Genomic DNA, 139,123 nt, shown 5'->3' with positions numbered 1-139,123 from the left:
AAAGTACACAAACCAGACACGACATTACGTCCAATTGTGGAAGGAATTGACAGTCCGAATTACTACTTAGCCAAAAAATTAGCGGCCACACTCAAGGAATTGGTTAGTCATTCCCTACATAAAAAATACACAACAATTCATAAACAAAATTAAAAATATTACATTCAACGACCAAGATTTATTAATCAGCTTTGACATAACTTCCCTTTTCACCAATGTCCCAATCAATGATACTATCCTACTCTTACAGAACATATTTCCATACGACATCACGACCCTCTTTGCCCACGTACTCCGCTCCCGATATTTCGTGTGGCAAAACAATTTTTACCTTTTCAAAAAGAGGGTATCGCCATGGACTCACCACTCTTCCTCCCCCCCCCACCAATAGCGAACTTTTATATGGAAGATTTTGAGCAACGAGCTCTAGAATCGGCGTGCCTAAAGCCCAAAATTTGGCTCAGATACGTCGACGATATTTTCGCCATTTGGCCCAACGGCCGCCAAGCACTAGATACATTCCTTAGCCACCTGAACAAACAACACAAACGCATCCAATTCACTATTGAAATTGGGAAAAAAAAACCTCTCTTCCGTTCCTAGACACACTTGTCACGTCTTCCTTCAGGCTGTCTCTCCTTCTCAGTTTACCGCAAACCTACACACACAGGCCAGTACATACACAAAACTTATCACCACCCAACACAAAAACTAGGGGTCATAAGCACCCTTAAACACAGAGCTCAAACCATTGTTCAAATGAACAAGCTCTTAACCATGAATATGAGACCATCAAACCTACCTTTATAAAAAATGGATACAGTATAAAAACCATTCACAAGATCCTCCACAAAGATACCACTAATAACAAAAAAGATTTCAAGAATGCTATTGCTATACCATATGTTAGAGGCATTTCAGAAAAAATAGACAGAACACTACACAAATACAACATCAAAACCACCTTTAAATCCCCGACAAAATTAAGACACCTACTCAGTTCTTCCAAGGATCCCCTGCCATACTTAGCCCACCCAGGGGTTTACAAAATAGATTGCACATGTAACATACCATACATAGGGGAAACAGGGCGAACCATCCTAATCAGAAAGGATGAACACAAACGTCACATAAAATACCTCCATTTTGGAAAAACCGGCCTTTCTGACCACGCACTCCAAACATACCACAGAATTGACTGGAAAGGTACCAAGTTCCTACACCGCACCAAAACCTGGTTCGAGCGGAAATTCAAGGAAGCATGTGAAATGCTCAAACATAATCCGAATAAAAATGATGGTCTAACAATTCCAAGAATGTGGAGGACCCATCTATAACCTTCATAGCAACCACGAAGAAAAATCTCAATACAAGAAGACTTCAGGTTTTTTTCCCCTCCTGAACATTCAATAGCAACCTGTACTGTACAAATCCAGAAGATAATCGTAATATAACAATATAAACTGTATTATTCCAGAAGAATCCTAGTACGTGAGGACTTTAGCAGAGTTTATTGTAGTTTTTATTTTAATTTTGTTTATTTAATTTAATTTTTTTTTCACTAGAGGGCAGGCTAAGAAAATGTTAGTTAACAACGTAGATGTAATTTACTTCTATAGAGTGCAACAGCATGTAGCTTGTTCTTATACACATGTATCCTTCTGAAGATGACCTCAATACAGGGGTCGAAACGTAAAGTTATTATTTTATTATTAATCAGTAAAATAATCTTTTCAACACGTGTGTTTTGTGTCCCTAAATTCATAAATATGAATGTAGTTCCAAGGTTCGTCAATTTCTGCTTAGCTTTGTCATCGTATAAGGGGTGTCTGGTAAATTTGCCAGTACTTCGAGATTTTGTACCTGAGCCACCCACTCAGAAATAATCCACAAATATAGGTGTAATTCTCAGCAATTCGGGCTGTGGCTATTACTTTCATCGCATGACGAGTTATGACGCAGAGCAAGAAGCTTAGCGCATGCGAACGCGGAAGGAGTTTTAGTGAGGAGAGGATTTCTTCCAGTAAAGCAGTGTCATTTACTGAACTAATTATTGGAAAATAATTACATTCTGCAGTTTATTTAGATGACTATCCTGACACATTCGTGTATACCGAAAGTGTAATCTTAAAGAAATGCGAGCATCATTAACATGTCGAATATTGCTAAAGTAGTTAATTTCGTATATTCACCCTGTTCTTCACATAATCACGAACATGGAAATCTAGAGACAACGGTAGCATTCTGTGGATTTGTGATTCCGGAACTGATCATCCAGATGTCGCATGATATTCTCAATGAAATGCGGATATGCCTAGTTTACATATAAGTAGTACATCTTTATTTGTGTTTGTGGAAGAACATTCTTTAAGTCATAGTAGCTCATGTTACAACAACCAAACATGGCTTGCATTTAATTTAGAGTAAATCATTTTCGTTAATTAATTATAATAGTAATACTTGAGCATTTTGAGATCACATTGAGTGTGGAATGTATAACCATTAGAATCCTTTCTTTTAAGCTTACACGGTGATCCGAATGCATTTTTGAAAATTATGGAGACAACTACCGTGTTTGAATAAAAACTTTAGGTTAATATAACTAAAATCTGCATTCGTCGTTTCGACCTTTATGTCAAGGTCATCTTCTGGAGCATACCACTATACACAGAAAACAAGCTACACAACAATCAAACTGGTTTGTTAAAGACACTGCCCAACCGCTACAATAATTGTTGGCCTGACCTCTGGTGAAAAAAAAAATTATACATCAACGCTAGAGTCCTATTATTGTTATCTGTTGGTTGTAGAAATACATCGGGCACAACAACAACAGGTATCTATCTATATACATATATTAACATCATGTACATTCCAGCCAGTTGGTATGGAATGGTTTCTAATACTAGCTGAAGATTGGCTAGAGTCCTGACTTATACTGGATCTTATATATTAGGTAGGCTGAATGTGTGCCATCCAGATCCTTGGAATTTTTATGCCATCTTTGTTGTTATTTGGGTGGTTTATCAGGATTTCGCAGGCTTCCTTAGGTGGCAGGTTTTTGTGCGGTGTAAAGAGCGGGTGCTTTTCCAGTTGATTTGGTGTAAGGTGTTGAGTGCATGGTCTGAGAGGCCTGCTTCACCATAATGGTTATAATTAATGTGTCCTTTCTTGCTTATAGGGATTGTCCGTCCTGTTTCACCAATGTACGGTAAGTTACAGGTGCAGCGGATGTGCTAATGGGAGGAGAGGATCCTTAGAGGAGTTGAATATGGTTTTAAGTTTAGTGGGTGGTTTAAAGGTGGCATTGAGGTTATAATGTTGTAGGAGTCTGTTGATTTTTTCCGATAACCCTTTAATGTATGGGATGGCTATGGCTTTACTGTAATCTAGATTAGTTTTTGTTGTTGTTTTATGGAGTATTTTATTAATAGTATTTTTGTTATAGCCATTATTTATGAATGTGTCGCTGATGATTTTTAGTTCTTGTTTCAGGGCTTGCTGATTAGAGCAAATTGTTGTAGCTCTGTTTTTAAGGGTGTTAATGACTCCATATTTTTGTGATGGGTGGTGGTATGAATTAGCATGTATGTATTGGCCAGTGTGTGTCGGTTTTCGGTAGACCGTGAAGGATAGACTGCCTGAAGGAAGACATGTGACTAGTGTGTCTAGGAACGGGAGTGAATTTTGGTTTTCGATTTCGATGGTAAATTGTATGCGTTCGTGTTGTTTGTTCAGGTGGCTAAGGAATGTGTTTAGCGTTTGTCGCCCGTGCGATTGGGGGGGGGGATAGTGGTGAGCCCATGGCTGTACCTTCTTTTTGTAGGTAAAATTTGTTTTGCCACACGAAGTAACCGGACTGTAGTACGTGGGCAAAGAGGGCCGTAATGTCGGGCGGAAATTTGTTCTGTAGTAGGAGAATTGGGTCATTGATGGGGACATCATTAGTGAAAAGGGCAGAAACGTCGAAACTGACTAATAAGTCGTCTTTGTCGAGTGTTATGTTTTTAATTTTGTTTATAAAGTGTTGTGTGTTTTTTTATGTAGGAGGGGGAATGACCTACCAACTCCTTGAGTGTTGCTGTCTATTCCTTCCTAACAATATAGCAGATAAAATACGACTAGAAACTAGTAATGTCCTGAACACTAAGAAAACCATACAGAACAATCTCACAAAAAACAGAATTAGCAGCAATTAAGTCATTAAAAGCCAAACAAAACTTAATAATAACGAAAGCGGATAAAAGCAATGCCACTGTTGTCCTTGATAGGTCAACATACGTACTTCAAATGAATCAACTAGTAGCCGATAACAACACATATGAAATGGTAAATTATAATCCAACAAAAAGGATAAAACAGAGAGACTACCCAAGTCCATCACTTCTTGGCCACCAGAAACGGTTAAAAAAAACTCAAACCCCACTACGCCCTTCCCCCCAGAATATATGGGGTCCCGAAAATACACAAACAAAATGTGCCCCTTCGACTAATCGTGGAAGGAATAGACAGTCCCAATTACCACTTAGCTAAGAAATTAGCGGCAACCCTCAAGGAGTTGGTAGGTCATTCCCCCTCCTACATAAAAAACGCACAACACTTTATAAACAAAATTAAAAACATAACACTCGACAAAGACGACTTATTAGTCAGTTTCGACGTTTCTGCCTTTTTCACTAATGATGTCCCGATCAATGACCCAATTCTCCTACTACAGAACAAATTTCCGCCCGACATTACGGCCCTCTTTGCCCACGTACTACAGTCCGGTTACTTCGTGTGGCAAAACAAATTTTACCTACAAAAAGAAGGTACAGCCATGGGCTCACCACTACCCCCCCCCCCCCCCCCCCCCCCAATCGCTAACTTCTACATGGAAACCTTTGAGCAAAGGGCTCTTGATTCCGCCACGCTAAGACCGACAGTCTGGCTTAGATACGTAGACGACGTGTTCGCGATCTGGCCGCACGGGAGACAAACGCTAAACACATTCTTTAGCCACCTGAACAAACAACACGAACGCATACAATTTACCATCGAAAACCAAAATTCGCTCCCGTTCCTAGACACACTAGTCACGCGTCTTCATTCATGGGCTACCGAAAACAGACACACACTGGCCAATACATACATGCTAATTCATACCACCACCCATCACAAAAATATGGAGTCATTAACACCCTTAAAAACAGAGCTAAAACAATTTGCTCTAACCAGCAAGCCCTGAAACAAGAACTAAAAATCATCAGCAACACATTCATAAATAATGGCTATAACAAAAATACTATTAATAAAATACTCCATAAAACAACAACAAAAAACGAATCTAGATTAGTAAAACCATAGCCATCCCATACATTAAAGGGTTATCGGAAAAAATCAACAGAATCCTACAACATTATAACCTCAATGTCACCTTTAAACCACCCACTAAACTTAAAACCATATTCAACTCCTCTAAGGATCCTCTCCTCCCATTAGCACATCCGCTGCACCTGCAACTTACTGTACATTGGTGAAACAGAATGGACAATCCCTGTATGCAAGAAAGGACACATTAAATATAACCATTATGGTGAAGCAGGCCTCTCAGACCATGCACTCAACACCTTACACCAAATCAACTGGAAAAGCACCTGCTCTTTACACTGCACAAAAACCTGGTACCTAACGAAGCCTGCAAAATTCTGATAAACCACCCAAATATTCGGATGGCACACATTCAGCCTACCTAATATATAAGATCCAGCATAAGTCAGGACTCTAGCCAATCTTCAGCTAGTATTAGAAACCATTCCATACCAACTGGCTGGAATGTACATGATGTTAATATATGTATACTTGTTGTTGTTGTGCCCAATGTATTTCTACAACCAACAGATAACATTAATAATAGGACTCTAGCATTGATGTATAATTTTTTTTTTCACCAGAGGTCAGGCCAACGATTGTTGTAGCAGTTGGGCAGTGTCTTTAACAAACCAGTTTGATTGCAGTGTAGCTTGTTTTCTGTGTATAGTTGTATGCTCCAGAAGATGACCTTGACATAAAGGTCGAAACGTCGAATGTAGATTTTAGTTATATTAACCTACAGTTTTTATTCAAACACGGTAGTTGTCTCCATAATTTTCAAAAATGTATAATTATTAGATGTGAGTGCATTTTGGGTGAGTGTGCTTCTGCCATCACATGAATTGAGCGAGACTGAGTAAATGCATCATGTGTTTTTTGTTTCCTGAAATAAGACTTCAAAATGTAGAATCTGATAATTCAGGTCAAATATTATTCAATGACCAGCAGTTATGCATCAAATCAAAATGGAAAAGTGTGGATAGCCAGTCCTTCTCTAGACTTTGAAAGAACTACTGTGTAATCAACACTTCTCTGTAATGTTTTTTCTGAAGTGACTTCACTTATCAAACACATGAACAAAAAGAAGTTTCTGACGGGAATATGACTTATCCAGAAGTTGGGTAACGGGTTAAATAATTTAAAAATGCTGCTCTACAGACCTGAATAAATTGAAAAAGTTCCATATTGGGTCTAGAGCCTGAAGCAGGGTTGTAGTCTCACATCAGGTGATGAAATTCATCTACAACCTAAATTCTGACATGATGCAAGGATATTGCATGCTAGTAATTTGCTCGTAACTAGTTCAAGCTTTAATGTAGACACAGCAGGAAGACTGAGATTTTGATATGCCTCACATCTTGACCAGCATTGGTACACACTTCTCCAAGACATGATGCATTCAGTGCAGCTGTCTGGATTAGGAGACTAAATAATCTAATCAAGGAAATGAAACATAGAAATCACCCCATTTGTTTCTCTTATAATGCATGCTAGAAAGTTTTTTTTTTCCCTTCCTATGTGAATCTTCACTAGCAAAGACAATGCTCTATTGTGATCTGTTTATTTAGAAGATAAACAGCATCCATTTAGCAGTGCTTTTTTTTTTGAGGAGAGTGGTATGGCATCTTTATATTAACAGTGATGCATGACATAACTTGTACAATAAATTTATGCTTTATAAACTGCATGTTATATTATTTGCTGTTATTCCAAAAAAAACATTATCATACTATGAAGTAAAAATATTAGTAAATCTGTTTTCTTTTCGTATCCTTTTAATTTTCAACTTTTCTGCTAATAATGAATGAGTACCTCTTGTTTTACAAAACAAAAGCACTGCTTAGAAAGATCACTGGTGACAGTAAATGCCTCAAGAACTCTACATCCCTATAATTAAAAAAAAGAAACCAATTCAATGTTTCTGAACATCAAAATGCTTGAGAAAAATGACTTTTCTATTAGGTGAATTAGACTGAAGAAAATCAACATACAAGCCATAACATGTTCCCATGTTAATAAATATGTGGATGTGAAGTGTTCATTGAAATTAAAGTAACATTTGGATAACACAAAATAAATTATGTTTCATATCTTTCTTCCATTTGGCTGTTTGGGGAGTTAAAGGAAGAGAATATTCCAAATTATGAAAGCTGAGAACACTTGCAGTTTGTATAGGCCTGTAAGTACCACTGATGAAGGAATATTTGTGAAATGGATCTAGATGTCTTTTTTTTTTTTATATAGCTTCCACCACATAAAAGATTTTTTGTAAACCTATAGTATATTCATACCATGTGGGCTATGATTTATTTTCTATATAGTGTTACAAACCCTGCTCTAGAGAACAAACATGGAACTTTTTCAAGCAATTGCAGACCTCCAGTAAGTGACGCAATGGTCTCACAGTGGGATTCAAACCTGCAGTCTGTTGGAGTTGGCTAACTAGGCTGGAAAAATATGAATCTGAATTAATCGATTCTCTACAAAAGTGCTACAGACATGGAGGCATGTCCCATTCATACACCACTACTCCGACTCCTTGCAGAACAGTTACAAGCTGACCTGGAAGCCTCCTAATGCAATACCATTAGGCTTGATTTAAAACTCTCTAGTGACTAGTCTGTAGGAAAACCGTATCCTTGAAAAGAAGTGTTGACTTTATGGTGCCCTGCATACTTTGACAAACAATACTCATATTGTATATTTGAATAAATGGAGTGAAAGAAAATCAGGACTTTGCTTTGGAATCCAAAGCAAAGTCCTGACCACTTAAAGCCTCTAGTAACTAAAGTGGTAATATTATGCTGGGCAGTGAAATTCATTTATCACCTGATGCAAGAGGTTTGGTATTTCCAGTCATGTGGAGAAGTCAAAACATAGGTCAGATTGCCATAAATGTCTGGAAACCTATAGCATAAACTAAAGGTTAGTTTTATTTATTTGTAACCCACAGTACATGTTATACTAGAGGAGGGTTAAGGTTTTTTTTTTTTTTTCAATTTATTTTTATATAGTCTGGAAACCGTGCTCTAGAGACCAAACATGGAACTCTTTCAAGCCACTACAGGCCTCCAATAAGTGAAGCAGTGGTCTCATACCACACAATGAAATTCATCTCCACATAAAAACAATCACACACACATATCCATGTCCATCATGGGATTTGAACCCACATCCTGCTGGTTGGAGAGAATGTATGCTAACTACTCAGCCAACCAGGCCAGCAATTAAACCAAGAAGTTCTTGCCCTAGGAAATATGTTTACAAAATCACACTGGGATTTTAATCTGAAGACTATTGGAGGGAAAGCCACAAACCACCGGAGATTTCAAAAAGAGACTATAATATAATATTTCAGATGTAGAATATCAGCCAGCTTAAGTAACCAAGTAGACAACCACTTTGTTACTGAAAGATTATGGGTTTGACTTCCACAGATGCATGAATGTTGCAAAAGTCTTTAGATAGTAAAAGATTTTCACTGCTCAATGCAAGACCATGCTTATTGGAAGCATAACTGAATTGCCAATGGGGAGGACAGAAGTGAGACCATGTGTCTAGAATAGGATTCCTGGTTCATCTGTCTCACCTGCATTTCTCTCTTTTCTCTTAAATTTATTTAAGAGAAAAGAGAGAAATGCAACTGAGATAAACTGAAAAAAATAAATTCTGTACCTTCCTCTTTTTTTCAAAGAGTGAATTTAAAGTGCTATGTGATAGACTGACTTACATAATATTTCGCATGAAGTCAAAGATCTTAAGAAATATTAATTCAAAATGATTTATACATTTCTCCTGAATATAAAACCCATAAATATCTAATTCTGTAAACATTGTTTCTTTAGGGCATCGGCACAAGCGAACTGCATTATCACTTGCATCAATGGTTTGGCACACGACAAGATTATTTCCAGCAAAGTTTGCACCTTACGGCCATTATTGTGGACTAGGTGGTAGAGGAGATCCATTGGATTACATTGATAAGTAGTTATCTATAATTTAGAAAATGTATTTAATTCTTGCCCAAGTTAGATTTTTGCTGAATTTATCAAAAGCTTAATTATACTACAGTCTGAATATCATACTATGAAATCTAATCCTGGCATTCAAAATAATTTAAACTTTCATTTAGTAAAGGATGGTTAATTGTGACATATGTAGTAGATTTGTTGCAAAAGTTACTACCATATATAAAAGTTTGCATTGTACTCTCAGATTTAGACCTTAAAATGTCTCACTGTATCTATTCCTAAGGTACAGTTGAGATTAGAAGTATGTTATCATAGCAGAGGAAGTAGTTGATGATATTATGGTCCTATCACTTAAGGAGATGAGGTTAAGTAAAGTATTATAAATGGTGGGTGGGGGGGGGTTAACTGATAATACAACTAGTAGAAAATTTATGGAGCACTTTGTTACAGTTTTCTAAAGCAATATTAATGGGGATAAGATCTTGTATTTAATATAATATCAAAGGAATTAATGATGATCCTCAATAATTTCTTAGAATCCCTCATATACTAAAGGTTTACAGAAACCACATAAGAAATTAAAAAGTAATATCTGGCAAACATTATTTAATGGAAGAGCCACTAAGCTAATGTAAAACAAGATTCTTCTTAGGAGTGCATATTAAAAAAGCCTGGGGAATTAACTGGATGAATAATCAAGTTCTTAAAGAAATAAGTTATAAAAAACTATTGAAAGAGTATTGATATGATAAATCAGTTCAGTATAAGTAACAACTAGCATTAACTAAATTAAAGATTGTAAAGCAATGTTCAAATTAAACAACTAGCTAGGAATACTAAGATTAATACAATTCTCTTATAGACATATAAAAAAGGAGTAAGATTAATAGAAACAAATTAAGCATAACCAGTTGATCTGGAACATACATTAAGGGATCTAACTATGGTTGCAAAAGTATTTTACAGTGTAAACACTAATCAGTGAGAAGGGAAAAATTGTTCGAAGGGCAAGATTTATCTAACGATAATATAGAAAGAAGAAATTTTTGATGTCCTAAAATCACTTGACAGTTGATAAGGTTAATTCACTTTTGATCATCTTCAATGAATTGCTGAGATTGGGAGTAGCTCTTTTTGACTAGAAGTTTGCATGGTTATTGCAATCAAATTATAGACCAGTGAATCTTCTTAGTGTTATAAACAAAGTAATGGAAAAATTCGTTAAGAATTGTATCTAAGATAGTATTCACAGGACTCATTTGTCAGGCATAGCACAGAATGGTTTTGCTATGGGAGATCAGGTTACGACAAATTCAGCTTACTTTTTTTTTTGATGAAGTCATGCGCTTAATGCACCAAACAGACAATGATGATCATCTAATGATATGGGTAAGAAGTTGTATACAAGGTTTGGTATTTGGACTCTTGTTTAATACACAGTATTTGTAAATGATTTCAACTATTAAATTTTTTCTTTGTTGATGGTGTCAAGTTATTTAGTATCAGTAGTCACTTTTTCTGGTGATCTTAAAATACTGGAACTTAAAATACTAAAAGTTCAGCATGAACATATAATCATAAACAATATCATTACTGTAACTCTGAACTGAAAGACTAATGGAAATTAGACTCAAAACATTAAAGCCACATATGCACCAGAAGAGGAGAAAGAAGACAGCAAAACTTTTTAGAAAGAACAGAAAGTGATAGATAAAACAAATAAAACAGACTGCTTACTACTAGCACGGAATTTAAATGTTAGAATAGGAAATGCATAAAGCAATTTGGTAAAGATATATGGAATCAAAATGGACACAAACTGTGAGATTTTATAATAATATGAGAATAATGAACTCTGTATTTGAACATAAAGAAATACATAAATATACATAGTCAAGGGATGTAAGTCAGTTATTGACTACATTATTGCGAATTTCAAATTAGCCAAGATAATTGTAGATGTGAAAGCATATTGCGGCTTTGAATTAAACTCAGATCATTTTATGGTATTGGCAGAAATTTCATTTAAACCATAAAATGGCTAAAAATAAATAAATAAAAAATAAATGGAATAGAAACAGAGGACTATGAAACTGAACAAAGAAATAGATAATAAAAGGAGAGTTACTAGAATGGCTAAATTCCAAGACAGTAGAAGCAAAAAAAAACAAAGAGAGAAGGAACAATTTTGTAACGGAACTAGAAAAGAATATATCTAAGACACAACCCCGATCATGTATTTCATCATCATCAGCAGCAAATTCCTGATATATATATCCTCAAGGGGTGTACAGGATATGATAGTACTACATGAAAAATTTACATCATTACTACTTCCTATCTACAATTTTGCTCCAAATCAGTCTGTTAAATGTCAAGACTCCAATATTATCATATCTTAGTCTTCCTCTGGGTCTTTTTCCTGCCAACCTACTTGTGTAGAGGCTTAAGTGCTGTGAGGACATTATGTTGGAGGTTTAATGGATTTTTTACAACACTCAAAAAGAATTAAAATAGAATTTAATACTTCTTATATTTCGTCCTAGTCACTAGGACATCTACGGGGATTACAAAAACAATTAATGTAACATGCACACAAAAACTTACAATACCAAGCCCAACCATGTGGGTGACACTAAAGTCCTATCTAGGTGGAGTGGCCTGGAATGTAAGGTGGGACCTCTGGTGATGAGTGTTTCCCAAATCTTTGGAAGCTTAATGCAACTGTATTTATTTAGATTTGGTTGGTTTCTGAGAGCTACTGCTGCTGCTTCTAAGAAAAGTCTCTCTTTCTTGAATTTGCTGTGGTGGAGCATAGTAGTTTTCTTCCATGATACTCTGTGGGTGGTGTCCAACACATGGTCAGCCGAGCCTGAATGGCCATAGTTGTGTTTAACGATGTACGACTTGTGTTCCTCCAGGCAGATGGATGCTGATCTGCCTGTCTGTCCAAAGTATGCAAGCTTACAGGAACAGGGTACTTTGTAAGCTCCAGGCAGAGAAAGAGGAGGGAGCTGATCTTTCGTAGACTGGATAAGGGTAGCAAGGGCTTATATGCTGTGTGTAGGTTATACTTCTTTAGTATCTTGGCTATTTTTTCCGAAGTGCCACGGATGTAGGGTATGGTGATGGCATTTTTAAAATCTTGTTGACGAGAAGGACAGGGAATGGGGGAGGAAAGTTCTGTGTATGTGGTTAAGCTCAGTAGTGAGGCGGTTCCACTGGAACAAAGATTGTGGGCTCTCTTGGTAAGAGTTTTAATGATGCCATATTGTTGCGAGGGGTGGTGGTGGGAGAGTTTGTGAATGTATCTGCCTGTGTGTGTGGGTTTTCTGTATACAGTGAATGTAAGTGTATCATTAGGCAGGCGTGTGACTAAGGTGTCTTGGAAGGGTAAACAATTGTTCTTTTCCTTTTCCATAGTAAACTGGATTTTGGATGTAGGCTATTGAGATGACTGAGGAAGGAGTATAATGTGTCTGGGCCATGAGGCCAAATAGAGAACACATCATCTACATATCTTAGCCAGATAGACGGTTTGAGTAGGGCTTAGTCTAAGGCTTGTTTTTCGAAATATTCCATATAGAAATTGGCAAGGGGGGGGGGGTGAGAGAGTGGAACCCATGGCAGTTCCCTCTATCTGCTTGTAGATTTTGTTCTTCCAAGAGAAATACCCAGAGTTGATGGCAAAGGAAAAGAGATCTAAGATGTCAGAGGGAAAAACGTTTTCTAAGAGAGATAAAGTGTCAGTTAAGGGAATATTGGTAAACAATGAGGAGATATCAAAGCTTACTAATATGTCTGTATTATTCAAGGTTAAATTTTCTGTGAGGGATTTAAAGTGGGTCGAGTTTTTTATATAGGATGCGGAATTTCCGGTGAGGGGGGGACAGAGAGTTGGCCAGCTGTTTAGACAGTCTGTAACAAGGTGCATTGGTGGCGTCTACTATAGGCCTGAGTGGGGAATTGGGTTTGTGGATTTTTGGTAAACCGTATATTCAGGGGGAACGGGAGCGGAAAGGTTTAAGTTTTTTCGTGACGTCAGGGGACCAGGAGTTTACTTTTTTAAGTAAGATTTTTAATTTCTTAACTTGTGTTTTTGTGGGGTCGTGTTCTAGCGGGATGTAGGTAGCGCGATTGCGGAGGATAATGTTCATTTTACGATTGTATTCGCTGGTATTAAGAACGACTGTGGCATTACCCTTATCCGCTCTAGTGATGACGATACTTTTTTCTTTGCGTAGTTTCAGGAGAGCCATGCGTTGGGCATACGATAAGTTACTTTTTGGAGGTGAAGAGTGAGCGAGGATGTTGGCCACTCGAGTCTGATGTTGTTGTTGGCTACCTCCGACGGTAAGCGACCGATACCCCGTTCAACGTTAACCATTACATCGAGTACCGGCACTTCTTTCGGGGCGACGGCAAAATTACGGCCGAGGCAAAGGGCACTGACGGCATCATCGTTGAGCCTTTTGAAAGAGAGGTTTATTACTGTCAGGAGCGGTTGAATTTGTGGTTGTGGTTTGTCTTTAACCAGGTTGCTGTATTTCTTGACGTGTTTGTTTTTTATTTTTTGTAATTCTCTCTGTGCGGAAGTTTCCGAAATGCCAGAGAGAATCGACCAAAGTTCAGGGTTAAGAACGGTGGAGAGCTCTGAATGTAGGGAGCTAATGGCGGCGTTTGTCACTGCGAGGGCGGCACGAGTAGAGGCGATTTGCTCGCGTAGTAATGCCAGGCTGGCACGTTTATATATACGGAGTGCTTTTTTGGAATGGAAATTGATCTTCATTTTAACGCAGTTTGGTATCACTCTTGTATCCCGACATCTTTTTAAAAAGGCCAGCCTATTTAGTTGTCTAGATAGTCGTAGTTTTCACTTACCGTATTGCTTGGATTTGCGTGCTAAATCTTCTCCATGGATGATTAGAATTCTTGTGTAGAGGCTTAAGAGTGTTGTAAAAAATCCATTAAACCTCCAACATAATGTCCTCACAGCACTTAAGCCTCTACACAAGAATTGTGTAGAGGCTTAAGTCTCTACACAAGTCTCTAAATAAGTCTTAACAGTCTCTACACAAGAGGCTTAAGCCTCTACACAAGAATTGTGTAGAGGCTTAAGTGCGGTGAGGACTTAAGTGCCTCACTACTGAGCTTAACCACATACACAGAACTTTCCTCTCCAATGGCTACAGCGAACACAGTATCAAAAAAATAATCAATTCCTCCCCCATCCCTCTCGTCAACAAGATTTTAAAAATGCCATCACCATACCCCACATCCGTGGCAATTCGGAAAAAATAGCCAAGATACTAAAAAAGTATAACCTACACACAGCATATAAGCCCTACCACAAACTTGCTACCCTTATCCGGTCTACAAAAGATCAGCTCCCTCCTCTTTCTCTGCCTGGAGCTTACAAAGTACCCTGTTCCTGTAAGCTTGCGTACTTTGGACAGACAGGCAGATCAGCATCCATCTGCCTTGTGGAACACAAGTCGTCGTTAAACACAACTATGGCCATTTCAGGCTTGGCTGACCATGTGTTGGACACCACCCACAGAGTATCATGGAAGAAAACCACCATGCTCCACCACAGCAAATTCAAGAAAGAGAGACTTTTCTTAGAAGCAGCAGCAGCAGCTCTCAGAAACCAACCAAATCTAAATAAATACGGTTGCATTAAGCTTCCAAAGATTTAGGAAACACTCATCACGAGAGGTCCCACCTTACATTCCAGGCCACTCCACCTAGATAGGACTTTAGTGTCACCCACGTGGTTGGGCTTGGTATTGTAAGTTTTTGTGTGCATGTTACATTAATTGTTTTTGTAATCCCCGTACATGTCCTAGTGACTAGGACGAAATATAGGAAGTATTAAATTCTATTTTAATTCTTTTTGAGTGTTGTAAAAAATCCATTAAACCTCCAATAAAATCCTGCCAACCTAGCAGAGAACACTTGTTTTGCTAATTTTTCCTCTCCCATTCTACTTAAGTGACCACACCACCTGAGATTAGCTCTGCTAATGCATTCCTGGATACTGACAATATCAAGTTCTTTCCTAATATCCCCATTTTTAATATGATATTGCCATTGATGCCATCTGTTCATGCCCCTAATCTTTCTCAGGACTCTCATATCTCTAGTCTTTGGTCAAGTGTTTTACTTCTAACCAGCTCTCAGATCCATAAGTTAAAATTGGTTTAAACACTGCCTTGTATACAGCTAATTTCTCGCTTATTCCATATAAATTTATTCAGTTGACTTCCTACCATACCAGCTTTGTTGATTCTGTTGTCTATTTCCATGTTTAATTTACCATTTTCACTAAAAATCGTGCCTAAGTAGATGAAATGTTTTACAAGTTCTCCATTTTCAATGTTTCTACCTATTTTCATTGTCCTTGTCTTTTTAATGCTGACCTTCATACCATATCTATTACAACAGTTACTCAATTTAGTCAGGGAATCTTGCAGACTTGTAGCAGATTTATTTAGAAGTATAACATCACCCGCATAAAGCAAAGAGCTGAGATTAATACCTCCAATTTTGATATCAGAATGTGATCCATATAGATAATGAAGAAGAGAGGGGATAACGTACATCCTTGTCTGATACCAGATTTAACATTAAACCATCTTCCTGTACTCACTTCAATTCTAACTGCTGACTTACAACTCAAATAATGACTAAGTATTGCTTGATATAATGCCCCATCGACGCCATACAACTGTAGCGTTTTGAATAGCTTCTCTCTTGGGACCTTGTCATATGACTTTTCCTGATCTACAAAACAGATCTTTGTTATATTCCCATGATTTCTCAACTATCTGTCATAAAGTAAAAATCTGATCCTGACAGCCTCTATTTGGCCTGAATCCAGCTTGTTTTTCACCAAGCTTCTCTTCCAAAATCCTTCTTAACCATTTCTCAAGTATACTTGTATATATCTTACCAGGAACACTCAGTAATGAAATGCCCCTGTAATTCTCACATTGTTTTATTTCCCTTTTTATATATGGGTACTATGAGAGCTCTACTCCAATCATCTGGAATTCGTCCCTCTGTCCAGGCCTTCTGAACTATGCACTGCAGCCACTGTACGACTTTTATACCTCCATACTTGAGCATTTCTGGTCGAATATCATCTACTCCTGCTACCTTTTTCTACTTCAAGTATGGATATGTATTCCTGACCAAATGCCTGGTCAGTGTTTTTTACCACTGTGCTGTCATCACTGCTTGTTTCATTTATCAGTTTTTCAAACTAATTACTTCATACTTAAAGGATATCTTTTTCTCCTGTTTTCATGTCACCTTTATCATCTCTGATTCCTTTTACAACACTCTTTCCTCCATTTCTGAGCTTCTTCAATAACATCCAGAATATCTTGCCACCTTCTTGGTATTTATTTTTTATGTTCTTGCCAAAGTCCTCCCATGACTTTTGTTTAGCCAGTTTTACACAGTGTTTAGCTTTCTTACATTTGTCTCTGTATTCTCTAAGAGCACAAGCTGACTTATTTACCAGGAACGTTTGATATGATTTCTTCTTTTCCATCACCGTCTCTTTAACTTCCTGCGTCTACCATGGAGTTCTCATTTTTCTATCCTTGCACACAAGCTCACCACATGCCTCTCTGGCTGAATCAATCAATGTTTGCCACTGAATCTCCAAGGTTTGGTTCCTGATCTCAAACACTTTCATTTTTTCTTGAATAATATTTGTGCATTTTACTCTACAGCTGACATTTGAGAGCTGCTCAACTTTTATTCTCTTTAAAACTTTCTTACATGTGTTCTTCTTTTCAATATGAAATTCAATTTTATCCTGCTCAAGACTAAATGGTGATCACTTCTAATTTCAAATCCTCTGTATGTTCTAGTATCCTGCACCAGTCAGAAAACATCACTATCAACAATAACATAGTCAATGAGACTTTTCTTATTCCTTGCCTCTTCTCTCCATGTGAATTTGTGAACATTTTTATGTTGGAACATGGTGTTAGTAATAACCAATCCATCTCCTGAGCAGAAATCCAACAGGTATTTTCCATTATTATTAGCTTTGCTCTTCTCTCTGAATTTTCCCAAAACAATGTTGTATGTCTGACAATCATTTCCTACTCTGCTATTTAGATCCCTAGCAAGGACCAAATTTTCCTTTTTCATTGTGTCAGTTGCTTTCTCTAAAGCCTCAAAAAATTCCCCCACTTCTACCTTAGTTGAACCTTCTGTGGGACCATAGGCACAAAGTCTCATTGTCCAGTTCCCCCATTCTCATATTTGCCCACTGACCTACAAAATAGACGAACAAAGAAATAAAGAAAAGGTAAAAATGACTTTCAAAATCTCTGGACTGATAATAAAACAGCAAAAGTTTATACAAAGAATTATCAAACAGAAAATATTACAATATCAGGACTAAAAAATACAATAAATAAAATGAAAAACAGGAGAAGACAAGATAAACATAGAACTGTAAGAGGTGTAGTTAGCAAGGGTGTTAGAACCAGGTTTTTTGCTTGGAGAGTAGTGAATGAGTGGAAGAGGGTATATGACTGTGAATGAGTTCAAAGCAAAGTATGATAGATACTGCACTGATCTTGGATAGTTCTTGACATGATGTTTAGGATCTCCTTGGAGTAGCCCATAATAATACTGGCAGTGGGGTGGTTTTTATCCTCATAAGCATAAAATTGACCTTGAACACAAATTTCTGTTCAAGGTCAGTTTTTGTGGTTCCCATCCACAAAAAGTTATCAGTAAACATAAAGCACATTTGTACCATGGGGGTGGGCCAAGGATTATATATATATATATATATATATATATATATATTTATTTACAGTCTAGAAACCAAACATGGAACTCTTTCAAGCCACTTCAGGTAATGTGTGGCATTTATGCCAGTGCTGCCTGAGATGGACTTATGTCTCCTGGCGTAAGGCCAAAAACAAAGTGGTAATATTACCACTGAGGTTTTGCATTTAATTTCTTAGCAAGTTATGAATTTCTCCAAAATACTATGGCAACTTTGCTGACAAAATAATAGACATATATATATATGGTTAAGTATTAGTATAATCGGTGAAAATATGACATAATAGGAGCTTGATAGTATATGACAGAAAGAGTTAAATATCCTGAAATGCAGACAGATTTCTAACTTTATCTGCATTGTTTTATTCATTGGTCCAGTTTAATTCTATTAAAAACAGGTTAAAAGAAGATAAGGTCAGTGCACCACCAATGTCTTATCTCAAACAGACCTACACTACTACCAGTGTTGTTTCCTTATCTTTTTTTTTTTTTTTATCACCTAGTATCAGTTATGCCCAGCTTGTTTTTGAATTTCTTTTTGACAAAAGTTGATTACACGATTGAATTGCAGTAAAAAAAAAAATATGCATTGTAAGTGTCTAACTGAAATTTTTATAACTGAGTTGAATATTCTTTGTCTAAATTAGAAATTAAATCAATCTCTTGCAGCTGTGATTCATCATGCTTCAAGTAGATATTAACCTCAGTTAGATTGAGTTATTTCTTTTGGGGTTTGATTCTTTTATTATTATTGGTATTTTCTGGGAGTCAAAGGATTTGAGGTCCACACACCCCATTATACCTATTAATTTAATTCATTGAAAATGTGCTCTGCACCCACTGGCCAACCAATTCTGATCACTCATCATCGAAAGAATATAGCACCTACACTTTTGCTCCACTTCAAGAGATCACCCCTTGTTCTCTATCATTTTGACAAGTACTGAAAAATCATGCTGATCTTGATAAGCTGTCAAAAGGAAAGGACAGCTTATCAAGATCAGCATGCATTTCCTTACTTCATCATCACAACTTTCCACAGCTCTGATATCCTGTTAATTACCTGCATTTTTCACCCTTGCCATGTAAAACCTTGAAAAGAGAAGCAATGACTTCTTTATTTCTGCAAGTGGTCTGTTTCTCAGTACCACAGGTTAGCCTGTGTTGTTACAGCCTTTGTGAGGTGGTCTCCAAATTCAAAGCCCTTCCAGTTATCATTCAGTTATCCTTGCAGTACAGTCCTATCAATATACACTACTTGGGAAAAAGTTAGGATACCATGGTGTGAGGAACAAACAGCTATGGCATCCTCCTTAATAAAATGTAGTGCCTTCTTTTACTGTGATGACTGCAGCAACCCTATGGGGCAAACTTCCCACAAGTGTACAATAGCGATCAGTGGGAATTTTGAACCATTCCTCATGTAATGAGGTGGATGTCCCTTGACCTTACCCGACACTCAAGGTTCATCCCACATATGTTCAGTAGGGTTGAGATCAGGGCTCTGTGGAGGCCAGTCAAGTGTGGTGATATTCATGTCCACAAATCATGCAGTTAGAGCAGGGGTCGGCAAACTTCTCTGACCGTCAACCCCTTCAAGAGTTTCTTGACTTTTTATCGACCCCCTCTATTTTACTATTACGTAATTATAATAGGACAAGCAAAAAAGACGCTTGTGAGTTTTTAGATTGTTTATTTTATAGTTACAGTGTTTCTTGTATGTATAATATAGTATATATTATTATATTGGCTTAATGTCAAAGGGATACGTTTTTGTTTTTGACGTCCTTCTTAACATTGCATATTTGATAGGAGGGATAAATAATATAGAAAATATAAAATTTTATTTAGATAACAATAATACAATCTTCCCATAGGATGTACAAAACTACCAGCCCTGCTCAACTCTTTGACATATTGAAGTTTAGTTCATGAATGAATAACGATCGAATTATAATATGTATGTTGATGAATTTTAGAACATTAACGCTCACTTGTATGTCGATGTGCAAAAATAAAACTGGGATCGGATACGTATAAGTAAATAAGCAACCACGCATGTGTTGCAATCTCGCTCCCACCCCGCGGGAACCACCAACATCCGTTTATTGGTAAATACGTCATTTTGGCTTATATGATTGGCCTCCGTTACTATTTTCTTGACCTTGCTCCATCTTACAGGTCCTATTCATGTCACTGCTTCCACGATTCACTCTTAATTGCGTTGTCAATTAGGATGGAGGTAATCCAAGTTAACTGAATTAAATATTACCAGTACAATGATGTCTTATATTTTTCTATCGACAATTGAGTTACAGCCTTAGACAGTGCATTATCTGGTTGAAAGACACAACAGTCAGTTCTGTAGAAATGCCACAAAGCAGGAAACATTGCATTGTCCAGAATGCTAAGAAACCTCTCAGAGTTCGGTGTTTGTAACACCGCAAACAGAGGTCAGAGTACAAACTAGGCAAAACAAGACCATAAAATCACACTGCCTCATCTGAATTTTGCACCAGAGTTAGGCACTCTGGTAAGAGATGTTTACTGGGTGTCCATCTGCTAGCCAGTGGGTGTAGCATGATTTATTGCTCCATCAACTGCTTTTCAAGTTTTCAAGATGACAATGCATGTTGGTTCAGGTAATATGGGGCTTACATATTGCAGTCCTACCATGGAAAGCCATGTTACAAGCCTTGGTTCTAAATGTTTTTGTGCAGATTCATGTTCCAGTCAATGCCTGGAACTCCACATTCGACATGTCGTCTGACGAACAGTTTTTACATATTATCCTTCATAGCACCTTAGTTATATTCAGTGAGTCTTCCACTGCAGGTCAGTATGGTATCACTGCTTGTTGATCTCGGATGGCCCAATTTGTCAAACAGATAGGTCTGCAACATGGCAGCCTATCACAACATATTTTTCAAACTCCATCAGTTCCCTTCTTGCAGCCATTTCACCTGGACACAGTTGCACTGACTTGGGAGCATCATATTCCTCCAATTTATGTCGGCTACCAATACATGACTCGTTACGAACAGTTTTCACATATTATCCTTCATAGCACCTTAGTTATATTCAGTGAGTCTTCCACTGCAGGTCAGTATGGTATCACTGCTTGTTGATCTCGGATGGCCCAATTTGTCAAACAGATAGGTCTGCAACATGGCAGCCTATCACAACATATTTTTCAAACTCCATCAGTTCCCTTCTCGCAGCCATTTCACCTGGACACAGTTGCACTGACTTGGGAGCATCATATTCCTCCAATTTATGTCAGCTACCAATACATGACTCGTTACAAAGCACCTTGCTCATGGGGGTGTCCATTGACTTCTTTCCTAGCAGTGTATGTATGGTATAGAGCAAGTATAGTACAAAGCATCCATATAATCTTTTTTTGGACATGTGGAATTTTATCCTAAAAAAACAAACTAGGTATGCCTCTGCAAGAATTAAGTCATCTTGTTTTTCACAATGTCATTGTCACCTCTCTCTCTCATACAAAAAATGTAAAATTATCCTTGAGAGTCCAATGACAGTGGATAGAGAATGGAGGAATATACCAATAGGGCTCTTCTTCAAAAAACAGCAAACTATTAAAATAGAATGAAACTTGCCTAAAAATGATATTCTTGTTTTATCCTTTATCCTAGTGTAAGCAAACAAAGTTTGTGCATAAGGTACATTTACAACTAAAATTAGGCTGCTTTTATACAGAGGCCAATGATTTGTATTTCATAATGCAAAGCACAAACACCCTTTCACACATAAATAATGCTATGCATTATGGGAAGGGCCACTATATGATTTCTGCATTAATTCAACTTTGGTATGTCTTCTGGCTCTCACTAATGAGATCCCAATAAAGAATGAAACTAGTCTGGGTAGTGGCCCTGAATGTACTTCATGTCCAAACTTTGCTTACATTTGGATAAAACAAGAATATAATTTAATGTAATTGGCAACCAAGTGAAAAAAACTTTCTACAGCTATTAAAATAACTTGCTGGCCTAGCATCATTGAGAATGAATGAAGCAAACCTCATAATACAGATGCAAAAAATGCAATTGCCACATGAGTCATCTGCTGAATCATTACATATTTTTTTTTCCTAAAAGAGTAAGCAGGTGAAGGTAAGATAGGTAAAAACAGTGATTAAGGATGTGGGCAGTATACATACATGGGAGTTATATATACTTAACTCAGGTTCATCCCACAGATATTCAATAGGGTTGAGATCAGGGCTCGTGGAGGCCAGTCAAGTGTGGTGATATTCATGTCCACAAACCGTGCAGTTATAGCATGGTTTGTTGATACATATGTTAACATACATACTGAATTGCATCAATCCAGACAAAGCACTGGTATTCCAATCTTTTAGATTCTATGTCACTAACTTGTTTTCCATCCCAAACAACAAGTTATGATTTTTATTATAACTTTTTCACAAAATATGAGCTGAATGCTAAGGCACAGCCTTCTCTTAACAAAGTCATGCTACCAATAATGGAATTTGGACTCAACAAGTTTTTCCAGGAGATTTTAGTTAGCCCTTAAAAGCTATTGACTGGCTCATAGTTTGCTACATCTTTAGCACCAACCTTATGGGAATCATCTTTTCTCTTGTTTAGGTTCTCACACACAATGAAATTCAAATAGAAATTTATTAACAAGCTGTGGGATTGAATTGTCAAAGTCCTTAACCATACTGTTTGATCTATGTATCAGCTCTGCATTAGTCCTGAGGGTGTGGAAAGAGGGGGAAAATAGTTTTATTGCATAAAGGAAGATCCAAGACTGATGTAGCAAATTACCAACCAATCAGCATATCAAGAGTTGTTGTCAGAGTATTGGAGAAGTTGGTCAAGAGCAAAATACAGGAATGGGTAGATGAAAGTGGGATACTGTATGTGGGTAGCATGGGTTTTGTGAAGGGTAGGTCACACCTCAGTAACTTGCTCATGTTTTATAATACAGCGACAGCTGAGTTGAATAAAGGTAATGGGTTTATCGTGATGCTGCTAAACTTTGCAAAGGCCTTTGAATCCTTTGACAGGATATCACATGGAATTCTTACAGGACATGAGGATGGTTGGTGATCAGGGAGTAGAGTCCAGAAGAAGGCCTGTAACTAGTGGCATGCTACAGGATTCTATTGTAGGACTGCTACTGTTTAATTTGTACATTAATGATATAGAAAAGGATCTCAGAGGAACTATTCAGTTATTTGCCGATGATAAAAAGTTGGGTACAGCAATAGTTAATACAGATGATGTCAAAATTTTGCAGGATGATTTGGATAGATTGGCAGACTGGGCAAAGGAGAATGGATGTCATTGACTTGGTTTAATAGTTCTTGACATGATGTTTAGAGCCTCCTTAGATGAGTCTGAGGACTCCTTGGAGTTAATAAATTGTTAACCAGTTATCTATTCCACCTCAAGTGACATGAGTTGACACCATGGTGAAGTGATTAATCACGTACAGTTGGAGTGAGTTACTGGTAAGGAGATCGGGCATTAGATTTAGGGAAAGGATTGGGATGAACTTGCCAGGTGCAGAAAACCATTAGTAATCCTTGTGAGACTAATGTAATCCAGCTGAGCACAGCCTCCTTGTGCTTACAGGGATAGTTCATAATAGTTATTTGAAGCACACTTAGTTGACCACTCTTTCTTGTGCTTATTCTTATTATTCAGAGAGATCTATTCCCTAAAATACAAACTTATTTATTACTGACCGTTACAAAAAACAAACTACATTATAGCCTGTTTCGACAGCAAACTGTCTGGCTTTTTCAAGGTGTTTACGGAGACATAAAAACTAGTAAATGCAAATTGAAAGGAACATTATTTTAATTATATAAATGGCCAAATATGTTTAGTTTAAACAGATCTATTTCCCATTTTCAAAAATTAATTACCCTACAAACCACAAGTCCTTTTTGTGTTAATCTCTCAAAAAGATTTCATTATAATAGTTTTAAAATTAGCATTAATATATTCTGAAAGAATGTTGTATCTTTATGTCTGGATAACATGTAACTTTAGTTTTATATTAATTGAGAGAGCAACTCTGTGGTTAATTTTGTAAAAGCAAGTTTTTGCACTTGGGATCAATATTTATCAAAAGATAATTCAATTTTACTGATGTGTAGAGATAAAATTAATTGGTTTGTAACTAATGTTTCATCTTTCAGGTGTTGTCAAATTCACGATGATTGCTATAGTAAAGCCAAAGCTCATACTTGTACACATTATCATCTTATTTTAACTCAGTATAACTGGCATGCCAATGGAAATCATATTTTTTGTGGTGAGTAATGACCAAAGTGGAATTTATGATATCAATCTTCCTTGGGGAGGGGGTATGTATAAAGCTCTTGTTGATACATGTATATTAAAGTAACAGAAAATACAAACAACTACACTGAGCACAATACAGGGAAAAATTTTTTTTTCTTGCAGTGGTAACTTGTAGGTATTTAAGTGCCACTAATTAAGATAGGGCCTTTACTAGAATCTGTACTCAGGGTCACTATAATCTGTTAATGGCATGTGTTCTCCTGCTAAGTTCTCTGTTTTACAAGGAGAAAAATTACCTAATTTCTTGGGAAGGGAACACTGCTAATTCATCTTCATTTGAAAGACACTTATAAATGTTCCTTGCATATCTTAGGTCAAAAAGACCAAAGGATATCATCACTACATAGGTGCTCACATAATGAGGATAGCACACATGCATAGAGCGTGGAAACAGAAATAAGTCAAAAATGGTAAATATAAAGCACATCGTAACAGAGACAATTCTGGAAGAACATTTTAAGAGAGTAAAACAATATTTTAGATATCAAACAATTTCTTTACCATAAAATCCTTTGGTCTACTTTAATAATCTAAACACACACAATAACCAAATCAGTTTAAGCAGCACTTCTGTAACTGAGTTGCTGTATGTGCAAGATCATATCTGGTGGAATTTTGAGGACATTATTCACTTGTGTAGTTCCAGAAAGGTATAACATCAACCTTGATCTATTTTCTTAACAAACTAAAATTAATGCACTCTTTACATGAGCAATACTTGGTGCTAATCACTTGAAAGTGGATGCTTTTCTAATAAGGCAGCACCAAACCACACAGTAGTTTGGATGTGAGAAAAAATTGCAGTCAGTGGCTCACTTCCTGCATGGAGATGGTGCTTTGTCAGCTTTTGGATTTTTGTCTTCTAGGGTCAAATTTGGTATTGTAAAGGAGCTGAACTGATTAGAGTAATGGACCAAGGCACAAAACAAACATATTTTGAAAACTTTTGAGTTATGTTAACTTAGGTCCTCAAAGGATAGGAACAATTAGATTTTTTTTTTTCACAGTTAGCTCTTTGTGAAATTGTTATGATACATACAGTGTCGTAATAGAAAAGCTAATTAATATAGTGACAGATATATTTGTTTTAAATGTAAATAAATTTAAAACCTGCATGACTATTTACATACATACTGGCCCATATTGGGATTGCAAACTGCTAGGTTTTACAATCTGAATTTTCTCATTTGACAAAAATAAGTTTTTATTCTTACTAAAATACATAATTGTATACCTGATCAGTATTTCTCATATTAAGAAACATTACCACTAGAAGTTTTCTAGAAACATTTTTCCAAAATTAAGTAGCATCAACCACTTGTCTTATATATCATTATACAAATATTTTCTGAGATCTTTGCATCAAAAGAGCATCTTCACTGTCCATGTAACTAAGTTTAAATAGACATTTTTATGATGCCTATTTTGATAGAAACTGTCGTGTTTCCCAAAGTGTAGTTGACAGTCCAGTACCACTCCTCAGAAAATATATTCATGTGCATATGGCATGTGAGCTAGGAATAGAGAAAATTGAGCCATACTAAGCCATAAATGATTAAAATTATGCATAAACACATAGTCTGGGACTGTAGCCTATCAGAGATACAAATACCTTGTTTTTATTGGTAAGTATGTAAGGCTGGGGGGGGGGGGTACAAGTGAAGTTATTTAATTATCTAATTTTGGCCAGTTAACAGCCTTTTGTGAGTGAGATTGTATATAATGTAAGGAAAATTATCAACATTCAAATCCAGACTTGCAAAAATTAAACAGGCTATTCATGTTCAGATCTCTAGAGTACTTAAATATATCAATTTCAGAGAAAAGGAGTAGCTATAGTATTCAACACTAAATATGAGGTCCGTGCGGTTAGCCTAGTGGCTATGCACTTTGCAACCATATGCCTGGGGAAGGAGTCTCCTAGGTTCGATTCCTGTCGATGACATGAGGAGCTCAAAGATCTTCCTCAGTCATAGCCAAGTTAGCCAGTCTTGGGTGTGGACAGCAGGGTTCTCCCCCCCCCCCCCAGTTTATCTGGGGTTTTTCATCCCACAAGCAGGCAAACTGGCCCCATGAACACAGCCACGAATATCACCCTTAGGGGATGCAGCAGAGGAGTGGCAAACTGGCTGCATTAATACACCAGTAACCCCTCATTAGGAGGGGAATCAACCCATCCTAGGGAGGACGAGAAGGATAGGAATATGAAGATAATCTTCTTGAATGGCAGGCAATATCAAGTGATGTGGGCAAATATCAGAATGGGAACTGGACAATGAGACTTATTTGTGCCTATGGTCCCACAGAAGATTCTACTAATGAAAAATTTTTCGTTAGTAGACACAATGAAAAGGAAACATTGGTCCTTGTTGGAGATAATGGTAAGTACCTGTTGGATTTCTCTTCAGGAGATGGACTAGTTATTACCAATACCATGTTCCAAAAATGTGCACAAATTCACATGGAAAGAAGATGCAAGAAATAAGAAGGCTCATTGACTATGTTATTGTTGAGAGCAATGTTTTCCCACTAGTTCAGGACATTAGAGTATACAGAGGATTTGAAATAGGAAGTAATAACTATAAAATTGAATTTCATTTTGAAAAGAAGAGTGTGCAAGAAAGTTTTAAAACAAATCAAAGTTGAGTAGCTTTCCAAACTGCATTGCAGACTCAAATACATCAACATTATTCAAGAAAAAAAAAAAAGGGGAGGGTAACACAAGAACCAAACCTCGGAGATTCAGTGGCAAACCCTGAAGAAAACATTGATTAATTCACCCAGAGAGGCATGTAATGAAGTTGTCTGTAAGGATAAAAAATTCAGAACTCCATGGTGGACTCAGAAAATTAAAGAGGCATAAAGATGTCAAGGAAAAGAAGAAAGCATATTGAAAGTTCCTGGCAAGTAAGTAAGCTAAATAAAAGCCATGGGAAGACTTTGGTAAGAACAGAGAAAATAAATCTCATAAAAGTGGCAAAATATTCTGGATGCTATTGAAAAAGCTTAAAAATGGAGAAAAGAGTGTAAAAGCAATCAGATTATCAAGATGGCAAGAAAACCGAAGATAAACATATTCTAGTTGCCTGGAGTAATTACTTTGAAAGACTGCTAAATGAAACAATGTCAGCACAGTGGTAGAAAATACTCAGTAGGAATGCAATCAGGAATATATACTTGAAGAAGAACAAGCCATCAAAAATGTGGAAAGGCAGCTGGAGTCTATGATACTCAAACCAGAAATACTCAAAAATGGAGGTATAAAAGTTTTACAGTGGCTGCATTGCATAATTCAGAAGATCTAGTCACAGGGTCGAATTCCAGATCTCATAGTCCCTATCTATAAAAAGGGAAATAAAACTGAATGTGAGAATTACAAAGGTGCACATTTTTTATATGGATCACATTATGAAGGAAAGTAGTATTAAATCTAATATCAAAATTGGCAATGTTAATCTTAGCTCTTTATGCAGATGTTATATCTTCTTGAATGGCAAGCAATATCAAGTAGAGTGATGTGGGCAAATATCAGAATGAGGAACTGGACAATGAGACTTATTTGTGCCTAATGTAATGTGATCTTAGTAGAATCTTCTGTGAGAAGATTCTACTAAGGAAAACTTTTTCAAAGCATTAGAGAAGGCAACTGACACAATGAAAAGGAAACATTGGTCCTTGTTGGAGATAATGGTAAGTACCTGTTGGATTTCTCTTCAGGAGATGGACTAGTTATTACCAAAAATTTGCAAAAATTCACATGGAAAGATGGAAGAGATTCACAGGGAAGATGAAAGAAATAAGAAGGTTCATTGACTCTTGAATAAATCCAGTACAAGTCTGTAAGATTCCTTGAGTAAATTGAATAAATTTGGTATGAAAATACAATGAAAAATTGAATAAATTTATATGGGATAAGAGATTCTTGTAGAGAAGCTTATACGTAGCTTTTAATTTTCCAGGAAATGACAACATATATTAGAATATTAATTAAAAAACTTTAATCAATACCTTCCTATATTTCAGCAGTGTTACATTGCTAGCATCAGGGATCACAAAAAACAATGGTATGGGCATGCAGGCACTAATAATGAGCACCTCATTTGCTCATTGGGATAAGAGAATTGGTCAAGACAGTGTTTCAAACCAGTTTTAACTTACAGATCTGAGAGCTGGGTTAGAAATACAACACTTGATCTCACTGAAGACCACAGATATCAGAGTTCTGAGAAAAATTAGGAGAGTAAACAGATGGCAACAACAGCAGTATTGTATTAAAAATAAGGATATTAGGAACGAACTTGACATTATTAGCATTCGGGAATACATTAGTAAAGCTAATCTCATATGGTATGGTCACCTAAACAGAATGGGAGAGGAAAGATTAGCAAAACAAGTGTTCTTTGGAAGGAAAAAAGACCCAGAGGAAGACCAAATGTAGGTGGATTTATACATAAAAAAGTACCTCAGAAGACAGAAATATAAAATCTGTTAAAGTTGGAGTCTTGAGAGATAACAGATTAATTTTGAGGAAAATTTTTGATTGGAAATTAGCAGTGGTGTAACTGTTTCATGTAGTACTATCATAATATCCTGTACACTTCTTGATGGTACATATTAGGAATTTGATGATGATATGAAATTTCACTTTCAGGACAATGATTTTATGTTTTTTTTTATTGGAAGGTAATAAATGTTTCAGTAAGGAAAAATCTATCTATCTATCTACACACACACACAACTAAAACTGCACTTGAGCACAGTCACAATTAAGAACCTTCTATATCACAAATCATCTATGCAAGTATTGTTCAATCCAACTCATAATGAAATAAGTGCAAATTTCTGTGATGCTCAAGAAAAATTTCATGAATGGAACACAATTTAGTGACATTCTTTACTGTTATTGAACACTGTACCAGTGACTGAATTAGAAACTTTTACTTTACATATAGACAGGTGCGACTGTCAATATTGATCTCGTCAATTCCCTGTGCATAATTTGGAGATATGGGTTGGGAACAGCCTTCATTAAAGGTTTCAAATTGCTGCACAGGAAGCTCTGTTTGTCCATACAAGCCTTCTCAGGTGCCAGCAATCTCATTCCTGAAAGAGCACTTCTTAGGACCACAGTTATATCTCTTAGACAAGCAATTTGGTTTATTTTTCCACCAATTTTAACCCACGATGTCTCACCTTTTGAGAACCCAATCAGCTCTACTCTTTTCAAAAATCATGGCTCCAGCTGGACAGGCATCCACAATAAGCCCTTTATTGAACTCTGAACGATCCTCTGTTTTTCCCTTCATTGACAAAAAAAATTACTGACCAGTAGAATTCTTAAATAGTTGTCTAGGACACGTGATGCACACAACCAAGCATTTTGCATTTACACATATGTTGTGTAAGTGACAATTACATACTTCTGCATAAAGGTTTCTAATTCAGTGGCCAGTTATGTGTATATTCCATTATTTTTAATATTGTTCATTAGCTGCCATTATGGGTTTGGCTTATGGATTATATTTGCTTTGAATTCATTAATGAAAAGGAGAGATGGTATCATATCAAAATTTTTCTACAAAATGGTCATTTCAAATTTTTTTTATTTTTTTTTAAAGTAATAAGATCAATCACTAGTTATGGTTAAAACACCTTATCAATTTTAGAAGTGCAACTTTTGGTGATAATGATTTACCTAGATTACATATATGTCAATTATTCATTCAAAACACTTAACGTAATGCTTTATATTAACCTCCCTACTGGCCAATGCGGATGAAATAGTGACACCAAATTGCACGTCTTATCCATGTTATTCAATGGGTTTTAGAGCTTCGTATCCAGATTTATCTTGATGTCTATGGACGTTGTGGCCGGTTGGGGGGGAGGTTAAGTTTTAGTAACTAATTCCATCAAAATATGTTCCAGCAAGTGACATTTGAATAACCATCAGATATAGTAATTGCTATAACATCAGAACCCAGGGTTCTCAAGGGATTTTGTTTAACTTCCATGATATGGTTTAAAAGAACTAGTTCTCATCTAATCATAGAAGCTAAGCAAACATCAGTTCAGTTAGTACGTGGGAGAGTGACCACCTGGAAACCCTGGGTGCTTTTGACAAAACCATAAGATATTATTAATACCAGACCTCTATGGAGTCAAAAGACTCATCATATGAGGTACACACAAATCTTTGAGTGAGTTTAAAGTACAGTTCAATGACCTGTGCTTTAAACTCACTCAATGTATCTGCATTCACCACAATATCAGGCAGTGCATTCCATTTACCAACTACTCTCCATGCAAAGAATTTGCTCCTTATGTCCCTATTCACACACCCTCCTTATACAGCTTCCAGGGATGTCCCCTTGTTCTATGACCTTCTCCCCTTTTATGAAAATTTTCTTCTTCCACATTAACCTGGTAGCAACCTGTTATCAACTTAAATAAAATGCCTCAAGGATATACCCTCTCTTCTCTTTGCACAAACTGCATTCCCTCTATCTGTCTTCATATCACTATGAGAACCAGGGGATCAAATCTGTGCACAATAAACCATATGATGCCTGATGAAGGTCTTATACAATGGAACCATAACCTCTTTTTTTCTACAAGTGAAGATCCTCTGCACAACTTGTGCAATGTGACCTTTTAACTTCAGATCCTTGTCCATCACCACCACTCCAAGTTCTCCTCAACTATCTCTGAAATTTCAGAACTTTATACTTTGCAACACTAAAGTGACAGTTCCATATTGTTATCCACTCATACTATCTATTCAAGTCCTCCTGTAAGGCCATAGCATCTGCTTGATTCTCCCCCCCCCCTAGTTTTGCATCATCTGCAAACAGTTGTACATCACCAGTTAAACTCATCCCAATATAGTATACACTCTATTGCTTCACAGGTAAAGAATACATAAACAGAGGAATTTACTCTAGATAAGAAATATACTTTATAAATTATTCATTAATTCTTTGTTTATTTTTATTTCAGATTCAGCAGATGATTTGTGTGCACAATTGGTGTGTAAATGTGACAAGGAAGTGGCTTATTGCCTTGGAAAGGCAGCACGCACATACAGTTTCCGAAATAAATTCATAGGATTCATAAGAAAGTTTAACATTCCAGAAAATATTGTACATTTTTGATATATGCAGTTGTTCATGCCTGCATACATCTCATTCAGGCCAAAATTATTATTAATGAAAAGCTATAGAAATCTGAAACAGTATTTTAATACTTATCCAAAAGATGAGCCATAATGTTTTCTGTTCAGCTTCTTCAATAGTGACTACCAGCAAAAGGTTTATTCTTTTCTTTTATCAAATAGGTTTCCAAACACTTCAGTGAAGGATATAATACATATACTTATTGGTTTCCATAAATTAACTTAAAAAGAGAAAAATCATGATAAACTCAAAAGCCATATGATGAATTTTTATGTAATATGGTGAAAAGCAGTATGATATGAGATGTGAAAGAAACACCTACAAAAATTGAAAACAAATAAGTACATGAAGACAATGGTTAAAGTGCCTCAATAAGGAAGGTGGTTACCCTCTGTGACTGTTGGAATTGGTTACACAGTACTGTGACCCACAGGACGATTCTCATGCAACCACGGCTACCTCCACCCGACTTTGGCAGGCCACCTAAATTCATTGGTTAAATTTAGGTGGCCACCTAAATTCATTGATGTCTTGTAGCCATATCCAAGAATTTTGTTATCACAAAATGTCTTAGTCTCACTCTAGACATGAAATGGGAAACGAGTCTAAAGCACCTGCCTTTATACCATGACTCATCTGCATATACCCCTGACAGTGCCACTCAATTTTATACAATAACCAAACTCAGCATCACTTTTACACATAATGTACCTAACTTCCATATGTCCCCTCTGCTGCAGAGTTATTACTATTTTTCTCTTTGTTCCTTAATTTAAGGAAACCAGTGTAGTAAGATCTTAGCAACCAACTACACTAAAAATCATCAGTTCTGTCAACAGTGTATTAACTATAGTGGTGTTCATCTGTTTATGAGGAAAATTATATATAAATCCATTTCTTTGTAACAGATAAGTAATTCAAAACAAAGCAGTCTTGTGGTTAATTCTTATGAAAATAATATATAACAGATAAGTAATTCAAAACAAAGCAGTCTTGTGGTTAATTCTTATGAAAATAATATAAACATCTTAGTTGTATTCCACTGTGTATTCTTTACCTGAATTGGTACTTGATTATCAGTAATTTAGAGCAGTGGTTCAGAATGGTTTCTTTGTCATTTTTAGCAATTACTGAAATTGTGAGAAAAAAAAATGAAACTAATTTCTGTTCTACTTGGAGAATGTTAGAGATGCTAGACTAAATATTTTAGTTTGATACATGTATAAAAGAAATTTATTTTATGTAACTACTTACTGAAAAGTGTGATATGATTGGTATAACACCTCTTCAAAATTTGGAATTCTTATTTATTTAACAGTTGCATGCTGTGCCATTTGAAGTCTCTCACATGATTATGGGAATCAAGGCCTAACTTTGAATGATGATAATTTTCTACATGCTTAAATAGAGGATGTTATCATTCCAAGTCAGGTTTTAACTTGCATGCAGTTAAAGTTAGAGAGTACTATTTCAATAGCAATCACCTATTAACAGATCAGAATTCCATAAAAAAAGTTTTGTTTCATTTTATTTATTTTTTTGAGGGCTGCTGACCTACTGAATTGAATTAACTTGGAAATTACTACTACTTGGAGAAAGATGCAAAGATCTGGCTGAACACATCTCCTCTCCAAATAGCAATATTGTAGCACACTTTTACATAGCATTAGTGTCAATTTATTTATTTATCATTATTATTAAACCAAACCTTTGTGGAGTCTTTGTTTTAAACTCCTTTACATCAGGCAAAACATTCCACTGACCAACCACTCTCCATGCCCACACCCTACTTATACAGCCTTCCAGGGATGTCTCATTGTTCTCTCTCCTTCCCCATTCTATGAAAAGTTTCTTCCATATTAACCTGGTAACAATCCTTTACCAACTTCATTCTCTCAATCTATCTTCATATCCCGCATCACAAAGACCTTAATCTTCTCTGGACCCTTTCCAACATATCTATCCTCATCACCATCAAAACCAGGAGACCAAATCTATGCACAATAATCCATACGAGACCTCATCAAGGCCTTATACAATGGAACCAGAACCTCTTTATTTCTACAAGTTAAAGTGGTCTGCATCATTGTCATAATCTGATTCACAACTTGTGCAATGTGACCTTTGAATTTCAGATCCTTCACCACCACTCCAAAGTCCCTTATCTCCTCAAGTTCCTCCAAAATTTCCCTACCAAGAGTATACTTTGCATCCCATTGTTGCCTACTCATACAATCTATTCAAGTCCTCTTGTAAGGCCACAACGTCTGCTTGATTTCTCGTTACTCATTCCACAGGCCACTCACCATCTTGATCACTCGCCTCTGAATCCTCTCCACTGCTTCCTCATCCCCAGGGGACCAGATTTGAGCACAGTAATCCAGATGTGGGTGTATCAAGGCCTTATAAGGAGGAATAATAAGGTGTTATTCAATGGCCAAGTAATCTTATGGGCTACCTTAGCAATATGTCCTTTAAACTTTAACTCTCTGTCTACCACCACCAAATCTCTAGCTTCATCTATTTCCTGGAGTAAAGTGCCATCAATGTGATACACGGCTTGTAATCTATTTATCCTAAAATGCATAACTTTACATTTCTTGACATTAAACTGACAGCCAACTTAAATTGTCCTGCAACCTCTCCACATCACCTTGATTACCTAATTTCGCATCATCAGCAAACAACTGAATATTTCCTTTCAGATTATTTCTGATATCATTTATGTACAAATTAAACAGCAATGGTCCCAACACTGAACCTTGCAACACACTGCTACTGTTTTTTGTCTCGATTCTACTGCCTCCATATAGCACTTTTTGATATCTGTCCAGGAGCCACCCTCTTATTCACTTAACCAGTGTCATATCTATCCCCATTTGTTCTAATTTGCATATCAGAGTTCCACATGGTATTCTGTCAGATGCCTTTGCAAAACCCAGCAGAATCCAACTCAGTTCTATTATAAAAAGTTAGTAATTTACTAAGGCATGACCAACTCTTCCCAAAGCCATGTTGACCCTCATACAGTATCATATTTTTATCTACCCAATCTTGAATTCTCTTATTTACCACCACACCTGAGATACTGATTGGTCTATAATTCGCTACTGTAGTTTTAGAATCTCCATTGTGCAAAGGGATTATTTTGCCCTCTTTCCACTTCCTTGTAACTCTACCAGAGCTGAGACTTAAAGGGCCAAGTCAGAGACATTGCCAGTTCCCTTGCACATTCTCGCAAAACTTCCAATTCATCCACCTCTGTTCCCACATTAGTGTCTGTCACATATGTTAAAGCAGTAACCTCACTTGGATGATATACCCTTGCAAAGTGGTCACTCAGTAACTCAACTATTTTATCCACTTCTGTCTCTTCATGACCATTATCACTCATTAAGGTTAATGTTCCATGGTCATTGTTCCTCTTACTTGATACATAACAAAATAACTCTGGGATTTCCTTGGGCCTGCTCGGCTAGATTTTTCCCATAATCTGATTTTGCCTTCCATGCTGAGCCTTGTACTGTTCATGATTTTGCTGGTCACCTTTCCTTTTATATACCCTCTAAAGCATTTTCTTCTTCTGCAGTTCGTGCTTAATGATATTACTCATCCATCTAACTCCTACCCAATTAATCTTCCTTACCCTACGTATACAATTTAATACTTCTTCCTCTAGATGACCCTTAACTAGATCCCATGCACTACAGTGTTTTATGCCATGGTACAGATTTAAGCTTTTTCCTAAGCAAGTCATAATCAATTCCACAAATACCTTTTTTTTTTTTGTAGACTATTCCTCATGTTTTACAATCTCCCTCATCAGGAGGGCATAGTCACCTTGGTTATGAATAGCTCTTCTGATCCTATGACCAGGTCCAATACCCTCCCATCCCTAGTCCCCTCCGTCATGTGCTGCTTAAGTAATTACCTTTTAGTAGGTGTATAAATTCTATTTCCTTCCTGCCATGTGATCTTTCTTCCTTCCAATCTATATCTCCATAGTTGAAGCCCCCCATAATAATCACTTGACCTGTACTCATAGTGCTAATTTGGCGATGCATGTCTTCCAGCTCATCTGTGGAACTCTCTGGCCTACAACCAACTGTTTATTTTGTCTTACTGGCCTTAATCTCATACCAGATTTCTTCAAATGAACAGCCACCCTCCAGCCTGTCTCATTCTTTTTGACTGCAATTCATCTGCTATCATCAGCAGTATTCCTCTCCCATCGTATCCTCTCTATCTTTTCCCTGAAAATACTAAGTCCTTCATATTCAAGTCTCAATAATGCCTATAACTTTTGGTGAGGATGCCAAACTAATGCCAAAAACTCCTCCCGATTGTCCCTGATACTTCTAGCATAGTATATAGGAACTGCAGCATCCCTTGTCCCCCCACCCACCTTTATTTTCTGAATTGACTACCCCATTCGATATTTTTGCTTGAGAGAGAGACTGGATTCCTGACTTGGTCATTCTCACACTCACTTGCTTCATAGGTGCCTTCACACAAACTCATGCTTCCACCCTAATTGCTTAAGTTTTCTGAATGTGCAGTTCATCATGCTCAGTGAACAAAGCTCTCTCCAGACACCTAATACCAAAACCATTTAGATGCAGTCCATCAGTGTTGTAGAAATCCTTCTTTCCATATAACAGAGAACCACAGATCCACAAAGCCTACATCTTTCCTTTTGCACAATCTACATATAGACTCATTGCTATCAGTGCCTTCCTCCTCAATTTGCCTCTATCATAGCATGGTAGGACACTTACGATCTTTACCTTTTCGCTCTTCAGTTTAGACTCATTGCTATCAGTGCCTTCCTCCTCAATTTGCCTCTATCATAGCATGGTAGGACACTTACGATCTTTACCTTTTCGCTCTTCAGTTTTGCCTCTTCTAACAACTCCTTTACATCCTCCCTCATAGAATACTTCTCATCTCTCAATCATTTGTACCAACCAAGACAACATTTCCTTCAACTTACCTTTTTGAATCTGGATGGGATGTCTAATATTGTGAATTTTTGCACCTGGGAAACATGATTTTGTCACACTTCGTTAAATACTTTCATGACCAATGAGTCTCCATACATAATTTTCTCCTTAACTTGTATTTTTGTTTGTTCGGTTTGGTCTTTATTATTCATTTGGATCTACTCTTTCTTTCTTTTTTCAGCCCTGCTTAACTCTTGCCACTTCTGCAATTTTTCAAATTCGCTCTTTGTCCTATGTAGGATATCATTTAAGTGCTCTATTTCTATGACCACAAGTTCAACATTAACAACATCATTTTCCATCTTAATGTGAGTATTTGTTGTGTTCTCATCACCTAACAGACACTCACTTTTGAAAAATGTAATACATTCTCTCTCTCCAGTTTCAATTTCTTTCCACATATTCTTTAATTTTCTCAATGAATACATTTCACACACTGCACCAAATAAAATCCTGCAAATTCAAATTGTCGGACAACATCACAATAAAAATGTTATAAATACTCTAAAAACACGAAAATCTATACTAATGCACTAAAATAGATTAAAAAAATCACTAATTTTACACAAGTGCTAAATTATGATCACTCACAATATAACCTTGAACTGAATTATGCCCATCAAAATCAACTCTTAGTCTTATTACAACATACCATAGGTAAATGTTGTAATAGCCTGTACTTATTGCTACTTCTGATGTAAAGAGCAAGATGTACTCAATTCTTTTAAGTTACTTTTATCAAAATGGCTTATTCCACAAATATATTAGAATGGAATAATACAACCAGGATTTTCTTTAATGGAATTGTATGTAAACTTCATTAGAACAGAAGGATGAATTGTAAGTTTAAAATTATAGATTTCTACAATCAAGGAAAACAAACAACTAGAATCTATGAAAGAAAAAAGGTATAATTAGAATTCCATAATGTTGAAGAGGGAAACGTCAATTCATGCATTGACATCTTCCAATGATAAATCTTTAATCCTTGAGAAGTGGCAGTTGTATTATCAAAAAGCAAGTAAATATAGAGAGTGTAGGCAACTTTAATCAACCCTTAGCAAATTTTCCTTTTTTATGTATATATTATTCCTGATCTGTAGCAAATGTGTATGACTAGCAGTTCTCAATAAACATTAATCTGCCAACACTGCAACACCCCAAGTTTCACTTCAAGAAATGGATACATCTAATCCAGATTATCATCATCTTTACTTGTGGGGTAGAATGACATCCTTATGTTGTAACAATTACAATTTAACTTCAGCTCTGGCAACATCACTGCACACAGAATAGTGCGAAAAGAACAAAATGGAATTTCACAATGACATGATTTTTTTTATTACTCCTGCTGCCAAAATTTTTGACAAAAAAAAAAGATGTGGAATTGGTAATAGCATAAGACTTATTAATCACAGAAGCAGCTGTCAAGTGTATATTGCTTTAATCTACAATTATTTACACTTATCATGACTGAGCTTTGACTTGCTCTTCATTTGCTGTGTTATTTTCATCCATGTTTTTGTTACTTACAGATTTACTTTCATTCTCTTTGTTTTCTGTTTCTGTTGTCTCTTTTTGAGCATTTATGGTTACAAGTTCCTTACTAGGTGACTGCAGTGTGAATAAAATAGGAATCTCACCAATTTTAGGATTTGTATTCTGAAGAAAGCGAACCCAGGAGAGCAGAGTGTCTTTGGTAGAAGTTCCTGTAGCACACATGGCCATAACAACACCATCACTTTGTTCATGAAGTGTAGGCTTCCTTGAGACTGCAGTTCCTTCAAACACAGGAAGAGGAATTTCAGATACATCTATAATGATAGCAATAAATACGTAATAGAAAATTAGGTATTATTATTTCTTATTAAGGCACTCCTTATTGATGCAGTAGTTGGGGATATTACTACTAAAACTTAATAAGGATGTTATTCTACATGGAAAGATCATGTTAATTGATTACTTCTTTTACAAATCTGAACTAGTAATGATATATGCAGGATTTTGGTGAGTGGATGGGGTCTTAAAAACTAAATTCTAATGGATTGATTGCATCATGTCAGCTAATTTCAGAGTTAAGAATAATAATAACAAATACAAGAAAAAAATTAAATGTGTACAATCAAGTGTATGCTATCAACTACTAAATTCAGTATAACAATGAAATTATCACCTCTCAAAAGTCTGTTACTGTAAAAACATCAGAATGAACCAAAAACCAACAATATTAAGTACAACTGCATTCTCTCTCTTTAACATTTTTCTTTATTTTATCATCATGATCAATTTCCTGATATGTACCCCCAAGGGCTGTTCAGGTTACTATGACAGCACTACATGATTAAGTTTACATTATTATTAATCTCCTATCACCAAATTTCCTCCAAATTAGTCTATTATTTGTAAGCACTCCAATATTGTCATATCTAACATTTCATTCTTCTAAGGCAGTTCTGATTGAATCAATCCACCTAGACCTTGGTATTCCTCTGAGTCTCTTTCCTGCCATCTTGACATCAAACACCTGCTTTGCTAACCTTTCCTCATCCCATTCTATTTAAGTGGCCATACTACCTTTCATTAGCTCTGCTTACACATTCTTGAATACTAATAGTGTCAAGTTCCTTTCTAATATGATTCTGCCATTAATGCCATCAGTTTACTCTCTTAATTTTTCTCAGAACCCTCATATCTGTGGTCTCTAGTCTTTAATCTGTGCTTTATTTCTAACCCAACTCTCAGATCCATAACTTAAAATTAGTTTGGTGTTTGGGCTGATTTCTCTCTTACTCCATATAAATTTATTCAGCTGGCTACCCACCCACTAATGATAGGATACTCTCCATTAGACTTGAGGCTCAGCCTACCAATGTATCAATTGTGGTAGTTTATGCACCCCACACGGATAGGCTTGAAGAAGAGAGTGAAGAATTCTATGAAAACTTACAAACTGTTTTGGACTGCCTACCAAAGAGAGACATACTGTACATCTTAGGAGACTTAAATGCAAACGTGGGAAAGAGTATGAGAGTCAGGCCGGAGTGTGGCATGTTTGGTCTGGGTGAACGTAACACCCATGGTGAAAGATTGTTGGAATTTGCCCGTGCTAACAGAATTATTACCAATACCTGCTTCCAGAAACATCCACAACGGACCTATACTTGGACATCTAACATTGATAGGTCAAGGCACCAGATTGATTACATCCTGGTTCTCCAGCAGTGGAAGACAAGCATCTCTGATGTGCATACTTGTCCTGGAGCAGATTGTGGTACAGACCATCAGCTGGTAAGAGTCAAAGTAAGACTAAGACTCCAAAAACTTCCACGTCAGACACATTCCACTAGATGTTAGAGTAATTCCTAGTGGATTCACAGAAGAAACATCAACTCGGCTGGATGATTTTTTGGAGACCAATGAGGAAATCTCACCAGAAATGCTTTGAGAAGGAGTCAAGATGATAATACAGGATACAGCGAAGACGTATCTCGGCCCCCATAAGAAAACCAAGAGACCCATGGATATCGGATTCAACATGGGAACTAATCAAAGAAGGTGGTTGGAAAAACAAAGAGACACAGGGACTGAAGAATACAAGAGATTACATAGAGAAATCAGAAGCGCCATCAAGCAGGACAAGGAAAAGTTCTATATTAATAAATGTGAAGAAATAGAGTTCCAGATGAGAAGGCATAATTATAAAAGGATGTTTTATTTAGTTCGTGACTTAAAGCACAAGTTTAAGCCTAAATTGAATGTTATCAAAGACAGGAATGGATCATTACTAACAGAAGAGTTGGAAATCAAAAACAGATGGAAAGAACTGTGAGGAACTGTACAGCAGAGTGGATAAAGAAAATGTGGAGTCCTCCCACCAAGAAAAGTTTGATTTGGAATCTCCTCCACTTAGGCATGAAGTTGAAAGAGCAGTTAAGCAGCTCAACAGCCCCAGGTGCAGATGAAATCTCAGCAGAGTTAATTAAGGCCACAGGGGATGGAGGGATAAGAGTGTTTCATAGATTGATTACAAGGATATGGGAGACAGGATCATGGCCTAGAGACTGGAAGAAGTCAGTTTTCATATCACTACACAAGAACAGTGATATGAAGGCATGCAAGAATTATAGAACTATTAGTTTGATATCTCATGCAAGCAAAATTTTATTAAAGATCATGCTAAATAGGATTGAGGCAAAGTTGCCCGAGGAACAAGCAGGTTTTAGGAAAGGTAGGGGCACCAGAGATCAGATCCTTTGCCTTAGAGATCATAGAAAAATATAAAGAATTCAGACTCCCTCTGGTAATGTGTTTCTTAGACTACTCTAATGCTTTTGACTGTGTTGAGCATGTGAAACTGTGGGAAGTAATGAAAAGAATGGGTTTTCCTCAACACACTATCAGGTTGATAGCCAACTTGTATAAGGAGCAAGAAAAACAGGTGTTGGATTGACTGACTGGCTTCAAGTTGGAAAAAGAGTTAGACAAGGATGTTTACTTTCTCCTCAATTGTTTAGTATATATGCAGAGGACATCATGTGTGAAGCATTGGATGAACTCAGGACAGGAATTAGGATAGGAGGTAAATTGATCAGTAATCTGAGGTACGCTGATGATACAGTGCTCCTTTGTAATGACATGGAAGAACTAGGACTAATTCTTGACAAAGTTGACAAGATCAGTAATAACAGAGGACTTCAACTCAATTCTAGCAAGACAAAGATCATGGTTCTCAAAGGAAAAACAAACAGAGAAGCTCTTGAGAAACAAGTGTATCTTAATGGAGAAAGAATTGAGGAAGTCAGCAAGTTTTGAGTACCTGGGATCCATTATTAATGTGAAGAATTGCTGTTCAGAAGGAAAAAGGTTAGGAATGGCTAAAACAGCAGCCATTCCTAACTATCTCCAGATCTATCTCCATGGGAACAAAGTTGAGGATTTTAGATGCAGTTGTTTTTCCAACAGCGACTTATGGATGCAAGACTTGGAACCTAAAGAAGTCAGATAAGAAACGGATATCTGCTTTTGAGGTGTGGTGTTACAGAAGGCTGTTGAGGATATCATATACCGAAAGGCATACAAATGAATGGGTGTTAGAAAAGATTAGTAGAACTTTAAGGCTCCTTAAGGATATTGACAGAAGAAAGTTAAAATATTTTGGACACATAGAAAGGATGGAAGGAGGACTACTCAGAACAGTAATAGAAGACCACAAACACTTTTAACAACAAAGATGTTTTATTAACGCTGATTTTCAACTCAGCATCATCAGAGCACAACACACATGTAAACACGACAGTGAGTGAGTGAAACAATATAATTGCAAAAGACAAAAGATCTAAAGTCCTATTTTTTTGGCGCCATCTAACGAGGAAAAAAAAAAAAACCAGCAGTTATCCAGGAGTTTTTCTTAGGATAACCGTCTCCCAAATTTTTGGCAAATTAATGCAACCATATTTGTTAAGGTTGGGAGAATTCTTCAAAGCCATTGTTGACTCAAAAAATAATCTTTCAGATCTATAACGACTCCTAAATAGCACATTCATTTTCCTCCATCTAATCCTGTGTGAAGGAGTGTCCAAAGCGTGGGCTGCCAGTCCCGACTTGCCATAGTAATAGTAGCAAATGTATCTTTCATGTTCTTCCAGGTGGATGTTCACTGATCTTCCTGTTTGCCCATAATAGGCCAAATCACAGTCACACAGAACTTCATACACTCCTGGGTGTGCTAAAGGGTGAAGTTTATCCTTAGGCGAGCGGATCAGAGTTGCCAGGTTGACATGAGGTTTGAAAGTGGTGCGAAGGCCATGTTTCAACAATACTTTGGCTATCTTTTCCGATGTACCTTTGATATAGGGAATAGAAATGGTCATGTTGTATTCTTGTGTATTAGGGGAGGGCAGAGTAATGGGCCTATGTAGTATTTTATCTATTTTGTATTGTAGCCGTTGGCTAAGATTGTATGGCACGGGTATTGGAGTTCAGTGGTCAGAGCTGTATCGTTAAAACAAATGGCTCTGGCTCTGTGTGTAAGTGTTTTTAAAGCGTTAATAAAACATCTTTGTTGTTAAAAGTGTTTGTGGCGTTATTAATACCGTGAAAAATAAGTCACGAATAACCATCAACACCTAAGCTTATCTGTTAGACAGTAATAGAAGGTAAAGTTCCTGGAAAAAGAGGCAGGGGTAGACCATCAATGAGATGGATGGCATGTGTGGAGTGACTGATCTTCAGAGAGTTGAGGCTGCCAGAAAAGCAAACAACAGGACTACATGGCAAGGCCTGGTGTGGAACATCACCGAGCATCGGAGTGACCACACGGCATCTGTAGATGCCCAGTGAACATAGAGGCTACCCACCATATCAGCTTTGCTTATTCTGTTGTCTATTTCCACATTTAACCTGCCATCTTCACTATAAACTGTGCCTAAATACCTGAAATATTTTACTTGTTCTATAGGATCTCCATTCAGAATGCAGCCGAGGTTTCAATATTCCTGCATATTTGCATGCTAAATTTGTTACAGCTATTCAGTTTAGTTAAAAAATCCTGGAGACATGCAGCAGACGTCTTTTAGGAGTACAACATTATCTGCATAAAGCAAAGAGCTAAGTCCGACATCTCCAATTCTATATCAGGCCTAATGCGATCCATATAAATGATGAATAAGAGTAGAGATAATGTGCATCCTTGTCTTACCCCTGATTTTACATCAAACTATCTTCCTGTATTTCCTTCAATTCTAACTGCTGACTGACAGCTTAAATATAGACTATTTATTGCTCCATTCACCCCATATAATTGTAGTGTTTACAAAATTTAAGTACAGGTCCTTGTCATATTCCCATGATTTCTAAACTATTTGTTCTTAAAGTGAAAATCTGATCTTGACAACCTCTATTTGGCCTGAACCCAGTTTGTTCCTCTCCAAGTTTATCTTCTGCAATCTTTCTCAACCTCTTTTCAAATATGCTTGCATAAATCTTACTTGGAAGACTTAGTAGAGAAATTCCTTAATTCTTACATTCAGCTTTATTCCCTATTTTAATAGATGTGCACTATGAGAGCTCTACTCCAATCATTGGGAATTTGACCTTCTGTCCAAGCCTTCTGAATTATGCAAAACTTTTATACCTTCATACTTGAAATATATGAAAATTTTCTCATACAGTAAAAATGTAGTTCATCCTTAGCTTCTGGACACCAGTGTAGATTAAAGATATCACTGATTGTGAGTGGTAGCAGGCAAAATATTGTGTATGTAACTATGGGAGTAAGAAGAGTTGATGGTATGGCTGAGTGCTTGAACGGTAAAGGCAAGACAGCAGGCAAAAATGGCAGTGAGTTAGTGATATTGATGGGTAAGACAGTGTGCATATGTGGTGGTAGTAAGTAGTAAGAGAGTGGAGTGTAGCTGAATGTGAGCTGTAAGACAGTGGACATGCAAGATAGTGAAAATGGCAGTGAGAAAGTAATTGAAGAGATGAAAAAAGCAGAGTTGGTAAAGATGATGGAAGAGATTAAACATATCAGGAACAAACTGAGAAGAATTACAGATTTGCATGGGAACATGAGGAAGAATGGGACAAAAAATTTGAAAGAAATATCAAATGATTTGAGAGTGGCAATTTATGGGGATTCGATGGTAAGAGGTATGGTGATTGCTTAGGTGCACAAGATCTGTTTCCAGGAGGTAGAACGAGCAGAGTGATTGAAACATTGGATAAGAGGAGAGTATGCGAGCAAAAAAGTTGGTAGTAGTAGTTGGCACGAGGGATTGTCATGAGACTGAAAGGTAACAGTGAGTAGTTAAGGTAGTCAGAGTGTTGCCCAGGTACGATAATGATGAATGGTATGCTAGCAGAATTGTGTGAGGAGAAAGGAGTTCATTTTGCGAATGTGTGGGACAGACACATCTGTATAAAAGAGATGGGCTACATTTGAATGGATTTGGTGTGAATCGGTTGGAGAAACTTACTGAAGTGAATGTAAGGCCTGAGGAAGCAAGAAATGTTGTGGAAGAGCAGGAAAGTATGGGAGGTGAGTAGCACGAGTGAAAGAATGAGAGAGAAGGAACATAGGATAGACAGGGGAAACACTGAGAAGTGCAGATGATGATTTCACAGGAAAGGATTAAGATAGCCAAGGATTGGAGGTGACATTGAAGTCTGGGAAGGGGATAATATCAGTGATGATAGACAGGAATGGATGTTGGGGGGGGGGGGGGTCAGAAAGTCATATCTGAGAAGTGGGGTCAGTGGGTCTTGTTATAGAAACAGAAATGAGCCAGTGTGTATGTTTACGAATGCTAGATGTTCAAAACAAGGGGAATAAAATTCTAGAATTGTTAGAGTTAATTTGCCCAAACATTGTTGGTATAAGTGAGACATGGCTGAACAAGGATGATATTGCGAGTATGTGGATTACAGACTGGTTAACAGGAGAAAGAGGGGTGATATGATAGCAATCTATAAACTTTGAATTGGTGTTATGGCATTTCAAATGATGAAATTTTTCATTATATGGAAGGCAGGGAGAGAACACGGGGGCATCCATGGAAGTTAAGGTTAGTCTCAGTCAAGAAAGGGTTAAGAGCTAGGTTTTTCTCCCAGAGAGCAGTGAGTGAGTGAGTGGAATAATTTGTCCTTATGGGTAGCGAGTGCATCTAGTGTAAATGAATTTAAGGGAAGGTATGATAGCTGGGTTGGGTAATTTACAGCCTCCCTCGATGAGTCCTTGACTCCCTGGAGGTCTCAGATAATAATAATAATATTCTGACAGGAATAGAGAAGGAGGGATATGTAGTCTTTCATGAAGAGAGACAGGACAAAAATGGAAGAAAAGTGCTGTTGATGGCAGAGGAGTTGTGCCCATCCAGGGTGGAGATGCAAGGAGCAAATACTGACAGTGGTTTTGAAACAGTATGGTGTTGTTAGATCCTGAATGCAGAGCTTTACAAGTAAATTCTTTATTCAGGATTTAACATGACAAACTACTACTTATTAAGGAGATATCTGCACATCAGCTAATAATTATAAAGTGTTGTTTTATGTTTTGTAATAATGCATAGTCCATGTGTGCGATATAGTGAGAGTTATTGTTAGGTTATTTGTAATTCCCAAGTAAGCTGTCTAATACATTGCGAAATTCTGAGAAAAATTATAAGTAGTAATCTGGAATAATCGCGTATAATCAGTACGAGTCGAGCATAGCGATGGAGGCTATACCTACGCAGAAATATGACGTCAGAGCGCCTACCTAGAATAATGTAACCGGACAGGTTAGCGAGAGTGTAGGATCACCCAAGGGGCATGAACGATGGGGTTCATGGGTGAAAACCGCATTGAATAGAGGGCGCCCGAATAGGGCAAATAAAAGACGAAGCACGACGTTTCAGGGGCCTTTTGACCTTTTTGATCTTTGAGTGCTGGATTTGAGTTTTAGGGGGGGTTTGTCGGACAATTCGTGAGAGAGCGGTGGGTCGGCTGCGGTAATGATGGATGGCAGGTTCTTTTCTTGAGAATGCTTGAAGATTTTCAAGCAGAGCTGATCGCGATATGACGGTCCATGTGGAATCGAGCCTTAGCAGAATGTCCCATTGGAGAAAGTTTCCTGCGGAGCGGTAGACAGCATGCAACAGTCGGAAACGATTAGAAGAAAAGGCGTAGTACATCACCAGGTGCAAAGACAGCCGAAGAATATGCAGCACAGTAATCCAGACCTACATGAGATGGCGGCATGAAATCTGAAAGGATCCGGTAATGTAAGAGTTTTAGTTCTATGTTAAAATTTGTTTAGAAGAAAAGGAAATTTATGTGTGTTGTAACTAAAGGACACTAGTAGAGAACTTTTAGTGAGAATTTGACTGAATTAATTAAGCCCTTGTGGAGCAAAGAAGAGTTGTTAAATAGGCAGTGATTTGTGAATGGCTAGACTTGCTTAGATAAAATTTAGAATTAAGGTAATCATTGATAGAGTATTAACGAAAGTGTTAAATAAGTATTCTGTGAGTAACTTGTGAAGGGAATTATATAGTAGTAGTACTTTGCTTAAAGCTAATCTTATCCTTTCATAATCGAAGGATTTAACTTGCTCTGATTCATTGTGCTTTAGTATTACCCTTAATTTAGAGTGTATTTTGAGTATTTAAGCTTACATAACTGTAAATGTTTTGTGTTTTCCAATAAACATGTTTTATACCTGAGTTATGCCTGATTACGAATTCAAACCACCACTTATGAAATTGAACTGCTAACTGAATATGCACAGCGCTAGCGTGAGATAAATTATTGTGTGTGTCCCTTTAAATTTTGAATTATTTCCCTGAACAAGAGTCTCTTCTGTTATAGGATATTGGCTGGTGCAGCGAAATATAAATTTTGCCAATATCAGAAGAGGAAATAAATCTGAATTAGTATTTTAGTAGCATGACAATAGATTAGAAGGAGAGTTATTATAGAGGTAGAATAAGATATAATATAGAGAGATAGCGATATAACAATAGAGTAGCCAGTAGGATCTTGATTGTATAAGGTTTTAGGTAAGCGAAAGGATCGATTCAGGAAACGGTATCTTAATGTATAATAAGATTAAACTTACGATTTACGAATAACATTATATGAAAGTAAGGATATAACAATAACGCAGCAGACGAAATACATAACAGTGTGAAGTGGAGGTAGACAAGGAGAAATGTTTAGTAGGATATTGCTATAAACCTGGTAATGTGGAAGGCAGTGAGAATGAAATGTTCAGTCAAATCAGTCTGGCTAATAAGAAAAGAGTAATCATTGAGCAGCTCTCAGATGTGAACTGTAGACTAAAATACACAAACATTATTCAATAAAAAATGAAAGCAAACCTTGGAGATTCAGTGACAAGCTCTGAAGAAAACATTGATTGATTCAGCCACATAGGCATGTGGTAGGTTGTCTGCAAGGATAAAAAAAAAAAAAAATCAGAATGTCATGGTGGACACAGGAAGTTAAAGAGGCAGTGAAGGAAAAGAAGAAAGCATATCATAAGTTTCTGGCAAATTAAGTCAGCTCGTGCTCTTAGAGAATACCGAGACAAATGTAAGAAAGCTAAACACTGTATAAAAGTAGCTAAACGAAAGTCATGGGAGGACTTTGGCAAGAACATAGAAAATAAATATCAAGAAGGTGGTAAGATATTCTGGAGGTTATTGAAGAAGGTTAGAAATGGAGGAAAAAGAGCGGTAAAAGGAATTAGAGATGATAAAGGTGACACAAAATCTGGAGAAAAAGATATCCTTGATATATGGAGTAATTACTTTGAAATATTGCTAAATGAACGAGCAGTGACAGCACAGTGGTAAAAAAACACTGAACAGGAATACACATCCATACTCTAAGTTGGAAAAAACATCAAAAGCCTGAAATGAATGGAAGTATAAAAGTCTTGCAGTAGCTGCACTGCACAGTTCAGGAGGCCTGGACAGAGGGACAAATTCCAGATGATTTGAGTAGATCTCTTGTAGTGCCCATATACATATACAAAATGGAAAATAAAACTGAATGTGAGAATTAAAGAGGTATTTTCTGAGTGTTCCTGGAAAGATTTATGCAAGGATACTTGAGAAACAGCTGAGAAGGTTGTGGATAGGAAACTTGGTGAAGAACAAGCTGGATTCGGACCAAATAGAGGCTGTCAGGATCAGATTTTCACTTTATGACAAATAGTTCAGATATCATGCAAATATAACAAAGTTCTGCATTTAAGTTTTGTAGATCTGGAAAAGGCATATGATATGACAAGGTGCTAAGAAAGAAGCTATTCAAAACACCACAGTTATATGATGTCAATGGGGCATTATATCAAGCAATACTTAGTCTTTGAGTTGTAAGTCAGCAGTTAGAATTGAAGTACACGAAGATGGTTTAATGTTAAATCTGGTGTCAGACAAGGATGTAAATTATCCCCTCTGTCATTCATTATCTATATGTATCACATTACGAAGGAAAGTGGTATTAAACCTGATGTCAAACTTGGAGATGTTAATCTCAGCTCTTTGCTTCATGTGGATTATGTTATACTTCTAAATAAATCCTCTAGATGTCTGCAAGATTCCCTGACTAATAAAGGTCAATAATAACAAGACAATGAAAATAGGCAGATGCATTGAAAATATCAACTGTATTGTGAATGGAGAACCTATAGAACAAGTAAAACATTTCAGCTACTTAGGCACGATTTTTAGTGAAGATGGTAAATTAAATAATTAAATTAAATACAGACAACAGAATCAACAAAGCTGGTATGGTAGGAAGTCAACTGAATAAATTTATATGGAATAAAAGAAAAAATTAGTCAAAACACTAAATTAGCTGTATACAAGACAGTATTCAAACCGATTTTAACTTATGGATCTGAGAGATGAGTCAGAAGTAAAACACTTGACCAAAGACTAGAGACCACATATATGAGAATCCTGAGAAAGATTAGGGGCATAAACAGATGGCATCAATGGCAATATCATATTAAAAACGATTATATTAGGAAAGAACTTGACATTGTCAGCATCCAGGAACGCATTAGCAGAGCTAATCTCAGGTGGTATGATCACTTAAACAGAATAGCAGAGGAAAGATTAGCACAACAAGTGTTCTCTGCCAGGTTGGCAGGAAAAAAAAGACCCAGAGGAAGACTAAGATATAGGTGGACTGATACAGTAAAAAGTGTCTTAGAAGACAGAAATAGAAGATCTGATAATGTTGGAGCCTTGACAAGTAACAGACAGAATATGATTGTACTACTTGAAAAATTTACGTCATTACTAACTTCCTATCTACAATTAGGAAGTTAGTAATGATATAAATTTTTCACGTAGTACAATCATATTCTGTATACCCCCTTCAGGGTACATGGCAGGAATTTGATAATTGTTACAGGCAATATCAATTATGGTTATATAGACTGTCTGTTCATTCCAATCTACACTTTCCCCTTACCTTTACTATAATAAACCCTATTCCTCCTATGAGTTTAAATTCGGAAGAAGGCTAGTTCAGAAGCCTTAAGGTAGCAGCCCTACCACTGAACTATCCATCAGGCTAGTCCCCTGACATGGAGAACATAATTCTACTTGTAAGCTGATAGAAAAAGATAATCGGATTGAATCTATGAAAAACGACCCTGGAATGGAAAAGGTAAAACAAAAATGGAAACGACAAAATATAATACATATAGCAAACTGGAATATAAGAGGAATAGCATATAAAGAAATAGACCAACTATTAAATGAAAGAAATTTTAAAATAGCAGTAATCACTGAAACAAATAAGAAATTAAAAGGAACTATGAGAACCGAAAATTTTAATGTGATATACAGTGGAGTTGACAGAGACCAAAGAGCACAAGCAGGAGTCATGATTTGGATTCATAACTCCCTTTCAAAACATAATATAATAAATTTAGTTTAATCCTTTATCCAAGTGTTACCCCAGTCCTGAAGATACTTTCAGGCGCAAACTTTGTTTGCTCACACTTGGATAAAGGATTAAACTAAATTTATTATACTCTAACCAAGTGAAAAATAAAATTTCAACATCTTTCTCTAAATCCAGAGTAATTTATTAAAAAAAGGGTGGCACACCATTAGGCAATTCCTATAGGTAGAGATGACCTGCTAATGCTTCTGCCTGGTATCTCAACTTGGGCCTGGCTCCCACTGAAGAGACCTCAATAAAGGTCGAAACTAGTCTGGGTAGTGGCCCTTCCCTTAAATGCATAACATTAGACATATCCGCAAGGAGATGTGTTTTGCATTATAGGAGATACTGAGACAGGAGTTGTTGGTAGCTTGCTCCACCTTACCCCAGTCCTGAAGATACTTTCAGGCACAAACTTTGTTTGTATAAAGTTTGGATAAAGGATTAAACTAAATTTATTATACTCTAACCAAGTGAAAAATAAAATTTCAATCCCTTTCAAAACAGTTAAAACATTATAAATTATGGAATGAAAGAATAATAGAAACTAGAATAAAAATAGATAGAGGCTATTTAACAATAATTAGTTTATATGCCCCAGAAGAAAGAAGAGAACAGGATAGTATTGATTTTTATAATCAGCTACAAAACATATATAATAAAATAAATAAAAATGATTACATAATTTCAGCAGGAGACTTAAATGCAAGATGTGGAAACTCAAAAATTAATAATAATATAGGAATAAATGGAGAACATACGCTAAACATGAATGGTAAAAAATTGATTTACTTTGTAGTTTATAATAACCTAAAAACATACATAAATATACTTGAGCAGCAAAAGGATGGAAGTCAATATTAGTTCATTTTATATTAAATGAAAAGACATCAAAATTTTCACCAGATGTTAGAGTTCACAGAGGATATAAAATAAGCAGTGACCACTTCCTTGTTAAAATAAAATTAAGATTACCACCTAAATGGCTACAAGTAACAAGAACAGAAAGAAAATTTGAAACATTTGTTTATAAAACTAGACTACTGAATGACACAAATGTACAATTTCTATATAAACAAAGAATTAACCAATATCTAGCTAAAATAGAAATAGAATGGCTTAATATAAAAACGATACTAAATGCAGCAGCAAATGAAAGCTTAGCAAAGACCAAAAAATTCAATAAAAGGAAAAAACTGAAGATGGGATGATACAATCAAAGAAAAAAGAATCCTATCACAAATGGTTAAGCAGTAAAAGATTAGAAGATGAAATAGAATATAAAAGAATAAGAGCCATAGCTAAAAGAGAAGTGAGAAAAAGACAGAGATCATGGAACAAATTTGTTTCTAATTTAGAACATGATTTATATAAAATAAGACCCAATGTATATAAGATTTTGAAACACTTAAATGCAGATACTAAAGAAAACAAAATTAAACACTGAATTGAAATGAGAAGAATTTCTAAATTACTACAACAGACAAATATTTTAAAAAAGACAACTGGCAAACAATTAACGAAAATGGAAAGTAACTAACTGAAGAAGAATTAGAAATCAGCCAGAAAGAAACAAGAAATGGAAAATCACCTGGAGAAGATAAGCTAGGTCCAGAACTATATAAATATGCAGGAACAAGATTCAAAGAAAGACTCTTATTATTTTTAAATAAAATTTATTCAACTGATATCCCCCCCCCCAATAGAATGGAAAAAAGCAATTATGATTCCTATCTTTAAAAAAGATAACAAAATTGACCCTAAAAACTATAGAGGTATCAGTATACTAAATTCCTGTAACAAAATATATAGATGTTTGCTATTTAAGAATCTTAAATAGCAAACTAATGAAATATTCCGAAAACTTTATTTTAGAGGTACAGAATGGATTTTTAGAAAAGGACGATCATGTACAGATCCGGCCTTTGGCCTAAAATTAATAATAGAGAAAAGATGAGAATACAATTTAGAAACACATAATGCATTTATTGACTTTGAAAAAGCATTTGACAAAGTTAAAAGAAACATATTATTTAACATATTAAAAGAAAGACAAATACCAAATAATATCCTAAAAGATATCACAAGTATATATGAAAATAATCAAATACAAATAAGATTAAATCACGAGCTATCATATACGAGAGAGATAAACCACGGTCTGACAGGGAAGCCCCCTCTCAGCAACTTTTTTTAATATCTACTTAAATGAAATAATAATAAAATGGAATAAAAATTTACATCAAAGAATTAAACTTTCTCCTACAGTGAACTTAAACACTCTCCTTTTTGCCGATGACCAAATAATAATTACAAATTCTGAAGATAACTTACAGAAAGCTATTTTAGATCTTAACGAGATAGCCAAAGATTATGGTATGATAATATCAACAGAAAAATCAAAAACTATGGCCTTTAAAGGACAAGATCCAGCAAGAACTAAGATAGTAATAGATAACAAGATCTTAGCATAGGTGAATTCATTTAACCACCTAGGATGTATGATCACGTATGAAAATGAAAAAGATATAAATGTAAAAATTGCAAAATATTTAAAAATAACAGGTGTAATTAACTCTATATTTAAACCAAACCTAGTTCAAAAACAAAACAAACCAGACTAAAAGTATACAATAGATTAGCCCTACCAGTCTTAATGTATGGAAGTGAAATCTGGACAATAAAACAAAAAGATAAACAAAGATTAATAACTGCAGAAATGAAGTTTATGAGAAAAACTGCAAAGTATATCCTATTTGATCACAAAAGAAATGAAGAAATTATGAAAGAATTAAACCAAGAACCAGTAATAGAAAAAATTAAAAAATATAAACATGAATGGATGAAACACGTTCAAAGAGTGAAAACAGCAAGATTACCAAAACAAGTCATTAGGAAAAAGAAAACCAGGACATCCTCTTAAACGATTCAACGATGATTTCTAAGGCAGGAACAGGCCATGCTAGGCCTAAATCCTTGATAAGCATGATGATGTCCATACACAAGACAAAAGAACTTACTGCATATCAAGCACAATGTATGGAGTACAGGTGATAATTTAGAAAGAAGTTCATTGGCATTTTTCTTGAAGAGTAAGAAGTTATAATTGTTGGGGAACTTCATAAGAAAGGATGTTTCAGAGAATAGCAGGAGATGGAATAAAAGATGAAATGTCTGAGAAGTAGGTTCAGTGTGTTGCCAGTTGTATTAAAAAGGGATTATGGGCAGCTGTTGCTCTGGTATTAACACACCCAAAAGAAAGTGAAGGAATGATGTCTGTCTGTTCAGCAGAATCTATGGCAGTACTTGTACAAAACATATAGAACTGAAACAATGCATCTGTGAGACAGAGGTTGAAGTGAGGGAAGGATATTCATGAGTCAAATTACGTTCCTCTGGACTATGTTGAGTATCTTTTAGAAAAGTTTTAGGTGCACCACCCAGACATGTGAACAATATTGTAAGAATGGGTAGAATTCAGATTTGTATAGAACTGGTATCTGGATAGGTGAAAAGTAGTGTCTTGAGTGGAGGAGAATGTCAAGTTTTTTAGAAGCTGAGGAAATTGCTAATATAATGTGTTTATGCCAGTCCAAAGAGAGAGAGAGAGGGAGGAGGGGGGGGTAGGATCTGATCCTTTCTTGTGATTTATGCATTACTGAGGGTTACCCCTCAGTAATACACAAATTTCTTTTGAGATCCCTTTTCAGAGAAAAAGGCACAACTGTCTTTTGGTGGCATTGAATATGACCAAGTTATCTTTGTTCCATTGAAGGGATAGTATGGAGATCAGTGTTCAAGGCAATGGTTGCAAATGATCTTGAAGGATGTCTGAACACTGCATGGGTTGTTCAATAAGCATGTTGAATGGAGTTCAATAAGCATGTCTCAATCACCACTAATACTATCATCAGAAATGCTGAGGAAAGGATTAGTAGTGACTGAGAATGGATTATTTATATATAGAAGAGGACAGGTGATAGAACTGAGCCTGAAGACATCCCTATACTGGTGTTGAACTCAAAGAGAGGGATCCACCTACCATGACATGTAGTGAACAACCAGAAAGAGAGAGAGAAAGCCAGCCACTCAATTAGAGGACAGCTGGTAGACTTGACCAATGGATGGTAATTTAATGAGCAGTCCCTGATGCTAGGCCATAGCTCGGAAAAGTCGAGAATGACACCACGTTTCTCTGAACCTTCATATGGCATGCACCAAGTCATGGATGACAACAGGCTAAGAGGTCAAGTGTGTGGAATGAATAATCCATACTAGTGATTGCTGATTAATTGGAGGGGATCTAGGGAGAGGAAAAGAAGTAGAAAGTCATTGACAGTTGATAACTATTATTTTGGAGTGACTAGGGCAAAGGCATTCAGTCAGTAGTTTGACAGCAGACTTATTTACTTTCTTTAGAGCAGGTTGAATGTGTTTCCTTCCATGTACTGGGATAAATGCCAACTGAGTATAGAACATTAGGTGATTTACCTTGCTCAACTTTATCTTTAATTGATGTAACAGTTTATCTTCAGTTTTAATATTGTTTCCACATTGATAACATGTATAATTACCCTTTGTTGTTCAATTATTTCTAACCCAATTCTCAAATTCATATGTAAAGCAATGTATACTGTTATCTATGTGTGTTTTGCTTTATTTCAGTTATGTTTCATATAAATTAACTGAACTGGCTTCCACAACACATTAGCCTTACTTATCCTTCTCTTAATCTAAGTTGATAGGGGGTCAGAGCAGACTGTGCTCTATTTAGAAGCATTTTAACAATGCCAATTTTCTGAAGGAGTGCTTAAGGGTCAAAGCTTGATAACGGAGAGGAAACTTCCACATGACCTTTTCAGGAATGTAGAGAACCAACAAGGGCTTCTGACCTGATGTCAGCACTAGGAAAGTCTTATCCTTGTTAGTTGTAAATGCTTTTTTGTATACATATCAATTTCCTATCTACTGTACTGACCATGCTAGCACATGGTTTATTTTCTTGCTTATGAAATCCACAAACAAAGCTTGTTGCCAATGAATTATTTTCATGGTTAGACTATAGTTCACCCACGGAATAGAGACCCTTCGACACTTCTGCACATGTCACAAAAAGAAGAATCCATTCTGATAATAGGTTAATTAGTCCGTATTGTGGGATGAGTTGTTTATTATTACACATCGGAAAATTAACTTCTCTTTTATGATCATTGTGGTTAACTATGTTGCTTGTATAACAGTTGGAAAATTTTACGTATAAAGCACGTGATTTTGCGTGTTGGCGACCAATTCGTACGTCCTTCATTTCTTTCTTCCCTTCAGCATGAATCGACTATTCTTGGCAAAGTTTCCAAGTGGAGATCTCTAAAGCTTGGGCATACTATACTTGTACATAGAGGCTGTTGATAATTACCATAGTATATTTCACATTCATTTAATTTCAGTATTTTTCTTGGATCTAGCTCCCACTTATGAGACTTTAATAAGGTTGAAAGCAGTCTGGCCAGTGACTCTTAACTATAATGCATAGCAATATACATGCCTGAAAGGAAATGTGCTATGTATTATGGGATGCTGTGAGAAACGATGTGAAGTCAATAGTCTATGTACAAGTAGCTAGTCATGAAGATACTTCATGTACAAATTTTGTTTGCTTATACTTGGGTAAAACAAGAATATAATTTCTTATATATTAGCATAATTTAAAGTTCCAAAATCTATAACAAAAACTAATAAAAAATTTTTTTGTGGGGGTGGGGGGGGGAATAAAGACTTACCATCAGGATCATTATCTAGAGACTCTTGCTCAGGTTTTGGATCAGCTCTAAGTATAAAATAAGAAATTGAATATTCTTTAACCCACACTATAAAGGGCCCTTCTATAATGAGTGACTGAGAAATACAATGTTCTTCAATTAACTGTTGTTGCTGTGGGCTCTGGATACTCACTATCCATGTTTTGTCTATAGACTCTTCCAAATCTTTTGCCTGTATAAAGTAATGAAATATTTTACCAGATGCTATTGTTATTACCTAGCATAGTTGCAAGTCCAAAATAACAGTTTATTATTTTAGACTTGCAACTGGGGATGAAATATCTTTATATAATATCTGAGGATAGTATCTTCAGTAGAAAATTAATTTGAGAATCTCCACAAAAAGGCAGATATATTGAAGTCAGAAAATAAATTTAGGTAATGCTGATTCGTTTCTTTGGTATTAATGGCACTCTCCATTCCATATAGTCAAGTATTGATCAAGATTATACCAATCCTTTTCAAAAGATTTGATAATAAATAAATAAAATGGGTACCACCAAAAAAAAAAAAAAAAAAAAAAAAAGTAATACAACCTTTAAAAGCAATTATAAAAAAAAAGCAAGAATTTGTACAGCAGTACTATATTCTACACATTATATCACACATTTACTTAAACATTGTACTTCTATTTCAATGTTTAGTTATAATGTTACAAAAACAGTAAGTGTGTGTGTGTGTGTGAGTGAGGAAATAGATACATATATAAGTGCTTTTCAAAAGCTTCATACACTAGGAAAAGTGGCACTGTCGGTATTTTATTTTTTTACTTTGGTGACCAGTCATCCTAACCTATCATGTGATAGCGAGACTTACAATGTCAATAACAGTAGTGGAAGATCTCAGTGAATTCTGCATAGTCTGTCAATATGCTATTATTCTAAAGACTTTGTTCTGGTGGAAGTATATATGTTATTTCGTGAATAAAAATTGACCAATTAGCTATTCAGTAGATGTAGATTCTTCTAAGTTTCAAGTGTTTTATTCTTGCATAACATCTGAGAAGTTAACAGAGACTGATGTTTCTATAGCCAAGGTATATTTTTGATGTTGCTTACCTTTCTCTGAGCAATCAAAAAAAAAAAAAAAAGTGCAGAAGTGTCCTAGTTATTTTTTCCTCCTCTGAATTATTTTTATCAACTACAGTCTGTGTTAGTTCAGTTTTATCATAAAATATAAACATCACATTGACACTGTCAGTTTCATATTCATTTCTTGATATAAATCTAATTTTAAATTATATATCTAACCCACACACACAAAAGGTCACTTATAGCAGATAAGTGCTGGGGGGGGGGGGGGGGGGCAAGAAGAAAAAAAGAAGCAATCTGTTCACATTTTGTTTGAACAGCTGGAAGTTGTGTTCTTTGAGAAAGGCAGAGGGGGAAAAGACTGTTCTAAAGTTGATGAAATGAAAGAGGAGGCAGTAAAGTTAGTTTGGTTAGTTTCAAAATGGAGTTGGTGAGCAGTGGTTTTGTTCTAATGATTCTGGATGAAAGTGGAGGAATAATAATGGCCAACTGAGCAGGGCACTGTAAATGAAATTAAAGGGTCCATTTAAATTTTGCTGATATTTTAAGGCCATATGATAAAGTAATGAGATAAAAATTTTTTTCAAAGTGACTGTCTGTATGGAATCATATCATGAGCTTTATATACAGCTTATGTCAGTTGTAAATCAGAAGTTAAAGGGAAGGGGGCAAAAATACATTTTGGAAGATGGTTTCAGTGTAACACAGGGGTTGTGCAATATTTCTATTACAGCACTTATAATAAAAAAAAAATATAGACCATATCATTAACACTCTGAGTCTCCTATTGATGTAAATATACATCAATCACGCATGAACCCAGAATCCCATCAATGTATATTTACATCGATAGGACTCAAAGTGTTAATGATATGGTCAATGTAAATATACATCGATCACGCATGAACCCAGAATCCCATCGATGTATATTTACATCGCTAAATTAAAAATTCTGAAAATAATAATATATGCTTAAAATTCATTATCAGACTGCACTGTAGTTAAATTTGAACCTTCAGCTTCATTATCCATGAGGATGGTTGACTTTTATCAATTAAAAAAGGGAATTTATATTAGTATATTTTAATGCCTGCCCATCGGCTGCGTCATGTACGATCGCACATGTTCATGTTTATATTACATAGCACCGTCATAACTCTGGCTGCTCCAATCTAAACAATATAAGGGATTCATGACTCTCTTCTTCTGACTTGAGAGATCAGTTCAAATTTCTCTGTCACCATGGACAGACCAGGACCTAGTGGTGCCCAAAGCAGGGGTGTAAAATGATGAAATACTCGATAACAAAGGATCTGAGTTAGATGACTGGGCAGAGAGTGATCCAGAACAAGAGGAAACAGATCTTCCCACAAATGTGAGCTCTGAATGACACAGAACTTTGAACGAGGGGTGGCCAAATTCGAAGCTGTCCAGCAAGTTGTGTTCGCGATGCAAATGAGGTCGTAGCATTTCAAAAACTGAATGGCCTAATTCAATAATTTACCACTCGACTTTTATGACCAATAATGGATAATTATAGTGATGTACACCCTACGTAAAATTATATTTTCATCATAATAATGACACATAAATTCTATTTATGTAACGTCTAAGCAATATTTTGAACTGAATTCATTGAATTTTGAATGCTAAAGAAGTAAATATAAGTACAAACTAATAAAAAATGAACTTTTTATTTTTTTTCAAAAATCTTGATTTCTTACAACCCATCTGCATCTTCTTTATGTAGGTTAAAATTATTTTTATTTCAATTGCCTGATAGAACCTAATAGCGAATTATTATTATTAGTGTTATCTTTTTCCTAGAAATTTTCCTGACATGTTTTTATTAACATGGAGTAACTCAGTTTTTATTGTTTAGGTGTCTCTGAAAGGAATCTGTTTTTACTTTTTTTTTCATCAATTCTTCCAATGACTTGAAAAATTTCTCTGCTACTACAACTGTAAAAGGGATCACATCCAATCATTGGATTGGATTTTTCAATTTTATCACATCACTTGGCTGAAAATTGCCTCCATACATTTATCATTCTGTTCCTTTTTTAACTATAGCTTTCATCCTTTCCCTGAATAAATCATCCTTATTATTTAGGAAGATCTCAACTCTTTGTTTCTTTATACACATTATGTCAGAGCCTTTCTATAATTCCCATGTGCATGCTCTACCTCTTTTCATTTGTACTTCATGTATTGATGGTATGCATGTATATCTCTAATTCTTATGAGACTGTTCTTTAGCAAACTTTTCAATGTTTGCTGGTTCTCTTGTAAACTATGGAATGCTCTACCCAGCATATCTGATTATGTTGTACTATCATAATATACACATGCAATTTCAGCTAAAAGAATAAAACTCAAATGATTAAGTCTCGAATTGCCAATCCATCCTAGAGGATACCTAGAAATTGCCGTGCACCACAGGAAGATGATGACTGATGATGAAGCTCCATACTTTTCAGAAGCTATGTAGAAGTCTCCTCCAAGTTAAATCGCTTTGATCCTTTGGCTACCCTGTGTCAATAAAATTATTTTTGCTATACTGTCTCATTACTTTATAGTCACACCTCACATTATGGTATCAACTCAAGGCAGTATAAAAATGTTAATTTGTTTCATGTACTGGACTATTTCTTTCTAGTTGAAATAAATTCTTAGCTGTGCATTAACTTACAATCTTAATAAACCTACATTGAAAATAAGATTTTCAACTATCGTACTTACATGAAAAATGGAGAGTCTTGTTTGTGCATCCACTGATATCCTTTGCATGGCCAACTTTGCAAGTTGAAGAACATCATTTGGCATAGGATCTGGTAATGGATAAGGATTAATATTTTTTAACTTCGGAAGCCAATACATCATTCGACAAAATTTGCGGTATGGATGGGTTTCACGTCCAAATATATTAATTATTATTTCTTTCATTTCTTTATCTGGTATAACACCTGAAACCAAATGAAATGAAGATAAAACACAGGGAAATATACATGTGAGATATTTACTGACTTAAAATGAATTCATGGACCTTTTATAGTTGTAGAATGTACTATGTAAATTTTGTCAGAATGACAAAATGTTCATTCTGGTATAATTTCAAAAAAATAAAATTAATTTAATTTATTTATCACTTTAATAATAAGGTGATACACCTTTTCCCTACTGTACAGGATGTTTCAAAAGGGCATATATACAGCTTTGCAGGAGAACAGAGAATAACTTGGAAGACGTACAAAAGTTAAACACATCAATTTTTGGTCAAGTAGCTTTATTACCAAATGACAACACTAGATGGTGTGATACGTCAGCATTTGAAAATGGTGACTTTCGATGGTGCAGAGTGAGAACGTTGTATGTTTAAGAAAACGGAGCCTGCAACACAAGTTCGGAGGAATCTCCACATGCATTAAAGCAAAGAACCTCCTAGTAGGCGCACGATCGACACACACAAGAATTTTGTGGAAACAGGATGTTCTGTTCATCATCCAAGGTCAATGGGAAGACCACATGCTGCCAATGCTGTTGCAGAAGAAGTTGGAGGAATTTCTAGAGATGCCCTGGAAAGTCAACCAGATGGGCATCTCATCAAATTGGAATTCCACATGTAAAATACACCACATATGGTGTGTTTTACAATGGCATTTACCTTTAAGGACCTACAAATTTACCCTTGTACAACATTTGAAGAAAGACAATAAGAAGATACGTCAGGATTTCTGTATGGAAATAATCAGTAGGATAGAAGAAAATTAGGACTTTTTTGAACAAAATTGTTTTCAGTGATGAGTGCACTTTTCATGTAAATGGGCAAATAAACACCACAACTGCAAAATTTGGGGAAGCAAAAATCTACACACTACCACCAAGGCTAATGTTTTTGTGCCATAAGCAAGAAGAAAGTGTATGGACCCTTTTTTTATTTCAGAGTCTACCTGTTACTGGTGGTGTATATCTGGACATGCTACTTGGGTGCCTAATACCACAATTACACGACACTGACCACAACAAACGCATTTCCAGCAAGATGGAACACCTCCTCGTTACCTGACAGATATAAGATCATACTTCGACACCCATTTTCCCGTCAAATGGATTGGTAGAGGGAGCGCCTGTAACATGGTCACCATGTTCCCCTGACCTTATACTGTTAGATTTTTTCTTGTGAGGCTTTGCAAAAGATCGAGTGTTTGTACCACCATTACCAGCCAATTCAGGATAAGCTGTGTTCCAGAATTACTGCTATCATTGCTGAAGTTATGCCAGATATGTCCTGCCACATGTGGCAGGAAAATAATTACAGGTGGGACATCTGCAGAATTACTGGAGGCAGTCTTATCGAACTTTAACTATCTGTATTGAAAATTCAAGCGAATTAGAACAAATGCCAGCGCTACATTTGCACGGCAATAAAATTTTTTCGTCTGTCGCTATTTACCTTCTATTGTCATTCAGAGTTGTATATTATATCCCCTTTTGAAACACCCTGTATATTGAAAATATACTGTTTGCAAAGAAGCCAATGGATACCTCAATTGGTAACGCAAATCAGGCAATGTAATATCACATGTTTGTAGTTGGTATAAACTGGAGAAATACAATGCTCCCAAGATAGTGCGACTTGTGTCTGAGTGAAGTGGCTGTGAGAAGGGAACTGATGGAGTTGGAAAGAGGCATTGTGATAAGATGTCATTTTGCAGGACTGCCTATTCGGCAAATTGTTGACGTATTGGACCATCCCAGGTCAACAACAGGTGATACCATACTGAGGTGGAAGCGTAGAGAGTCAACTGCAAGTGCTACCTGCAGTGGATGACCCATCACACTCACTGAATGTGACCATAGGGTGCAACAACAAAGGCTAATATGTAAAAATTGCCATTCATCAGCTGACACATTGAATGATAGTTCCAGGCTTGACCGAAACATGAATCTCAACAAAAACATTTAGAACTGAGGCTTACAACATGGGTTTACATAGTAGGACTGCAAGTCCTGCATTACCTGAACCAACATGCAACATTATCTTCAGTGGTTCCCACCTTAAGATGTAGGACCTCCTTTCGCAGCAGTGACTGCAATAATCCTATGGGGCACACTTTTCACAAGCGAACAATAATGATCATTGGGAATTTTGGACCATTTTTCTTGTAGTCATGTAATGAGGTGGATGTCCCTTGATTCCACCCGACACTCCAGTTCATCCCATAGATGTTCAATAGGGTTGTGATCAAGGCTGGACTCTGTGGGGGCCAGTCAAGTGTGATGACATTCATGTCTAGTGGTCCAATCAAAATTAACAGAAAAGCTGTGTTAGGGATCGACGAATCACACTACACTTTCTACCATGGAGATGGACAAGTGTGGGTGTGGCAAATGCCCAGTGAACATCTCTTACCAGAGTGCATAACTCCAACTGTGAAATTTGGAGGTGGCAATGTGATTGTATGGTCCTGTTTTTCCCTGTTTGTGGCATGAACACTGAACTCTGAGATGTATCTGAACATTATGGACAATGCAATGCTTCCTACTTTTTTGGTGTTTTTATGGAACCGACCATTGTCTCTTTCAACAAGACAATGCACTGTCATAAGGCTGATGCTGGAACTGCATGGTTTGTGGACATGAATGTCACCACACTTGACTGCCCCCCCACAGAGTCCAGCCTTGATCACAACCCTATCGAACATCTGTGGGATGAACTGGAGTGTCGGGTGGGATCAAGGGACATCCATCTCATTACATGCCTACAAGAAAAATGGTCCAAAATTCCCAATGATCACTATTGTTCGCCTGTGAAAAGCATTCCCTCATAGGATTATTGCAATCACTGCTGCGAAAGGAGGTCCTACATCTTATTAAGGTGGGAACCATAGTTGTTTGTTCCTCATACTATGGTGTCCATTGACTTCCATCCAAGCAGTGTATATTGATGGGACTGTACTCCAAGGAATTGATCTTTGATGAATGATAACTGGAATGGCATTGAATTTGGAGATCACACTACAAAAAAGCAGTAAAACCAACACAGCCTGTGGTGCTGAGAAGCAAACCATTTGCAGAAATAAAGAAGTCACTGCATTTCTTTTCAAGGTCTTGGCATGACAACATCTGTCTCCAGAGTTCAAAGGCAAGGGTGCATAGATGCAGGTAATTAACATGATATCACAGCTGTGGGAAGTTTATTGTGATAAAGTAAGAAAATGCATGCCAATCTTGGTGAGGGGCAGATGTCAAGGGACATCTGCCCCACAACAGTCCGGTTACAGAAAAATTCATCGAAAGACAATTCATCGTAAGGCAATTCGTCGAAAATGCAATTCATTGAAAAACAATTCATTGATAATGTTATGGTAAAAGTAATCCATTTAGAACAAAAACTGAACCATGCAGACAGCTTCTTGTACCAACAACTGCTACTAAGCCATTTAAGTTGGAGAGTTTTTGTAATACAGTACATAATTTGGACACATTATTTATTTGTCGCCCTGAATATAGCTGAACTGAAAACTTTGGAACGGTTCGACATTTTCTTGTAAAAGTTTCAAATAGCGAATCTGAGTAAAATTCATCCCATAATAATTGCTGTATTGAAGTCGAATATTACTACTAGCAACAATAATAATAATGAAGCCCGCATAGTTCAGTCGGAAAAACGAAGCCGTTCAGTTAGAAAGACCTGGGTAGTTGGATCCCATTTACGCATAATTTTTATCAGTCCTGTTCTGCTAAAGGTAAGTTAGCTGGCATAATATAGATATGGCTGGGTTTTTCTTCCGGAAACAGGCAAATCAGTCCCACGAACAGACATGAAACAGTTATCGGACAAGAAAGACTATACGAACCATATTATTCTATAATTTTCCCCTATGAAAGTAGCATTGTAATCTCCTTATTCATGGTTCAGGTTTTGTTCTAAATGGATCAATTTTCTCGTAACAGTTCCAAAAATTTTAAATTTTCGATGAACTGCTTTTTCGATGAATTGCATTTGCGACAAATTGTCATTCGATGAATTGCCTTTTCGATGAACTCTCCGGATACCCAACAGTCCACGACCTCATTACATGCCTACAGGTAGAAGGGACCAAAATTCCATTAATCGCTATTGTACACTTGTGGAAAGTATGCCCTGGAGTATTGTTGCAGTCAGTGCAGCAAAAGGAGGTCCTACATTTTAAGGTGGGCACCTTGGCCATTTGTTTCTCACACTATTGTGTCTGTGGACTTCTTTCCAAGCAGTGTATATGACTTCTGCATTACTTCAACCTTTTCATCTTTTCTGGGTCTGGCTTCCACTGATGTGACTTCAATAATGGTCGAAACCAGTCTGGGTAGTGGCCCTTCCCACAATGCATAGCTTTATTATACACACCTGAACACATGTGTGTTTTGCATCATGAGATACTAAGGCAATTAATTGTGAAGTCATTAGCCCTATATATAAGTAACCTAGTCGTGACGATACTTCACATGCAAAATTTGTTTGCTTAAACTTGGATTAAAAAAGAATATAATTTCTAGTATAATTTTCCATCCAATGAAAAGTTTAATGCAGCTATGGCACTGTTAATAGAATATCCAGATGATGTTTCTATATTATTTCCTTATCTAATATCTATTCAAGACAGCATGAACTCAGAAATTAAGAAAATTGCAACAATAAGTGAACTTGCCCACATGCTAAACTATCCTGTACCAGCACGTACATTTCCTGATAAATACTATTGTTATTATTATTACATGACACCTCCAGGGAGTCCTAAGACTCTTTGAGGGAGGGCACCTACTCTACATCTCTGTCACTAGTATTTTCACAGACAATCACAAACATCCATGCCCATGGTGGGATTAGAACCCACAGCCTTTTGGTTGGAGATATTAATTATATTGTGTTAATTCATCATCATAATCAAATTCCTGCCATGTACCCTCAAGGGGAGTACAGGATATGATAGTACTACATGAAAAAATTGCATCATTACTAACTTCCTATTTACAATTTTCCTCCAAATCAGTCTGTTACTTCGTAAGACTCCAACATTATCAGATCTTATATTTCTATCGTCTAAGGCACTTTGTACCGTATCAATCCACCTATATCTTGGTCTTCCTCTGGGTCGTTTTCGTGCCAACCTGGCAGAGAACACTTATTTTACTAATCTTTTCTCTCCCATTCTATTTAAGTGACCATACCACTTGAGATTAGCTCTGCCAATTCATTCCTGGATGCTGACAATGTCAAGTTCTGTCCTAATATCTTCGTTTTTAATATGATGGTGCCATTGATGCCATCTGTTCATGCCTCTAATCTTTCTCAGGATTCTCATATCTGTGGTCTCTAGTCTTTAGTTAAGTGTTTTACTTCTGACCCAGCTCTCAGATCCATAAGTTAAAACTGGTTTGAACACTGTCTTGTATACTAATTTAGTGTTCCGACTAATTTCTCTCTTATTCCATATGAATTTATTCAATTGACTTCCCACCATACCAGCTTTGCTGATTCTGTTGTCTATTTCTATATTTAATTTACCATCTTCACTAAAAATCATGCCTAAGTAGCTGAAATGTTTTACTTGTTCCACAGGTTCTCCATTCACAACACAGTTGACATTTTCAATGATTCTGCATATTTTCATTGTCTTTGTCATTTTATTGCTGACTTTCATACCATATCTATTACAACAGTTATTCAATTTAGTCAGGGAATCTTGCAGACTTGTAGCAGATTTATTTAGAAGTATAACATCACCTGCATAAAGCAAAGAGCTGACATTAACATCTCCAATTTTGATATCGTGTTTAATACCACTTTCCTTCATAATGTGATCCATATAGATAATGAATAACAGAGGGGATAATGTACATCCTTGTCTCACACCAGATTTAACATTAAACCATTTTCCTGTACTTCCTTCAATTCTAACTGCTGACTTACAACTTGAATAAAGATCAGGTATTGCTTGATATAATGCCCCATTGACACCATATAACTGTAGCATATTGAATAGCTTCTCTCTCTCTTGGCACCTTGTCATATGCCATTTCCAAATCGACAAAACTTAAATACAGATCTTTGTTATATTCCCATGCTTTCTCGACTATTTGTCGTAAAGTGAAGATCTGATCCTGACAGCTTCTATTTGGCCTGAATCCAGCTTGTTCTTCACCCAGCTTTTCTTCCACAATTCTTCTCAATCGTTTCTCAAGTATACTTGCATAGATCTTGCCAGGAACACTTAGTAGGGAAATACCTCTGTAATTCTCACATTGTTTTATTTCCCTTTTTATATATGGGTACTATGAGAGCTCTATTCCAATCATCGGGAATTTGTCCCTCTGTCCAGGCTTTCTGAACTATGCAGTGCAGCCACTGTAAGACTTTTATACCACCATACTTCAGCATTTCTGGTCGAATATCATCCACTCCTGATGCTTTTCCACATTTCAAGCCTCTGATGGCTTTTTTACTTCAAGTATGGATATGAATTCCTGACTGCGTGACTGGTCAGTGTTTTTTTACCACTGTGCTGTCATCGCTGCTTGTTTCATTTAGCAGTTTTTCCAAGTAATTACTCCATACTTCAAGGATATCTTTTTCTCCCATTTTCATGTCACCTTTATCATCTCTAACTCCTTTTACAGCACTATTTCCTCCATTCTTAAGCTTCTTCAATAATCTCCAGAATATTTTGCCAACTTCTTGATACTCATTTTCTATATTCTTGCTAACGTCCTTCCATGACTTTTGTTTAGCTAGTTTTACACAGTGTTTAGCATTCTTGCATTTGTCTCTGTATTCTCTAAGAGCACAAGCTGACTTATTTGCCAGGAACTTTTGATATGCTTTCTTCACTGCCTCTAACTTCCTGTGTCCACCAGGAAGTTCTAATTTTTCCATCCTTGCAGACAACTTCACCACATGCCTCTCTAGCTGAATCAATCAGTGCTTTCTTCAAGGCTTGCCACTGAATCTCCAAGGTTTGATTCCTGTTCTCAAACTCCTTCATTTTTTTTTCAATAATCTTTGTGTATTTTAGTCTACAATTCACATCTGAGAGCTGCTCAACTTTCATTCACTTTAAAACTTTCTTACATGTTATTCTTTTCAATATGAAATTCAATTTTATCCTGCTCAAGACTAAATAGTGATCACTTCTAGTTTCAAATCCTCTGTACACTCTGGTGTCCTGCACCAGGGAGAAAACATCACTATCAACAATAACATAGTCAATGAGACTTTTCTTATTCCTTGCCTCTTCTCTCCATGTGAATTTGTGAACATTTTTATGTTGGAACATGGTATTAGTAATAACCAATCCATGTCCTGAGCAGAAATCCAACAAATATTTGCCATTATTATTAGCTTTGCTCTTTTCTCCAAATTTTCCCAAGATATTTTTGTATGTTTCACAATCATTTCCTACTCTGCTATTTAGACCCAAACAAGGACCAACTTTTCCTTTTTTCATTGTTTCAGTTGCTTTTTCTAAAGCCTCAAAAAATTCCTCCACTTCTACTTTAGTAGAACCTTCTGTGGGACCATAAGCACAAATAAGTCTCATTGTCCAGTTCCCCATTCTCATATTTGCCCACATTACTCTACTTGAGATTGATTGCCATTCAAGAAGATTAGCCTCATATTTTGTGTTGAATACTATGGCTATTCCTTCGTTTCCTTAATTGTCATTGCCTGAATATAACATTTTGTATTTATTGCTCAGAAAGATCTCACCAGTTTTTGTCTTTTTTGTTTCAGTCACCCCTATTATGTCGATCTGGTACTTATCTAATTCCTCAGCTAGCTCCATTTCTTTGCCATTCAGGCTTCTTATGTTGATAGTACCGATCTTTAACTCTGATGATGTTGAGTTGGGGTGTGGTTTCAGATTTGTTCCAGTAGTTGACTTTTCGCTGTTTGCCCTGGTTCCCTGGCGTAAACAACGGGGGCTTTGTTTAACCGGGTGACGCCCCAGCCAGCATGAAATTTTGTCATGTTGTACCATCATTTTTTATTTTTGGTTTAACCAATAAGAATACAATTTGGTCAGCTAAATCCCAAATTGCCAGCCCATCCTCGTTCATTCAGTATCCAAGTAGATACCCAACAGGGTGCACCACGAGAAGGTGAGGATTGGGCATTAGGTCAGAAGCCCTGGTCAGTTCTCCGCATTCCTTTAAGGGCTATGTGGAGGTCTCCCTCAGTTATACAGCTTTGGTATGAACATAAATTTAAAATTAGCCTGTGAAATTTGATCCACCATCCTAATTTTAACAATAATGGTGGCATAAAAATCCCAAGAATTTGGGTGGCACACATTCAGCTTACTTAAGTTCTTCAAGTTTTCCAGCAAACTCTTACTCTAGGTCTCTAAGCTATAATTTCATGGTGACATTCATACTGTTTTGTTATAATTTGTGTGTACTTATTTGAGTAATTATATGAAAGCTTGTTGTTCTCTTGCTTAATATATCTCTTAATGATTTGTTAACCAAATAGATAATAATAATAACAGCACTCTAGCTTTCATGTAGTAAGGTTTTTTTTTTTTTTTTTTACTAGAGGTCAGGCCAGTAGTGATTACCAAATTAATGTAACTTTAGCATACCACATAGATTACAATGTAGCTTGTTTCTTTGTATATATGTGTGTACTTCAGATGATGACCTTAATGTGAAGGTCAAAATGTCTAGTGATTATTTTGACCTTCAGTTCTGACGTCTAGTGATGCGGTCGGAGTGTGGTTAGATGATAATAAAGGATTGAATGTGTGTAGAAAATGTAGGGAGAATGCGGAATTGAAGTGTATTTCGGTTCGTGAGTGTGATATTTTTGTCAACCTTCAGAATGAAGGAAACAGGGATATGACAGGAAACGGCAAGGTTGTACATGAAAATTGTGAGAGTGTGAATGTAGAAAGTGTGAATGATAGTATAAATGGTTTCTCAGAGAACAAAAAAGATGAGATAGATGCATTGAGTGAGATCGCGTTGTTGAATAGTGCAATAGAAAGAGCAAAACAGCAGCTAGAGTGCATGAACAAAAGTAGACTGAATGAACCAACCAATAATAAAAGGTATGACAGGAAAAATAGACGTATGAATGTGAACATGAACAAAATGAAGGATAGAGTGCTGTATGGAGACTCGTTAGTACGAGGTGTGTTAGTAGAGGATTTGACAAAATCGTACCAACCTGGTGCGACTATAAAGGACGTAACTGCGTCTATTAGAGAGCAAAAGGAAAGGGTGAAAGAAATGATTGTTGTGGCAGGTACGAATGATTTGAAAGGAGATAAAATGGAAATGATAGAAGACCTGAATGAATTGTTTGAGGTAGCAAAAGAAAAGAGTGAGAGAGTTAGAATGATTAGTCTTTTGCCACGGTATGACAGTGAAATGTTTAAAAGGAGGGCTATAATTGCAAATGACTTTATGCGTGGGTTATGTATGACGAGTGGTGTGGAATTTGTGGATGTGTGGAGTGAGTTTGATGGGCGAAAGGATCTATATAAGATGGATGGCTTGCATTTGAATGGTTACGGTGTAAGAAGACTTGAGAAAGTGTTGCTGAATGTAGTGGATGTGCAAATTCAGGGAAACTAGATTTGTTAGGGGGGGGGGGGGAGTAGAGATACAGTCCTTATGGAGGCAGTTGAATGTAAGAATGAATATAATATGCCAGAGCAAATAAGGACAACAAATCTGAGTGGGATAGTTAATATAAGGCATCAAGGTAGGGTTGGGGCTAATGGGGGTCTTAAATTCATGTACACTAATACTAGGAGTATTAGGAACAAGAAGGAAGAGTTTTTGGCCATGGTTGGCACTTCCAGACCACAGGTTATAGGTATTAGTGAAACATGGCTGACTGTAGATGATATAACTATTGGGATTGAATGTGATGGGTATAGTGTGTTCAGGAATGACAGAGAGAATAAAATGGGGGGAGGAGTATTGTTGATGATAGCTGATGAGCTCCAGCCAAGGAGAATAGAAGTTGAATTGCAGGATAGAGAAAAGAGCACATTTGAGGCCATTTGGTGTGAGATTGTGGCTAGCAGAACTAAATATACAATTGGGTGCTGCTATAGACCAGGTGATGGAAAAGATGGTGGTGACAGTATGCACAAGCAAATAGAAGAAATGGGTGGAAGGAGGGTGATTATTATGGGAGATTTCAACTATGGTCGCATTGATTGGAGTGAGGAGAGGACACACGGGAGGAAGGAACTGGATTTTATGCGGTTATTAAGGGATAACTATCTGCGACAGCATGTAATGGAAAATACTAGGGGTCAGAGAGTGCTTGACCTAGTAATTACATCTGAGGATTTGGCTGTAACAAATATGACCACATTGCCACCAATCGGTGAGAGTGATCATAGGGTCTTAACTTGGGAGGTGGCTAAAGGTGTAGAATTTTCAATTAAGACAGGGTACATGTGGAATTATCGGGCTGGAAAGTATGACAAGCTTAGGAGTTTGATTGGTTCAGTGCCATGGCATGCACAACTGCAAGGACTAGAAGTTGATAGTGCATGGGAGGTAGTTAAGAAGTGCTTGCATGAAGCAATGGCTGACTGTATACCTAGAGTCCGAATAATAAATCAAGTAGGGGTTAAATGGATGAATAACACCATTAAGTTTGAGTTGCAAAAAAAGAAACAACTATGGAGGGAATTTAAGGAGAAGAGTGACCGGCAGGCACATGAACGGTATAAAGCACAGGCCAGAAGGGTGACGAGTGTGGTAAGAAAAGCAAAAAAGGATTATGAAAGAACATTTGCCATGCAGGCTAAAGAGAATCCTAAACAGTTTTTTAGATATGTAGCAAGTAAAAGGAAAAATGTACGTGGCAGATTGATTTTAAAGAATGCCGATGGTAGGGAGGTAACTGAATCAGTTGAGATAGTTGAGTTACTGAGTGAGCACTTTGCAAAAGTATATCATCCAGGTGGTGACATTGCAGAAACGAATAAACCAGTAGATTATACGGGGATTGTGGTTAATGAAGTGGAGGTGAGTAGTCTATTGCATAACCTCAATGTCAATACATCTGTGGGATTGGATGGTATACCAGCTCGTGTTGTACGAGAAGCAGCTAAAGAATTGTCAGTACCCTTGACCATTTTGTTTAATTTGAGTCTCGGGTCTGGGTTAGTCCCGAGCGGGTGGAAAGAGGGGAAAATAGTTCCACTGCATAAAGGTGGTTCCAAGACTGCTGTAGTAAATTACCGACCGATTAGCATATCAGGAATCATTGTCAAGGTCTTAGAGAAAATAGTCAAGAGGAAAATACAAGATTGGATAGAAGAAAATGGGATACTGTATCGGGGACAGCATGGTTTTGTGAAGGGTAGGTCATGCCTCAGTAACTTGCTCACGTATTATAACACAGTGACGGCTGAACTGGATAAGGGTAATGGGTTTACGGTGATTCTACTGGACCTTGCCAAGGCCTTTGACAGGATTCCACATGGAATTCTAATCAGTAAATTGTAGCATATGGGAATGGACATAGGGTTGGTGAGATGGATAGGAGGGTGGTTGACGGAGAGATATCAGAGAGTGGTTTACTCGGGAGTAGAGTCCACAAGACGGCCTGTGATTAGTGGTGTGCCACAAGGATCTGTTCTTGGACCACTGCTGTTTAATTTGTTCATAAATGATATAGGAAATGATCTGAGAGGAACAGTTCATTTGTTTGCGGATGATGCGAAGCTGGGTAGGGCAATAGTGAATGCAGATGACGTCAACATTTTGCAGGATGATTTGGATAGATTGGAGGTCTGGGCTAAGGAGAATGGATGTCAGTTTAATGTGGCAAAATGTAAGGTTATGCATTTTGGGGTGAAAAGATTGGCGGCAGTTTACTGCATTGGTGGAACCGTGCTCCAGGAAATTGATGAGGCACGAGATTTAGGAGTGTTGGTAGATAAGGAATTGAAATTTAGGGGACACATTGCAAAAGTGACCAAAACAGCTCATCAAATCACTTGGTTGCTGAAGAATACGATGACAAGCAGGTTATTGTTCCTCTGTATCGAGCCTTGATAAGACCCCATCTAGACTACTGTGCTCAGATTTGGTCACCTAGGTTTCTTCTTGATGGGGAGGAGGTGGAGAGGATCCAGAGGCGAGTGACCAAGATGATAGCAGGTCTGTGGAATGAACCGTATGAGAACAGGTTGAGGATTTGTGGGTTGCAAAAATTGGTTGATAGGCGGAGGAGGGGAGATATGATTGAGACATTCAAATTACTGAAGGGTTTCTATAAAATTAATTCAGAAGATATTTTTGAGAACAGGGCTGGTTGTGGGAGGACTAGGGGACATCCATGGAAACTGGGCAAAAGTGTGGTTAGTAAAGGTGTTAGAGCTGGGTTCTTTACTTTTAGAGTAGTGAATGAGTGGAATGCGCTCCCTGAGTCTGTGGTGAATGCTGTGACAGTGAATGAGTTTAAGGCGAGGTATGATAGATACTGTATGAATGTCAAATAGTTGTGATGAATATGATTTGGGGCCTCCCTCGATGAGTCCAATGACTCCCTGGAGTTGCCCGTAATAATAGTAATAATAGTAATTTTGGTTTATATTAAACTGAAGTTTTACTATAACACAGTAGTTGTTTCCATAATTTTTAATAATGGATGCTGATCACTGTGTAACCATGAAGGAAAGGAATAACATCTCATTACACTCAGAATTCTATCAAAAATAACAGAGAAAATTACAAACAGCCACTTCTCTACCACCATCTCAAAGTCTGCAGTTAAGCAGTGACCACCAATACGGATTCTGTCACCCTCACTCCACACCAGATCTCTAATTCATAAAGCTATGTTGACCCCCAAAGAGTATCATAAACCTATCTACTCATTTCTGAATTCTGCCCTTGAAGAAATAGTTGAATTAATGAGTGACCACTTTGTGCACCATCCAGATGGAAATAATGATGATGACTGATGTGACAGGGAGTGATAACTCAGTAATTCAACTATTTCTTCAATCACCTTCCTACCATCAGTTTAAATTAAAGTTATATTTCCATAACTGTTCTTCCTTTTACTTGCCATGTAGCAAAAGATGTCACTGCAATTTTAGCTTGCTTAGCCAATTTTCTCTCAATTTGATTCTGACTTCCTCATCATGCAATCACCCTTCTTGCTTGTGCTTTGTATTAATAATGAGCCTGGTGATCATCTTTCCCCTTATACACCTTCTACACTCTTTTCTTAGCTCCCTGCTTAATCATACTATGTTACTCATACATCTCACTGTCACCTCATTTTATGCTCTTGACCCTAGGTATTATTACTAGTTATTATTAGACCTCTAGGGAGTCAAGGACTCATTGAGGAAGGCCATACATCAATCACACCAGCTTTCATACCTTTTCTTAAACTCATTCATACTAGATGCACTCACCAATTTAACAGGAAAACTATTCCACTCACTCATGGAGCTATGAGAGAAAAATCTTGCTCTTACCCTTTCTTAATTGCACAAAAACTCAACTTCCAAGGATGCCTGTCTCCTTGTCCTCTCTCCATATAAAAAATTTTTATCAATCAATATTCTATAACTCCCTCTGAAAAGTTTATAGACCTTTATTACGTCACCCCTCTTTATTCTGTCTGCCAGTATCTGCAGTCCACATACTCTCAATCTATCCTCATAATTTAATTTTACAAAGATGTAATCCCAATATCATCTTTGTAACTCTTCTTTCTGGCGTTTCAACATTTGCTAATTTATCAACAAATTTGGGATAAAGTTGCAAATTTGTAACTTTATCCCTTTAGAAGCCAGGAGACCAAATTGTGTGCGCAGTAGTCCAGATGTGGTTGTATTAAGGTATTAAGGCAAAATGACTTTCATATTCTTACATGTTAACATTCGTTTCAATATCACAATTATCCTGTGAGTTGTATTTGCAATTTTTGTTATGTGACCTCTGAACTCTCTATCCCCCTCCCCCATAACTCCAAGATCTCTAACCTTATCAATCCCATTTGCTCCAATTTATGTAACAGAGTTCCATCTAGTAACCTGTTAAACACCTTTGCAAAATCACCCTGTAAATGCTGTATATCAGTACATCTCTGATTGCCCTGCCTATCTTTGTGTCATCAGCAAACAACTGAAGATCTCCTGTCAGCCCTTTGAAATATCATTAATGTATAGATTAAACAACAATGGTCCAAAGACTGATACCTGGGGCACACCACTGATCATCTTAAATCAGGCAGATTTACATCCCTCGTACACCACTTTCTGATACCTGTGTATCAGACAATAGTTTATATTCTAATCTCATATTTTCTAGTTTATGAAACAGCCTTTCATGTGGTATCCTATTAAATGCCTTAGCACAGTCTAATAGTATCATAATGTATCCATTCCCTTGATCCAACTCAGCTGTAATATTATTATAAAATATCAGCAGATTGCTTAGACATGACCTTCTTTTAGTAAACCCATGCTGTTCCTTGCAATGTATATTTTGTTTGTCCACTCATTTCTGTATGCAAGTGCTTACCAAAAACCTTCTCTAAAATCTTTACAATTACTCCAGAGATACTAATAGGTCGATAGATACATCAGTCTTTGCACCACCCTTGTGCAATGGAGTTATCATACATTCTTTCCATTCCTGTGGGATTGTTCCTGAGCTAAAAGTTATACAAACATATCAAGGAACTAGACAGTTCAGATAAACATACCTTTAGCACATGTGCTGATATTCCATCTGTCCTCCCAATTGCTGAATGCTTACCCAGGTTATGCAACATCTCTAGAATTTCCTTCTTATGCACCTTTATATTTTTATCTGATTTACTTGTCACCAATCTTTATCGTGCTGATAAAGATTGGTGACATGAGTACTCATGTCACCAATGATGGTACCATAATATCAGAAGCAGTTGTGGACGAATACCTCAACTGCTTCTGATACTATGGTGCCATCTGCATCAGTAAAGTTATTCGTCCACAGTCACTCTTTATTTTACTTGCAGCACAATGATAAAATTCTTTTGGATTGTTTTTAGTATATGCAGCCAAATCTCTTTTCAGACTTCAACTTAGCTTTCCATACAATACCTGTAACTTAATGTATGCAATCTGATGTTGCTTTCCTTAAATATTTCTTGACCATTCTTCATGCATTTCTGATATATATAAACCATTCTGTTAAAATGTCGACATGTGGTTAAGTATATTTGATATCTGCATTGCATTCCAGTTGATAAAGGTAAATTAGGTAGATGAAATACTAAAATTAATAAGCTTTGCTGATAACAAATAGTTGCTAAATATTATTGAGATGAATTCTTAATTGAATCAATAATGCATTACCTTTTATAATACACAGATAAAATAATACAGTTAAATACAAAAATACATTTGCAATAACAATCCAAATAGCACTAAGTATTTGGATTGTTTAGATACTAATAGTTCAAATACAGCTTGGATTCAAACAGTATTCATGTTATGTATAAACATAAAACAGATTTTGATTTTTTTTAGGCCCAGAAACATAAAACATTAATCAAAATATAAACATAGTATCCTCAAAAATTTGTATGTAGAGTGCTGGATGTAAAATCTGAACAGGAATCAAAATTCACAAATGAATAACTTTAATAAATTAAGTATCTTATTTCAAAATACATTTTTATAATAATTTTTGTTCCTTAAATAGGATTTAGAGATTTTATGTTTTTATATTCATTTTCATAAATTAATTATAAAATACTCACCATGATATTCCATTTGATCAAGTACATCTACAGCACAATGTTGTTGTTTTGGATAATGGACAAAAGATGCCTGAAATAAGTTAGTTGGTATAAATTTCCCTTTTGGAAATACATCCATTATCTTTTTGTAAGTCTCCAAGTCCTTGTGCACACCAAATTCCTCCATACACTTAAGAGCCGCATAAATAAATTCAACATGGCGTCTTCTTATCTTATCCTGCTCTACATATACATCTACTGCAGCTAAAAATGTATCTTTATTTTTTGATGTAGAAGTTCCAAAATAATGCTGTATACTGTTTCGAGTTGGGGAAGATTCATCTTTCTCATGAAAACAATAGTTTCCTGGAGCATGTAAATGTCGGATACATGAAATATCACAGATATTTGTGAGAGGACTGAATAATCTGTGTGAAGTAATATACAGAAGGTTTTGATATTTATTCATATAATAAAGTCTTCTAATACTTCTTATAAAAACACAATATGATAATGCAGAAGAAAGACAACTTTGTAAGAAAGACATCATGAGAGCTGAAAAAAATTGAAAAGTAAAATAATCAGTTACAGAAATAAAATACATCTAAACAAGTGATTTGTATTTATATGATTATAATGGAAGGATTTAGATTCTTCTAGAATGATAAGAAAAACAAAGGAGCAGAAGGAGGAGTACTATTAATGACAGTAGAGGAATTATGCCTCCCAAGGATAGGTGAAACACAGCACTACATATGATGGCTTCAAGACTATTCGGTGTAAGACTGGGATACAGATGATTCTCACTACTGAAAATATCCAACCAAAACCCCAAAGGCATAATGTTATGCTAAAGGAAATTCACTATAGCAAAAAATTTACTACAACAAATTTCAGCAATCCCTACAAGTTGACTCTGCTAACAGTTGACTATAAGAAAAAATTATATAGAAATACAGAGGCCAATGAAAGTAAAATGTTAGACAAAGCGTTTAGACAAATACATTAAAAAAAAAAAAAATGTGATCCTAATTGGAAATTTTAATGATGAAATTTATATGGATTGGAAAGAGCAGCATACAGAAGCAGAGAATAATTTTCTCGAGTTCTTGCAGAAGGTGGGAGATGCAATGTGAGGTTTCAGAGCATTAGATTTGGTAATAGCCTTAGAGGATGTAATTGTAAATAAAGCATCAACATAACCACTGTTTGTGTGACAGTGATCATGGGATACTCACTTAGAAGATAAGCAAGTTGTTTGCCTGATTACAAAGTAAATTACACATAACAAGAGATTATATTCTTTAAGTATAATTGAAGCAGTGGAAATGTTTAGTCAAGATGGGATATATATGAATAATCATAGAAACTTCATGATCGACTTATATCAATATCACGAGGAACAGACTAAAAGAGAGAGATGCAATTCTGCTATATCATCTCACTGGTCAAGATTGACAGGTGAAATGATATAGGGAATGACTATAATGATACTGCAGATTTTTCAAAGGTTATCAGGATACAGATACTGCATGGAACTCAAATTGGAACAAATGATACAGATACAAGAGTTGCTGATAGACCTACACCAAAGAGGTGGAGCAGAATCAAGGAAAAACGTAGAATGCTCCTATGATAAGAGATTGAGGGTTTCTGGGTTACAAAAGTTGGTTGTTAAGTGGAAAAGAGGCGATAGAAACAGTAAAGTTACTAAAAGGGTTTCATAGGAATGATTCAGAGTATCTATCATACCATGTGGGTCTCCCACAATGAGTCAATAAATTTCATATTTCCTCTTTTCCACTTCTCAATCAACTTTTACAATATCCCACAAACTCCATAAATGTACCATCATAGAGCATTTCACAGACCCCCCCCCCCCTCTCACCATTATGGTCTCTCTTCTCTGTATCATCTCTATCACTAACTCATTCCCCCCAAACCCAGATGACCAGACCTGGGCAGAATAATACAGATGTAGCTATATCAGAGCCTTATATAGAGTAGTGATAATTTCCTTATTTCTGCTCATTAGTGTGCTCTTCAAAAACCGCTGCATGAGCTAACTTGGCCGCTTTTAAGTATGCCTTCTGAAATTCAACTTCCTATCCACACACCCTCCCCCCTCCACAAATCTGTAGCTTCATCATTTTCCTGGAGTACAGTTTAACCAACGTAGTATCAGCTTATAATCTTTTAAAATGCATACCTTTATGCTTTTCTGCATTAATCTGGTAACCATTATTCTTGTCAAAGTTTCTGGAAGATAAAACTATGTAAACATGGAATGCAAATAAATAATTGACTAGCTCAAAGTAATTATTTACAAGGCAAGTTTTGCTAGCTTAAGCTAGCATTATCAAAGGCAATTTAACAATACACGTTCATTGAAGACAAACCAAAATGACCTGAATAACTAGGACAGTCACATGTATGGAGGATGACAGTAGCACTCTTCGTGGTGAAGCTACTTTGCAAATCCTGGCTAAAATCGGATAGACTATTCCTGGAAGTGGCATAAGTTCTACAGAACTGGATTAACTGTAACAGAACAGGTGCACCACTCTATCTACCCATTCAAGAAGAAAGCCAGGCTACTTCACAAATCCTGGTTTAAGTTGAGAAAGTGTTCCTGAAAGCATCATGAGTTCTACAGAACCTGATTAACTGTAATGGAATGGATGGTATGATTTTATATAGATCTTGGCATGCTGCCCTACCTACCCATCAGCATTAATAACAGGAATCACTATAAAGAGTGCCACTGTCACCCTCCTGTAAGTGACTGTCCTTGTTGTTCAGGTCATTTTGATTTGTGGTTTTCAATGAGTGTGCAATGTAAAATTGCCTTTAACAACGCTAGCTTATGTTAGCAAAATGTTGCCTTGTAAATAATTAATTTTAGCTAGTAAATTATTTATTTGCATTCCAAGTGTAGTTTTATCTTCCAGAAACTTTCACATAAATAATAGCAACAGCTACAGAAATTTAAACATGGAAATAACCAGAGGTGAGCTATAAGGGGCTCGCACGAGCCCTTTTTTAAATTTTTCTCAAATTTTGCGAGTCCCTTGTCCTTCTTTTTTAATAATCTTGTAGAACTAGAAAATACCATTGCGGAATGTATACATGCTACTATAATTCTAGTAGTAAGACTTATACGTTGGTTAGACATAACTGGTAATTAGTCTACGGAATTAACAACGCATATAAAGTATATTAATTAAAGGTAACTTTAATGAATAACTTCTATATTTTGGCAATGTCACATTGCCATCTTCAGGAACATAAAGATATGATATGTGCACTCAGGAACTAACACAAAGCAAATGAGGAAGAAAGCAAGAAACTAATATTGTTCCTAAAGTCCTAATGGTGCCCTCTTGTGGGCTAATTTGGTAGTCTTGGCAGTTGGGCTGAAGTTCTCATAATGAAAGTTTCCCAAATTTGGGGCAGTTTCATGCACCCAAATTTGTTGAGGTTAGGAACGTTTTTTAGAGCTGCTGAAGATTCTTTGAATAATCTTTCGTATTTAAACTTGTTGCAATGAATTATTTTTGTTTTCTTCCAACGAATTTTATGGTAGGTATCTAAGGCATGGTCTGCCAGCCCAGAGCGGCTGTACTGGTGAAACCGGATGTAGTCTTGGTGTTCTGAAATCCTGATATTTGTTGTTCTGCCTGTTTGGCCAAAGTAGGACAATTTGCAGCTGCAAGGGACCTGGTATACACCAGGTAGGCCTAGGGGAAGTGGTTGGTCTTTGGTAGAGTGGATAAGGGATGCCAACTTTTTATATGGTCTGTAACAGGAAGTAAGGTCATATTTTTTGAGGATATTGGTTATTTTCTCAGAGGTGCCCTGGATGTAGGGGATGGTGATAGACTTGGTGTAATCTTTATTGTGGAGGGGGGGAGGTGGTTGTGGTTTACAGGTTTTAGCATTATTTGGATTTTTTTGGGGTTATAGCCATTGGCTAAGAAAATGTTGACGATGTGGTTTAGTTCATTAGTCAGGGCCTTGTCATCTGAGCAGATTAATTTTGCCCTGTTATATAGTGTTTTTATCACCCCATATTGTTGTGAGGGGGGGGGGATTGCTGCTGAATGTATCTGCCAGTGTGGGTGGGTTTTCTGTAAACAGAGAAAACCAAAGATCCATCAAGCTGGCGGGTGATTAAAGTGTCTAGAAAGGGGAGGGTGTTGTTTTCCTCTTTTTCTAAGGTGAACTGGACTCTGGGGTGTTGGTTGTTTAAGTCTGTTAGGAAGGAGTGGAGTGTGTCTGAGCCATGTGGCTAAATAGCAAACACATAATCCACATAACGAAGCCAAATAGTGGGTTTTTGTGGGGCGGAGTTTAAGGCTTTCTCTTCAAATGTCTCCATAAAGAAATTGGCCAAGGGTGGGGAAAGTGGTGAACCCATGGCTGTCCCCTCTATCTGTTTGTAGAACTTTCCTTGCCAAACGAAATAGCCTGAGTTCATTGTGAACTGAAATAGGGCTGAGATATCGGGAGGAAACTTGGGCTTGGATGAGCTCAAGGGTTTCTTTGAGTGGGACATTAGTGAATAGGGAGGAGACGTCAAACTGACCATTATGTCAGTGTGTTGGAGTGTGAGGTTTTCTATACTGGCTTTAAAGTGGGCTGTGTTTTTTTTATGTGTGATGGTGTGTTGCCAGTGTAGTGTGTGAGTGTTTTGGCTAAATGTTTGGCTAATTTATATGTGGGGGAATCAATGCCATCCACTATGGGATGCAATGGCACATTTTGTTTATGTATTTTTGGGAGTCCATATAATCGGGTGGGTCTAGAGTTATAAGGTTTAAGTTTGTTGGTGACTTCCACAGGCCAAGAAGTGACTTTCTTAAGGAGTCTGTGGAAATAGTTCTAATCTGAGAGCTGGTCAGATTATATTCAATGGGGAGGTAAGTAGTATGGTCTAGTACTAAAGAATTTAGCTTACCTTTGTAGTCTTTTTGATTGAGTACCACAGTGGCACTTCCCTTATCAGCTTTGGTGATTACTATTTTTTTTGTTGTTTTTCAATTCTTGTAGGGCTGTATATTCGTTTTTGGATAAGTTGGATTTTGGAAGTTTGGCTTTAGTGAGAACACCGACTACATCCAGTCTTACGCTGTTGGCGATATGGTTAGGCAGGTTGCGAATTCCACGCTCTATTTGGATCATGATTTCTTCAGCAGGTATCCTTTTAGGAGCTAGGGTGAAACTGTGACCACGTGAAAGTGCGGTGAGTGCTTCAGGCTTTAAAACTGCCGACGAGAGGTTGACTACAGTGTTGAGTGGTGGCTGGGGTATGGAAGTAGAAGTCTTTGTCAGGTTTTCGTATTTTTTCACGTGTCGACTACGTATTTTTTCAAATTCCTTTCTTGCCAATGTGCATGAGATGTCATGAAGTATAGACCATAGATCAAGGCCGAATGTATTCGAAAGCTCTTCCTCTAGTGCCCGTAAGGTTTTGTTTTCATCGGCAAGGAGAACGCGCGTCGCGGTAATTTGTTCTCTTAACAGGGCGAAGCTAGTGCGGTTATAAATGCGTAGAGCTTTCTCGGAAGTAAAACGGTGCTTCAATTTGACACACTTAGGGATCACTTTGTTATCCCGGCAGCGTTTTAGGAAGTGACTTCCTAAACGATCAAGGCCGAGTGTTTACTTTGTTATCCCGACAGCGTTTTAGGAAGTTCACTAAAACACTGCCGGGATAACAAAGTGATCCCTAATTGTGTCAAATTGAAGCACCGTTTTACTTCCAAGAAAGCTCTACGCATTTATAACCGCACTAGCTTAGCCCTGTTAAGAGAACAAATTACCGCGATGCGCGTTCTCCTTGCCGATGAAAACAAAACCTTACGGGCACTAGAGGAAGAGCTTTCGAATACACTCGGCCTTAATCTATGGTCTATACTTCATGACATCTCATGCACATCGGCAAGAAAGGAATTCGAAAAAATACGTAGTCGACACGTGAAAAAATACGAAAACCTGACAAAGACTTCTACTTCCATACCCCAGCCACCACTCAACACTGTAGTCAACTTCTCGTCGGCAGTTTTAAAGCCTGAAGCACTCACCGCACTTTCACGTGGTCACAATTTCGCCCTAGCTCCTAAAAGGATACCTGCTGAAGAAATCATGATCCAAATAGAGCGTGGAATTCGCAACCTGCCTAATCATATCGCCAACAACGTAAGACTGGATGTAGTCGGTGTTCTCACTAAAGCCAAACCTCCAAAATCCAACATACAGCCCTACAAGAATTGCAAAACAACAAAAAAAATAGTAATCACCAAAGCTGATAAGGGAAGTGCCACTGTGGTACTCAATCAAAAAGACTACAAAGGTAAGCTAAATTCTTTAGTACTAGACCGTACTACTTACCTCCCCATTGAATATAATCCGACCAGCTCTCAGATTAGAACTATCCACAGACTCCTTAAGAAAGTCACTTCTTGGCCTGTGGAAGTCACCAACAAACTTAAACCTTATAACTCTAGACCCACCCGATTATATGGACTCCCAAAAATACATAAACAAAATGTGCCATTGCATCCCATAGTGGATGGCATTGATTCCCCCACATATAAATTAGCCAAACATTTAGCCAAAACGCTCACACACTACACTGGCAACACACCATCACACATAAAAAAACTCAGCCCACTTTAAAGCCAGTATAGAAAACCTCACACTCCAACACACTGACATAATGGTCAGTTTTGACGTCTCCTCCCTATTCACTAATGTCCCACTCAAAGAAACCCTTGAGCTCATCCAAGCCAAATTTCCTCCCTATATCTCAGCCCTATTTCAGTTCACAATGAACTCAGGCTATTTTGTTTGGCAAGGAAAGTTCTACAAACAGATAGAGGGGACAGCCATGGGTTCACCACTTTCCCCACCCTTGGCCAATTTCTTTATGGAGACATTTGAAGAGAATGCCTTAAACTCCGCCCCACAAAAACCCACTATTTGGCTTCGTTATGTGGATTATGTGTTTGCTATTTAGCCACATGGCTCAGATACACTCCACTCCTTCCTAACACACTTAAACAACCAACACCCCAGAGTCCAGTTCACCTTAGAAAAAGAGGAAAACAACACCCTCCCCTTCCTAGACACTTTAATCACCCGCCAGCTTGATGGATCTTTGGTTTTCTCTGTTTACAGAAAACCCACCCACACTGGCAGATACATTCACCAGCAATCCCCCCCCCCTCACAACAATATGGGGTGATAAAAACACTATATAACAGGGCAAAATTAATCTGCTCAGATGACAAGGCCCTGACTAATGAACTAAACCACATCCTCAACACTTTCTTAACCAATGGCTATAACCCCAAAAAAAATCCAAAAAATACTAAAACCTGTAAACCACAACCCACCTCCCCCCCTCCACAATAAAGATTACACCAAGTCTATCGCCATCCCCTACATCCAGGGCACCTCTGAGAAAATAACCAATATCCTCAAAAAAATATGACCTTACTTCCTGTTACAGACCATATAAAAAGTTGGCATCCCTTATCCGCTCTACCAAAGACCAACCACTTCCCCTAGACCTACCTGGTGTATACCAGGTCCCTTGCAGCTGCAAATTGTCCTACTTTGGCCAAACAGGCAGAACAACAAATATCAGGATTTCAGAACACCAAGACTACATCCGGTTTCACCAGTACAGCCGCTCTGGGCTGGCAGACCATGCCTTAGATACCCACCATAAAATTCGTTGGAAGAAAACAAAAATAATTCATCGCAGCAAGTTTAAATACGAAAGATTATTCAAAGAATCTTCAGCAGCTCTAAAAAACGTTCCTAACCTCAACAAATTTGGGTGCATGAAACTGCCCCAAATTTGGGAGACTTTCATTATGAGAACTTCAGCCCAACTGCCAAGACTACCAAATTAGCCCACAAGAGGGCACCATTAGGACTTTAGGAACAATATTAGTTTCTTGCTTTCTTCCTCATTTGCTTTGTGTTAGTTCCTGAGTGCACATATCATATGTTTATGTTCCTGAAGATGGCAATGTGACATCGCCGAAATATAGAAGTTATTCATTAAAGTTACCTTTAATTAATATACTTTATATGCGTTGTTAATTCCGTAAACTAATTACCAGCTACTATAATTGCTACTTTAAATTCATATGGATTTTCTGAAACCTATTTAAAAATATCATCTCATTGCATTTTGTTCTGATGTGGGGGGGGGGGGGTGGGGGGGGGGGGGGGTGGGGGGGGGGGGGGGTGGGGGGGGGGGGGGGTGGGGGGGGGGGGGGGTGGGGGGGGGGGGGGGTGGGGGGGGGGGGGGGTGGGGGGGGGGGGGGGTGGGGGGGGGGGGGGGTGGGGGGGGGGGGGGGTGGGGGGGGGGGGGGGTGGGGGGGGGGGGGGGTGGGGGGGGGGGGGGGTGGGGGGGGGGGGGGGTGGGGGGGGGGGGGGGTGGGGGGGGGGGGGGGTGGGGGGGGGGGGGGGTGGGGGGGGGGGGGGGTGGGGGGGGGGGGGGGTGGGGGGGGGGGGGGGTGGGGGGGGGGGGGGGTGGGGGGGGGGGGGGGTGGGGGGGGGGGGGGGTGGGGGGGGGGGGGGGTGGGGGGGGGGGGGGGTGGGGGGGGGGGGGGGTGGGGGGGGGGGGGGGTGGGGGGGGGGGGGGGTGGGGGGGGGGGGGGGTGGGGGGGGGGGGGGGTGGGGGGGGGGGGGGGTGGGGGACTCAGAGGGGATTATATAAAAAGAGTAGAAGGTGAGAGGGGAAGAACCACAGGCCATCCCTGGAAGTTATGCAAGTGCGGTGAAGAGGGATGTGAGGAGTAGATTTTTTACATGGAGAATTATAAGTGAATGGAACACATTACCAGAATATGTTAATGCAAGGATTGTTAAGGAATTTAAGATTCTGTATATTAAATACGTTGCACCCTCCATGTGGGATGCAATAATAATAATAATAATTGTATCTCAACTTAAAAAAAGCACTTTTTTTAAACATATTTTCTTGAATTTAAGGGTGGCATATACCCTACTGACAATCCTTGGCACACCACTGGCACTATAACCTGGCAGATTCATTCCCCCCTCCCCTGTATACCACTCTTTGATACCTATCCCATCAGCTATCCACTTATCCAAACCAATAGAATTTTATATTCCAATTCCATATTCTCTAGTTTATGCAGCCTTTCATGTGATATCCTATCAAATGTTTTAGCAAATGAATATACTATCATAGTGTATCCATTCCCTTCATCTAACTCAGCTGTAACATGAAAAAATATGAGAAAATGCTCAGACATGACCTATCTTTATTAAACCCACACTCTTCCTTGCAAAGTATAGCTTGTTTATCAGATCATTTCTGTATGTAAGTTCTTCAAAACATCTGTAAAATCTTCACAGACATTGCTCATCATTACAAATTTTCCATTTCACTCTTCAAATTGATCTCCTTACATTTGCAAACTCTTTAAGCACCTTCTTAAATCAGGATATTTTGGCTGGAATAGTCAGCTCTTTAAACAAATTGAAGGCACATAGCAAGTGCACTTAATTTTATTAAGTGTATTTAATTTTATTAATTAATTTAGCCAGCCTGGTTGGCCAAGTGGATAGCATACCCGCTCTCCAGCCAAAAGGCTGCAGGTTCAAATCCCACCGTGGGCATGGACGTTTGTAATTGTCTGTGGAAACGCCAGTGGTGGTCGGAGGTAGATGGCATTTATGTAGTTGAGGTCAGTTGGTGATTGAATGGTGGAGACGAAGTTGTAGAGCCCTCCCTCGATGAGTCCTTTGACTCCCTGTCAAATAATAATAATAATAATTCGTCCTCCCCTGTGAAGCCCAGAGAATGGTTGAAGTATATAGACGATGTCTTTGCCATTTTGCCACAATGTCCACATGCTCTGTCTAACTTCTTTTTTTTTTTTTTTTTTTACATTTCAAGAAAAAGAAGCTCTTGCCTTCTTGGATACTTTAGTTACAAGGCAGATGGATGGGTCTCTCATATGTTTAGTTTACTGTAAGCCCACACCTGTGTGTGTTTCCACACACACACACACAAAGGAAGATACCTACATGGCACTTCACACCATCACCATTATTAAGAGAGACCTCCAGGGAGTCAGGGACTCATTCCGCCCAGAAACTTGGAATTTTGAAAACTACGCTCAGGACCAGCACTGCATCTGGAAAAGGCTCTACTCACATCATTCCAACAAAATGGATACAAAAACTTGCCAAGCTCCTTAAAGAGAACAAATCTTCACCTCCAATCTCCCCAAACCAGACCTATACATACACTATATCTTTACCCTACATCAAAGGTACAACAGATTAACTACCACCACACCCCCCCGCCAAACAACACAGAATCTGAACTGTAGATAAACTTCTAAACAAAATCTCTACCTTCCTAAAAACAATCAAGAATCATCTAGGCTCTCTCTCCTTCCCATGTGTTTACAGCATTCTCTGCCCTGTCTTTCTGATAGAAAGGACAAACTACTACTTTGGTCAGAAAAAAAAGAACATAAAAAATACATCTGGAATGAAGAGCCAAAAAGCAGAATATCTGAACATGCCTTAGAGATAGACCACTTCAGTAAGATGGAAGAAAGCCAAGCTACTTTACAAATCTCAGTTTAAATTGGAGAGACTGTTCCTGGAAGCAGCACAAGTTCTACAGAACTTGGTTAACTGTAACAGAATGGATGATATAATTGTAAACAGATTTTGGCACACTGTCCAATCTATCCATCAGCATTAACAAGGAATCTCCACGAAGAGTGCCACTGTCACCCTACATGCACGTGACTGCCCTTGTTATCCAGGTCATTTTAGTTCATGTCTTCACTGAGCATGTAGTGTTAAAGTGCCTCTGATAATGCTAGCTTAAGCTAGCAAAATATCACCTGTAAATAATTAATTTTAGCTAGTAAATTATTTATTTGCATTCCAATGTCTATATAGTTTTCTGTTTTCCAGAAACTTCAACATGATTAATACTGAACTATTTTCTTAGCATGTATTTTATTCTGTAAACCTGAGATATTCTTGCAGTTTCTTGAGTGCACAATTATATTTCAAACCAAACAAAGTAAAATAACACAGTGATATTTATTTTAAAAATTATAACTTTTAAATTTAACTTTGTGGTATCTTAATGGAAATAAAAATATTTAATGACATGGACGGGATTGTTCTTCAACACATATTTTTTCAAAATATGTGTTGAAGAACAATCTTCGTTGGTTTGACAAATTCTTCGTTGGTCAGCTATTCAGGAGCACTTCCTATGAGTTGAACTATGTCACCATCATTCACTTCAAGATTCAGGTTGTTTGCTAGGCCCACTATTTCTTCACTCAATTTACAGAGGTCTTCAGTTTTTTAAAAACTTCCAAAGTCATGCACAACCTTTTTTTAATGTCTTTTTCCATATGCCACTCATACATTGAGAGGTCACTTCATCCTAAGCCACAGCAATATTTTTAATATCATGATAAATATTGAATGCTTTCCAGAATTACATGAGAGTCTGGTCGTTTCCTTCATTAGCAGAAATGGCTTGTGAAAAAGTTCTCCATATATAATAAACCTTAAACACTACTAGAACTCCCTGATTTATCGGTTGGATCAATGAAGTAGTGTTTGGAGGAAAAAAACATGACCTTGAACTTGGTGAAGATATAAGACGGATGACCTGGAGCATTATCTAGAATTAATAAAATTTTAAATTCTACATTTTCCTTCACACCATAGTTTTCCATTTCACTCGTATAATAGTTGATTAAGGCATCTGCAAATAATTTTTGAGTCATCCACGACTTCTTATATCTCTACTAATGAACTGGAGGAGTATGCTTCCTAATGTTTTTGAAGGCTCGTGGATTCTCACTGTGCCATATCACAAATGGTTTCAGTTTATATCCTTCCACATTACTCCCTAACAGAATGTTGAAAGTTTATTTTGCACTGAATCGTAAGTGCAATTCCTAACAGAATCATGGCACAGTCTTTAATAGCTTTGAAACCAGGCATAGATTTTAGCTTTTTGTGGATGAATTGTCCGTTCGGGCATATTTTTTCCAAAACAAGGAGGGCTCATCTATATTAAATATTTGCTGTGGCAAATAATTTTCCTCCGTAATAATTTTATCCAATTTCTCCACAAACTCCTTGGCAGCCTTCTATCAGAACTTGCAGATTCACCATATATTTTCACATTATGCAGTGCAAAACGCTGCTTGAATCTCATGAAGCAACTGGAAGAAGCGTTGAATTCGTAGTCGTAATCGGGCCCTGCTTTCTCCTTCAACATGTTGAAGAGCCTTAGTGCCTTAGCGGTTATGGTCATAGTCAGGGGTGGCTCGTGCATAGGTACTGCAGCTGCAGCACCACCAATTTTTCTCGATATATAAATATATTTATTAATTTATTCTTATTTTCTTGTAATATTTAATTTTATCATCAACAATCCTATACAATTCTCTTATTTTGTAAAAAAAATAAAATAATAAAAATCCATCTTGTAGCACTTAGAAAGGGGGAAGGACACTAGCAGCACTGTGTTTACCACAGTGCCATATTGCTACACGCACAAGCATATGCATGTCATAGTGAGATGCAAGCTATTAGCATAATGCACCAATGTCTGTTGCGCAGTTCCAGTGTTGTTTATATGCAGTTTGTATCCAGTAGAAGAGTGTTCGTAGTGCTCATGGTGTTTACTCCGTCTCTTTAAATATTTGGACGTTACAATTAAAGACATAACATTTGTTATAGTTTTTATTTTAGAACATTATTGGGGTTGACAATTATGACCTCAGAAATGCAACCTCAAGAAATAAGTTCTGTAACAGTAGTGACTGTTAGTGAACTACAAAAACTTAAAAATTTTTGTAGAAAAAAAACATTTCTAAGGAGCACTATGAATCAGGATAGGTTAAATGCACTTGCAATGATTTCAACGGAGAAAAGATTCTTCAACAATCACACAAACATCAAGGAAAAAGTTATTGACCTTTTCGCTTGAAACAAAACAAGAAGAATGAATTTTATTTTTAAGTAATTTTGAATTATACTAAACTGTATAATTTTATCGATAATAAACAGTATTTTTTCATGTTTAATTTTTACCATAATTTTGATATTTTATCCAAACACGTATACACTGTACTTACAGTGTGTATGTGTATTTTGAAAGTTTGTGGCATGATTTCAAGCCACAAACCACCACTGGTCATAGTGCTAAGAGGTATGCGCTTTTGGTTCAGGTCCTCTATGCATGATGAAAGTAACTTTTCCAATCAGTGATAGGACCTTGTCGTTGCTTTGTCACTATTGTTGAACTTGCAACTTCGTTTTAAGATCAATTGCTGAGCTCTTTTTCTGTGGTTCTTCACTAGGTTTTTTGATTGGGCATGTAGGGCCGTGTTGCACAAAATACCATGAAATATTTTGTTAAATTGTGAATGAAGCTATGTTATGTAATTTATTTTTTTTCATTCACATTTAACATTGCTTATTAAATATTAATCATGACTTATATAAAATTATTTATTATTCCTTAATTAGGAATTACTAATTGAATATTTGTTCAAAACCTAACCTATTATTAGTTTATAAAATAATAATATGTTTGGAATTTTGTATAACTAAAAATATGTGATGTAACGTAAAGTGTTATTTTATATTTAACTGTATACGTAATCAAAAAGTTGAAGAAGTAGCTTAAATATTATATGGTTCTTATTTGTGAAATATCTAATGTTATGTAATCACTCATGTAGTAGTAAAAGAGCATACATTACATTAGCGAAATGTTTACGCTTAGTCGATTGTCATGGAGACGCACGCGTAAACAACCACGAGTGAAGAGAGCGTGGCGTTCGAACGTAAGGTGGGAGTGAAGGTGATAGATAGAACGGTAAAGGAGAAGAAAGGTCATAGAGAGAAACAAAAAGAGAAGGAAGGCCATAGATAAGACAGGGAAGGAAGAGAGGAATTATTATTAAGTGAGGGAGGAGAGAGTTTTGCGGAACCAAGATTATAAAATCCTCAGGGCAGAAATTTATGAGTATAGTGTTCGGAAATGAACCTATAAGTAGTGAAACATAAAGTTTAATATTATAAGCGAAGTCAGCTGTTGTTATGAAGAAAGGTTGATGCCGTGATCAGATAAAAAGGAAACTGGACAGTCAATGCGAAAATTCTGATTAGTTCCAGTTAATCTGGATTACAAATTTAATTATGTGTTGCCCTAGGAAAAGGTTATATTGATTACTTGGAGAAAAGTGAACAAGAGAAGATATCAGTACTTAATCACTGATGTTTCGATTAGTGAAGTGCGACTAATAGTAGCACAGTTAAAACTGTGGAGATTTTTATTGTGTGTGTTCCGCTAACGTTAATTAAGTTAATTCATAAGTGCTCTCCCAATAATTTGATGTATTGAAGAATTTGTCCGGTAAGAGTAGTTGTATAAGTTTGTCTATTTTAGCATTAATTGTGATATACTTCCGATGTTCAAGGACCGGAATATATTTACTTGGAATATTGCTTACGTGGTTTATTGCCTGCTGTGAATATAAACATTGAGCTGATAGATTTGTGAAGACTGAATAAATGTGAAATTTTAATATTAACTTGAGATAAGAAGATTTGTGTTTTTGAGACTGAGAATTGTATATGAAGGTTAGAACATTGAGTTGGCATACTGATTTAGGAAGATGTGTTAAGTTATTTGTATAGTTCCATTTTAAAATAGAGTTCTTGTATTTGTTAACCATATCATATATTAAATGTTTTATTTTGTTGATCTAAATATTGTGTTTGCCTGAATTCCTTATTATTGCACCGTTCATAAACATTCGAATCTTGCGGGAACCCCAAGTAAAAATGATAATAGATGATTCGGCCTAATGAGATGACTGCTAACTTAATTTAGAACTGATCCTACTATTTATATAGACTAATCTAAGAATAGGGTGGCGCAGTATAAATATAAATTTCCCTACTTTTGGATCGGTGATCATTTCGTAATTAGTTGTATTATTCATAAAAGTGACTTGAAACTAGATAGATTTAGAACACGACAGAAGGAGTCGTCACGACAATTTAACAATAAATACACATATAACGTATTTTTCAAACACAAAATCAACAGAGGAACTGTTGAAGCAAAGCGCTGACTGCCAAAGGAGATTGCCGCTGAATGCACTGTTGCCACTGCATTGTTACTAAATAAAAATCTTTTTACTTTACGCTCGCTTGCTTTTTGTTCAAAAGCATAGTCAAAAATGTTATTTATTCCATTATGAGATCACGGATGTATCTTCGAAAGGACGTAAGTCGAGGGATGACTGTAATAATAATAATAATATAGAGACTAGTGATTTCACAGTATTTGCCTTAGTATCCCATAATGCAAAGTACACACACTAAGGCAATTAATATGAAGCTACTAGCCTCTACATACAAGTAGCCTGGTCATGAAGATACTTTATGTGCAAACTTTGTTTGCTTAAATTTGGATAAAGGATTAAACAAGAATATAATGTTTTGGCATCTTTAATTTAATTGAAACAAACATGGAAGTTACAAATATTTTTAATGCTATATTGTATTGAAATAAGTGGATGGAATATCACGTAAATGGGAGGGGGGGGGTTTGTGCTCAAAAATAAACAATAATATTAATCACTGCTCCCCCCCCTCTAGCATGGAATGATTGCACTGACTAAGTGGAGTTTGAAATAGAGTTTGCACTTTCTTCTATCCGATGACAATTCCTTTAGAACGTTGTTAAAGTATTTAAAGTATGTGTTGTTCACACTACTAACTAGTCATGTAAAAAAAAAAAAAAAAAAAAAAAAAAAAAAAAAAAAAAAAAAAATCAGCTAACGCCTTTTTATTCCCGTATATAGGAAGTAGGCGAGTCCGTTTCTTTTTCATGTATAATTATTTTTTTTCTTTGTTTTTTTTCTCACTTTTTTTTTTTCATAATTCACAGTTTTGATTCTTTTTAAACTCAGTACTATATATACTGAAATCATGCATACCTCCAATTTATCTGGATATGTTAAAATTTGCACTCTTTATAATACATTTAATCTTTCAATTAAGATAATTTAATTAGCTGGTAAAATAATAATACACAGCTTACTGCTGGTATTATATTGAAAGTTTATTTTTCACTTGGTAAGACTATAATAAATTTAGTTTAATCCTTTATCCAAGTGTGAGCAAACAAAGTTTGCACCTGAAAGTATCTTCAGGACTGGGGTAAGGTGATACAACAATGGGCAACTCATTGCAAAGGTGGAGCAAGCTCACAACACTCCTATCTCAGTATCTCCCATAATGCAAAACACGTCCTTGCGGATATGTATAATGTTATGCATTAAGGGGAGGGCCACTACCTAGACTAGTTTCGACCTTGATTGAGGTCTCTTCAGTGGGAGCCAGGCCTTTCAGGCGCAAACTTTGTTTGCTCACACTTGGATAAAGGATTAAACTACATTTATTATTGCTGGTATTATAATTATCATATATAGCATAATAATACACTATTATGGCTATGTTTGTGAATTCACAAACATTACTTTCCTGGAAAGAGAACACGATTCAAATCAAATTCTTTTCAGAAGGAACTTAAAAGCCTTTTCCAAGCAAAAGGTTAAGTTAGCCAGTCTTGGGAACAAGGATGATAATTCATGAACACATGCTTATACATATTATACTTTTTATATATTAATATAAGTATGCCAAAGAATCCTTTAGTAGGCAAATGGCAGAAAATAATATTACTGGATTCTATCAATCCATTCAAGAATGCAAAAATGCTGAAAGAGTTGATGATGATGATGGTATAATGAGGGGATGGGGGTATAAATTATCTATTTGAATCCAAAAATTTCATAATCCCTCTTTTCAAAGTCCAAGCAGAATCTGTGGGTTCAGCAACAATCCAAAACTGACACTGAAAATCAGAGAATTTTTTCATTATTTGTTCATTTTTTTAAAAATTTAGACAATGATAATCATTTCCAGAGAACGTATAAAATCCATGATATGTCCAAAATCTACAGTCCACCCACATGCTCCTTGGTTTTCTAACAGTCAAATTCACTCTAATTTTTATTTTCACTTTCATGAGAACTGCAGTTAGAGATCTCAAGAACATCATATCAACTTTCATGGTGCTCTCTGGCTGAGTGAATACCATCACCACTCCCTAACCAAAAAATCCCACTGCAGACAATGGATAATGTCTGCAGTGGGATTCTGTTTGCAGTACTGTTGACAGGGTGTAGAATAGAGGCAGTCTGCCTCATGGTATGGCTTAATAAGGGAACTCGTTCAGCCATATTGCAGTAGGCACCGTTGCTACGCTAACAATAACTGTTAACGTAGCAAGTGCAGAAAGTTTTTCCAAACTTAAACTGATTAAAAATTATTTGCAAACAGCACTGACCCAAGAAAGATTGGTTGGTTTAGCAATTACATCAGTAGAGGCAGACATCGCTTATAATTTAAATTTAGAAGAGCTTATAAACAGTTTTATTGTGCGATATCCCCCGCAGAACAAACATTTAATTAATATTATTATCATGTAATCATTTTGCATTAATGTTTCTCTTGTAATAAAAGCAAAATAGAAATTGGAGATTTTCTTATATTTTTGTCTTATAATCCATCAGGGGCGATATTTAATTGTTTGCCTCATGGGGCAAACTAATCTGACGATGGCCCTGGATGTTTGTGCAAGCAGATACATGAATATAATCACCCAGTGTGAAATTGCATCCTGTTTACTGCAGCAGCCTGAAAATGTTTCATGTTTACTCTATAGAACAAGGTTTCTGGATTATTTAATCCTTAGCATGTCAACGGGTGCAATGTAGTATAGGTATGCAATCTCTTACAGGCAGATTCAGATTAAAAAAAATAAATAAATAAAAGAAATAAAGTCTGAATTGTATACAATTTATGTGATGGTAGGCACAAACTTTCTTAAAAACAGAATAATTAATAACTATGAAGAATTTTTGTGTGTGTATATATATATATATATATATATATATATATATATATATATATATATATATATATATATATATCACTTTCACTAAAACTATCACTTTCACCTTATCACTTTTACTAAAACTTACTAATGAAATTTCAATGAAAAATTAAATACCATTGGTCTTATATAGTTGGAAATGTAGTCCCAGCAATAAATGTGCATAAAATAGTCATCAGGTCATATCTACAACAGACTGTAAAGCATGCTGAAAGAAGTAAAAATAAATGAATAAACTATCAGTATGTAACAGTTTTATAGCATATATATATGTAGTATTATTAAAATAAAAAAACGTGTAAGCAGGTCATAGTCATCTCCAAATTAGCAAAGAATCATAATTATAATATAATAATGAACTACTGTATTTTCATTGTAAACTGAAGGAAAGCAAAAATGCACACACAGACAGAAGGCCAATTCAGCTTGTGTTTTCTTTTATAATGAATAGTTTTAGGAATTGACTAGTTTTTATCATAATAAGCAATTATGATTAAGAATTAAAAAAAAAAAAACTGATGATCATACAACATTAGAGAAAAGCATTTAGAGAACCAGAGCCTCCATAGCTTGGTTGGTATAGACAAGTATAGACATGGTGGAGATCATTTGGTTTTGGTCGGAAAGACCAGAGTTTGATTCCCATCCACGACAAAAAGAACCTTTAACTGGTCTCTTTCGACTAAAAGGTAAGTTAGCTGGTCTCATACGGAGGTAGAGAGTTTTTTCATCTGGAAACGCTGGTTTTTCATCCCTCAGAAAAGGCAAAACACAGATCTACAATCATTAAATACTTAATCCTTTACTAGGAGGGCTCAACCAGTCTTAAGGAATCGGAGGAATCCCACACACACAAAACAAATTTAGAGAACGTTTTTTTTTTATTAACAGCTTTAAAAATATAGTTATCAACTCATAATTCTTTGTGCTAAGGTTAAATAATTTCCTTTCTTGGGAAATTAACACCTTTTTAAGAATCAATATAACTGGTAATTAACTTAAGGAATTACAATGCATAAAATGGATATTAATTAAAGGAAACTTTAATGATTACCTTCAATATTTTGGCAAAGTCACGTTGCCATCTTCAGGAACATACAAATATAGTATATGCACGCAGGCACTAACAAAAGCAAATGAGGAAGAAGGCAAGAAACTAATATTGTTCCTAAAGTTCTAATGGTGTCCCTAGCGGGCTAATTGGGTTGTTTTGGCCACTGGGCTGAAGTTCTCATGATGTAAGTCTCTCAAATTTGGGACAGTCTCATGCACCCAAATTTGTTGAGGTTTGGAAAGTTTTTTAGAGCTGCTTATGATTCCATGAATAATCTTTCGTACTTGGACTTGTTGCGGTGTATTATTTTTGTTTTCTTCCAACAAATTCTATGGCAGATATCCATGGCATGGTCTGCAAGCCCAGAGTGGCTGTACTGGTGAAACCAGATGTAGTCTTTGTGTTCTGAAATCCTAATATTCGCTGTCCTGCCTGTTTGGCCAAAATAGGACAATTTACAGTTGCAAGGGACCTGGTATACACCAGGTAGATCTAGGGGAAGTGGTTGGTCTTTGATGGAGTGGACAAGGGAGGCCAATTTTTTATATGTTCTATAACAAGAAGTTAGGTCATATTTTTTGAGGATATTGGTTATTTTCTCAGAGGCAGATACATTCACCAGCAATCCTCCCCCCCCCCTCACAACAATATGGGGTTATTAAAGCACTATATAACAGGGCAAAATTAATCTACTCGGATAATGATGTCCTAACCACTGAACTAAACCACATCCTTAACACTTTCTTAGCCAATGGCTACAATCCCAAAAAAATACTAAAACCAGTAAACCACAACCCCCTCCCCCCCTTTGCAATAAAGATTACACTAAATCTATCACCATCTCCTACATCTGGGGCACCTCTGAGAAAATAACTAATATCCTCAAAAAATATGACCTAACTTCTTGTTATAGAACATATAAAAAGTTGGCGTCCCTTATCTGCTCCTTCAAAGACCAACCACTTCCCCTAGACCTACCTGGTGTAAATTGTCCTACTTTGGCCAAACAGGCAGGACAGCAAATATCAGGATTTCAGAACACAAAGACTACATCCGGTTTCACCAGTACAGCCCCTCTGGGCTTGCAGACCAAGTCATGGATACCCGCCATAGAATTCGTTGGAAGAAAACAAAAATAATACACCACAGCAAGTTCACGTACGAAAGATTATTCATGGAATCATCAGCAGCTCTATAAAAACGTTCCAAACCTCAACAAATTTGGGTGCATGAGACTTACATCATGAGAACTTCAGCCCAATGGCCAAAACAATCCAATTAGTCTGCTAGGGGGCACCATTAAGACTTTAGAAACAATATTATGTATGTTCCTGAAGACGGCAACATGACGTTGCTGAAATATTGAAGGTATTCATTAAAGTTTCCTTTAATCAATATCTGTTTTATGCATTGTAAATTCCTTAAGTTAATTACCAGTTATGTATGACCAACGTATAAGCCTTGCTACAAGAATTAAGAATCAATAATTACTTATTAATAGAAAGGTGTCATTTATACTGTCATAATAGTCTTATTACTTCTACTCAGCTGCTTGAGTAGAAGCATAAGTTGATATATATAATACAGAATACCATTACAACCACTACATCATATACAGTACGGTAAGGATGCAAAATACCCTAACATGGTACATACAATGTGACCTCCAGTGTTAAAACCAGGACACAATGCTGCTGGCTGTGTGATCAATTACATAATAAGGTAAAATGACACGTACTGATAGAAGATAAACAGAAGAAATAAATAATGTATGTCACACAAGTAGAAAAAATAAAATGTTACACTTCCAGCCAGGTTTGGTTATTTAAAATCTGGTGCTTATTGTGAAACAGTTCTGCATAATAGGCAATCATATCTAGAGTTCTGGAAGAACTACTATATCCAATTTTGCAAACTATAATTTGAAGACAGTAACTCCACTCTTAAGCAACCTGATCTAGTCCTGTAGAACGTGCTAGAGATCATTTGGTTATGAACTGAAACTTCTATAAGAAACTTATCAATAGGTAAGTATGCCTGAAGTTCTAGAAGAACTAAATATTATTATTTAAAAAAATCTGCTAACCCATCTTTTAATCCCCAAAGGGAGTAGGTGAGGCTATTTAGTCCTAACTAATTTTTTTGAAACTGGAGGACTGCCAATCTCCACTCTTAGCCAATTAATGGTAGCTGGCCCAAAACTATCAATGATTTTTAACTGGCCCCCAGGAAAGAGTGTACAGCAGACAGTTATTATTATTTCTTGTGCATCTCCATATAGTTGAAGATTCGTTGCAGGAGGTCAATTTTAACCACTTTTCATACAACACCTATTATACCACTTGAACTCATGCACTAACAAAGCACTCACAACCACTCTCCCAACAAATATGTTGGTCCAAAACTCCCTTGCTGACCACAATCTAATACAATTTTCCAGAGTAACCCCTTATACCTCCCCCCCACCACCACGTACTGAAAAAAGCCTTCAGTATCAATCCCATAAAGCTTCTTTAATAATGTATATGTTTCTGCCCTGTCCTCTCTTATGCCTATCAACTAGTTTTTGAAGCCCACAGACCTTCAACCTATTCTCATAGGAAGCAATCCAGAGATCTGCCATGATTTTGGTCACTCATTTTATTATTATTATATTATTATGTAACACCTCCAGGGAGTCCAAAGACTCATCGAGGGATTGTACCTACTCTACAACTCTCTGTCTCCACCCCAATTTTGCAAATTATTTACACAAAAGTTCTGTTTGTTTCATTCAAACTAGCAAATTAATTAATATTAAATCTACCAACCGCAACTACCTTCATCATCTACACCAATGCCATCTACCGCCAACCACCACCACCAGTAGTATTTTCACAGACAATCACAAACATCCATACCCACAGTAGGATTTGAACCTACAGCCTTTTGACTGGAGAGCGGACACACTAACCACGTGGCCAACCAGGCCGGCTCATCCCTGGATCCCCTTGACCAATCTTCATTCCAACAGAATCCAGGGAACAGATCTGTGCAGTAGTCCAGATGTGGCCTTATTAAAGCTTTATAAAGAGGAATAATAATCTCCTTGTTAATTAATTTTAACAGTATAGATGAGAACACAGACTGATAAGAAAATAACTATTTATTAACATATATTGTGATGTTTTGCTGGTATTCTATCCAGCATCTTCAGAGCACCAAAACGACAATAACCTCCTTATTTCTGCTTGTCAGCAGGGTGTGTTTTCTTTAACAACCATGTAATATGATGTACTGTTTTGGTAACCCTGGCAATATGTATTCTAAACTTCATCCTAAAGTCCTGACCTAACACTTCATGTTAAAATAAATTATTATCATCATTATTATTATTATTCATTACACCTCCGAAGATTCATTGCAGGAGGATGCCAACTGTACAGCTCTTCATCTCCACCACTACACCGAACCTCTACTACCAATCATCTGCATCAAAGCCTACTAGAACTGGTATTTTTTATCTGTAAGTAGTGTGCATGTTCTGAACGGCCAATTTTTCTGTATGCAGGATGAAAAACCCGAGTTTCCGGGAGAAAAAACCCTGCTACCACTGTATGAGATCGGCTAATTCGTCTTCAATTGAAAAAGTCCATATAAAGATTCCTCCCATCACGACAAGAATCGAATTTGGCCTTTTCTAATCGAAGGGTGCAATGTACCATCTTTCTTCCAATTCCGCTACAGAGATGCTTGTCAGCCATTTACCTTTGCCCATCTGTTTAAGTCATCCTGCTGGATCCCTATATCTTAATTCACTATCACTCTTTTCATCATCAACAGCAAACAATTAAATATTTCTCCTTAAATCATTTCCTATATTACTGATGTACAAATTAAACAGCAGAACACAGACTAAATACTGAGCTCTGTGGTACTCCACCAGTCACCTTTCATCTCCTAGAATCAACTCTTTGATAACTGATATCCTACACCACTCTTTGATATCTGCCCATCAGCCACCCCTCTTATCTGAATCCCCAGCTTCATATCCATCACCTTCAATTTATGCAACAGAGCGCCATGTGTAATCCAATCAAATGCCTTTGAAAAGTCCAGTGGTATCACTCAGTAGACATTTCCTTTATCGAACTCAATTGTCACTTTATTAAAAAAGTAAGCAAATTACTAAGGCAAGATGTAGTATCTAGCCCTGTGGGTAAGTTTTCTCTAAACTGAGAAAGAAAGAAAGAGCACCACTTGGAAGCTCCATGATTAGCATCTAGAAAAGACTATTTGCTGTTGAAGTGAAGAAGTAAAAAGTCTAATGTGTCTGAGTCATGTCACTAAATGGAGATCACATCAACATATCTTAGCCAGATAGGTTTTAGTAAGTTTTTTGAAATGCTTCACATAAAAATTGGCCAGGGGAGGACAGATGGGTAAACATTCTTAAATCTAAGTATTTTGCTGCTGTGGCTAGCCAGGTGAATAGCAACAACAAACATTGAAGTATGAATCCCATGTGCAGAATTGTCTGTATGAAGTCCAGTGCCTGATGTGAGACTGAATCCCTGTTATTAAAGGCCTTAAGTATCTTAAAAAAAAGTTGTTTGATCTGAAGAGCAGGGTTTCCTGATTAACTAACTCTTAACACTCACCTACAGCACTAATAATAAAACATAAAAAGTTTAGCCTCTGATGACTGGGATTCTTACTCACACACACCAACACCAAACAAACAAAAAAGTATGGGAAATCATCATCTTGAAAATACATAAATGCAACTTTTTTTCTCTTTCTAAATAGGCTGTTGCTTTTAACATCAAACTTCCATCTAGGAAAGTTGAACACACAGTTGAAATGAAAAGCAGTTTGTTAAGATGACTTGGTAATAAGTTCGGAGTTTAGTGGCCTGTATGTGACCAATTAATAACATTTTATCCTATCCTACTGAAAACTTAAGTTTATCCTCCTCCTAACCAAAAATGGTTTATTCATATTTTACTTCTCTATGAAATAAGACATTCATGCAGCATTATATGAGCACTTAGTGAACAGTTAGGCTTCAGCATAATTAACTTACTCATTTAATTTGTGTAACATATCTGAGCCAAAATATGAAACAGAGGCTTTTCTTTCTTTTTTTATAAGTAAAATGTAAAGGTTATCAAGTGTGTGGAGAGGGGGGGGGGGGTTAAAGTGGAGATCAAGATCACTATACACTCCTCTACATATACAAGTTATTTTTCCAGATCAAACAAATGAACCTGAGCACATGGGCAGGAAAAGGAACATAACAAGAAATATGAATTTAGTTTCAAACAGAGTTTTTAACTGCATGTTAAATGTTAGACTTCATGTTTAAATGTTAGACTGCAGTATATAGTCCACATCTATCATCCTACAAGCCTTATACATTATTTCTGCTAAATCTGCCAATTTCTTCAGTTGAACAATCATTCTGATTAACTTTCTGACAAATTAGATTTAGTTTTGTCCATCATCAGTCTTCTTTACTTTCTTAAAAAACTATATTTTATATTCTGCAATCAAACCTACTAGATACTTCTAATTAAAAAAAAGCCTGTACAATTTTTATTTAATTAATTAAACCAAACTTCAGCGGTTTTTTATTTATATATACCAACAAAATAAACATTATTTCATACCACTACACTTCGTACAATACATGTCACTGCATCATATCATTTATCCTTAAAACAAATGGAAGAAGTGTTCAGTTTGTCTGCCACAGCCACAGAATATTGCATACATATTTCATTGTCTAAATAATATTTTATTCCTTAAATATAAAAATAAGTATAAAAAAGCTAGTTTCTAAATGCAACACAACAGTCTTGGACACACACAATATATATATATATATATATATATATATATATATATATATTTGACCTAAGCAATTCCTCATGTTACACAAATTTTGAAACATGTCATACCTCATTTTTGGAAGAGCAAGATAAGCTATTCAGTGACAATCTATGGATTTTTGTTTATTCTCACCTCCTCTTAAATCACTCTCCACCTCAATAAAATATATACTGTGCATACATATATACATACATACATGTATAAATCACTGAAAATTTTATTTTACAGATCTCCATTTTAAACATACTGAAAACATTCTGAGCAGTGTTCATTGGCAGTAATGAGAGAAATTTCAGAAAACAATTACCAGAAATGTTTCTACAGCAGCAAGAATGCTGAAATATAAGAGAGAATATGTACTTGTGAATAGTAAATGGAGCACTGTTATTATTATTATTATTATTATTATTAGACACCTCCAGGGAGTGCAAAGACTCATCGAGGGAGAGTGTGCCAACAGCATCAAATGATTGGTCCCCTTCCAACTACTAACCGTGCTCAAACTATTATATAATTAATGTGGCTATTTTGAATTGAAGTAAAATGAAGGCAAGTAGTAGGGGATCCCCTCCCTTAAAAAAAAAAAAAAGGGTTCTTCCTCCAACAAATTGGGCAAACCAACTGGAGAACACAAGCCATTAACACATAATAGAGTGTGTAGTGGATGGCACTGTGTCAATGGTAGACTGAATAGTGTAAGGTGGCCTCCATGGAGGTGTCATGTAATATTATCTGATCAGATAAACCCAGGACCAGATTTACACATAAGATACAGCTTAGGACATAACATTACAAGGGATCTCTACCTTAGTATTGATAACTTAAAATTTACCCAACAAAGGAGATCCCTTAGTAGTTATAGCTTAGGACCACAACAGCCTTAAATCCAGTCCCTTGCTAAGCTTTTCATATGAGAGCTCCATATGATTATGAAAACTTTCAGTTATGTTGACCTTCTGGTCTTACAGCTTTTATTCTTTCAGAAGTGACCTTTCTCAATTACTTATTTAAAATTCACAGTGACTCACCAATGATTCTTCCAAATATAGTGGAGCTCGGCTTCTCTCTCTCTGCCACTACTCCTACATAATCCTTATTCTGTAATATATATTGCTATAAAACTTGAACCCATTTATTAACTGTGAGGCTGTATATTTAAATTATGATGCTAAATATTTATTTTTGATAGGACTGGACAAATAAATTATGGCGAATTTTAGGCAATATAAAAATGGATAATGAAATAAAATTTTAAGAAATAAGCACTGCAATAACCACACACACACAAGTACGGGATAATGTCATACTTTCAACTGGGTACACGTAGTTTTAACAGTTTCGGCTATAGTTATTTGGGGTTATTCCTCTTTGAATGCGAACGTAGCATATCAGACAATTTCTAACGGCTATAGTTTCTATCATATTTAGGATGATTCATTATATATGTAATGCCATCCGAAACATATACCTATCGTCAGTCAAGGAATACGGTATCTTCAAGTAATTGTAACTGTTTCCAAACATCAGAATTGAAACAAATCACACTGGGGGTCTGATTTGTAATGACACATTAAACCAGATGAGAATAACCGAGTACTGTAGTTGATTTCGCTCAGATTCAACCATTCGTATAAATTCAATTAAACTCAATTATTGAAATCACAAGTACAGTATATTAGAAACAATTTGTGTTATTATTGTGATCATGGAATAAATAAATAGTTTATACTTGATTTATTTATCTGAACTGTACCTCTTTCCCCCCACCTTGACGTCCTAGATCAAGGGCCCCATTACGTGAACCGAAAAACTTTAAAAAGAAGCACACAAAAGCCAAATTTGTTTCGAAGCAAAATAAACATATCATAACAAGTTCTTGGTATCATACTTAAAAGCACAAATTTACAAAACAACAAATCTACTTCCGCTTCCTTTGTAAGAAAGCCCTCTAGAGAAAGAGAAGTTAATGGAAGGAACTCTTTTATTCACACCTTCGATTGCTTAAATCTAGGAATTCAAATGGCGTCCATCGTTTATCGGTGTGTTGAAGAAGAAAGTTTCTACGTGTAGATTTTCATAGACGGGACCACCGTTTCTTTCGTTGAAATTAAGTGAAATCCCATTTAAAAAATTACTTCTGGATCAAGCCGAGACATAACTACTATCACAAAGACTTCGACTGATCGAGGTTCATTGTTGTTGCTGAGAATTAATGCTGAAACTTTTAAACATGAGGTGTCATTTATTGGATGCTTAAATTGGGTTGAAAAACGTTTCGGTCGACACAGTAAGAGCAAAGGTTGGTCGATTGGTAGAGCCTTTGCTACTAATGGCTCAGCAAAAAATTAAGCAAGTTTGAGCGCGGTTAGTAGTTGGAAGGGTCAATCATTCGATGCCGTTGGCACACTCTTCCTCGATGAGTCTTTGGACTCCCTGGAGGTGCCACATAATAATAATAATAATTTTCCGATTATCTAACTCTCAGCCATCTGTGGTGCTAACACTACTACAGTACCATGGGCTAAGAGGCTTTCATGGTTTAGATTCACATATAAAGGCCAGTAATCCCAGGACAAAACCTAATGAGATTCCCAAGATCGTCGCCAGATCGCGCGCTGAGGCAAACAATTAAATATCGCCCCTAATGATTATAAGACAAAAATATAAGAAATTCCCCAATTGCTATTTTGCTTTTGTGACAAGAGAAACATTAATGCAAAACGATAACATAATAATATGAATTTCACCATCAATGATTATTGATGGAGAAATATTAAATATCCTATTATTCGCCGATGATGTGGTATTAATATCACACTCACCCAAACTCCTAGAATCAATGCTGAATAACATAAGCCAAAACTGCCAAAAAATTGGATTGGAAATACACCCTGACCAAATAAGATGGATGAAAAACAAATACTGTAAAGATCATACAATCACTACAGAATCTCACACCATCGAAAAAGTTGAAGAATACATCTACCTTGGCCAGTCCATAAAAATGAATAATGATATATCAAATGAAATAGCAAGGAGAAAAAGAGCTGCTTGGATAGCCTTCAACAAAATAAAATCAACAATTACCAACCAAAACATAGTAGACATAAGAGCCCATCTTTTCAATAGTCACATCTTACCAGCATTAACTCATGGCAGTGAAACATGGAACACAACTTTAAAAGAACAAAGCTTAATAACAATTCGACGTGCAATGGAAAGAAGAATATGCAATATAAACAAAATAGACCACGTAAGACACACAGAAATCAGAAAGAAGTCAGGATTCACGGACATAATAAAAGCAATCTACAACAGCAAAAGAAGATGAGCAGGACTTCTTGCCAGAATGAGAGACAACAGATGGACAGTTAGAGTTACAAACTGGTATCCGAGAAATACCAAAAGAAAACCTGGAAGACCAGCCTTAAGGTGGGAAGACCCAATGATTAAGAAAGTTGGAAGAAAATGGAGAAGAAAAGCCCAAGACAGGAATAGCTGGACTCTTTACGACCTGCAGTCATGGAGAAATTCTAACTGAAACCACAGATCCATCAAGGTAATCAAGGTAATAATATGAATTAAATGTTTGATCTATCGGAATATCACATAATAAAACTGTCTATAAGCTCTTCTAAATTTAAATTATAAGCTATGTCCGCCACTATCGATATAGTTGTTAGACTAACCAATCTTTCTTGGGTCATTGCTGTTCGCAAATAATTTTTAATCAGTTTAAGCTTGGAAAAACTTCTTTCCACACTTGCTGTAGCGACGGCACCTATCGCAATATGGCTGAACGAGCGCCCTTATTAAGCAGCGCCGTGAGGCAGATGCTTAATTAGGAATCTCCTGTATCGTCCTTAATAAATGGAATCTCCTGTACCGTCGACAGTGTCGATGATAGTGGAGATTCCATTTATAAGTCTCCTCCTCAGAAATAGGTCTTCTAAGCATAACCTTTTGATGATATCTATTAGATAGTCAGTTACCAACCCAATTAACTAACCAGTTATCCAAACCGATTTGCATTTCACAATCTACTATGTAGCAACCTGTCAAATTTCACTGCAAAATCCAAAAAAATGTACAACATATACATTTTCCTTACCCACTGCTCTAGTGACTGATTATAAAACGTAACTAAATTATTGACAAACTTGTCACCTCTATAAAAAAAGTTCCTCTCATTTCCCAATCCTGTGTCAAATTCTAATCGGTCTCTCCAAAACTTTAACTGCCATTCCAGAAATGCAAACAGGTGTATGATTTAATACAACTGGTTTGCTTCTGTGCAGTGAGACAACCTCGCTTTCTTCGTTAAGTATATTTCAAGAAACAAGATTCATTAAGCTACAGTAGCAATGATAAGTGTCAATTCATTAGCATCTTCAAATCTCTTTCAGTCCAACTAATTTATTCACATCAATGATGTTTAATAATTTAAATACTTCAGCCTTAAGCCCCTTCAATCCCTCTTTTCTCGTTAAGAACAATATTATTTCCATCAGTATGAAAAATTAAATGCAGTAATTAAAGAGCTCCACTATGAGTTTTGAGTCGAAGAGAAAACTCAGATATTTCTTGTCTTGTTTCAATAATTTCCTCCCACACTTATCTTATTATTTTACTATTGTTGTGACTTTTCTAATGTGCATTTTCAGATTTCGTGTTCACTTCCATGAATTTTATACATTTTTTATAACTTTCATGTTTTCTGTTATTCCTATTTAATTTCCCTGTTCAACCATTTGGCATCTATTCTATTTAACTTCCATATCTAATTACACAATCTGTTATTAAGATAATCAAATATTTCTTAATATCTCCCATGCCACCTCCTTTTTCATTAACCTATTTTCTTTCGAGTTTCTTTCCTGATGGTCCTACTTCAAGCTTTTTTTCCTAACTATTATAATCTCCTTTCTTACCTTACAATTGCACATACATTCTCTTATTCTAGATATCTCTGCGTGTCCGTAATATTGCCAAGGCAGAACAGCATGACCACTTTCACCATCTGTTGGTAAAGGTGATAACTTTCACAATCGCATCATCCGTAATTATTTTGCGAGTTCGTTCCATAAAAAATATGAAACAGTGATCGGACAAAACCTTCACATTCCTACTCATGGTTAAAATTATTATAATGCTTTTTTGCACTAGCCAGACCAAACTGGCAATTTTTATCCACGGTCTTCACGAATCCCTGGCTCTCTTATAATAGTAATAAATGCACCAGAGCCTCTCATCCCCTATTGGGAGAAGACGAGGCAGTTTTTGGCCTTTATAACTGTTAAACCTAATCTCGCTATCGTGGTCGTGTTGTTAAGCCTAATCTTGTCATTCTCTGAGCATGTGTACTGGATGTTATATTGAAAACTATTGATTATAAGCGTATAATACTGAGATGATTATTTGAAGCAACGTATTTTTATTGTTTAATATTGTCTGTGTAATGATGTGCTTGATGAAGCATTTTGGCAATTCCTGCAATTTTTTAAGTAGTTAGGGCATGGTACTTTAAAGAATCCTAATTTTCTGGTTAAAGAATTCTAATATGAATATATTATTTTAATGCTAGTTCAGAACTCAATATGATAACAAGATCACAGAAAATTTGCTTGAAAGAGCACAATCACAAAGATAATATATTAAGTGCTTTTGATAAATTACTTGCTAGTGAAAGTTTGGTGGATGTAACATTATTGTGTGAGGGAATGACCCTTAAGGCTCACAAAGTAGTTCCATCTGCAAGCAGCTCTCTTCTACACAGCTTATTTTTAAAGAACTCAAGTAATCCTCCTGTTGTTACATTAAGTGATATAAACTTTAATGACTTAAGGTTGATGGTCCAATAAATGTACCATGGAGAAATTAATATTTCACGGAATATGCTTCCATCATTGTTAAAAGCTGCGGAGTTGATAAAAATGAAAGATTTTTTTGGAAGTTGCTAATAAACACTATGATTCTCTGGAAGGCACACGGCAGGAAGCAGGGGAACCGATCATGCATAGTCATATTGTGTCTGGCCAAAGAAAACACAGAAAAGTAAGAGTCAACAAGTGGAAAATCGTCAAAAAGTCCTATGATGGAGATAGATCCGTACGTTACAAAGAGTCAAATGGCCAAAAATTCCGGTATAGGTAATGTAAGGCAGCCGTTGTCAGAGATTAAACATCTTGAAAAGATGGTTTCTATCCCACTTAGTAAAAATAAACTGGGTAAATATTTGAAAACAATATTTGACAACTCAAGTGCCAGTGTTATAGACGACTCGGTATCATTAAAGGATAAGGAGTCAGACCTCCCATATGAGTACGGTCATCTAAATGATCATTCAAGTGACTTGAGCTGGTTGCTAAAGGCCAACTGTCAAGTGAATGTGTGTACATAACAGTGTATTGTCCCTTTCAGTTTCTGATTCTTGAGCTAATTCTCACTACCAATCAAAATCTTGGGTAGTGATGACAATCCTTTCATCAATTCAGATGAATGTATGCATATCAGTGTGTAGTCCCATTCCATTTCTGATGCTACAGTTAATTCTCACCTGCCAATCAAAATCTTGGGTAGTGATGACATCAATCCATTATTTTCTAATTTTGATATGTCATCTGAGTCAACCATTTCTTCTGTAGTTGCTAGGGATGTCAATCCAGATTACTTAACATCATTATCATCTTGTGTGTCTATGGTATCATCTCTTGTATCTGATGTCAAGGTAGAAATGAAAGATAATGCAGTCCATTTCACATCTTCTAATGTATCAACTGTTTTACCTATATTAATTGACTCGTGTAAACACCGAAGTTTTAGTGTAATATATGATGATACATCTGGTTTATGCAATGTCCCAAGTTTAAGTGATCATCAAGACTTCACAGTTAGGTGCCATCAGTCTCATGGGAAACATTCTTTTTTTATACAGCCATATCCCAATGTAACTGATAGAAGCATGTGGAGTAAACTGTGTTGTGCAAGTTCTCCCGAGACAAAGGAACTGACACTTTTAAATGAATGTAATCTCTTTTATAATTTTGATCTGACCAAATTGTATAGACTATCTTTCAGCATGACAATATGTTCTAATGTTTTTTATGGAATAGAAAGTATGGGGGGAGGGATTAAGGATGACATGGAATGAGAATGACAGGTTATTTAATAATGGATTAAGTGAGTGTGTGCATGGAATAAATAGTGCAGAAATACATACACAGAGATTGCTGAGTGATATATAAAAGAATGTGGGAGAAGATCAAGGACAAAAACAAGCATCAGTGGGGGTAAAGGGTGTCAAGTTAAAATGGAGCAGAAACGATATTGTGCTGTATGGGGATTCTATAATTAAGGGTGTGAAGGATGATAGAGTAATTAAAGCGTGTTATCCAGGGTCAAAGATTAAGGATATAACCGAGGCTGGGAAATTGCAGAAAGATAGAGCAAGTGAGATTATTGCAGTTATAGGGACGAATGATCTAGGTAGCGAAAGATTTTCTGTGAGACATGATTTGAAGGATATAGTGATAGCAATGAATGCAAAGAGCAAGAGTGGAAAGATCATGAGTGTGCTACCAAGATTTGATAGCGATGAATTAAACAGAAGAGCAATTATAGTAAATGGAATGATGTCAAGATTGTGTAAAAGCTTCTGCAAAGAAATGAAACTGAATATTCATTTTATGAATGTCTGGGAAGAGTTTGATAAAAGGAAGGAGTATTTTAAGAGAGATGTTTGCACTTAAATGGATTGGGCGCTTGGCATTTAGAACATTTATTGATAAAGGATAGAGTAAATGGTCAAAAAAAGGGGAAACGGGATTTGCTAGGGAAGCAGGTGATAGAGTCAGCTGCAAGTAGTACTAAGGTCATTAATTTCTGTGAATTTGGGACTAATTATTCGCAGAAAATTAACAGCATAGAGAGTGGGCTAATTCACACACAGGGAGATTATGGGAGGAAGGGAGTATTGTAGTTTACGTATGCTAATGCTCGAAGTATTCGGAATAAGTGCGAAGAATTTTTGTCATTACTTGGTACAACTTGGCCAAAAATTATAGGAATTAGTGAGACTCGGTTAACTAAGAATGATATAGTTATAGGGATTGAATGTAAGGGGTACAGTATTTTCAGGACAGAGATGAGAGAATGGGGGAGGGGTTTTACTGATGATAGACGAAGCGTTAAAGCCAAAAAAGGTAGAAGTGCCTCAAGGTGACAGGCATGTATAAGGCAGTTCATTCGAGGCTGTTTGGTGTGTTAGATAGAGATTAACAAGGCGAAATATGTAATCGGTTTTTGCTATAATCCAATGCGGTATAAAGGAGAATGTGGACAGTATGTACTGGCAAATTAGCACGATGAATGAAGGTCGAGTAATTATTGTGGGGGATTTTAACTTTGGGGACATAGATTGGGAGAAGGAACGGTCTCAAGGAACAAAGGAAATGGAGTTTATACAGTTGTTAAGAGATAACTACCTGAGACAGCATATCATGGAAGGGACAAGAGATTCTAGAGTGTCAGATCTGGTCATAACATCGGAGAAGATATCAATAAGTAATTTAATTACACTGTCTCCACTTGGGGAACGCGATCATGTGGTCTTGACCTGGGAGATTGTAAAATGTGCTGAATATTCTGTTAAGAAGGGATATATGTGGAATTACAAGGCTGGTGATTATGACAAGCTGAGACGTCAGTTTTCAGCAGTGCTATAGCATGAAAATTTGAAAGGGAGAGATGTTGATGGTGCACGGGAAATTGTTCAGAAGTATTTATAGAAAGCTGTATCAGACTGTATTACCAATCAGAAGGAGAAATGAAGTAGGAGTAAGATGAATGAATAATATTATTAAGCAGGAGTTGCAGCTAAAGAAAAGGTTGTGGATGAAGTATAAAGAAAAATGTGATGGGCGTTCCCATGACCAGTACAAGGTACAGGCAAAGAGAATAACCTGTATGGTTAGGAAAGCCAAAGCTAATTATGAGAAGAAGCTAGCTGATGAATCCAAAAGAAACCCTAAGGAGTTCTTTCAATATGTGGCAAGTAAAAGGAATAATCATGGAAAGATTACTTTAAAAAGTGTTGATGGTAGGGAAATTACAGAAGCAAATCAAATAGCTGAGTTGCTTAGTGATCATTTTGCAAAAGTGTACCATCCTGGTTGTGATAGTGGAGTGTCGAATGTGTCATTGACTGACGAGAGTCTAGAGATAGACGAAATAGAGGTGCATAATATATTACAGAACATTAATGCTAACACTGCCATTGGGTTAGGTGGCATATCGGCCCATATGTTACGAGAATGTGCAAGAGAATTAGCACTTCCTCTAACCAGGCTGTTTTTTAATTTAAGCCTCAGTTCTGGTAAAGTACCAATAGAGTGGAAAGAGGGGGAAATAAGTCTACTGCACAAGGGAGGCTCCAAGACTGAGGTTGCAAATTATAGACCAATCAACATATCTGGAGTGGTGGTTAAGGTTTTGGAGAAATTGGTAAAAATTAGAATTTTCAGGACTGGGTGGACAACAATATGATACTTTATAAGGGGAAACATGGTTTTGTGAAAGGTAGGTCTTTTCTCAGTAACTTGCTTACTTTCTATAATAAAATAACAGTAGAGTTAGATAAAGGAAATCCTTACTCAGCGATATTGCTGGACTTTGCAAAGGCATTTGACAAGATTCCACACGGAACTCTGTTGCATAAATTAGAGCAAATGGGTATGGATCTGAAGCTGGTGATTTGGATTAGAGGATGGCTGGTGGATAGATACCAAAGAGTGGTTTATGGAGGAGCTGAGTCCAGGAGAAGGCAAGCGACTAGTGGTGTACCTCAAGGCTCAGTGCTTGGTCCTCTATTGTTTAATTTATACATCAATAATATTGGGAATACTTTCAAAGGAAATATCCATTTGTTTGCTGATTATGCGAAATTAGGAAGAGCGATAATCAATTCAGATGATGTAGATATCTTGCAGGATGACTTAAATAGGCTGACGGTATGGACTAACCTAAATGGCTGTCAGTTTAATGTGGCAAAGTGTAAGCTTTTGCACTTCGGGAGGATGATATCACATGCTGTTTACTATATTAACGGAACTGAACTGCAAGAAGTTGACGAGGCAAGGGACTTGGGAGTTATTGTGGACAGAGAGCTTAAGTTTAAAGGGCATACTGCAAAGACTGCCAAAACATCACATCAAATTACATGGTTGTTGAAGAACAGACTAACAAGCAAGGATGAGGAAGTTATTGTTCCACTTTATAAGGCATTAATAAGACCGTATTTGGACTATTGTGCACAGATCTGGTCACCTGGATTTCTTGATGAAGAAATGGTGGAGAGGATTCAGAGGCGAGTTACAACGATAGTTGCAGGTCTGTGGGATGTTTCCTACGAGGATAGATTGATGATCTGTGGGCTACAAAAACTAGCTGATAGACGTAGGAGAGGAGATATGATAGAAGCATATAAATTATTAAAGGGATTTTACAGGATTGATACTGATAACATTTTTAAGACCAGTGCAGGAAGGGAGACAACGAAGGGGCCATTCCTATAAGAGTGTAGTTAACAAGGGTGTTAGGACTACATTTTTTACTTGGATGGTTGTTAAGGGGTGGAATGCATTGCCAGAGGTGGTTGTGAATGCTTCGTCTGTGAATGAATTTAAGGAGAAGTATGATAGATATTGTGTAAATAATGGTTAGTGTCAAGGTGGGGTCTCCCGCGATGAGTGTTTTGACTCCATGGAGACACTCTTATAATAATAATAATAATAATAACTTTTTTAACACCGAGGGGAAGTTCAATCTCTACCATTAGCCAATCAGATATAGCTGGCCCAAGACTAACATTGATTATATAAACAGTATCCGTGGAAAAGAGGTAGACAATTAGTGAATTTATGTAATGAAAATCCCGAGTCCCTGCGCAAACAAATTTGCTTGCCCGTGCCAGAGATCGATGAACTCGAGAATTAGAACTCAGGTTTTTTCAAGAGGCCTAGCGGTATGGATGCAAATGTCACTTCCACAGGGTTATACAGGCCTTAATCATCATAATAATATTTTTCTCATCAAATTCATTTCATACTCTATTCTTTAATCTTACCATCTTACATTCTGTTTCTTGACCCATGATTTATTCTGTTTCGCAAATAATTTTCCCTACTATTACAAGCATTTTTCTTACATTCTCGATCTATTTCATAGCAAGAGTTATACCCACCAAATTATTTTCAGGCAGCCACTGTTTTGCATTTTTAATCCTATTTATTGAACCTATCGAAATCACTACATGATATTGTTAACTATTGTTTTTTTGTTCCTCATTAAGAAATGACTTACGGAGCTTTCGCGGTATTTTACACCCGTATACTGTAGTTAAATATTAAAAATCTGAGTTCGATTCTTGTCATGATCACAGAAGAATCTTCATATGGGCTTTTACAAATGACGTCCCATAGTAGAGGTTATTCCTTTTAGAAATTCGGATTTTTTCATTCTGCATGCAGGCAAACATTCTCCTCCATGTCAGTTTGCTTTTACAATTTACAAACAAAAAAAAATACTATTATGATTGGAGGTAGATGACGTTATATGTATAAGGTGGTAGTCAGGCCCGGCTGGTGGTGTGTGCGAAGTGTGCAATATACACAGGCGCCGCAGAAGAAAAGGCGCCAAAAAGATGTCAAAAAAATGAGATAAGAATTTAAACGAACAACGAATGGTACATATAATTAGGAATGTACGTCGTCTTCCGTTCGGCCCTCTTCAGATCTTCCCGGAAACGAACAAATAAATTCTGAAATTGTATCCTGGATTCGATTATATCACTGTAATTTTTGATTAAAATTTACGAAAATATACCTAAAATAGTTCTTTATTTTTTGATGTATCATAAATCAACTTATGATTAATTGTTGAGTTGCGTGTAAGGGCCGTATCCTAATTTTAATCGGATCGGATGCATGTGGTCCGGCCAAAAAAAGTCGGCTTACTACTGATAACTCATTCTTCTCGACATTCGAGCCCGTTATATTAGCGGGCTGTTAGGGCGGTGTCAGCGACACAAAATAATCGGCGAGTCCAAAATAAACTCTCGAGTCCAATGCGAAACATTCTTGTAAAATTCTGTTATCTATTTTCGTTGAATCTTCAAAATTAATTTATTTATTAATGCAAAATTAATGTACAGAATATTTGAAAAATCTCTTAACTTTATATTACTATTTTATATTATTTTGAAAATTGATATAACTTGAAAAAATTTGTATAAGCAGGACTAATCCGTAGGTAACATTATACTGTAAAGCGGTTTTCATTTGTTTTTCATTTCCTGTTCGTTTTATTCACACTATATTAAAAAAAAAAAAAAAAAAAAAAAAAAAAAAAAAAAAAAAAAAAACTTTTTTGGAAAGGCGCCGAACATTAATCGCACACACAAGAACAAAAGAACAATACTATGTGCCAGTCCTGGTGGTAGTTGCGTAGTGACTGGTAGGATGGAGTGCCCTCCTGCGGTGAGTTCGAATTCCTTGGATGTTTCACGTAATAATAATAATAATAATAAGAATAACTTTCTTTACTAAATAATTGTAGATATTTTGTTTTCCGTCTCGTAAAACATCTCCAGGTGGGTTGAAGAACGAATACAAATGGACAGTGATATATGTTCAATCACAAAATGGTAAGATGAACAGAATTTTGGAATAGAAGAGTATTCATTAGGATTTAGGTTTGGTCGACGTGGTATATCTTCAATACTTTGTCTGAAGAAATGTTCATATTTATGATTATTATATAGCAATATGTTTTTATTCCAAAGGATCACCCAAATCTCCACAGTTAGCCATCAGTGATAGCTAAATTCAGATGGCTACTGGTTTTGAGACATCAGAATGAGAGTGTGGCAGACAAACTGACACCGCCTCATGCTCTCAAAGGATCATCATTAGAACGTGTAGCATCGTTTTCTAGTATCACATCCTGGAGTGATGTGAAAATATAAACAGTATCCGTAAACAGTAAAGATATAATCATTGCCATTTCATCCAATAAATTAGTGGGAATATTATATTTCTACCAAATAGAACTTTGTCAATGCACACTAAAATCCTTTTAACTACCATGCGTGATTATATTAGAACCAAACTGGTTATTTTCATTATTAATTGTCGTGGACACAGTTTTATCATATTTTTATCAATTCAAAAATAAAAAAAAACCACTAACGCCTTTTCTTCCGCTACAGGAAGTAGGTGAGGCCGATCTAATTTGGAGACTGAGTGGGAAGTTCAATCTCCACTAGTAGCCAATCAGAGATAGCTGGTCCAGGAATATCACTAATTTCAAGCTTCATTCGGCGAAGTAACGGCAAGGAAGTGTAGCCATCTCGTTATCCCTGATCCTAACACAACATGTTATTGCCTAAAATAGCGAGTTCTACAGTCGATTTTGTTGAGTTAACGGGACAAAAAACCCGCTTGTCAATGGCAGAGACCAACTAATTTGGGAACCAGTCGAAGAAAGGCTTAGTTAAAAAAAAGTTCAGCGATTATAATTGAACTTAGGTCTTTCTTCGAAGTAACAATAGCTGCTGAAGCAAATGTCACTTACATTCAGCTACACGGCCTGTTAAAGTTTGTTAGTCTGTTATTTATTCTTCCCCTTCGCAACAAGACTGGGTCATTTTCTTTTTAATTTCTAGCACTACTGGTTAGGATTGCAAGGTAGCATATTACTAGAAATACAGGAACCCAAAATCTATGATTAAATTAGCACTATTTGAAATGAGTGGATAGTTTACTACTACAGTCGTCTTCTCCAGAGTATACAAAATAATAGACCACAGTAGTGGATGTTTGTGTTTAAAACGTTTCCCATTCGATAACATCCTGCCACCCACCTAAGCAAGAGAGATCTGGACAATATCTCTCGATTGTCCTAACCAGTGGCGCACCCAGTGGAAGGGGGGAGAGGCAATCCCCTTCCCCCCAAAAAAGAAAAAGGAAAAACCGTTAGAACATTTTCCAAAAATCTTTTCCTAATTAAAATTCATTTTTTTATTTGTCTTCTATTTCTAAACTACTTATGAATTAGTGGTCACATAAAGTGGCAATACCCTATAGCTGTCAGGAATCACGGCAGCTATGAACCCAAAGCGAATGAAGTAGTGCTCGGGCGGACCGAGAGCTACTTCGTTTGCCCGAGCCAGGCCAGAGGAGATCACGGGTTTCATGTATTGGCGATCACTGCAGGTGCTCAGTCATAGGTCGTATGCAATGTGTAGTGTGTATTCTCAAATCTCCCCTCCCCAACATTAAATCCTGAGTGCTCGTGCTCCTCCTTTCCCCAAGATTAAATCCTGAGTGCGCTACTGGTCCAAACCATCTGGTGAATGAACTGTGGCCTCTTAGCGCAAATGGAACAACGGTACGTTGTGCCCTTCGATTGGAAAAGTTCGATTCTCGTCATGACGGGAGAAATCTTTATATGGACGTTTTCAATTGAAAGTGAGTTAGCCGATCTCATACGGAGGTAGCAGAGTTTCCCTCCCGGAAATTCGGGTATTTCATCCCGCATACAGACAAATCTGCCCTTCAGAACACACGCAATTTATAGACAAAAAATACTAGCTGTGGTGGAGGGCAGTAGATGGCGCTGATGTAGATGATTGGTAGTAGAGGTTCGGTGTAGTGGTGGAGACAGAGAGTTGTACAGTAGGTGTCCTCCCACGATGAGTCTTTGGACTCCTTGTAGGTGTCACGAATAATAATAATAATAATAAGGAATTAAATTCTGATGGCAAAAGTAAGGGAGCTGCACAATCTTATACTTAATTACCGTGTATCTCATCCACGAATTTTGATGGCGCAACCTGAAATTCTCTATCACTAGACTGCAGCACTTAGGCAGCATCAGTAACCAAGAATGAACATGCGGCAGTGAAGGCAAATCATGTAACTTCTTGAACTGATTAATGCAATAACCAATTGCTAGCAGCCTGAAGCTGTGAAGACAAAGAGGCCATTTGTCCTAATTTATTTTTTAATTTGTAGTCGCAACGCCAACTTTCTCAATATCGGATAAATCCAGTTCCTTTATTCGTACCGAAATTTGAATGTCCATGTTTTCCTGCCTATGCATATATAACTTGACCCTTCCTTGAATTTCGGCAATTTTCAAGGGTTGTTTATCATATGGATTGCATTCACCGATACATAAAATGTATAGTTAGTTTTAAATCTGTGTATTTTATATTACAAACTGATACACTGATTTTATTGGGACCTTCTACTTCAATGAAAATGCAACAATCAAATTTTGTTAACACTTTCATTGTCTCCTTGCCTACTCCCCGTATACGGGAATAAAAAGGCGTTAGATGATTTTTTTTTTTTTTTTTACTTTCATTGCCAAGCTGAAAATTGGAATTTCGTGTGGTGGGCAGATTTTTATTATTATTTTTTATTTATTTAGCGACGTCCACGCGATAACGAGTGATCGGCCGTTTGGTGAGGACTCGCATCGCGCGATATCGCGTGATTGGCCATGAACGTGTTAAAGAGTATATAGCATTCTGCAACACAGAATGTGATGCTTTTATTGCAAAGAAATAAGCATTTATTCAATAAATGGCATATATGCGTAGAATGATTTGTTTCCTTGAATAAAATCCGATTGTGTTTTGTTCTGGATCAGAATGACATAGTTCAGTGCATTAAGTTTCCGTGACGGTGGCAATTTTTAGAAGGGGAAAAACCTGAGTTTAGTTTCTGGAGGAGAGGGGAAAAAAACAAAAACAACAACAAAAAAAAAAAACTGGCAACGCCATATGAGATAATCTTGAATAAACGCATCGAATTCACTGTGTTTGAACAGAACTTCAACTTGATGGTTTTCAATGTACATTTACTCTATATACTATATATCCCCTCTTATTAAAATATCAATAACTTTTAAAAAGAAGTTGATTTTTTTTCATTACTATGATTATTATGATCACTGTCCAAATAGTTTGCGGTCCCATCTTTGCTGCCAAAACTGTTCCTACACCGTACGAACAGATTATCTCCTGCAACATTCATACGACCTTTGAATGTTGCAGGAGATAATCTGTCCCACTTCGTCAGAATTGTTTCCAGTAGAAAAGCGAGTGTTTCCAGGTGGGGAACACTCGCTTTTGGGATTTCAAACACCAGATTGAAATCCATTTGGGATTTCAAACACCAGACCTATCGAATCTCATAATCGCAGTATTCAATGGGATTCAAATCTTCAGCAACCCTGAATATTTCGCATTACCCTGATGAAACACACTTATACCATCCGAGAAGACAGTCCTCCAAAAGGGATGTGCCTGAGTAGCCACAATGGTAAGTACTTTGTAGCACAGTGCTAAAAGTATCAGGGACTCCAAGAGATTCTCAGTACTTTCTCCATACCATAAAATGGCTGGGTCCTCCTCCTGGAAGGTGACAACAAAGCATGGCATTGAGGCTATACGATCTTGTAGAAGATGACCTGTAGCACGTTGTCAGAATTGCTTAACGTAGATCTGCGAATGTTCCAGGTGGAGATTTCAATGGATGATATCTCTGACGAGTTTTTTTGATTAAAAAAAAAAACCAAATGAGCATAGCTAGATTAGACTCATCCGACAAAAAAAGTTTTTTTTTTTCCATTCTTCAATGATACAGTGACGTCTCTGAGACCAAATGTAGCCTTATTCCTTGATGATTAGGCATCAAAATGAGTACCATGACTGAGTGCCTACTTCAGAGGCTTACAAGGACGAGGATACAATGTATTCTGCAAAACACTACTATTAGTAGCCTGGTTAAATTCAATGGGCAGCTGTTCCATATTTTCCTGAGCTGATAACCTGTTTTCACTACAAGCTTCAAGGCATGGACATCCATCATTATTTCAGTAACCGCTGTTCTGCTCAGTATCTTACCATTCTTTGCACACTTAAAGCAGAGCATTATACAGAGTCTAAAATACTGACAATTTAATCTGGTACTCTATAATGAATGTATTTTTTTAATTCATCAGATCATATCCCTTGCCCATCTCAATCAGCAACTTCAAATGAACTAATAATAAATCACACACCTACACTGTGTATACTGGTTTCACCGAGATACCAGTGCTGCTCGGAGGAGGTGAATGGCTGATTGTGAAATAATGGGCTTGTTTATATATGTACAGACATATGCACTACTTGGGAAGAAGTCAATGGACACCAAAGTGTGAGGAACATAAAACCATGGCGCCCACCTTATTAAGATGTAGGATCTCCTTTCGCTGCGATCACTGCACCAATCTTACGAGACACTTTCCACGAGCTTACGATAGCGATCAACGGAATTTTGGGCCATTCTTCCTGTATGTTATGAGGTCAGGGGCTCTGTGGAGGAAATCAGGTGTGGTGACGTTGATGTCTACAAATCACGTATATACAGCAGCCTTGTATCATGGTGATTGCCATGCTGGAAGAGATAATGGTCAGTTCCCTAGAAACGCCACAGAGTCGGGAGGATTACATTGTTCAGATACTCAGAGTTGAATGTTCGTAGCACCACAAACAGAGGGCCGAAACGAAACCAGGGCCATACATCACATCGCTACCTATGAATTTCATAGTTGGGGGATTACCCTGCTAAGAGGCATTCACCGAGGATCTGCCGCCACCACCACCCTCTATCTACTAGGTACAGGTGAAGTGTTAACTTGGAAAGCTATCTTATAGAGTGACGAATCACAATATAACATAGTTTTCCAAGTTTCCACCTCCCACTGTACACAAATCAGCACAAAAAAACATTCAGAACCGAGATATTGGTTTCCATGGTAGTTCGGGTAATTCGGGAGATTTTCATATCGCAGTTATACAATGGAAACTAATGTGAGCCTAGTTCTGAATGTCTTGTGAAGATTGTGTTCAGGTCGATGTCCGGAACTCCGCAATCGACGTGTCGGATGCAGATGAATAACCGTTTTTACATATTATCCTTCGTAGCAGTCTACGGTCACTCGGTGTCATTCGGTGGGTGTGGTTGGTCATTCACTGCGGTAGCACTTGCAGTTGGCTCCCTGCTCGTCAACAATCAGCCATACCTCTCAGTATGATATGGCTGATTTGATCTGGAATGGCTCAATTTGTCAAAGTGATGACAACATGGCATCCTATCACAATGTCTCTTTTAAAACTCCGGCACTTCTCTTCATGCGGCCCTTTCACCGGAAAGTATAAAGCCCAAGCTTCGTGCAGCATGATGAAATGGTTGCATGATGTTCTCAAGTCAGCGCTGACTTGGGAACATCATAATTCTCGAATTTACACTTACCCCAGCTACAAACACGTGACGCGTTACATGGCACTATGCATCTTGTTCAATGGGGAATGTCTGTTGACTTCTTTCCATGTAGTGTAAATTGATAATACTCGTAGTGGGTAAACCTGCTTCACCGCCGCTTACCGCCGGGAACGAGATTATTGTAGTGACCTTGAAGAAGTGAAAATGCTTGGCTTGTGGGGCTAGCATCAAAACTGTGTATTCTCATAGACCGTATATGCTCTGTACAAGCCAACTACGAGTATACTCGTAGGACGTTTACCTCCGGTAACGAGATTATCGTACTGACCTTGAAAAAGTAAAACTGCTCGGCGTAGGGGAACAGACCATGCCAAAGTAGCGTGGCAGCGAACGTGTTAAATAGGGATTTTTTAAATTTATATTCACAAAATGTCAATACATTCTACTTTAAAATAATCTGTCCGTATAATATTCATTGCTAAGGTCTGTGTAGCTTAGTGAAGTGGCGTTTGCATCCTCTGCGCTTGGTCGCTCGAAGTTAGATTAGGTTCAAGTCTAGTCGCCGACTGGAGGAACTTTTTCTAAGCCTATGTTCGACCTCGATCGGTTCACTAGTTAGTCGATCTTTGGCACGGGCAAGCAGTTTTTTTCGTCCAAAACTCAAGAAAATCGACAGTAGTACCCACATTATTTCACAGTAAGATATCTTGTTAGGGTCCAAGAGATGGCAGCACTTATTTGCTGTTCTCTTCATCAGTGACAGACATGGGCCAGCTATCTGATTAGCCACCGGTGGAGATTGAACTGCCCACTCAGCCTCCAAAAGCAAGATAGGGTATAAATGCATCGCCTACTGTATTTAGGAGAATAAAAAGCATTAGCTGATTTTTTTATTCATTTTATATTCATTGGTATAGTACAATACAATTAAGTATACCAAATTTCTGGCCTAGCACTTCTGAGAGTAACTCAGCAAAGAAGAAATAGCAGGAGAATCTACTGACTGGAAGGAGAATTCGTATGACAAATACCAAGCATGTCTCGATTTTCTAGATGTGAATTTAGCTCAATTTATATCAACTATACTTGGCGAAGAAGAATGTTTATAAAATTCGAAGTTTTCCTCAAGTTATCCGTTATCGTAACTACGATATGGCATCTGATGTGAGTGAATACAAGTGAGAGATGATTGCTCTCCATATACAGCATTTCGAGTTGAAGAAAATGAAATTGTGGCCGAGATTAAGTTCAAGAAGCCATGCAATCGACAAAAGACTAATATTGGAGCATAGAAAAAATTCGACTCTGACTTGGATGTACTTACCTAAAACTATGAAAATCTGTCGTGAAATGTGAATCGACATCAATGAAGAAGAAACAACATCTGAAATAACTATGATTTCTTGTGTAGTTGTTGAATCCAATTCATTTGCCGATTTCCAGAATCAGACTGTGAGCGACATGAATGAAGATCTTATATTGGTTCCACTCAATAGGATCGATGCCATTGCTGAGAAACGCGAAAATCTCATGCTAATGAAGAATTCTATCGACTTATGCAAATAACGAATTTCAAGCAGAAGAGTTTGCTGTTGCATGTCATCAACATGCTGTCGGACAAGACAAAAGCCTACTCAAATTTTCTTTACTAGTTCTGCCAGATGCGGAAAGACAGTCGTTCACTTGCTAGTGGAAATATACAATCCATTTTCTGAAACCGACGGATTGTGTAATGCATATATAACTATCGCTTCAGAGGGAATGGAATTCAAACAAGGTTCCGTATTGTGAAACTTCGTACGACAGTTCTTGTCGACTGAAAGACGGTGCATACGACCTATTTCTATCTCCAAAAACTGTCGTACGAAGTTTCACAATACGGAACCTTGTTTGAATACGATCAAACGCTTACTTACTTGCTATCGACAAAATAAGTATGCTAAGTGCCCAGCTGCTATTTAAAGTTAATGTACGATTAAAACATAACGGGATTTGTTTATTAATAGGATATCTTCGTCAATTTCCTCCAGTACGAGCTACACCAAGCTACAAACAAACAGATTAGAGAGTACCGTTAGCAACACTGTGGCGGCACGAGTTTAAATACTAGCTCAGCGAAGTGACGTGCATCACTCCAACACTGCTTTCTTTACCATGTTAATCAAAATCAGTAATGGCTGGAAGTTAGAAAACTCAGAAAGAAAATTGATTGAATCGCGTTTCGTGACTGAATTAAAAGCTAACAGACTTGTTTCAACGAAGTATGACTATTCCTTCGTAATCATTCTATAAATTGTTATAATAACTTAGTGCCTAAATCTCAGAAGACAAGATGATTTCAGTTGGTCAAGAGATACAATGGATGCAAAAATGAAAGAAGTTCATCTAAGACAGAAGTTACATAAAATGTCTGTTTTAGACAATGGCAGTCTACTTTACGAACTTCTCGTTTTCAAATTATATCTTATCACCGGAAAAGAGGCTTCTGCTGGATTAGCGAATGGAGGGGCTTTGTATCAATTTTCTAGCATTGAATTTAAAGAATGCACATCCAACATTCTACGACTTTGGATCAAATTTCCAAATGTTCTGCGAGTTGGCTCCCTAGCCAAGAAAGCACCCAGTACGCCCGATCACATAACATCGGTGATGCGCTTTTTCCAGTGGCATGCAGCATGGCCAGAGGTTTTGAAGAACAATAAAAGGACGTCTGAACACCTCTTGAGAGTACATATAAGGAAATTGATGATGATCAAACGATGTCAGCTAAATGAAATCGCTCTCCCCCTAATTCTGGCTTTCGAATAAGCATTCCCAAATCTCTTGTCAGAACTCCCTGGTGGACACAGGAAGTTAAAGAGGCAGTGAAGGAAAAGAAGAAAGCATATCAAAAGTTCCTGGCAAATAAGTAAGCTTTTACTCTTACAGAATACAGAGACAAATGTAAGAAAGCTAGACAGTGTGTAAAACTAGCTAAACAAAAGTCATGAGAGGACTTTGGCAAGAATATAGAAAATAAATATCAAGAAGGTGGCAAAATATTCTGGAGGTTGTTGAAGAAGCTTAGGAATGGAGGAAAGAGTGCTGTAAAAGGAGTAGAGATGATAAAGGTGACACGAAAACAGGAGAAAAAGATATCCTTGAAGTATGGAGTAATTACTTGGAAAAACTGCTAATTGAAACAAGCAGTGATGACAGCACGGTGGTAAAAAACACTGACCAGGCATGCAGTCAGGAATACATATCCATACTTGAAGTAGAAAAAGCCATCAAAGGCTTGAAATGTGGAAAGGCAGCAGGAGTAGATGATACTCGACCAGAAATGCTGAAGTATGGTGGTATAAAAGTCTTACAGTGGCTGCACTGCATAGTTCAGAAAGCATGGACTGAGGGACGAATTCCCGATGATTGGAGTAGAGCTCTCATAGTACCCATATATAAAAAGGGAAATAAAACTGAATGTGAGAATTACAGAGGTATTTCCCTACTGAGTGTTCCTGGCAAGATCTATGCAGGTATACTTGAGAAACGGTTGAGAAGAATTGCGGAAGAAAAGCTGGGTGAAGAAGCTGGATTCAGGCCATATATAAGCTGTCAGGATCAGATCTTCACTTTACGACAAATAGTCGAGAAAGCATGGGAATATAACAAAGATCTGTATTTAAGTTTTGTCGATTTGGAAAAGGCATATGACATGTTGCCAAGAGAGAAGCTATTCAATACGCTGCAGTTATATGGTGTCAATGGGGCAGTATATCAAGCAATACTTAGTCTTTATTTGAGTTGTAAGTCAGCAGTTAGAATTGAAGGAAGTACAGGAAGATGGTTTAATGTTAAATCTGGTGTGAGACAAGGATGTACATTATCCCCTCTGTTATTCATTATCTATATGGATCACATTATGAAGGAAAGTGGTATTAAACCTGATATCAAAATTGGAGATGTTAATGTCAGCTCTTTGCTTTATGTGGATGATGTTATACTTCTAAATAAATTCGCTACAAGTCTGCAAGATTCTCTGACTAAATTGAATAGCTGTTGTAATAGATATGGTATGAAGGTCAGCAATAAAAAGACAAAGACAATGAAAATAGGCAGAATCATTGAAAATGTCAACTGTGTTGTGAATGGAGAACCGGTGGAACAAGTAAAACATTTCAGTTAATTAGGCACGAGTTTTACTGAAGATGGTAAATTAAATATAGAAATAGACAACAGAATCAGCAAAGCTGGTATGGTGGGAAGTCAATTGAATAAATTCATATGGAATAAGAGAGAAATTAGTCGGAACACTAAATTAGCTGTATACAAGACAGTGTTTAAGCCAATTTTAACTTATGGATCTGAGAGCTGGGTCAGAAGTAAAACACTTGACCAAAGACTAGAGACCGCAGATATGAGAGTCCTAAGAAAGATTAGAGGCGTGAACAGATGGCATCAATGGCAATATCATATTAAAAATGAGGATATTAGGAAAGAACTTGACATTGTCAGCATCCAGGAATATGTTAGCAGAGCTAATCTCAGGTGGTATGGTCACTTAAATAGAATGAGAGAGGAAAGATTAGCAAAACAAGTGTTCTCTGCCAGGTTGGCAGGAAAACGACCCATCTATATCTTGGAAGACCAAGTTATAGGTGGATTGATACGGTACAAAGTGCCTTAGACGATAGAAATATAAGATCCGATAATGTTGGAGCCTTGACATGTAACAGACTAATCTGGAGAAAAATTGTAGATAGGAAGTTAGTAATGATGTAAATTTGTCAAGTACTACTGTCATATCTTGTACACCCCTTAAGGGTACAAGGCAGGAATTTGATGATGATGATGAAATCTCTTGTCCAGCGTAACTGATATAAATGGACTCTACATCACATGGTTTTTTTTACGAGTGAAAAGACCTTTCCATACAAAGTGAAAAATTTGCAATCGATGGTGCCTCTCCAAAAGGAAAGCGAGTAATCCATTGGGAACCATATAGAACTCCTTATTTGAGTTTGTTAATGAAAACTTATCTATTCTCTCTCTTTCAGTCTTCCTGCTCATTCCGAAGAGTTTAAAGATCCAGTAATTCAGCGCTGCCAGATGTTACTCTCTGAAACTTGGCTAAATAACAAGCAGCGCGTCAGCCTGCCTACGTTTCATAGTATTATACAATACAAATGAAGCGAGACTGTCGAGTCAGTGGAGTTGCAGTACACCAAAACAAGCAGAATAACGTACACTTTATTATACCCAATTCCGATATTGTTTACCGACAAATGACAGTAATGTCTGTAGGCCAGTAGGAGGTATTTGTGCTGTCGAATGTCTTTTGCCTAACGCAAACTGTTCTCAACTCCATCATATACACATTTCTCCAAACCAATGGGTTGAAGATATTATAGATTTCATATACTTCGTTCTTCTACCTTATACCAGTGAAGCAACACTGTTGAAGAAAAGTTATAATCAAATACTAGTGATTCTAAATGGCGACATCACGTTGATTTCTCCAATCGCAATTGGCAGGTCATTGTCAAGTTTCTAAGAGTAGTCGACCCCACTATGAACATTGATCCTGAATGAAGATACAGTTTTTCAGCATAGGTTACATAATTTGCAATCACGGTTCGCTCTCATATTTCAGTTATCACAAATTAATTGTGTCTTGTATTCCTGAACTCGAAAGCTAATAAATTGCACTACAAAATAAAACTTTCTTTATTTCACAAAAATTAAAAATTCCACAGATATTTTACATAGATCATCATGACCGGTGTGAGACCGGCTAACTTGCTATCGGCTGAAATGCTCATAAAATAAAAGCTGTTCCCATACCATGATATTCGAATACAGATCTTTCTCACCGAAGAGCCAATGTAATATCTTCGAAACTGCACTATCGAGCACCTTCATCAGCAGCATGATACCCGGGAGGGAAGAAATTAAGGGAAATGGGGTATGTTTTATATATTCATTCTTCTTCTTTAACTTTGCCTTATCCCATGTTAAACGGGGTCGACGCACCGATCTTCAACCTCCCTCTTCCAAGCTCTCCGGTCCAAGGTGTCCTTCGGACTCCATCCTTTCTCCCTAAGATCCTCTGTCACCTTATCCCTACATCTGAGCTTGGGCCTGCCTCTTTTCCTCCAATTCCATATACTCCACTCGTTTACCAACATACTCCTCACCCTTCCTCTCTACATGTCCGAACCAACTCAGCCTACTTTCTTGTATCTTCTTGCCAATTGGTCCCACCTTAACCGTTCCTCTGATGTAGTCATTCCTTATCCTGTCCTTCTTTGTCACACCACTCATCCATCTCAACATCCGCATCTCCGCTACCTCCATCTTCCTCTCCTGTGCCTTTGTTATAGGCCACGTCCCCACACCATGAAGCATCGCCAGCCTCACCACCATCTTATACAGCTTTCCTTTCCTCTTATAACTCACTCTCTTGTCGCACAGGACCCTGCTCATCTTCCTCCAGTCGCATGTTATTCGGTGCTGTATTTCCTCATCCAGGTCACCATTTCTCTCGACGACCGACCCAAGGTACTTGAATTTCTTCCCCGAAATTAGCCTTTCACCCTGAAGTCGTATGATCAAATCCTCGCCACTCCCCGTTGAGATACATTCAGTCGTCTCCCGGTTAATTTTCATGCCTCTCTCCTCCAATACCTTTCTCCACTCTTCCAGGATATTTTCAAGCTGCTCTCGGGATGATTCGCATAGAACGTCGTCGGCAAACAGCATGCTCCATGGTGCCTCCTTCTTGACATCTTCCACTAGTACATCCATGACCAGGTCAAAGAGGTAGGGGCTCAGAACTGACCCTTGGTGTAGCCCTACGACAATGAGTAACCCTTCTGTCATGCCGACACTAGACCTGACCTGAGTTTCTCTTCCCCATACATCTCCTTCACCAACCTCACATACTTCTCCGACACCCCCTTCTTCCTCATACCTCCTGCCTGGCCACTGTCATATGCCTTTTCCAGGTCTATAAACACCATATGCAGCTCCACTTGCATCTCTCTATATTTCTCCATCAATCGACTTAGCGCAAATATCGCATCCGTTGTCCCTCTTCCTGGCATAAATCCAAACTGCTCCTCACCAATTTTCGTCTCCTGCCGTATCCTCCCTTCATTTACTTTTTCCCATATCTTCAATGTGTGTGACATCAGCTTGATCCCTCTATAGTTGCCACAGTCTTGAACACCTCCTCTTCCTTTGTAGATTGGGACGAGAATACTTTTCCTGTTGGGCTATTTTCCTCATCAGATCCCATAACATATCCACGCCCTCGCTGCCCAAACTTTTCCACACTTTCCCAGGTATCTGTTCTGCCCCCACAGCCTTTCCATTCTTCATTTTTCTCAGTACCCAATCCACTTCCTCTCTACTTATGTCTTGAACCGGTCTCTCGTTTGCCTCTTCATCCTCACACCTCTCTCTCTCTCGATTCTCCTCATTTAGTAGTTTACGGAAATATTCTTTCCATCTTCCTCTCATTTTGTCCTCCTCTTGTAATACTACTCCTGAGGCATCCTTTATCTGCTTGGCTGATGTTGTCTTTCGAGGCCTTATCTCTGACTTTCGCTATTCTCAACAACTGAGCTTCACCACCGTTTCTCTCCAGTTCTTCATAAACCTCGTCAACTTCCCTCGCTTTCACCCTTGCCACAGCTTTCTTTGCATTTTTCTTCGCTAATCTATATGCCTCCTTGTCGGCTCTAGTTCCAGTCATGTCCCATTTTTTCTTTGCCTCGTTCTTTTCTTTGATCTCCAACTGCACCTCCTCATTCCACCACCATGCCTCCTTATCCTCAGGCGGTCCCTTTCCTGATGTTATACCAAGTACCTCGTCTCCAATTTTTCTAATATTCCGACTATTAACGTCCCACCATTCTTCCACATCCTCTGGTAACTTCATTTCTTTCAATACCTTTTCTTTCAACTTATTCCTTGGGCCTTCCTCTTCCAATTTCCACCACTTTATTCTCCTCTGTATCCGCCACTTCCATCTATTCTTCTTTTCCCCTTTTATATCACAGTCTACCACAACCAACCTGTGCTGTGCCGCTAAACTTTCTCCATTAATCACTTTACAGTTTTTCACCTCCTTCAGATGTTTTCCAGCACATAATATAGTCAACCTGACTCATTCTATCCCCGCTCTTATAGGTTATCAGATGCCCAACTCTCTTCTTGAACCACATATTAGCTATAGCCAGATCGAAGGCCACTGCATATTCTATGATTCTTTTACCTTCTTCATTTCTTTCACCACTACTCCAACCCCTATGTACCTTTTCTTCACCGCTTAGTCGCCTTCCTACATGCCCATTCAGATCTGCTCCGACGATCACTCTCTCTCACCATCAGGGATTCCCATTACTACTTGGTCAAGTTTTCTCCAGAATGTCTCCTCCTCCTCATCACAACCTACTTGTTGGGGCGTAGCCACACACCATAGTAACCACAGTTCCTCCCATCTCAAGCTTAACGCTCATAATCCGATCATTCTTCCGGCATACCTCGCAGACTCCACCCTTCAGCTCCTTATCGATGATAATTCCAACTCCGTTTCTTCCCTTCTCATTCACAGCGCTATAAAACAGTTTATATCCCTCCGCCAGCTCCTTTGCTTTATTGCCCTTCCACCTTGTCTCCTCCACGCACAAAATCTTCAGCTTCCTTCTTCTCATCATGTCCACTATCTCCCTACCCTTCTCGTTCATCATACCCACATTCAGCAACCCGATTCTTACTTTACACACACTCTCTTTCTGTTGGACTCGCTTCTTTAGCCGAACCCGTCCTTTGTTCAGTAGCCCTAGTCCACTTCTCTCGCTTACGGAGTACGCCCAAACCGTGGTCTTTTCTCTGTTATTCAACAGTTCATCCATGGTTTTTTTATGGCCAGATGCCGTTCCTGACGCCAACCCTCCCCATTTATCCGGGCTTGGGACCGGCACCGAGAAGACTAATTTGCCCTCCCCAGTGGGCTGGGTTGTGTTTTATATATTCATTACTGTTTATTAAAAAAAAATCTGTTAAATGAACGAAATAATTTTGCAGGTCTCGCAAAGATACGAGGGTGGTCTGAAAAGTTCTCGGCCTAACAATGAAAGCACGAATTTATAATTTCAAAATTATTTTTATTTTTCAACATAATCTCCCTTAAGACTAATACATTAATTCCAGTGATGCTCCAGCGCCATTATCTCGTCCCTGTAGTGGTTCTCAGTAAGATCTGCAAAATACCCCTCTACCCCCTGCAATCACTTCTTGATTCGAAGAAAAATGCTGACCAGCGAGAAAGAGTTTTAGTTTTGAGAAGAGATAGAAGTCAGAGGGAGTCAAATCTGGAGAATAGGGTGGAGATTCCAACAATTCATAGTGCAGATGCCTTAATTTTCCCATTGCCAGAACACCCTGTGGGCAGGTGCATTGTCCTGATGACAGATTATTTTTTTATTTTGCAAAACGGGTCTTTTCTCACGGAATTTTTCGTCTAGTCTGGTTAAAATATCTGAATAATATTTCTGAATAATATTCCCAGGTTATTGTTTTACCCTTTTCAAGATAATTAATAAACAAAATGCCTTTAGCATCCCAAAATACCGATGTCATGACGTTTCCTGCTGATGGAACCGACTTTGTCTTCTTTGGTGCTGAACAACCGGCTTCTATCCACTGTTCTGATTGCTATTTGGATTCTGTTGTGTAATGGTCAATCCAAGTCATATCTATAGTAATAAATCGAAGCACAAAATCAGTTTTATTCTTGTCAAAACGCTCCAAGCACTGCTCAGAGATTTTCATGCGGGTGTGTTTTTGATCTGCTGTGAACAAGCGCAGCACCCATCTTGTGCAAAACTTTTTCATTTGCAATTCTTCATGCTAAATATATCTTACACGTTCTTTTGAAATGCCTATAGTCTCAGCAATTTCACGCACTTTGACTCACCGGTCATACAATATCATATCGTGCACTTGATCAATGATTTCTGGTGCTGTTACACTTTTTGAACGTCCTTCACGTGGATCATCTTCAATTTTCAAGGTCGGCAATCAGCAGCCGATTTCTTAATTGTCGAAAACGAAGGAGAAGAGTGCTCATGAACTTTTATGAACGTCGAATGAATTTCTTTTGGCGTTAAACCTTCTTTTACAAAGAATTTTATAACCGCACGATACTGAATTTTATCTATTTCAAGGGATAATACAGACAACACTTTTGCTTCAGACAGCTGTATAAAACAAACTACTTGATAGGATGACTTGCAATTGCATATGGATGCTTATGAGAGATGTACCAACTTAGAAAAGAATTCTTGCCGATAGTGTTGCTATCTATGGTCGAAGCCAAGAACTTTTCAGAACACCCTCGTATAGAAAGATATTCTATCGGAGCAGGAAGTGAAGTAGTACAAACTTTTTTTTAACAGGCTAGCTTCATTCTCAACATTGCCACCAAATAGAGGATACACTGGACGAAATGCAATATGGCTTTCGAAAAAATAGAAGCACGCAGAATCTTATCTTCAGTCTTAGTCAAATATCAGAGAAAATATTGGAATATGGAAAAGAACTACATGCATGATTTTATAGATTTCGAAAATGCCTTTGACCGAGTTACCAGACACTTAATATGGTAAACATTAAAGAAAAACAAGATACAAGATAACTTAATAGCAGCCATACAAAGCCTCTACAAATGTAACAGAAATTATGTAAGAACCTGTAATAATAGATCAAAATAATAATTTTCTTTTAGCCTTGCATCACTCATACATTTGAAACAAATGTATGAGTGATGCAAGGCTGTATCCTCAGCCCCACTTTTCTTCATTATAGTAATGGATAGACTTTTAAAGGCATGCCAAAGAAAAACAAAAAAGTTCCACTTAGGATACAGGAAACTGAAAGAAACCAGGATTTCGCACATAGCTTTTGCAGATGATGTAGTGATTCTAGCAAATACAGCTGAAGATTTGCAGTACAACATCAACATTTGGTATGAAGAAACAAAGAAAGGAATATGACCACAAATATAAATAAAACTAAAACACTGATCATATCTAGAAACCAATCAAAACACATAATAAAAATAGAGAACTATCAACTGGAACAAGCGCACTCCTTTAAATACTTGGGATCATATATACAAGAAGATGGTAGACTAGACAGAAATTAACAACTGGATAACCAGCGGAACAAAGCTATTCTATGCAATGAAAGGCCCACTCCTAGATAAGAAAGAAGTCACCCAGAATACCAAAATGGCAGTGTACCGTTCAGTGTTTCTACCAACATTAACATACAGTTGCGAGTCTTGGTGTTTAACAACAGGAAACAAATAAACTACAAACAATTGAAATGCAATATCTTAGGAAAGTGGCACAAAAAACAAATGCAATATCTTATAGTTCGAATAAGAAATCGAATTATAAGAGACAGCCTTCAAGTTGCACCTCTGAACTAATTTATAACACAAGCCCAAATGAGGTGGTTTGGACATCTTAATCGAATGAACAATAGCAAGGACTGTATACGAAAGCCAGAAAATAGGAAAAAGAAACATAGGCAGACCCAGGAAAGGTTGGTAAAAGGAAATTAAAGAAAAATTTGGAAAAGAAGGGAATTAACTGGAAATTGGCAAAGCAACAAGCCTTGGACAGGACGGCATAGAAATCTCTTTGGCAAAATCTCGACCCTTAAAAGCACAAGATATCACAGACGAAGAAGATCAGGTATATTCAACTTAGATCAGGTTGCAGACACTATCACTTTTCAAATGGCTTGCCAATTTCTACTAAAATGCAAAATTTTCATAAGTTTAACACTTTCATTGCCAAGCTGAAAATTGGAATTTCGTGTGGTGGCCAAATTTTTTATATTTTTTTTATTTAGTTAGCGACGTCCACGCGACAACGCGTGATCGGCCGTTTGCTGAGAACTCGCATCACGCGATATCGCTTGCTTGGCAATGAACATGTTAATATATATATATATATATACACACACAGATTAATCAATATTATTATGTCACACCTCAAATGAGACCAAGGACTCACCGTGGAAGTGCACTCCACACCGCAGCTTAATGTTCCATCCCCAACACAATGGTATTAACCACTATAACACAACGTCATCTACCATCCACAATAGTATTAATATTTTTATTAGCTATTTTTTATTTATATATTTATCTTTTGTCTTTAAGCCGTGTGATTTCTGTCTCAGTTTTCTCTTTATGTTGGATGAAAAACCACCATATAAAGGTTCCAATTCCAGACGACAACTGAACGTAGTGTTTTCATAGTTTTTCCAATTGTACTACAGAGGAGCATGATAATTGAGTGGGAGAATGAAACAAAAAGCAAACAAATATGAAAATTATCCGAATATAACAAAATACGATTATATCGTTTCTTGCTATGGCCTCAGTACTTATCTATATGAATCCAAATTTTCAAAAATGAAGTACCTTACAAACTAACATCCTAAAACAAATTTTTTGCGAATATTTATAACCAACTTAACACCAGATTTTGAAGAAAATACAAGCCCAAGTTGACCATTAATATTTGTTTCTTTATCTAAATATTATAAGTATGTGATAATTAAATTTTCATAGCGTTTTTAATAACTATCGTACAAATATATAAATTATGTCCACTTTATTTATCATCTCTTCCAAGTGCAATTATTTATGCAATAAATAATATAATATCATATAAGAGAAGTTCGTTTGGACAAACACTGAAAAAGGTTGGACACTACTGTAGTAGAGTATCCACATGAAGAAATGGCAGCTTGGAACACAATTTTATTATTATTCCTGACACCTCCAAGGAGTCCGAAGACTCATCGCGGGAGGACACCTACAACTGTCTCAACCACTACACCGAACCTCGACTACGGATCGTCTCCATCAACTCCATCTACCGCCCACCTCCACCACAACTGGTTTTCTATGTCTGTAAATTGCGTGTGTTCTGAAGGGCCGATTTGTCTGTATGCGGGATGAAAAACCAGAGTTTCCTTGAGAAAAATCCCTGCTACCTCCGTATGAGATCGGCTAACTCACCTTCGACTGAAAATCGTCCAGATTAAGATTCCTCCCGTCGCAACGAAAATCGAACTTAGGCCTATTCCAATCGAAGGGCGCAATGTATCGTCGTTCTTCCAATTGCGCTACGAAGGCTAGGTGCAGAAAATAATTGCAAGTAATTGTAAATAATTAAGTGCAGAAAATAATTGCAAGTAAGAAGTGTGGGTGATGTCGATCCTATGCATTTCTTCCTTAACATACTACTGGTCTGGTACTAACCAAATATACAATATGAATTCCCCACTCACCTTGGCTCACTACGAATAAAAGCCTCCCCATACAATACTAATTCGCTTAAAATTATCAACTAACATGGAGAGGAGAAGGCAATCACAGAAAGCCAAAAGTAACGTGAATTTCCATTATAATAGAAATGTATTTATTATTATTTAACGGAATACCTATTATATGCGTTCTGAATTATAAATATAAACTAACATTTAAAGATACTTCGAGAACTCTCTGAATCCTACGTTCATATAACTTCTAATTTCGAAATATTAATTATTAATCAGCAAGCATAAGTTTTTTGAAGCAATTAAATGTAGAACACATTAAATTCAATTCCTTGAATTTAGAGAAAATCGCTATTTTGGGGGAAAAGCAATAATAAAATATTTAGGATATTCTGAATTCATAAAAGTCTTTATATTTTGTGTTAATACAATGCAATAAGATTTAAAACTTTACATTAGCTCTATTTTTGTCATCCATACAGACAGGATGACAGACGAAATGGTCTACAAACCCAAATAGGATCTCAAATATTTTAATTTTCGACAGTACAATAAAATGTTGATCAAAAAAATTTCAACAGGCTAATAAATTAATATTTGAAAAAGGTTATATTGAAATAAACTGAATTAAAATTAAGAATTGCAAGAATAAACCTAATATTCCTTAACTGCATTTCATAATTTCATCGTCCATCCAATCCTATTTGCCGATCACTCCCCACCCACCTTCTCAAACTAAAGTGTACTGCAACTGTTTATGTTCAAACACAGTTGTAAACTTCGTCACTGCAAAAATATTCAAATGGTTTCAACCATGAGATTTATTTCAACATTGGCATGCATTCGTATAATTTCCAGTGCAAATAATACATATATTCAAAAAGCTAAAAAACAGAGCAGTACTTACAAATGAAAACTTAAATGCAGCATAATTATCCTGGGATTAACTTAAAAAAATTTATACAGCAACTGATATTTCACACCTATTAAGCTACAAAATCACACCTTCGTGCAGTAGACGCCATTGTTCTCAGTTACTTTTTTTAACCTCGTTCCTAGTAATTTTGTCTTCTCTCTGATGAAGCAATTTTCAAGTAGTCGTGTGACACAAACGGTGAAATTAACACTTTTTTTCAGACTTGATTTCTAAATCATAGGGGAAAAAAAAAAAACAGCTGTTATGCATAGACCGAGATCAAGTAATTAATAGCATAGAAAATAAATAATCACGAATAGTCGTATGCGTTTTTTATTTTTTTGCTTTTTTTTTTTACTTTATTTATTTTAAGTACTTCACATTTCTTTGGAACAGAAAAAGATCCAATTCAGGTCTTTTCAGATAAGACACATCGTGCCGAGCTGGTGTCAGAGTGTATGATGATGCCCATTGATCTAGGTACGAATACCGTGTAGGACGAGATTAGAAATATATATATAAAGAAAATGGTATTTTTACGTATTGCCAATGGACGTGGCACGTTTTACGGCAAGTGAGAGAGAGTAGAATTTTTTTTATTTTTAATAGTATTATAAAATTAATTAAATATACTGTACATATAAAATAAATAAATATAAATACATAAAAAGTGTTATGTCTACAAAGTATTATAATTAATAAAGAAAATTCATATTTGCATTTGCAAACCTCGCTAAGCTATTTCTAATTGTCTTATATATTACACAACCTCTAGCAGCCGTTACATTTAGTATTGTATATAAATTGCTTTAATTATTGTATATGTGATATAAACTTCTAACACATAGATTACACAGTGTCCTAATGTATCCGTCTTTTGCGAAAACAGATTATAATGTCTCCTAACGGTGTGGCAGGAACAAACTTATAAAATATCTGTAAACAGTGAAGTAGTTTCGTTTGTTTCCAAATACAGTATAGACGGAAGTGATTCAAGCTTGTTGGTCACACGGGACCAACAAGCTCTTCTAGCGCACAGCACTGGTTATACATAGTAATTTATAATATACAGAATGTTATGAAACAATACGTGCATCATCACCACCACCACCGCTACTACAATAATAATAAGAAAAATACATTAAGGTCCTCTGTACCTTGTGGTAAAAACACTTTCGCTTTCATAACGCTAGAAGATTGTAATAGGTCAGGCTTAAAGCAGTCTGATTAGAATTTTCTTCGGAACGTTTTATTTATTTATTTTCTTTTTTTTATTTTTTCAGTCAGTTCCCGAGTTTCTCAATATTTGGTAAACTCGGAAACCGACATTTATTTGAAGTTCTTTTCTTTTTCTTTTTTTTTTTTTAAACTAGAAATTTTGGGTTTTAATTACATGGCACGTTAAACTCACATCATTAAAGACAATAAGGATTTAGGAACAAAATATGCTGGTGACGTATTTCATACTTTCTTCCCCGAAATCTTCAAATCGTCGATAAGCTCAACTGCCGGTGGACACTGGTTGCCTACCGATTTCCACATAGTTATAAAGATAAAGGATACTGCTTACTTCCTTTTGGGAATGGAATGCATTAGAGGGTTTATTATTTTATAATAAATTAAGCACTAAAGATGTTTCCATAGGTTCTTAAGAGAGAGAGAGAGAGAGAGAGAGAGAGAGAGAGAGAGCGAGGGGGGGGGGAGTATTTTCCAAATACCGATGTTCGAGCACCACTGGAAGATATTTCAAGGACGATGTGGCAATTAACATCGAAGACAACTTGTCGATAAGATGAGAACTTTCTTAAAATGTCTCTTTATGTTAAAACAGTCAAATAATGTGAAATGTCCAACTCATTTTAAATCCCGCAGTCCTTTTATTGGGGCAAAGTGGCTGCTAAACCTATTCCTACCATCTTTCAAATATTCTGTTTACTCTCTCAAATGTCATCATCATTACGCTTTTCAAGGATTTAGGCTTACGGTGGCCTATTCCGGCCTTCGAAGTCATCGTTGAATCTCTGTAGGGGCCGTTGTAAGTTTTTTCCCACTTGGTTAGACTATAATAAATTTAGTTTAATCCTTTATCCAAGGTGTAAGCAAACAAAGTTTGCACCTGAAGTATCTTCAGGACTGAGGCAACTCGTGGTAAAGATGAACCAAGATCTCATCACTACTTGACTCAGTCCTGAAGATACTTCAGGCACAAACTTTGTTTGCTTACACCTTGGATAAAGAAATAAACTAAATTTATTATAGTCTAACCAAGTGGGGAAAAACTTCCAACATCTTTCTCTAAATTCAGAGTAATTTAATAATAAGGTGTGACACCTTTTGGCAACTTGTATAGATAAATATGACTTCTCCATTACTCCACCTTTCCACTATCACCACCTCTGGATCTGGCTCCCACTGACGAGACTTCAATAAAGGTCGAAACGGGTCTGGGTAGTGACCCTTCCCTTAATGCATAGCATTATACATGTCCTCAAGGAGATGTGCTTTGCATTTTGGGAGATACAAAGACAAGGAGTGATGAGAGTTTGGTCCACCTTTACCACGAGTTGCCTCAGTCCTGAAGATACTTCAAACGCAAACTTTGTTTGCTTACACTTGGATAAAGGATTAAACTAAATTTATTATACTCTTTAGAGGACGTCCTGGTTTTCTTTTTCCTAATGGTTTATAATTTAAAACTTATTTTGGTAATCTTTCTGTTTTCATTCTTTTAACATGTTCCATCCATTTATGTTTATATTTAAATTTTTTTTTTCTATTCCTGATTTAATTCTTTCATAATTTCTTCATTTGTTTTGTCATCGAATAAAGTATACTTTGCAGTTTTTCTCATAAACTTCATTTCAGCTGTTATTAATCTTTGTTTGTTTTATTGTCTTATTTTACACTCGCAAAGTCCTGTTTAATTTTCAGTGGGCGAATATTTTTATTATTTTTTAATCTCAATTGGTTGCCCCAGTGTTCAGCAAATCCACTCTCCAGCCAAGAGGCCGCGGGTTCGAATCCAGCTTAGGCATGGATGTTTGTGATTGTCTTCCACTTTCATACGTTCATTCATCCAAGTATAAATGCACTCTCCCAAGATGGACTGGGTCATCATGGGAGAAGTAGACCCAATCCTCCAGCAATGGGAGAGGGCTTCACCCTGTAGTGGGTAGAAAAATAGGCTGATCATCACTTAAATTATTTAACTATTAGCTATTATTATTAATTAACTATTATTTAATATTTAATGAATTATTTTAAAAGTTCTGCACTCCACTCATACCTCGCCAGTGGGTTGTTTCTACCTTCGAGACATAATCCACACTTAGAGTAAAAATCATGTGTGCTCGTTTACTGTTTCTGGTGTCCCTTCTCCCACGCAGACTTCAAAATGGAGGAAGTATTGGAAAGGTCAGATGTGAAGCCACATGTCTGACGCGAAGTAATCTTACGGAAATGTATGGATTATAAGTGCTTCCCTTCCTTCCTTCCCTGGGGAAGAAGATCCTCACTCTCTGTACAGGCTTGGCACAATCTCTCTAGATGTGCTACCATTGATCAGGTTTCTTGCTAAAATGACTCAACTTATCAAGCACATCAACGAAAAAGATTTGAGGTTTGTCGATAGGAATAGAAGATATACCTAAATGTTTGGTAACAACGATAAGGCAGACTGAAGGTATCTCTAAATGTATATTTATAGAAAAGTTTTGCTTTAACATCAGGTGTACACTTTGCCAAACTTTTGGAATCGTTTTTTTTTAACATAAATGACTGATAACACTTTCAAATTATGCATACGTGATTATCAAATGAATCTTGTATCATTCATTATCAGTCAAAATCAGTAATAGAACTAAAAGAACTCATATTTCGCCATGTCTGAAAAGTAATGTCCAAAAATAGCAAACTGACATTTGCTGAGGCACCATATAAAGCAAGAGCACTAAAACAAAAGTAAATTGGACTATACCTATTGTTCTGCTAAGGTGATCTGTGTATGTTTTGTTAAAGAAGCCTTTGCATATGAAGCTGCAAATATTATAATTCCGGTTTTCTGATTTTTTTTTTTAATGTGGTGCATTCGTATTTGTTAAAGTTCAGAATATATTGTAACACGAGATGCACATTATAAAACAAATGCTGCTATCTCTTGTTACCTAACTCTAACAGGATATGTTACTTCCTGAAATAATGTGGGTTATGCGGTCTATTTTCTTGAATTTGCAGGACGAAAAATCCGATTTTTCGGGAGAAACAAAACCGCTTGCACGTGCCAGAGATCGACTAACTCGAGAACCGGTCGAAGAAAGACTTAGAAAAAGTTCCTCCAGTCGGTGACTATACTCGGACTTAAGTCTTTCTTCGGGTGGCCCTAGCGCATTGGATGCAAGCGTCATTTCCAGTGAGCTACACAGGCCTCTGTAGCACCTTATAAAGAATTATTCGCGGAAAGAGTTGAGAGACATGAATAATTCGAATGCATGCGTAGCATTATGTGATTTCTGTTAGTTGACAGACGGTGTAGAGAGTAAACGTCGTATCATAGAAACAGGTTTAGGTTTACAAAAGGTTGCATGGACATCCAAGTTAAGTAAAAACCTATACAGTAGTGCATCTTTCATGACCTCCTTAATTGCAGAAAATTTTGTCCTCGCCGGGTGCATGCAAACTCAAGGATATTACAAAGCCATTTGAATGAACCTTCTTCTCTATATTTAATGCATTACTCATAAACGATTGTAGCGCTTATCACCAGGAATACAAAAGTTGGGCATATAATCTCCTGTGAATCCTGATCTTGTATCCAGTAATTTCCATCTCCTTGAATCACTTAAGGGTTGGCAAGCGATTTGCAACCAACACATGCAATATATATCATATTATACTGTCATTTCCTAGTTAACGATGCCTTATGCCAATTTCTTCTATGTCGGGATAGATACCTTGGTGCTAAGGTGGGGAACAAATGTATAAAAATCTTTGTAGACTATGTGGAAGTGTTGTGTGTACCAAAGTCGATTTAGTGATTAACATGCATTTTATGACAGAATCGCTTCACAAAAAAGTCTATGTTGCCTAATTTAAAAAAAAAATATATATATATATATATATATATATTATATTATTATAATATATATATATATAGTTATTTTATAAACTTGGTTATTTTAACTCCTAATCCCAAGTATGCAAACAATTACGTTTGCGCCTGAAACAAAGTTCAAGTCTAAAGATGATACAACACCAGGGCAACTCATTGTAAAGGTGGGTAAAGCTCTGATCATTATTCTTAGTATTTTCTCATAATGTAAAGCACATCTCACTAGAAGATGTATACTGCAATGCATTATGAGTGGGGTCACTACCCAGACCGGTTTCAACCTTTTTTGAAGTCTCCTCAGTGAGTAGCTAGACCCTAAATACCAAGGTTATAGTATTACGGAGCCTTATCAACTTTACCTATAGAAGTTTCAACAAGGTGTTTTTATTTTTAATAAAAATCTCTGAGGAGATATAGATGTAATAAATTTTTCACCTTGGGGATATTGAATAACCAAGTTTATAAAATAACTTGGTTATCCTAATATACAATATCCCCAAGGTAAAAAGTTTATTACATTTATATCTCCTCCAGAGATTTTTATTTTACAAGTTTATAAAATAACTTGGTTATCCTAATATACAATATCCCCAAGGTAAAAAATTTATTACATCTATATCTCCTCCAGAGATTTTTATTAAA

General features: G+C 36.9%; 1 protein-coding gene across 6 annotated transcripts; it reads right to left on the bottom strand.

The window, feature by feature from the left end:
- Positions 1–38,122: 38,122 nt before the first annotated feature.
- On the bottom strand, positions 38,123–133,524 carry ECSIT (evolutionarily conserved signaling intermediate in Toll pathway, mitochondrial). Of its 6 annotated transcripts, none has more exons than XM_090398583.1 (6): positions 133,366–133,524; positions 93,963–94,053; positions 75,776–76,309; positions 59,734–59,957; positions 55,922–56,132; positions 38,123–38,509 (listed from the first exon to the last, which is right to left on the bottom strand). In XM_090398583.1, exons 3-6 carry the CDS (start codon positions 76,302–76,304, stop codon positions 38,163–38,165), a joined length of 1,311 nt encoding a protein of 436 aa, XP_090254709.1. In that variant the 5' UTR covers positions 76,305–76,309; positions 93,963–94,053; positions 133,366–133,524; the 3' UTR covers positions 38,123–38,162. The 6 variants fall into 6 exon arrangements, with proteins under 6 accessions (XP_090254709.1, XP_090254707.1, XP_090254710.1 ...); XM_090398581.1 differs by lacking the exon at positions 133,366–133,524 and adding an exon at positions 102,765–102,797; XM_090398584.1 differs by lacking the exon at positions 133,366–133,524 and adding an exon at positions 102,527–102,732 and having other exon boundaries at positions 38,123–38,476.
- Between the last annotated feature and the right edge of the window lie 5,599 nt (positions 133,525–139,123).

This window comes from Typopeltis vanoorti, chromosome 9 (genome assembly GCF_054136105.1).
Source record: "Typopeltis vanoorti isolate ZY-2024b chromosome 9, IOZ_Tvanoo_1.0, whole genome shotgun sequence".
Taxonomy (NCBI): Eukaryota; Metazoa; Arthropoda; class Arachnida; order Uropygi; family Thelyphonidae; genus Typopeltis; species Typopeltis vanoorti.
This window is presented reverse-complemented; position numbering and strand designations above follow the sequence as displayed.

Bases quoted from the DNA above. Each gene is read 5' to 3' on its own strand.
- ECSIT (XM_090398583.1), bottom strand. From the start codon at position 76,304: ATGATGTCTTTCTTACAAAGTTGTCTTTCTTCTGCATTATCATATTGT. The intron at 56,133-59,733 runs GTAAGTACGATA...TACTTTATACAG, and splicing joins CAAGACTCTCCATTTTTCAT to GCAAAAGATTTGGAAGAGTC. The intron at 38,510-55,921 runs GTAAGTCTTTAT...CTATCATTATAG, and splicing joins TCTAGATAATGATCCTGATG to ATGTATCTGAAATTCCTCTT.